The following is a 121,896-nucleotide window of genomic DNA, read 5'->3' as shown; positions in this document are numbered from 1 at the left end:
AAAATTTGCTTCTGATCTAGGTGTAGTTAATTTCTTGCAAGTAATAGATGTTTGGATATATTTTGTCCCCGACACAATATTGTATAAGCTGTAACTGATTTTTCTCCTTTTTATTTCCTTTTCTATTCGTTTGTTCATTCCTATTCTGGTTATCATTTCCAGATTTACTTCACTGCCTGAGATCCACTTTGATTTGCCTAATTCAATTTAAAGAGAGCATCATATTATGACACGAAGGTCACACCCTTAACTTTTGTTCTTATATGTATTTTGATGTTATAATCGTTCTTACAACATATATTGCAGATTCTCTAAGAGACCTTCAGAAATAGGATGTCATTGAAGTAGTCTCATGCGTATGAGACACTGGATCACTGAGAGAACCAACGTTATGGTTATTAAAGATAAGGAAAATAGGGGAAACATTCTCAGTTCAACGGTTATATTTGAGCAAAATGCAGACCAAGCTACAGAAAGTGATTTAGAACAGAAGTTGCATTATAAAATATGCAGGTGAAGTATGAAATATCAAACTAGGAGGTCATTGGATTACTTTTTGAGCAAGAGGAGTGACTTCAAAATTTACAGTTAACTTCTTTAGAAATTTTGGTGTCAACAGTTGAAAATTACAACTAGTTCTTTTCATAAATTGTACACATTCTATAATCCTTATTCATGTTACTGTTTGCACATGTTGACTGGTAACCCTTGGCTAAGGACATTTACCCGTTTTTGAATTCTCTCTCCATCCCTGCTTATATATGAACTCCCTTATAACCAATACAAATGTTGTACTGAATATCATTACTTCTTTTAAAAGTAGCAGACTGCGTTACTTAAGGAGATGATGATTTATTTTTTGAACCATCATTTGAAAGACAAAATATTTACTTTTCTTAAAAATGTTTTTGACACAGATATGTCTTGCGACGATGGGAGAGGAAAGGGCTAGGAGTGGGAAGGAAGCGGCCGTGGCCTTCATTAAGGTACAGCCCTAGCATTTGCTTGGTGTGAAAATGGGAAACCACGGAAAACCATCTTCAGGGCTGCCGATAGTGGGGTTCGAACCCACTATCTACCGAATACTCTTCATGAATTAACATTTCATTACAGTCCATCATGAAATTGATAGAACTATTAAAATGGAGCCTATCAAATGTGTCTCACTATTGACAGCGATTTCATTATAAAAAATAACCTATATTTAAGGGTGGAACCCACCTTTATTTCCAAAAGTATACCTCTTAAAAAATAACCTGCAGAAGATGGCTGCTGTTTCACATAACACATGCATTTACAATAGCTACATTGGTCATTACAAGGTAAGTACATACATACCAAGCTCAGTGATCAGCCACCTTGCACTAGGAACGTGCTGTATGTTATACTACAAATGGTGTACAGACTGGACACTGAATCATCACATAAAATATACTTAGGCAATCACAGAAATGGTAAGATCATCAGGAGATTTTGCCCCTTAAACTTCTATCATCTGATGAGCAAAACAACAAGAATTATTTAATAAATTAATTTGGATTTGCTGCACACCAGAACAAACAGTTACATATGGCTATACAAGGAAATTCTATTACATTCAGTTAAAATGATGAAAATGCATAGACCGTGGGGTAGCAACCAGCAGTCAAACGTCACACCATGTAATCTCAAACAATTTTTTAGAAACAAAGTACGTAATAATGTACAGGAAACTGATGGAAAGCAGTGACTACTGTGTAAGCGTGGGTGGATAAAGTACACATAACAGAAAGACATGGCTCAAACCTTTTCAGCAGCAGCCTTCATCACTGAAGGATAGAATCTTTCTTATCCTCCACTAGTGAAAGCTACAGCTAAAGCGGACTCTATCCACATGTGCTTACAAGATTATTTGTCATATTTGAAGCCATTTCTTTTTGGTTTAGACTAATTCACATAATGAAGATGTTTCGTCTTTCTAAATTTTATTTTATTCATAAATTAGTTCCAACAGACTGAAGAAGCTAACAAATAAACTCACACAAGTCACTGATATCCACCCGTTTCCAACACATTTATATTTTTCGTTCCTGTTAGCCTTCTTATCCGAACAAAGCATGTAATAAGAAAAATATGAGGACATAAAAAGTCTGCAGTTTCTTTTTAAATATTATCTGTAACAATGTTTTCCTGAACAAATCTTATGAAGATTATTAACCACAAATTAATTTCCATTACATGTTCTTCACTTCAGCTTGAATATTATAGTAGTTCATTAATTATGAAATTTCCCTGTGAATTTATCAGGATTTATATTTTGAGAACTATTAATAAAATATCCAACAATACATTCCTTTCCTTAGATTTTCACTCACAAAGTAATCAGCAAACAATGACCATTTAGTATGCATGCATTCACTATCATCCTTATAGATTACAGAGCAAGAAATCATATGAAAACCTTTTAGGAAGAAAAGATAAATCATAAAAAAAAAAACAGGATACAGTGAAACCTCTCATTTACGGACATTGAAGGGCCATAACAATTTGTCAGCATCTGAGAGGTTCAATTTATTAGGAGAGAGGTTGTCCAATCTAACATGCATTATGTACACCTTCAGTTTTTAAATTAAATCGATTGCGTTAATTCTAAATATACAGTCTTTCCATTGGAAATTTGCACTTATTTATGTCTTTCCTACACAGAATTTACCTGCAAACACATGAACACTACATACTTGATAACTTCAACTTCATTGTGGACTGCCCAAATGTTACGTTTAAATGCCATAACACTGGAGACAAAATAACAGACAAGTGAAGAAGAAAAAGAAAGTTACAGTATATGTTGAACTGATTGCAGTAACTGGACTTAGAACCCATCAGTCAAAAAAACATTTTGTAACTTCATTTATTCACCTGCTTAAAGCTAACAAAGAATCCTGGAGGGCTAGCAGGTACAGTGCCACTATGGAACCCTTACCGTCTTCTTGTCGATAAGAGTATAATGCACATTTTAAAAATTCTTGATGAAATACCAACTAATACACTCTTTTCCTCACATTTTCACACACACATTAAGCAATCAGCAAATAATGACCGTTTAGTTTAGCATGTGTTCATGTACCACCTCACATTAGAAGGCCTTGTCCTGATTAAGTAGCAATGCAGGTCTCACCATTCACCAGAACAGCTTCTCACAGACCTGTTTGGAAAAGTCAGGGAACTAACATCCAGTGGCTTCAATAACAACACCTGGCGAGAAATGGTCAAAGGTCACCTCCCAGCGGCGTTGTAAATATCAAACCACCAGGCTCGTCCTACCTGGACTAAACTCACTAGATCTGCCTCCTCCCTAGACAAATGGGCTGGATAGATTCTCCTCGATCATCATCTCTGTGAGGGTCTTCAGTCTGTCGAAACTATATATCGTGATATCTTTTTCAGATATAAGCTGTTAACTCTTTTCTTTTTTGGGTATTTTCTAATTGTATTTATCCTGAATTAGTTTTGGCAGACTGACGAACCTCACTGATATAGATTAACTAAGTCAAAACTAGAAAGAAATGGCTTCCACTCTCTAACAAATCATACAACATCAGTCGCATCGTAGAGCAATGTCCATGCATTTGTTTCCCGAGTCCCTACAAGTCGTTTATGAAGCCACTTCCGCAGCAAGAAACATTAGACATCCACCTGTAAGCTACATACGATTTTGTTATCTTGTATGGCTTTTATATGGTATATTATTTTATGTAATATCTAACATATGTAACATGCTAAAAATTTGTTCTTTTTATTCCTCAAAACTAATTCTTCCACTTTTGTCACACGCAGTAGAGTGTAAGGTCTCGAAATCCTTATAGTGAAGAGATAAAGTGAGCTTTAGACTCGCAAAAGCTGACCATGTCAATAATGAGACTTGATGTTAACATTTTTTCAATATTACTTCAGTTGGAATATAATAATCTGAATAATCTGTCCGTAGGGAGAGGTTTCACTGTAAGTGAACGTAATTGATTTTCCTTGTTTTTCTCCTTTAAGAGGTACTTTTTTAATAATATCCCTTAAATTGAGGTCAAACAATGAGATCTCGACTGTTCCCTTCCACATAACAGTAAGGCCTGTATATAAACAAAACAATCTCATCACATTGAAAATTATATACTTCGCATAAAAATCTACTAAACAACAGGGGAAGACGTCTTCCATAATTATGATACAGATAAATTTCATTTCAGTTAATAAAGGGCAAAAGAAGCAAAGAAACAAAATGCTCACAGTCATCAATAACCTATACAATTCACTGGCCGTATTCACAAAAATATATGATACACAATTGAATATAGTACTGTACAATCATCGATGATACGTATTTACAATTCCTCGTTATACAATATTTTATATATATATATATACATGGCAAATATGTGCACACCAGTAAACAGTCTGGAGCTAGAATAAGTACAGTTAGACAATGGCTGGTCAGACAAATCTCCCAGTTGAAAACTACTGAGCTCTTTGTACACAGACTCAATATTTTATGGCACTTACAATAATATCTCAGTAAAAGGAATGTTTTTTTTTTTCTCTCTCAAAAATCTTTCCCTCATTTAAATTTGTCGATGATAGTGATGATAATTTACACTTAATGGACCTTGATGAGCACTATAACGGATAGTGATCATGATGTTATTCTCCAAAAGAAGACAACGATAAGTTTCAATTAGAGCAACATTTGTATTTACCTTCCTTCCACCTAACATGAACTTGAATATACTGTATATGAAGTTAAAAAATCATACGACAATGTCTGACTTGTTACAACTGTACAGTAATGAGAAATTCTAGCTAAATTAATACAAAATTTACTGGACCACATGGACTTCAGTGAGACTAGGGTGAACGATCAATTAACACATCCTAAATTTAATGGTTCTGTTCAAGAAAGGATTACTTTGGAGCATTCAGGACATCCAAAGGAAACATGGGAAATGTTTCATGAGAATTTTTGTACAGCAATCATTCCAGCAAAGAGCAGCATTCAATCCAATAAAATACAGCTATGACACACAAGACACCATGAGGAAATTCAGACAGTATTTGACTGAGCTGATGATGAAAACAATGACCAGCTGTACTCCAAGTACATGTGCCATGTGGATCAAATTTAAGTTGCTTAATCAAGGGGGTTTTGTAAAAGGATGTGGCACAACAGATGCCATTCACACCACCAGACTACTCACACAGAGGCATCGAGAGAAGAACAAGCAAGTTCACATTGCCTTCTTAGACCTATAAAAGGCTGATGATTGATTGATGTTTGTTGTTTAAAGGGGCCTAACATCGAGGTCATCGGCCCCTAATGGTACGAAATGAGATGGCAACTTAAAAGTCCAAAGTCCTCCACTGACCAGAATTCAAAGCGTGAGGATGAATATAAATTTAAAACGATCAGTGGATCCAACCCACAGTGCATCATATGCACAGAAGCTCGCACAAAACAATAGTATTACGGACCAAGGGACTGCTTCTATAGCTCGGTGCTGAATCGATTATGCTTCTTGTCAAAACGGGTCCAAAATCCAGGTCATCGGCCCCTCATAATGGTATTTATCGCTAGAAAAGTAGAACCATGGTATTTGTCATGTTGCAGTACTAATCAAGAGTAGCGTAGATTCACGGTATTCCACACACATTATGGTACTCACAGGTAATGAAATTCGCACATGTATTATAGACCTACTGTGTTTCGCACATTGCGGCGACATTGACAGGCAACGCAAAGCTATGATGTTCATCACCTAAGGTACTAACCACAGGGACTCGTACCATCCCAGGGTGTTCCTCATATAGTGGGTACTAATCATGGGCAAGCCAGAACCATGGGTTTCTTCATCCCATGGTGTAGCTCATATAGTGCTACTAATCACAGGTACTGTAAAAGCCATCGTGCCCTCGTTTGCTACTAATCACAAACCTATTTGTTACCCAACATAGTGGTACTACGCGCAAGTAAAAGCGACCCATGGTGTTCCCCGCGTTGTGGTACTAATTCACAATTAAAATTAAAGAAGGTTCAACCTATTCAATACAAAGTGTGTTGTACAAGGTGTTCACAACATGTTATTTATTATTACTAGTACCGGTTTCGACGCTTAATGGTGTCATCATCAGCTAGAAATCACAAAGTGGGCAGGATACATAACATAAAATTGTATACATGATACATGCATTGCAAAGTACAAATGATTGACTGTTTTTACATTAACAGCTAGATGAATAATGAGTAAAATATGATGGCATAATATAACGCATAGAGGCGTTATAATCTAATGAGGCAGATAGGTATTGTACAATAAAATTGGTCTGATGAATACCACCTACCTGCCTCATTAGACTATAACGCCTCTATGTGTTATATTATGCCATCATATTTTACTCATTATTCATCTAGCTCTTAATGTAAAAACAGTCAATCATTTGTACTTTGCAATGCATGTATCATGTATACAATTTTATGTTATGTACCCAGCCCACTTTGTGATTTCTAGCTGATGATGACGCCATTAAGCGTCGAAACCGGTACTAGTAATAATAAATAACATGTTGTGAACACCTTGTACAACACACTTTGTATTGAATAGGTTGAACCTTCTTTAATTCTAATTGTGAATCTCAGTTCAATACGGGAAAATGAAGTTCTTAACTTATAATGGTGGTACTAATCACAAGTAGTTTCATGGTTCTAACTTGATCATCCCTTGGTCGCCTCTCACGGCAGGCAGGGGATACCGTGGGTGTACTTTTTGTCTGCATCCCCCACCCACAGGGGTAGACAGAGAGAAAAAGAAAAAGAAGGGGCCTATCACTTCAAAAAGTGAACGGACGAAGGAAGGCAAGGGCCACGAAGGGCGTGAAAATGAAAAGACTCGAATGCTTTAATACCATCGGGGTCAGAAAAGAACAAGAGTTGACCAAGGGAGGTGGAACAGGATAGATGAAAGTAAGGAGCCTGGCACAAGTAAGTGGAAGCAATGCCAGGACTCAGCTAAAGGCCCAGCGGTCGCCAACCCATGCTCCCAAGTTCAGAGCCCCTGGGGCCCCTTTTAGTCGTCTCTTACGACAGGCAGGGGATACCGTGGGTGTATTCTTCATCTGCGTCCCCTGCCCACAGCGGGGTACCTATAAAAGGCGTATGACTAGGTTTTGCATGCGCTCTAATACCACAATGTGTCAGAAACATACATTCACAGGACAAAGATCCTTAACCACAACTTCAGCAGTGTGGTATGATGTCCTGCTGGACTCTCGCCACCTTTTCCGATCCATGTTAGCGTCCACCACGGTTCTCCTCTCTTCCTGCCCCCTCCATTTCATTCTCTGTATGGACATGATGACAGGAGACATTCAAATGCTGAACCCATGGACACATTCTGTAAGCCGACAATATTTTCCTGGCTAGTGAAGAACGGTAGAACCATGAGAAACACATCAAGGAAGAGGAAGTCAGGTTGGCTGAAAATGGACTCACATTAACGGGTAAGAAAATGGGGAACATGGGCATGGTCTCTAGACAGGTGGAGCCATAGAGGTCAATGAACACAATTTAAACAAAGTTAACTGATTGAAATACCTTAACTGCTCACCTCTGCAGGTGGTGACATTTCCTAACATTCATGTGTATGTCAATGCAGCCTAGCTGAAATGGAGGCAAGTCCTGTGTGATCACCCAATGCCTATTCACCTAAAGGCCTAGATCTACAGGAATGTCACAATCCCAGCAGCCCTTTAGCCTGGGTGAAATATGAAAACATCCTGCACGTCATGGTGATCAATATGCTCTGATGGGTACTTGATCTCACAAGCCTGGATGACGTTAAAAAAAAAAGATATACAAGGGAATCATGGGAATGGCACCCATACAGGAGAAAGATGCATAAGCCTCTCTGTGTCGGCATGGCCATTTTATGAGCAGTAATGAGCAGTCTATAGCCAAAATAGCCTTATACTCTCAACGAAAGGAAACTGTCCCCATGAAAGGCCCACGAAACAGTGGCTTGGCTGGACTGGCTAAGAGACGACACAGTATCAATTAACGTATCCCGTAACAATGCCTCTGATCGGCAAAAATGGAGAACAGCATGTAGGAAAGCACACCTTGTAGCGTGGGAAAAACGCTAAGAAGAAGAGAGAAACATATGATTGTTTTTCATCATGATCACTAATCTACTACAGTACAGTTAAGGATTCCTACTCTATGACCTCTCTGGACAGTGATGAAAGGTCTAGTAATATGTAGAAGCAAGAGAAACATTGATATGACACTTTCAAATTATAAATCTTGGGAGCAATTATAAAAATGGGACGTGGCTTGGTAATATTATCACAGCATAATATTTCCATATACTACCGAGGCAAGTTCACTATTTACATTTTATCCCAGATTTGGTCACATTAATTAGAACTTCCTTTTATATTTTTATAAAACCTATTTGTACCATTAAAAACACTTCATTGCTTACTAAAGCACAAAGAATTGAAAAAAATTCTAAATCATACAATCACAATAATAACAATAGAGGTTCAAGGAAAGGAATAATAACTTAGCAGTAACATGATCATACTACGTTTATAGCTGCCATAATACCACAATGACCTGAATGTAAGACCGATTCTTACGTTAAAACGCACCTATAAAAACTATAGTCTTACACACACAGCCTAATATTTTAAAAAAGACTCATTTTCGTGAAGGTCTATTTGTATCATTCCCTGACTGTACTCAGTTGTGCAATGGGGGTCACCAAGCATATCACAGCTGAACTTAAGGTCGTGAATAAACCTAAATATTTTGAGTTTTGATGATTCTTTTCTCTTGTGTGGATTGTGTCTATTATTGTTTGGCTTCATAACACTGCATTAGTGTATTCCGTTGCTGTCACTATTCCAGTCGTGGTGGATTGTGAGGAAAGAAGACAGTCTTTATCACTTCAGTACTTTAAATTGTCGATTTTATACGAGGCAAAACATACTAATAATGTACAGAATGCGAAAAAGTCCATTGTTTCTGAGAGTAACGCATGATGTACATCTCACATCATTTAACACGGATGATACTTTGTCATGTCACGCTTGTGGGGATGATGTGAGGAGAAAATAAATAGAAGGGGCGAAAAGAAATCCAGCACAAGTAGTGTCTTATTTAACCTTGTAGGTAACCACCAAGCAAGAGACTGTGAATCTTTCATTTTAAATTATCAGCACCACATAAAGAACACAAATATATATCAAATTATCATTGTAGTAAAGCTATTAAGCACCTCGTTCCTCCTTAAGACTATTCAACATCAGTCAATTACAGAAAAATTATTGTCTGTAAACAGTCATAAGAATTAACCAACACAATAAAGTAAGATACACTGGTGGTAGAAATTGCCGATTTAAACAACAGGATACGAAGACAAAAATAAAATAAAATAGATGGCTATAATCAACTAATTCCACCAGACTATAGAGTTATGGACTTACTAAGAAATAGTTGTTCCCAACAAATTGTAAAGGACCTCTCCACTGCCTGCCTAGCTGTCTTGATACATATATGGAGATAGAGAATATAGGTCAGTTATATTACAACCCCGTTTAGTAGAGCGCAAGGCTGTCTGACATCATTGCAGAATTTAGAATTCAGTTGTTGCTTGAATGTGAAATGTGTGATGTGTGGCTGTGTAATTCTGAAATATAACTGTCATAGAAAACACATACTGAGAAAAATGTAGCAACCTTGTTGATTTTGCACCTTCAAAACATGTCTAGGGACATAGTTTCTTGTGAAAATGAGGGTAGGTTAGCTGGGAGATGAAGTAACTATACATTAACATGTCCAGGACTATAATCAGTTCTATCGGAATGATAATGAAATCTGCTGGCTGAAATTTCAGATCCATTTCCAAGTACCAGGAACTTGCAAACCAAAGAAACATCAGATAATTGCTATGAGATTGTACATCAAAAATAATTAATTGATCAATTCAATACAAAACTTATCTTCGTTATTTTATAGCACAAGTAACTTTCTGTTATTATTCCTTGTCCTAGATTGGAAAGAAAAAAAATTTGGGTTGTAGAACAACAGTGCAGAAAGAATAAACAAAATATATACAACACATAATCAACCATAGAGACTAAAAGTACCAATGTATAAAAAAAATGCAAGCTAGCTATCTAGGGAAAAAACAACTCTCTAGATTGCCATTTCTACTCAACAAGTAAAACGAAGTGGTATGAAAATAAATTTGTAGCCAGATGAAAGAGCTCAGTAGAATTCTGTATGAAAGTGGGATCACAACACAGAGAAAATGATAAACCTCAATGGCACAGGGTCTCCATGCAGACAGAATCACTTTGTCCATCACTTTGAATGAGAGCGAGAAAGAAGTAAGGAAGAGAGAGAGACGATGTGACAGTGCTTCTGTTTCTGCTGCTGCTGTTTGTTATAAAGTAGCAAGTATTCGTGTGAAACCAATACATGCAGACAACACAGTCTGGCCAACCCCCCACAGAAGTGCGTACAGTGGTGCCATCTGATAATTGGAAGCCCGGTACACAAAGGCCACGGCTGCACTGCTCACTACACCCGATGTCAGTGGAGCCAAGACGCCCATCACCAGGATAAATATAGGGAAAAATCTGCAAAATTAGAAAACATAAAAATTAAAATTGACCTCTATATCTATTATACATTTGAATTTAATTTTAGAAAAGTAAAGTGTATATACAGTATACAATTACAGATAAAAAGTTCAATGCTGCTGATGGTGCTCAAACATTCCAAAAAGTACACAAACTAAATCTTTGCCAAAATACAAAGGCGAAAGGACCTAAAACCAGTAGCAGGCACAAACAAAAATTGGTTATGAATTCAGAGCACAGCTCAGAAATCTCAGATTTTCCATGTATTTTATAACTGTAATATAAAAATCTCATGTTTGAGTTTGTTCTGTATTGACTTCCGGTATATTTTTGAAATGTACAATTTTTTTTAACATCTTCAACTCAAATTACATCATGCCACATGGAGTGAATCACATTTATTTTCCTTCTAAATTTACTCTTCCCCATTACATTAATTTTTCTCTGCACTTTGTCTTTTTTCTCTTTATATGTAAATTTTCACTGGAGCAATCGATTATTTTTCTGATGTAACAGAGTGAGTGGGTTTTCCCCCACTCTGATTTTTTTTGTTATGTTTTTGATGACAAGAACTTCAAGAATAACTTTTCATAAATGGACCATTTGTCTGAATCAACTGAGGGCCTACTTGGTTGCAATCTCTCCCAGTTTCTTTAACATCATTCACAGTGTATTCACAACAGTGGTCTTCACAACAGAACGCAGCATGAACTTCAGTCCTACACATTAGTTCTAAAACATTTATAGAAGCCGTAATTTTTTTCGTGTTCTTCATTCACTTTAATTTTTTCCTTTCCAGCATAAGCGTCTTTATGTTACAAAGATATTTTTACTGTACTACAAAAAAACAGTGTGAAACTGAATTAAGAAATCACTATGTTTCACAGTTTTATTCCACTTATACACCATTAACTGCTTGCCAGCACAAAACTGAGAATGAAGCATGCATGTTGCACAAGGGTTGGATGGTATACTATTTACAGGCCAGCAGAATCAGCACCCTTTCATAATCGTCTCTAGCACAAAAAGACAAAATACTCTGCCAATAATAGGATGTAATCTTCCAGGGTCCTTGAAAAAGGCAGCCTGCTGACTCCTCGTCACCTCGAAGAATAAGGAAGATGGTACTCAGAAATTTTAAAACTATGGCGTAGATTGGTCAGGTCCACATACTCAGTAAGGATGTGCACTTTGATCAGATGGCAGCCGCAAGTACATACCACGGGGTCATCTCCATTCAATAAACAGGAGTACGGTCTGAAGACAACACAATACCAACGTTTCTCTCTGGGAAACCCGAAGGGAAGCCTTCCATGCCTTTGTTGTTTCTTTAATCATTCTCAGCTTATTGGAAAGAGGGGTGGTCTGCCCCTCTCCCCCCCCCCCCCCCCAGTACTCAGCTGAGAACGTGACTACTGCCTTGGTAGCCACTACTCACGTGGCTTGGAAGCTACACAAATGTAATTCTGGTGCTTACTTTCCACAATCTGGCCAGCAGATTTGCACCAAAGGGTGTTGCAGGAGGCACATATCGACAGACTGCAATCAGCTCATGGAGTCAGTGCAAACAAGGTAATGCTGACGTTCACTGGACAGCTTCCAAGATGGCATAAAGAGCACTCTTCCTACTACTCTTAAGTCGTCCCATAGAGCACACTTGATTCTGGATACCGGCTTACAATGGACCTGAAAAACCTCTGATGAATGGAGGCATCTAAGCTGCCTTTTGGGCCAGTATGCAGTTCCAGGATAATGTCAGGTCAAAGTACTGTCCAAAGAGACACCTTACTACAGTCTGTCTCACCATGTTTGACAGTCGAAGTATGAACATCTTCACAAAAATTAACAATGCTCAATTTACATAGTTTAGAAGAAATGTAACAAGCCTATTACCAACATAATTTAAGTATTCCTTATTCTTCCCACGTGTATATACAAACAAATATGTTACATCTTCCAGACATAGGGAGGCAAGTCACTTGATGGAAGAATTTGCGGGAAACGACGATCCATTTCCCGAACATGTTCCTTGAGCCCAGTAGCTCAATGATTGCTGATACAAAACAGGTGTCCAGTTTGCTTGTTCCAAGTTTTTTGTGAATAAAACTAATACACAACGTTTATCACAAATACTGTTTAGTTAGTTAGAAGTGCAAACATCCGTGCAGTGTGTGTATGTGTGTGTGACAGAGTGTGTACTATCTGTGCACTTTTTAGCGATAGCTTTACACCCTAGTGCTGAATCGGTCAACCTCGGCAATCTGCGAGATTCGTACTGGCAACTTTTGAAATACAAACTATGAATTGCTTATGCATCACTGTGCGACATCTGGCATACACTTTACGTACTAGTACTGTTGTTATTCACACAGCAAAGCTAAACTATAGAATTCACTCTAGGAATAAGATTCGCATCGAGACATGTTATATAATGGTGTGTGTGACACAGTTGTTGGCTTAAGATAACAAAGGTTTAGAATATTCATATCGATCGATCATATTATCGATTCAATTCAGATTTCATTTCCATTCAGTTGGCAGTACTAACGGAATCGGAAGTGATCCCTCCTTGCTCCTCAAACCCGTACACAAATCTATCGCTAAAAAGTGCGCAGATAGTACACACGCGCACGTGTGAAAGTGTCGTCATTATTTTGTGCTACGGATAAAAGTCATGTTATATCGGGTCCTCATAGTACAAGTCAGTGATTTAATTTTCAACAGTTAGCAGAAAGCTATTATTTAAAAAAATGAAAATACAATATACTGAAATATGTTCATGTAGGCTAATTAATTTCAAACCCTCTACGATCAATACTGTCTCTGTTTTTAAAACTTCAAACTTATGTCCTGAAATGCAGCTACTTTTGACAAACTCTTTATTCCTGGCACAAAAGAATTGTAAACCATGTGTGAACCAGCCCAGTCTGCGATTAAATCTGTGGAAGCTGGATGGCATTGCGGAGGAACTCCTTGAACAGTCTGTTATCAAAGGAACAGAACAATTAAACTGAGAGTCTTATTGCTGCCCATTAATGCATGATCATTTTTTTGTTTTGATTTGTTGTTTATTATGTTTCTGTTAAACAGGCGGCTGTCATTTCGATGAGTTTGTATATCTAATCAGGGCACTGTGGCTGGTGTGATTATTTGTATATGCTTCGAATATCCTGGGTAGAAAAGACCAATGAGGAAGTCCTCAACTTGTTAAATAAGAAAAAAAAGAGCTAACATTCATCAAGGAATGAAAGCTCAGGTACATAAGAGGTGAAAGATATGAACTTCTCTAAATCGAAGGAAAAATTGAACAAAAACGATCTGTGGGGAGACGGAGAAATTCCTGGCTTAAAGACATGTGCCCTTGGTATGGACGAACTTCCATAGAAACCTTTCAAGCCGCTGTTTCAAGAGTTATCATAATCAATTGGATCGCCAATCTTCATACGGAGACAAATGAAAAGAAAATGAAACGTTAGGTTGTCCTTACTTTCAGTCTGTCTATACAAACCTCACAGCAAAAATCAAACTCCTCTGTGATAAAAAAAAATTGTAATATTGAGGATTATTGCTCAGGTGAAACAGTCTAATGTACAAAATAGAAATGTTTTGGAACAGGCAGTATTTCAGAATACACGTGCTAGCGATTGCTTTCTTCGGTTCTCAAACAGGGTAAGACAGACTGTAGGTGCTCTTATAAGACAAAGATTCAAAAAGTATTTCAAACATTGTGTAAATGACATCCAAGTGTATTCCACCAAGCTACATTGCCCTTGGATAAGCAGCATACAACTGGAAATTCCAGTTATGAAAAATGCACAGAGAGATTGGTTGAAGTGGAATATCTGTCATAGATTTGCAGCATATGATAACAGCACTTGCTTATGTCTAAGGTGTACAGAAGGTACACCAGACTCAGCAAGCTGGCTGGATATGGGACTCGCACAAAAAGCGCCCATGTTCTCATGACAGGGAATGGTCTGGCAATTATGTCACAACACATTTTACATCAGCCAATAGCTAGTCGCTACTTCAGCAATGGAGTAAATGTCTGGGGTGGGCTGGTGGGTTCCTGGACATCACAATGAACACATCTCTCCTCTGAAATGAATTACTCATAAGATTGCATCATTTCTACTTCCTTACGATGTTATAAACTTGTGTGGCACGGCATATATTTTTACCAAATAATGTGGCCGTTGATTGAAGTTGGCCACCACTGGGTTAGACCACCAGTCAGGGGTGAAGCAAAGGGCATCTGGGAGCATGAACCTCCCAGGTTAGAGCTGTAAAGCAGTCCACAGGCCTCTAGACCAAATACAGTAGAGATAATACGCGACACTTACGGATTTCGCCTTGCTAAAATGGGAGACAATTTCGATGGTGGCGCTCCTAGTGACTTGACCTGAACAAATCGCGTTAAATTCAAATATCAATGGAAATGGATAAATAAATTACGTCTAGAAAGAAAGTGTTATTGAGATATTAACTTCGAAGTTGCTAAAGCAATTCTGGATAAATGAATGAAGAATTATTTAAAAGGTTATTATTCAAAGACTGAAATTAGACATATAAACAAGAAGTGAAATGGACTGCTATGAAATGGCTTGATCTTTCATTTATGCATTACATTTTTAGCTTTAGCATTCCTGCCTGAACTCTTACGGTTGGATTTGTCTTTTTTCTCATTTAAAAACATTGTATCATCACATTAAGACACTTGTCAATAAAAATATCGGCACATTCCTTACACATATGATGCAATGAATTAACATTTAATAATAATAATAATAATAATAATAATAATAATAATAATAATAATGTTTTTTGTTTTACGTCCCACTAAATACTCTTTTACGGTTTTTGGAGACGCCGAGGTGCCGGAACTTAGTCCCGCAGGAGTTCTTTTACGTGCCAATAAATCTACCGACACGAGGCTGACGTATCTGAGCACCTTCAAATACCACCGGACTGAGCCAGGATCGAACCTGCCAAGTTGGGGTCAGAAGGCCAGAGCCTTAACCGTCTGAGCCACTCAGCCTGGCGAATTAACATTTAATAGCTGGACAATTTTCCTCCTAACATGAAGCCTACTAACAGAAAGATAATCTATAAAATCCCGGCTTTAATCTGAGAAGAGGGATAAAGAAATAAAAGTATGAAAATGATGTCGATAGTGACGCTTTAAGGAATATTTACGTACAATTAGAGCAAAAATGTAACATACCCTTGGCTGTATTGTCGAGGATTTCTAAAGTCGCTGGCCTGGAAATGATCTGAACAGATCTTATAATTCTTATATAAGCGTAACGTCCCTTCTTTCTTGTACACCTTATCCAAATCGCTTCTGTGACATTTTAAAACCCACAGATCACACGTACAACAACACATCGGTATTGAAGGTTAACTGCTGCACTATAGAATAAAATTTTATGCCAGTTAAAATATGGTTCGAGCAGGTCAGAAGATTATGAAGTACTATAAAAATCTCTGTCACTGGAAGAATATATATGCAAACACAATATTACTTACATGTTCTTGTCACGAGGTAACCTGAAGAACGACCGCGCATTTTTCTCTACTTCGTAATTACTGCAGCCAAACACAGCACATACCTTTCCCCTCATGTTGAGAGGAGATATCAAGGAATGACACACCCTACTATTTATTTATGTCAACTCACTGAAAACGCATAAATAACACCAAAAACTTCACACAAAAATACACGTGCTCTTATGAGAGAATCAGTACTGTTCAGGTCTATCCGCTAGAGTGAGGTCCAGTAGCTGTCCCTCGATATCTCGCTCAGTGTCGTGTATTTTCTCTACTGTATTTGTCTAGACCAATACTTTCTACCATGCACACCAACATTAGTGCCTTGGCTTGCACGGAATGACTGCTTTTTGTTTACTTCTCGAGGAGGTCGACAAGGCTGCCAACCTCTCTTTTTAGGAACTAATATGAGGAGGCATAAGCCCCCAGGAGAAGAGGAAAGAATGGAAGTTAAAGTATTGGTAATACAAGACCACTGGTCTGGATAGGTTAGGGTAGGGCCTGGATGAGACTAGTGATAAGGAAACAAGCAAAGGGGGCACCAGGTTAGAGCCGCAAAGCAGCGCTAAGCCTCTAGTTTCCTGTGTACTGTACATGCACTTTTTCTTGAGCCCGGAGCTCCCTAGTGCTGAATCAATCAATCAATCAATCAATCAACCAATACTGATCTGCATTTAGGGCAGTCGCCCAGGTGGCAGATTCCCTATCTGTTGCTTTCCTAGCCTTTTCCTAAATGATTTCAAAGAAATTGGAAATTTATTGAACATCTCCCTTGGTAAGTTATTCCAATCCCTAACTCCCTTTCCTATAAATGAATATCTGCCCCAGTTTGTCCTCTTGAATTCCAACTTCATCTTCATATTGTGATCTTTCCTACTTTTATAAACGCCATTCAAAATTATTCGTCTACTAATGTCATTCCATGCCATCTCTCCGCTGACAGCTCGGAACATACCCAGAAATCTGTTCTATTGGTGGAAAAATATCTAATTCCCTCCATGGGAACTTAGAATTTCCACATACCACTTAGTCGAGCAGCTCTTCTTCTTTCTCTCAATTCTTCCCAACCCAAGCATTGCAACATTTTTGTAACGCTACTCTTTTGTCGGAAATCACTCAGAACAAATAGAGCTGCTTTTCTTTGGATCCTGGTGAGGGTCCCATACACTGGAACCATACTCTAGTTGGGGTCTTACCAGAGACTTATATGCCCTCTCCTTTACATCCTTACTACAACCCCTAAACACCCTCATAACCATGTGCAGAGATCGGTGCCCTTTATTTACAATCCCATTTATGTGATTACCCCAATGAAGATCTTTCCTTATATTAACGCCTAGATACTTAGATCCCCAAAAGGAACTTTCACCCCATCAACGCAGTAATTAAAACTGAGAGTACTTTTCCTATTTGTGAAACTCACAACCTGACTTTTAACCCCGTTTATCAACATACCATTGCTTGCTGTCCATCTCACAACATTTTCGAGGTCACGTTGCAGTAGCTCACAATCTTGTAACTTAATTATCACTCTATAGAGAATAACATCATCCGCAAAAAGCCTTACCTCCGATTTCACTACTTTACTCATATGATTTATATATATAAGAAAACATAAAGGTCCGATAACACTGCCCTGAGGAACTCCCCTCTCAACTATTACAGCAGGGCCTCTCAGGGTGCATGCGCGTGGTGCATGCACTGTGCACGGTGCAAAAGACGACTTGGCTTGGTTGACCAGAGTGCAGACCCCCCCACTCCTCGATTTGGAGCAATAGCGCTTACTCTCTCTTTCCTCACGCCTGTCTCGCTCGCTCCGCCTGTCTCCCTCTGCCCCACTTGCGCCGTAGCGCGCCAAATCCGGGCTGAGTTTAGCCGAGTAGAGCCGAGCTTAGCCGAGTAGCCCAGAGACGAAGCGTTGATCCGAGTCACGCCGAGCAACACCGATGCACAGTGCACTGAGCTCTTGCGCCTCGCTCTGCACGCGTGAGATTTTGGGCGTTTGAGAGGCCCTGTATTACAGGGTCAGACAAAACTTCACCTACTCTAACTCTCTGAGATCTATTTTCTAGAAATATAGCAACCCATTCAGTCACTCTTTTGTCTAGTCCAATTGCACTCATTTTTGCCAGTAGTCTCCCATGATCCACCCTATCAAATGCTTTAGACAGGTCAATCGCGATACAGTCCATTTAACCTCCAGAATCCAAGATATCTGCTATATCTTGCTGGAATCCTACAAGTTGAGCTTCAGTGGAATAACCTTTCCTAAAACCGAATTGCCTTCTATCGAATCAGTTATTAATTTCACAAACATGTCTAATATAATCAGAAAGAATGCCTTCCCAAAGCTTACATACAATGCATGTCAAAGTTACTGGCCTGTAATTTTCAGCTTTATGTCTATCACCCTTTCCTTTATACACAGGGGCTACTATAGCAACTCTCCATTCATCTGGTATAGTTCCTCCGACCAAACAATAATCAAATAAGTACTTCAGATATGGTACTATATCCCAACCCATTGTCTTTAGTATATCCCCAGAAATCTGATCAATTCCAGCCGCTTTTCTAGTTTTCAACTTTTGTATCTTATTGTAAATGTCATTGTATCATATGTAAATTTTATTACTTCTCTGGCCTTAGTTTCCTCCTCTATCTCGACATCATCCTTGTAACCAACAATCTTTACATACTGCTGACTGAATACTTCTGCCTTTTGAAGATCCTCACATACACACTCCCCTTGTTCATTAATTATTCCTTGGAATGTCCTTCTTGGAACCTATTTCTGCCTTAAAATACCTATACATCCCTTCCATTTTTCACTAAAATTTGTATGACTGCCAATTATGCTTGCCATCATGTTATCCTTAGCTGCCTTCTTTGCTAGATTCAATTTTCTAGTGAGTTCCTTCAATTTCTCCTTACTTCCACAGCCATTTCTAACCCTATTTCTTTCCAGTCTGCACCTCCTTCTTAGTCTCTTTATTTCTCTATTATAATAAGGTGGGTCTTTACCATTCCTTACCACCCTTAAAGGTACAAACCTGTTTTTGCATTCCTCAACAATTTCTTTAAACCCATCCCAGAGTCTGTTTACATTTTTATTTACCGTTTTCCACCGATCATAGTTACTTTTTAGAAACTGCCTCATGCCTGCTTTATCAGCCAAACAGTCCTACTTTTAAGACCTTCCTTTCAATCACATTTATTTTGAACTACGACAAAAACAGCTTCATGATCACTGATACCATCTATTACTTCAGTTTCCCTATACAGCTCATCTGGTTTTATCACCACGACATCCAGGATATTTTTCCCTCTGGTTGGTTCCATCACTTTCTGAATCAGCTGCCCTTCCCATATTAACTTATTTGCCATTTGTTGGTCATGCTTCCAGTCGTTCGCATTTCCTTCCCAATTGACATCTGGCAAATTCAGATCTCCCGCTACAATCACATATCTTTCCATGTCGTTTCCCACATAGCCGACTATCCTACCGGTAGACCTCGGTTATCTTCGACATCCATATCAGCAACCTTTGAAACACAAACTATGAATCGCTTATTCATCGCTGTGCGACATTTGGCGTACACTTTGCAAACTAGTACTGTTGTTGTTTACACAGCAAAGCCAAACTATATAATTCATGCTAGTAACAAGATTCGCATTGAGAAATGTTATATAATGTTAAATAATGTATGTGTGACACAATTGTTGACGTAAGATAATAAATGTTTAGAAAATTCATATCGATCGATCATATTATCGATTCATTTCAGATTTCATTTCCATCCAGTTGGCAGTATAACCGGAACTGGCAGCACTCCTTCCATGCTCCTCACCCCATAAAAATCGGGCTCAAGAAAAAGTGCGCGTATAGTAAACACCAGTGGACTGGACTGGTTACGGTAGGGCCCGGACAAAACCATTGCTCTAGATTGGTTAGGGTACGGGTAGACAAAACCATTGGTCTGGTTAGGTTAGGGTAGGGCCTGGACAAGACCAGTGATATGGGGGCAAGCAAAGAGGGTCTAGGGGCGTAAGCCTCCAGGTTAGATGCAACCTTAGGTCTCTAGTTTCAGTGTGCAAACACCGTTCATCTGCACTGGTTAGGGTAGGGTTAGAGTGATACCGGTACATTCTATGCGGGCTAACAGTGGAAAGTTGAATTAGAACAGCAATACATTTTTTCATCATTGAGATTTGCATGGGGCGATTACAGCACATTCTATAGGGTATAGTGGTGGAAAGATGAATTATAAGCCTAACTTTTTTTTTTCAAAACACACATTGTACCAGAGTGATAACGGAACAATCTATCTGGCCTAGGGTAATAGCAGAGCATTCTATGTTCGATTCAACACGTCCCCACCAATATCAGTCGACTGTTGATTCCTTGATATAGATGTTGATTCCCATAGGGAACCTGAAATTATTGTCCCGAATGCCAATAACAGACCATTTATATTGGTATTATAAATTTACTCATTTGGGACAAAAATTTCAGGTTCCCTACGGGAATTAACATCTATATCATCTGATGGCCAAGCAGGCATCAATTTTTGGTAATGAGACAAAGTCTCTCATAGTGCATTGGCACTGCCGGTGGCTCTAGGTAGCCTACGCAGTGACCTCCACGGCATGCACTAGCCATGCATCTTGGTGGGTGTGCTAGGTACCAACTGATGAGCCCAAACTAGCACACGAGGGTGAAACGTTGGCAAACAGGAATGAGTTAGCTGGAAAATTTATAATGTCCAATAACGGACCATTTATATTGATATTATTGTTGATTCCTTATCGCTGCTACGGTGCAGTACCCTCCACTAAATTAAGGTAAGTAAAATTATTCCTATCCTGTATTCCACATTGTTCCCTTTACATGTTCTATTTACTTTTGCTTTTATTCTGCCGAGGTGTGGTAATAGAATCTAATTATTATGATTGACGGGAATGACGTCGCATCCGACATTACACTGGCCAATAGGAGTGCAAGTAGCTACTTCAGCAATGGACAATGGCGAGTGCTGCTCTCTATTAGGTTATAAAAGTAAATGCACTTCCAGGGGTGGGATGGTGGGTTCCAGAACATTGTAGTGAACACATCTCTCCTCTAAAAGGAATTCTAAGTAAGATTTGCATAAATTCTACTTCCTCTAATAATGCTACCAATGGTCTAGATTTTTTATTGTGGATGTACCAGACACATGCCATGGAACTTTCAAACTTTGTGGATTAGCTACTTTCACAGAATGCGACAGCCCTCTGGCCACACATCTAGGCCTACAGTATAATTTTTTTTTTACAACGTGCTTTACGCCGCACCGACACAGACAGGGCTTATGGCGACGATGGGATAGGAAAAGCCTAGGAGTGGGAAGGAAGTGGCCGTGGTCTTAACTAAGGTCAGCATTTGCCTGGTGTGGAAATGGGAAACCAGGAAAACCATCTTCAGGGCTGCCGCCAGTGGGGTTCGAACCCACTATCTCCCGGATGCAAACTCACAGCTGCGCGCCCCTAACCGCACAGCCAACTCGCCCGGTAAAGTATATCAGAGACTAAAGCAATCTGCTCTAGCTAATAGGAATATACAAAATGGTTGCATTTCCCAGATTGAAATAATTCGTTTTCATTTTTTTATAATATATAAATAAAATTACTGTTAGGGGTGGACTGGTCGGTCCCTTGTGAGCATAAAAGAAGAATCTGACATCTCTGCTACTTAAGGTATCGTTTTACATTATTTTTCCATGATTTTCTCCTTCCTGATCATGCACCCCCTTCAGTAGACTGTAACCTATAACCAAAATTATGATAAACATGACAGTCAACAGTATAACTATTTTCCAATATTGCACTTACTTGCCGTACACATGTTTCCTAAGAGTTGCAAAGGCGACAGCAGCAGCAATAACATGCACGAATATTGAGGAAAACAAAGCCCACAAAAATATCTGGTACCACATTTCTGTAACAATAAACAGAAATATCCGTTTTCCAATAAAAGTTTACAAAGTCACATTACTATTTCCTAAACTACCACTATTATATACCTCCGAAGGTCTTCAAAGGATCAGAAGTTGCCAAAACTTTTACATCAGTTTCCAACTCGCCTGAGTCATGAGACATTCTGGAAGGGTGCAATTCCAATCCTGAAATATGTAGGCCTACTTCAAGTTTAGTTCAGTTAAGTATCGTATACACTTCTTTCTAATAGTTCCATTGTGATAACTCTTGAAGAGCAATACATTTCTGTAAAAACAGTAAGAAATGTAAAACCTAAAGACATTTAAAAAGTAACTCCTAAAGAGTACAAGAAGCTCAAGAGTATTTAGGTAACGAATCCAGCTCATTTAGTATAAAATCATTTCTTTGCCACAATCTATATTTTACCATAAATAAGAGACAATTCGAGTTTGACCTCTTGATCACAGAATGTCACTGATAATTAAACATATGTTTAGATACAAATGAACCGACTTTGGCAGCACATATGCATGTCGTCGCATTTACCTTCCTAAGGTAAACATTATCCAATATTTGCTAAGCACGAAGCTCAGTTATAATCATAAAACTACAGAAAACATTATTTTAACTACAGTATTTGCTACATTACTTCCACCATTTTCTTAGAAACAATAGAGTAGTAGTGGGCGCCTACAGAGCATCGACCGAGTAAAAAAAAAAAAAAAAGAAGGAAGGAGGTAAAGCGTGAAGGTAATATACCTACCTACCCTCTCTTTACAACCCACCACTTTGACGTGAAACTTCCTAAAGCTTGGGTAATGTAGCCTATTCAACTTTACAAATTTTTGGCTTCAGTATTTAGGTAACGAATCTCATAAATCGTTTGATAAACGACCTTAAAGGACACACTGAGAAAAGAAAATAACTTTTGATCGGAATAATGATGTACAAAATTCGGACCTGTTCGCACAGAATGACCAACTTATTTTATTGTCAAGTAGATAGATGGTAATTTTTCGTCTAGTAGATGCTGCAGTTGGTGTATTCGCTTTATGCGGGTTGCGTTTTACATTTGTTTCCTCTTTATTCCAGTATTTTCGTACAAATTTGATGGATTATGTGAAGATTATATTATTATTCTGTATGCCGACTACTGAACTTGCTTGTGTGCGTGAATTACATAAATAGTGGCTCATTAAGGTTAGAATTATTTTTCTCGCTCAGGCACGTTTTGTAAGTCGTCTAATTACTCTTTTGGTATTTATACAGTTGAATCATCCCGTTGAAAATCATGGATGAAAGGGAATTGCCTTCAGACAGTGATGAGAGTGATGAAGACTACGTTCCATCAGGTAAGACTGTTATCTTTTGCACGCTGTAATATCTAATCGGGGGGGGGGGGCATTTTGACCGGCTCCAAAATTGTGGTCTTTACCTATACCGGTTAACATTTGCATTTTGTAGAATGTTGTTTGGCGTTAATGTTACAGTTTACCAGTTCTACATGCTTTTCAGAGAATAAATAAACAATTGTTTGGTTTTCTTGAGGAAGTGGTGGTGATGGTGATTAAGAGGAAGTATAACTAGGCAGCCATCCTTTATCAACACTAATCAGAGGGAAGGAATCTTGAAGTGGGGGTGGTGGTGATTGTTTTAGGAGGAAGTAGGTTACACCTTGGCAACCATTCTCTATTAACTAACAACACTAATCGTAGGGGAAAAAACTTACGGGGTCCAACACCTCGAAAAATAAAAACGGGCCACTAAGGGCGTGAAAATGAAAGACTCCCCTGGCCACAAATGCTTCAACGTTGTCAGGGTCAGAAAAGAACAAGGCAAAGGCACCAAGGTCACCAATATGCTCTCAAGCTAAGAGCCCCTAGGGCTCCCCCAGTCGCCTCCCACGACAGGCAGGGGCACTGTGGGCACCACTCTACAGCCCCCACCCACAGGGGTTACCCGAGTCAGAGAGGCTGGCTAGACAGTAAGAGAATTGAAAAATCAGGTTAGGATAAGAAGGAAAGAAATGGAAATGAAGAAAAAAGAACAGAGACCTTTCAGGCAACTCGGGGGACATCATGTTAGTCTGTCCCTACTCTTATGCAAATCCAGCCTGGGTAACCCTGAGCAGGCACAACCCTCGGGATCAACAAAGGACACCAGCCCCCACACAGACGTCAAGGTCCTGGCGTCCCTAGAGTAGGGGTTTCTTGAGGAAGCCATTGAATTACAGCTCTATCCATAACATACAGTAACTAATATTGTGGGTGGAAGGTTAGTCACGTATGACTCTTGAGAAGGCTGTCACTTGCGCCTAGAGATTTACTATTAGAATTAGCACTTGTAAGTTAACAAGGAAGCACTGTACCATTGTTCAAGAAAGGAAATAGGAAGAAATGTGAAAATTAAAGAGGTATAACCCTATTATCACATGGGCTAAAAATAATGGAGAAAGTCGTAGACAAAAGACTGAGGGATATGATAGAAACACAGAGGAAGAACAATATGGCTTTAAACCAAATAGATCAACAATAGACTTGATATTTACAGTACGAACGATAATGGAAAAAATCTAGAAAAGAACAAGGAAATCATCTTCGTATTTTTGGATTTGCAAAAAGCTTGTGATACAGTTAAGAGAAAACATGTAGCCTATGGGAGTGCCTACTGAAAAAGAATGGACAAAAATCATTAATTAACAAGATAAAAATGTTGTATCACGAGAGTAAAAGCAGTGTATGAGTCAGGAGTGGTGACTCTGAAACATTTTATACACACACAGAAAAAAAGGTCTCAAGCAAGGAAGTGCAGTGTCACCTTTATTGTTTAGGTAGAAATTCAGTAAGACTTACATTACTTTTATAGCATTATAAGGATGTAATATGTTGGAAATCTTAAGTGGAATACCTTGTGGAGGAGCGATGTGTTCACTGCGACAGTTAAGAACCCACCCGCCATCCCCCAGAAGTAATTTTGCTTTTATAACCTAATAGAAGTTATCACGCGCCATAGTCCATTGCCTAAGTACGTACCAGCATTTCCATTGGGTGAGACACTATGGGATATGACGTCACTCCTAGCAGTTCCGTTACCAACCCGTGCACAATAAATACACAGACCAATGGAGGTGTCACGTGGGATACTAGAGGCCTAGGGCTGCTTTGCGGCTTCTAACCCCCTTTGCTTGATCCAGACCAATGGTCTAACCAATCCAGACCAAAAGCTTTGTCGCTGACCAATGGTCTAACCAATCCAGACCAATGGCTTTGTCACTAACCTACTGTAACGAGATTCGTAAATAAACGTAGCGCCGCTGTGTTAATGAGATTCGTAAATAAAAGTAGCGCTGCTGCACTAGGACTAGTTCTTTATATGAACAGTTGGCAGCTCTGTCCACCGCACGATCAAGTCCTTCGCGAGAAGCAAGCGAGAGAGAAACAAATGACAGTGCAATCGCGCTTGGATAAAATCGTAAAAGTTGTAAAACAGAGTATCAGTGGTCATGAAGTGAATGCTTTGGTATTTGCAGATGATCTGGTGATTTGGTGAAGGCGAGAAAAGGAAGTACAAAGGGGGACTAGACAAGTACAAAGGGGGACTGGACATTTGGAATGAAAATCTGAAGGAGTATGGAATGGTAATTAGTAAAAAGAAAACTGTAGTCATGCACTGTGGAAAAGAGAAAAAGAGAAACCAAGTGAACATAGATGGAGAACGGTTAGAGAATGTTGAACAGTTTACATATCTGGGTAGCATGATTAATGGAAGTAATGAAATTACCCCTGAAATTAATAACAGACTAAGTAAAGGTACTGTAGAACATTTTATCATCAAGTCAGAGAGCTTTTATGGGATGACAAAGTACCCAAGAGAATGAAATTAACATTATGTAAACAATATTTCATACCACTTGTAACGTACAGACTAGAAACGCTGGTAACTAATAAGAGACAAGATAGTAAGATCCAAGCAGCAAAAATGAAATTTTTAAGAACATCGGTTAAAAAGACAAGAAGAGACAGAATTCAAAATATTAAAATCAGAGAAGAGCTAAATATAGAACTGTTAGTATTATCTGCGCACTTTTTAGCGATAGATTTATACCCTTGTGCTGAATCGGTCGACTTCGGTTATCTTTGAGATTCGTATTGTCAACCTTTGAAACACAAATTAAAAATCGCTTATGATCGCTGTGCGACATCTGGCGTACACTTTACGTGCTCGTACTATTGTTGTTTACACAGCAAAGCCAAACTATAGAATTCATGCTAGGAACACGTTTCGCATCGAGAAATGTTAGGCCCTATATAGTATTATATATTGTGTGTGAGACACAGTTGTTGGCGTAAGATAATAAAGGTTTAGAAAATTCATATCGATCGATCATATTATCGATTCAATTCAGATTTAATTTCCATTCAGTTGGCAGTATTCCCGGAACTGGCAGTGCTCCCTCCTTACTCCTCATCCGAGTACAAAAATCTATCACTAAAAAGTGCGCGTACAGTACAGAAAATAGAGAAAGCAAGACTGAGATTGTTCGGACGTGTAAAAAGAATGGAAAAGGAACGGGTAGCAAGAAGGGATTTGGAAAGAGAAGTTAAGGGAAAGAGACCAGTTGGAAGACCGAGAAGGTGGATGGACCAGATTTGGAAGGACATCAGAGAAGCTGGATTGGATGTGACGGAAGTAATGGGGCAGGAAAAGTGGAAGAACAGAAAAGAGTGGAGGAGTTTTGTTAACCACACCCGGGCGACTGAAGTGAGACATTCATGATGATGATGAAGGAGGTTACCTATTCTGTCTTTGCACAGTTTAAATTGTTTAATTGCAAATAGTAGGTTACACTTTATTAGCTTGTTCGTATCATGCAAAAGTGATATGGGGTGATACTTAAAGACAATGAGATATCCTGGTGGTAATTGGTAGTTGGTTCAGATGTTGGAATCATAGAAAGATGTTTTATGATACCTGAAGTGGACTAGGAGAGAAGAGAGATCCTTTCTCAATGGTTGCCAGGGACTCACCAACCTGCCCCAAAAAGTATTCTTACTTTTACATAAGAATTAAATGGAACAGCCTGAAAATAAAAAAATGCAACTTTCTGTGTTCTTATTGGCCAAATTTAAGAATTTTTAAGTCCGTATGGAACTGAGAATAATAGATAAGTAAAACTAAAAATTCGCCTTTTCAATACTAATATTAAACCAAATAAGTTATAACATTTACTTGGAACTAGTTTCGACACTGGTGAGCATCATCTTCAGCCACATATGAGAACAGGCAATCGTAAATATACATATCATCATTAAATCAATGTGCACATATAAACACTCTTAATATGGGACTTATGATGCCCCTAAAAGTATCTGGAGAATAAAACTTCAAATAATCACAATTTCAAAATCTTGAAGTCACGATTAGCACGACACTTAACACAGTATAATCCTTTTCACTCAAGTTAGAACTTCGAAAGTATTGAGTTTGACTTAGAGCTGTAAGATTCTCAAATAAATAAAAAGTCTTGTCATAAATGAAATGTTATACAAAGGTTGAACCACATATAGAGTAAATATGACAGTCACAATTAGAACGACAATTATTTTACTCAAGATGGAATCTTGAAACTCCTGAGAACTACTTAGAGTAGGAAGATTCTCAATTTAAATAAAAGGTCTTGTCACAATTGATCAGAAGCAGAAATGAAACATAATTAAGTGTCTGTAGTGCATTTTTAAAAATACATTGAGTGCGCTGGTAACTCTCTGGAGAGAACAGCTGTTCTTCTCATTGGACTTAACAGTTGGCGACGAGGTGAAAGTATAAATAAGTATTGCTAATATCCTGCACAGTACTGTCAATCGACCACCGAAAATATATACCGCTGTTTTGACACAATTAGGTTACACTCAGAAGAATGGATTCAGAACAATTTGCTAAACTATTAAATGCATTCAACCGACAACAACAAACCCTGCTTACTCAGTTTATAACAACATTCCAAAGAGAATCAGGAAGAGAAGTCTCGCATTCCGGTAAACTTTTCAAGCATTACAACCATTTGAAAATATTGATTCTAGGAAGGAAAAATTGGCATGCTATATGGAGAGGTTTGAAAATTACGTAGCGATGTAAAATACCATAGATGAGGAAAAGAAAGCACAGCTACTATGCGGCTCTATAGGTTCTGTGCATTACAACAGTCTATCTGCATTTCTAGGCCCAGAAAAATCAATCAGAACACAGTCATTTACAGATCTGGTTAAACTGTTCAGCCAAATGCTTGTTCCCAAGAAAAGAGCCATTCTCAGCATTATTTTTGAAATGTCTATCGGAAAGAGGGACAGTCTATTGCCGATTTTGTCGCAACTCTTCAACGCAATTTAGCTGAGTGCGAATTCACAGTCAAGTGCCAATGTTATTGTACAGTTTCAATTTCGGATATTTTTCTAAGAGCCCGGTTCATAAGAGGTTTATGGGACAGTTGGTTACGCAAACAGCTACTGCAGTCTAATGTCACCACTTTTGATGAAATCTTAGCTAAGGCAACATTATTGGAAACATCTAGAATTGAAAGTAGGGAATTAACCAGACAAGCCTCTTCGTCAGCATCTGAATTTGACAACAGCGATACATATAAGGTTACTGCTGGCTCAGATCACCGCTCTCGGCGGGATCACAGTTTTTTTTTATCGTTCTCCGAGCCCTATTTATAGCAAGGGTAACCATTCGTTGAGCCCTGACCATCCATGCAACACACGTTCACCGAATCAAAGTATCCGATATGGTCAACGTTCTCTCTCTAGTGGAAGAATCGGACCTAATTTCAGAAGATTAGGAATTGATAACCTCTGTTTCCAATGTGCTAAGCTGAATCATCGTGTCAGAATGCCGAGTTAGTAGGTATGATATTAGATGTGAATTTTGTGGAAGAGAAGGTCATCTCGCCAAGGTGTGTATCACCAGTCTAATGTGAAATTCCAAATCAAAAGCAGATAGTTCCAGCTCAACTAAATCAATTTTAGTTATCCCATTTGATACACAGGATCATTCGTACGGTGCGAGTAAAGCAGAACCTACTTTTTCTCCATCACATGTAGAATTATTTGAAGTAAGTTCTGACTCTGATAGTTACTGTATCACTAAACAATAAGACACAGTGTTTTGAAGTTGACTCTGGTGCATGTTTTACTCTGCTTCCGTAAGATGCATTTAATTGGATCTAGGTTTACCCTTACAACAGTCTGAAATTGCCTTTCGTTCATATTCAGCCAATATTATCACACCTATGGGAAAGGTAACAGTCTCACCTGTAGCCTATATAAAGACAAGGAAATCCAAGATGATATATATATTGTCCCTAAGGGCTATTCGGCATTACTTGGAAGATTATGGATTAGGAGACTTGGTATTGAATCAAAGGAAATAGATGCTAGCAAGGAAACTCCACTCATGTCATATCCAGTAAACACTATCTTTTCAGTTGATGAAATAATTAATGAATTTCCTGATGTTTTTGAAGAGAGAATTGGTCGTGTTCCAAAATTTGAAGTAAAGTTAGAGTTGCATGAAGGAGCTAAACCAGTATTTACACGAGAACAGGATGTTCGCTATGCACTTCGTGAACGAGCTGAAAGGGAGCTGGACTCACTAGAAGCAGCTGGGGTCATGTCTCCTTTATCATCAAGTGATTGAGGGTCACAATTGGTCGTCATTCCCAAGCCAGATGGAGGAGTTAGATTATGTGTTGATTACAAATGTGGGGTAAATGAGAAACTTGTTGCTGCAAATTACCCCATAAGGCGAATTGATAATGAGAACAGCCTACGTGATTACAAATATTTTTGTAAATTGGACTTGTTCAAAGCATATCTACACTTGAAAATTGATGATGAAAGTGCTACAATCCAGACTATATATATACATCGTGGAACATATAGAATGAATCGTCTAAGTTTCGGAATTAAAAATGCGCTATCCGAATTTAACAGAATCATTTCACAAATCCTCGGGGAACTTCTAAAAACAGAAGCCTATTTTGACGACTTGATCATACACGTGTAATGTAAATGTAACAAAGGCTTTTCAGTCTGTCAAACACACAGCAAATACAATGTAAATTAAAACACTATAAACATATCTGTAAAACACACAGTAACATACAAAGAATGACATGTTTCGTTCTACAAGAACATCCTCAGATTCTATCAAATCACTTAAAAACAAGCTTATATATGTACAGTATTGTTTACGTAGCGTAAACTTGTCAATGATAGAGATAACATGAAACAGTAATGATAAAAATAAAATATATACAATTATTAATATAATGAAAAACTTGCGTATTTATCTAGACTGCCGATGTTAAGTCCGTTGTCACCAAACACTATTTCAGGACTGTGGTCATGGAAAGTTTGTGGTGAGCCACGCTGCGCGTGGAGAGGGGAGGGCAAGAAAGGGAGGGGCCTTGTAGAGCCATGTGGATCTCTCCTATTGGATGATTAAATCGAGTAGACTATAGAGTGGAGAGGGGAGGGAGATGTAGGGCAGAGCGGCTGGAGTGCTGTGGAACCTTCCATCAACATTGGAGAGGGGAAAGATGTTACTGACCTATTTCATGTTAATTGTACCTTTATGTAATATGGATGAATGGAATTTAATATATACTTTTTTATAGGTGAATAAAGTAAGGAACGGTATTATTATTATTATTATTATTATTATTATTATTATTATTATTATTATTATTATTATGAAAAAAGCAATTTACCTTCCATCAACATTGGAGAGGGGAGAGATGTTATTGACCTTTTCCGTGTTAAATGTACCTTTATGTAGTATGGATGAATGCAAATTAATAATAATTAATAATTTTTAGGTGAATTAAGTAAGGGACGTTATTATTATTATTATTATTATTATTATTATTATTATTATTATTATTATTACAATGGAAGCAATTTAATGGGTAGGTGTTGTCAGATATTATGTGAGTAGAGCGAATAGGGGGGAATTCGCGTACATAAAGAAACAGCAATTCAATAAACAAATTCTACGCATCCAGTTAAACCTAAGCAACTTCTGACACCGCACACAATGGACATCCAACTTTTTACACGATTACATTAAAAAGGAAGCAATCCGGAAACAGAAGGTCATTGACAATAAAATACATAACCTAATGATTAAACAGAAAAGTCCAGAAAACGCTGAATTTTCACCCTAGATTAATTAACAGGTCAGACACTACCTTTTCAAAGAATGAAATAAATCTGCTAGAGAAAGGTCTCAAATTCAACTGCCAGGAACGTCATAACGAAAACAACATAAAACAGCTCATCACTGACGTAGAAATTGCTTGCAACAAAATACCCTCACTACAAAGAGAAATAATAAAAACCGTAGCCACCAACGAAGCCCTAAAAATAATCGCACATGAAAATTCCACTAAACAACCAAATTACGCCACTCAATACTCGGCATTGAAAACAGTTAAGAACAAAATTAAAAAAGACAACCTTATCATCACGAAAGCGGATAAAGGTAACACAACAGTCATAATGAAGAAAGACGAATACATAGAAAAAACAATAGAATTTATCAACAACAAAGGTATTCAAGAATTGCAACGCGACCCTACAAATAAATTTCAAAACCAAATAAAGCAAGCTATCAAGGAAACAGACTTAATTTTCACAAAACAAGAAAAAGAAAGCCTCACCATCAAAAATCCTAAACTCCCCACACCAAGAGCCCTGCCCAAAATACACAAAGAGCTGTGTCCCATTAGACCAGTAGTAAATTTTAAGGATGCGCCAAGTTACAATTTAAGCAAACAACTGAACATCATTCTAAAAGAGAAAATTTCACTTAAAGGAGACAGATCAATTAAAAACAGCCTAGAACTAATTAAAGAATTAAATAAACTTAAAATAACAGAGAGCACACGTATGATATCCTTTGACATCACTAACATGTACACCAACATACCAATAGATGAATCCATTAAAATTATCGAAAACCTTCTTAAAGAAAACACCTCTCTACAAGAAACCAAAGAAATTACTAACCTTGCTAAAATTGCTTTGCATTTAACGACAAAATCTATTGCCAGAAAGAAGGGTTAGCCATGGGCTCACCGTTATCAGGTTTAATAGCAAACATTTTTCTGAATAACTTCGAAAACATCTTCTTAATGGGCCAGCTTTCAAAAGGAATCTTACATTGGAGCAGATTCGTAGATGACGTCATATGCATATATGATAATGATGTCACTAATGCAGACCAGTTATTAAACACTTTAAATTCTTTACACAAATCCATCAGCTTCACAATGGAGCCAGAAAATAACAAGAAAATAAACTATTTAGACATCACAATCAACAGGAATAATGACAACCTATCTTACAAAGTATACAGAAAGCCCACTCAGACGTCGCACACTATTGACAACAACTCGAACCACCCATACACACACAAAATAGCAGGACTGAATACAACGATACATAGAGCTATTTCCATACCAATGAACACAACAGATTTCAATGAAGAGATGCAAATCATTAAACAAATCGCGAAAGAAAACAACCATCCTCCAGGCACAGTAGATAAACTATTAAATAATCATAAGAAAAGTCACCGGGAAAGCACCACACACGACAAAGAAAACTACGTGGTTCTCAACTATGTTAACGATAACACATACAAAGTAGCTAACATTTTCAAGAAACAAGGTTTAAAAGTAGATTTTCAAACGAATAACACACTTCAGCAGGTGCAACCTAAACAAAAAGGACCCTTTCTCAAAGTCAGGAGTGTATGAACTCAAGTGCCAAGAACCTAACTGCAACGCCACATACATAGGTCAAACAAAACATAATTTCCATACAAGATACAAAGAACACAAAAACGCGATCAGATATAATCAGCATTCAGCCTTCGGGGAACACATCAATGACTGTTCACACCGTTTCACAGACATCAACACTGATCTAAAAATTTTACACTTCGAAAATAAAAGTAAATCTTTGAATATAAAAGAAGCAATAGAAAATTACGTGGCAAAAAATGCTAATACCAATAACCTGAATGAGCATACACATTTAAATAATTCCCCCCTATTCGCTCTACTCACATAATATCTGACAACACCTACTCATTAAATTGCTTCCATCGTAATAATAATAATAATAATAATAATAATAATAATAATAACGTCCCTTACTTAATTCACCTAAAAATTATTAATTATTATTAATTTGCATTCATCCATATTACATAAAGGTACATTTAACATGGAAAAGGTCAATAACATCTCTCCCCTCTCCAATGTTGATGGAAGGTAAATTGCTTTTTTCATAATAATAATAATAATAATAATACCGTTCCTTACTTTATTCACCTATAAAAAGTATATATTAATTTGCATTCATCCATATTACATAAAGATACAATTAACATGAAATAGGTCAGTAACATCTTTCCCCTCTCCAATGTTGATGGAAGGTTCCACAGCGCTCCAGCCGCTCCGCCCTACATCTCCCTCCCCTCTCCACTCTATAGTCTACTCGGTTTAATCATCCAATAGGAGAGATCCACATCGCTCTACAAGGCCCCTTCCTTTCTTGCCCTCCCCTCTCCATGCGCAGCGTGGCTCACCACAAACTTTCCATGACCACAGTCCTGAAATAGTGTTTGGTGACAACGGACTTAACATCAGCAGTCTAGATAAATACGCAAGTTTTTCATTATATTAATAATTGTATATATTTTATTTTTATCATTACTGTTTCATGTTATCTCTATCATTGACAAGTTTACGCTACGTAAACAATACTGTACATACATAAGCTTGTTTTTAAGTGATTTGATAGAATCTGAGGATGTTCTTGTAGAACGAAACATGTCATTCTTTGTATGTTAGTGTGTGTTTTACAGATATGTTTATAGTGTTTTAATTTACATTGTATTTGCTGTGTGTTTGACAGACTGAAAAACCTTTGTTACATTTAACTAAGTCAGCACTGGAAAACATGGCTTCATTTTTAACAAATTGATCATACACGGATCAACTCTGGAGGAGTGCACATAATTTGCGGTTATGTCTGAAAAGATTGTCTGATTTTGATCTGCATGTCAACCGAGCTAAGTGTTCTTTCTTTGAAGAGAGAATTAAATAAGTTAGAGCTGTTAATGACATGCCTCATCCTACAAATGTTGATAATAATAATAATAATAATCGTATGGCCTCAGCTACCGTGTGCAGACATTTCAATTTTGACGCCATCTGGCTGTCTGCTCGTCAATTTCGACGTTCCGTTTTACTATAGGCCCCCACTAGGTGGCAGACCGAGTAAACCGAAACTCTCTTGGGCGTCTATGGCTGAGATGTAATGAATTTTGTCGGGTAAACACCAAATGTGTCACCAGAGATCTTTTACATGCCGACATCGTACGACATGGAGTGTCGAATGGACTTTTTCCCGCCCTTCAAAAATCCGACCACCTCTGCCGGGTTTGAACCCGCTATCTTGGGATCCGGAGGTCGACACTCTACCGCTGATCCACAGAGGCAGCTACAAATATTGATGAACTACTCAGACTTTTGGGACTAATCACATACTACAGATTTATACCAAATTTCTCCACCACGTCATATCCATTACGGCACCTGCTCCGCAAAGGTCAACGTTACATATGGACTTTGTAATGTGAAGCCTTATTCCTCAAGTTAAAGGCAGAGTTGTGTAGCGATAGGGTCTTAACGCCCTATGATCCAAAATTACCAGTAGTTCTGACGTCAGATGAAAGTCCAACAGGTGGTTGCTGCTGTCCTTAGCTATCTAATTGATGGAGAAGGAAGGCCGATTGTGAATGCATCATGATCACTGACTGTATCAGAACAGAACTATAGCCAACTAGACAGGGAGGCTTTGGCAATTATGTTTGCTGTCAATCACTTTTACGCCTATGTTTTTGGCAGGCACTTCACACTAGTGACTGACAATGAGCCGCTAACACGTATTTTTCAGCAAAACAAAGCTCTACCACAGATAACACCTGCTCGTCTACTACGATATGCTTCGTTCTTGTGAGGATTTGATTACACAGCTCAGTTTAAGAAGGGTGCAGAGAACCAAAATGTTGACTGTTTATCGCGGTCTTCCCTACAGCAAGTCCATTCTTCAACAGATATCTCCATCGGAGATGAAGTTAACCAGTTATTTATGCACCTAATTTTTCAAATTTCAAGCAAACGAATCACATTTTGCACCATCGAGGATGAAACCCGTAAAGATCATGAACTGAGTAAACTTGTTTTTGATGTACAGAATGAACGGATGGTTTCAGAATATACTCTGAATGAGGGTGTGCTGTTTGGACAAGATAGAGTTGTTATCCCTTCCAGACTAAGAGATCAGGTTTTAAATGAACTTCACGAAACTCATTTGGGCATCATGAAGATGAAACAGCTGGCCCGTCGCTACGTCTATTGGCCTGGAATTGATCAAGACATTGAACGCCTAGTAAAAGGATGACAAACATGTATGTTGACAAGAGCAAATCCACCAAAATCACCAGTGCATCCATGGGATGAACCAAAAGAGAACTGGGAAAGAGTGCATATTGATTATGCAGGACCTTTTGAAAACTGCAACTTTCTGATTTGTGTGGACGCCAAATGAAATGGGCAGAAGTGCAAATTTTACAAGATACACCAAACAAGTACCTCCACAATAGGGATGTAGGCAGAGAAAGTTCGCGCCAGACAGCGCTCGTGTACTACTGGGTAAGCGCAAGGCGATCGTCTTATGTTTCTCCCAGTCAGCTGCGAGATATATATAGAATGCACAGCCGTCTCGATCCTCCTATACTGCCTGCTCTATGCAAGCCTTTTTGCGACTACGCTGCGACAAAATTTCTCCGCTAGATGGCAGACATAGATGCACAATGTTCTAAACTTATTCTAATGACGACAGCCTACAAAACACTATGCAGTATGGTCATATGTTCACTTAAGCTCGTAAATTACATCAGTAATATTAAATATTGGCAATATTACCTGTATGAAGTCGCGGTTGGCCTCTTCATGCACAATTTAAGGATTTTCCCGGACGAAGGCTTGGAGTGGTACCGTACTTTTTGTGTTCTTGCCAACGCAATATCAAATAATACAGGTCTTACGAACTTGATTAGTATAATATCACTAACAGTTTGCTGATGTTCTTTGACCTCACACTGTAACAAAACACATTCTGAAAGGATTTTTTCTTGCTATTTGTTTTATATCGCACCAACACAGATAGGTCTTATGGCGACGATGGGATAGGAAAGGCCTAGGAATGGGAAGGAGACGGCGTGTAAAAAAGGGAAACCACGGAAAACCATCTTGAGGGCTGCCGAAAGTGGGGGTTCGAACCCATCATCTCCCGTAGGCAAGCTCACAGCTGCGGACTCCTAACCGCACGGCCAACTCGCCCGGTATTCTGAAAGGGAAGACGTCGCAATTCTTCGTATTACGCTCGTACGTTTGAAGAACTTCGACAATAGGGCACAGCAGCTTAAACGAACCCCTGCAGATGTTTCACCAGAGCAACAAAACAAGGTTTTGGTATCGAACTCCTCTGTCCTGATGCATAATCAGCCATTTAGCGGTGTCGAAGCTCTCGGCAGTGAGATGTTGCTGACACAAATGTCACACTCCATCCTCTCTTCAACAGCACGAACCTAGTACCCGCAAATTAGGATTTGATTTCCTGTTTCTAGGTTGATTGGAATATCGTCTGGATATCTGAAGTTGTCCAAAATGTCTAAACATAAAGACGTTCGTTTTGTGATTGTCCGTCACAATTCTTATCACAAGGAATCCACTATCCTCCACGGCTTTAATCACCTTCTGAAAAAAATCCGCAGCCTGTTTCCAGTCATTCGACCGGGTCAGGAATGGAATGAATCAAGCCCCCATCTAGCAGCGAGGATAGGATTTGTGCCGGCTGCCGAAGCCTGTCGCACTACTCCGGGGCAATGATTAATGAATGCCAGATGAAATGAAATGATATTGGAGAGTGTTGCTGGAATGAAATATGACAGGAAAAACCGAAGTATCCGGAGAAAAACCTATCCCGCCTCCGCTTTGTCCAGCACAAATCTCACATGGAGTGACCGGGATTTGAACCACAGAACCCAGCGGTGAGAGGCGTGCTGCCGCCTGAGCCGCAGAGGCTCCATCACATTCTATAATAAAGTGTAAAGCCACAGATGCGAGAGTAATCTGAGAATATCCAATTACTTCCTTTATTAGGTCCTTGCCTAGATAAAGCCGACAGACACTTTTCTCTTAATTCCCTTCTAGACGGTATTTCATGGAGTCTTATCTTTTCTGGCTGCAAACCACCTTGCCGAGATTGGCAAAATAGTACACAGCAGTTGAATATTTCGGGGAAAGAATCCAAAGTTTAATTTCTACAAAAAATAAACCTTGCACAAACGGAAAGAAACAAGTACCAACTCCTTAAAATCACTTTTTAAATATCTATAAGCATAGCATGATTAATTCATTTCACAGTTCTATACAAAATATATCTTGCACGAACGGAAGTGACCACATACGTTTACTCATTGTACGAAATAACTCAGGTTTTCACACACATTCATGCACCAATAACACAGTGCTTCACCCACACTGACAGCGAATATTGTGCGTCTACTGCTGCACTCTTACGGCGTCTTGGAGAAATATTGGTAGTCGCGCCTTCCTGTGTTAAACTAGTGGCATAGAGCAGGCAGTATAAGAGGATCGAGACGGCAGTGATAGAATGTGACCGAGTTTTCTGAGCTAAAGCAGACTGTATCTTCTCTAATTTTACTCGAAGACTATATTAATTAAATGTATAGGTATATCCCCTAGTATATTACGGACGATTTTCAGCGTTTAAGCGTTAAACAGCTGCAAAATGAGCTACGGACCAGAAACGCTAAAACTAGCGGGAGTAATGAAGAATTAGTACAGCGGTAATTAGAATATTTTATAACACGCTTTATTATCCAAATAATGAATAGGAGTCAGCATGCCTTTTCCTAAAGATTACAATTACTTGAGTGTTGTACATCGATAAATATATAAATATACCTCCACAAGACTTAAATCATGAATAGATATTTATACACGCACTTGCTCCCCTTGCTTATAGACTTCGATTCATGTATTGTTTTAAGGTTGATGGCTTACTTACATGAAACTGCAGATACAGCCTTTATCCACCACCAAAGGCATGTGAATATTTTTGAGTTTCCCAGTGCCGGTTCCTTTGAATATTTGACCATCAGCCATAAGGTGAAGATCATTATCACAGATTTGCATCTAACGGATGATTTCGTATTTAGAAAATCGGAAATAGATGGAGCACCTGTTTACAAATACAAATCATTGTGTTGTGCTGGATACAGACTTTTCAGCGAAAAGTTTGTTTAGTTTATAAAAGGTTAATTTCAATCGGGTGAAATTCTAAAATGCAGTGCTGTGAAATCCGAGTACACAAAACATAAGGCCTATAATGTGAAGTTTATTTTAAGAGTACCTGGCGACATTATAGGAAGGGAATGTGAACGTTTTGCTGGATCAGGCCCCAAGGCATGTTGTAAGCATACTGCTGCTGTAAGCTACCCTGAAGCACTTCCCTAAGACTGGTATCATTCAGTGTTCAGAAACATGCAGCCAAAATTTATAAACTTTTCAGTATCCCCGTAGCAAACGGTTGAGGACAGTTAGCCCTATTAAAGTGGAATGTTTGCCCTTGGAACAAGTTTTGCTATTATAATCTCAGTTGCACCAGTTATAACTCTAGTCGAGGGATATTTCTGTCTAAAAGCAAGGGGGATGTTTTCAAGGACATTTTCCCTATCAGGCCACATGTTCCACTCTTTAAATTGGCAGTACATGAAATCAACCCAAACATTAAATATTATCCCAACAGTAGTTTCATGGATTCCGAAGTTAAGGCTTAGTTCTTTGTCAGATTTGTTGGTCCTTAGATTCATAACTGTCAAGAAGAAACACAGTCTGGGTTCAAGACGGAATGTCTGTAAACTGTATCTGTTTTCTCCCAGAACAGCAAACACCAAATTACAATGTTGGACGCCTACAAACCCTGTATAGCGCAATATGGCATCAAGATTACGCATTGTTTGCTCAACAACCAAATTACCTGTAGTATTTTTTGAGTGCTGATGTCTTTGAAAATGGGAGTATTCACTTCTTCGGGTATATTAAGGATTTCTTCCCGTACTTCAAAGGAGGTGATGTCTGCATATTCCGATATTGTAGGCTTATCGTGGTAATCCGGCAATTTTCTGGTGTATGGCCTCTTCCTTGCTTTTGTTGTGTTCGTGGTCCACGCAAAAAGCGATGGAACAACGCCCGGTTTTAATCTTGCTCTCTCACCTTTAAATACAAACGCATAAATTCGGCAGTAGTTATCAAAATGCCTAATCAGTTTATAGGTAGAAAATGGAAATTATTTCCCTTCGTAAATCGTACTTACCCAACAAAATTTGCGTGAAGTCACCGGGTTGAAAATAATGGGAACACACTTTAATATTTTCGGTCAGATTCTTATCACCGAAATTTTTCTTCTAAGAGCATGTATCCATTTCTTCCTCATTTCTTTATTTTGTGGGAACTGGTGAAAAGAAAATGGGCTTCCCTGATTTTTCAAAGGGGAACACAGTAATAGCTCGGCATAGTCACAAAAATAACAATTTAAGCAACTTAAATTCGTGGATATTTAGCGGCATGAGTACACAGGAGACAAATGAAGAGGGCATTGCGCTTACCCAGTACAACAGCAGTGCGCTCTATCGGTGCTAGTTCTATACATCCCTATTGTGTTGCTAAACCGTATATTTGCTTCTCAAGGTTTTCCAGCAAGCATTGTCTCGGATAATGCAGCCATTTTTCAAAGCAATGAATTTCGCCCCTGTTGTTCAACAAATGGAATTTTTCAAAAATTCATTGCATCTGGTCACCCAGCCACTAATGGCTTAGCAGAACGACGTGTTCAAATATTGAAGAATTGTCTCCGTTCTGCCTCAGATGATAATGTCCCAGTCTATGAGAAAATACAAAAGATTCTGTTTCGATATCGTGCTACACCCCTTGCATGTGGAAAGTCACCAGCAAAGCTGTACCTGAACTGAAAAATGAGGATTCGCCTAGATGCTTTCTTCCCTATCCGACCTCAACTTTCATTATCCGTAGCCAAACCAGGACGATCGTTTCAAGTGGGGGAGAGAGTCCAGGTGCGCTTCTTCTGCAGTAACAAGTACACTTGGAAATTTGGAAAAGTTGCAAAGAAGTATGGTCAGCGACACTACCTAGTTATTTTGGACTAATCAGGAAGGACACTGAAACACCATATTGACCAAATGCGTGGGACACTGATTCAACCTAAATCAGTTATATTTGAACCAACCCAGTCATACGACGTGCCTAGAGCCCCAGATTGTCATGTCTCGGTTAATTCTGATGTAAGAGTATCACCACGCCAAGATCCAGCTGTTCTAGTAGAAAATTCACAAACCCCTGATATGGCAGTGACACCACGACACATGGGCGCCCGCAGGATCTTTTCCAGAGGGGGCGCACATTAACAACTTTCTTGAATATAAAAACCATTATAACGTCAGCAACATTAAATTGTTTACAGAAATTACTGGTTGTAACAGATGCTAGATGAGTGTCAGTAAGTTTTGTATATGAAATAATCCGGTATGATATTAAACAATTGAACATCAACCTTTTTAGAATTCCAGGGAGGGACAGCACACACACACACACACACACACACACCCTGCGGGCACCCATGCCACGACAGAATCCCAATATTCCAACAAATGTACGTGTCCGTCCGCAGATCATCGAGACGTACTCGACTGCCTATGTGGTTCTGTGATTTTGCTTTGTGAATCAACTCAGCTCAACTGTTCTGTGAGAAGTGAAGTTTCTTTTTCACAATTCCATAGATTATCTGTTCTCCCTCTTATTTAATTAGTCTATATTCCTTATCTGATAAGTTCACAGCTTCAAAGTGTGTATTTAAAAATTCAGTGTATAAAACGATTGTAAGTGGGGGAGACTGTAGTGTATTTTTTTTCTTATTGGCTTTACGTCGCACAGACACAGATAGGTCTTACGGCGACGATGGGACAGGAAAAGGCTAGGGCTGGGAAGGAAGCGGCCGTGGCCTTAATTAAGGTACAGAAAATGGTATGAAAATGGGAAACCATGGAAAACCATCTTCAAGGCTGCCGACAGTAGGATTCGAACCCACTATCTCCCGAATACTGGATACTGGCCGCACTTAAGCGACTGCAGCTATCGCGCTCGGTAGTGTATTTTTAAAAATACATTGAGTGCGCTGGTAACATCAGGGTAATGACACAGAGATGTATACTGTCTGGAGAGAGCAGCTGTTCTTCTCATTGGGACTTTCATTGTAATGAAAAGCCTAGTGTAGGCACTCCACTCATTGCACATGGAGGCTCGGCGGCAGATGGTCCTCATTTTATTTCTGTTCTGTGCTTGGTTCACGGGATTGCCAATAGGAGCAACTTTACGAGGTACAAACTGTTACCAACTGTAAAGGAAATGTCCAATGAAAAGCACGGGAGCTGTTCCTTCCTGGCGTTCAGAAGAAGGTTACAAGAATCTGGGATACAGACAACCTGCACGTTTTACAGCCGAGACCTCTGCACGATGTGAAGGTGGGTGTGTGGCGCGCTATCAGTGCCCGACGAATTATCGGTCCGATATTTTTTCAGGACACTATTACTTCTGACCATTATATTCACAAAATTCTGGAACCATTTTTTGCTGAACTGACTGAAGAAGAGAAAAGGTATCCAGCAGGATAGTGCAACGGCCCATAAGGCGCGTAGCTCTATGCGATGGTTATGGGAAATGTTCGATGATGATCAGATCATCAGTAAAGCCTTATGACCCCCTCGTTCGCCTGATTGAAACACATGTGATTTTTATCTACGGGAAAATCTTAAAGGAAAAGTTTACAGGAATAATCCTCGAAGTGCAGTAGAATTTAAAACTGAAATTAGGAACATTGTGCATTCTATTGGTGTCTAAGAACTATAAAGTGTGTTTCAAAATCTCATTACAAGATGTGAAGCTTGCATTGCAGCTGAAGGAGATCACTTTCAGCATCGTCTGTAAATACTGGTGAGTTCAGTTTAATTTCCTAGTTGATTGATTTATTTATTTGTTTATTTATTTATTACTGGTGAGTTCAGTTTAATTTCCTAATTGATTTATTTATTTGTTTATATATTTGTTTGTTTATTTATTTATTTATTTATTTATTTATTTATTTATTTATTACTGGCGAGTTCAGTTTAATTTCCTAGTTGATTTATTTATTTGTTTATTCATTTACTTATTTGTCCAGAACATCTATGTAGCCGGTGAGTTCAGTTTTGTTTAGTTTCTATAGGCGTAATCATGCCGCTTCTTTGAGCTAACTATGCCTGCTTGTCATGGCGGGCACTGCGCTCGCTGACTCCGCTTCCCAGCGCGCCTAATCCTCAGCACTCCGCTCTGAACTTTCAAATTAATCACCCTGTATAAAGCAAATGGAAATTATTTCCAACTGGCATCTTTCCTCGGCTTCACAAGCACAAAATTATATGAATTTCTACCAGTAGTAGCTCATGCTTGATTTCCCACGAGACAACAGCAGTGCTTCATGAAGCTTGTTTGTATAGCTGGTGGAAGCAATACATTTGACATTTCCTCGACTAGACTCGAAGAAATTTGAGAAAGTCTGAATCTTTCAGGAGGAGGTTGTCTACCCCCAATCCTTGTCTTCATCACCATGCAAGTAAAAGGGGTGATCCTTCTATCATGCCTCGCCTCCTTATCCACACATAAGCGAACTGAATCTGGCATAGAAGCTCCTGTGATTTCTAAAACACGTCCTCTGATCGGAAAAAAATATTGTAGCATACATTATTGACTGTTATTGAATTTTATTCCTTACAGTGTAGTTCATTTTTCAGAATTACTTGGAACTGCATTTTACCTGCACCTTTTTTAAACCATTTAACACATAAAAAGTGCAATTTTCTGGCAAATCATAGAGTTATAAAGAAAATATATTGTGAGCATTTGTATAGAAAATTTAATTCTAAATCATGTATGTTATGTTCATAACACTAATATTTTACCCGTTATTCGGGTTTTCATGACATAAAGCATGCACCAAAACACAGAAAAGATCCTCTCCTCATCTCTCCCCTGAAAATGGCTAGGAAATAGAATTCTAAGCACACTAGGTAGGCTCCAGATTCAATAGAACTTACTGTTTAGGCCCTGGACATGCATTTTCCTCTGAACTGCTTCACATTTTCTTTCTCTGCCTGTCCACCAGTGTGATATTAAGCAGCTTAAATGTTAACCAAAGATACCAGCTGTAAGCTTACCACATTTGAGCTTGATCAGTCAAATAGTTTTTACGTAAGGTAGAAAGACAAACAGTCCAGTATTCATATTTATTAAGCATCTATAGACTATTCGAAATTATTTGACTCAGTAGAACACATACCACCACTAACAGCACTAAAGAGACAAGGGGTTGAAGGAAAACATGTACAAATTCTTCCATGGAGCATAGGTGTGGTTCGATAAAGAGAGGAGATTGTTCAGGCTGGAAAGATGAGTTAGACAATTAGATCCATTGTTGCTGAAATGCTTCAACAGTCTGCTGGAAGAAGTATTTTGGAAGATTAAAGGCAAGTATGGAATCATCACAGATTGAAAGAGATTGTACAGTCTGTGGTTTGCTGATGATATTGTCCTCTTTGCTAAATCCACCAAAGAGTTAACAGCACTGATGAAGTTGACGAAGGAAGGTGTAAAAATTAATTCCAGAAAAACAAAAGTCGTGGCAAACAGTTGGTGACTGCCTGGAATACGTGAAGGAGTACAACTACCTTAATATTATGATTGTGTCATTCGATTACACAACCAAAAAGATAGTACAACAGTGTATAGTAGCAGCATGGAGCCTAAGTTAATACTAACAGCTAAGAATTATAACCTAAAATTGAAAAGAGAAATCATCCTGTTGGTTCTTCTGTATGGCTCATAAAATGGTCCTTAACGCAAAAGTATGGAGATGCACTGAGGATCTGCCAAAAAAAAAAAAAAAAAGGACAGGAAAATCCTAGGCATCACCTTGAAGGACAGAATAAGAATCACATAAGTAAGAAAAGGGACATGTATTCAGGACGTGGTGATTACAGCAATTGTCTTAAATGGAAATGGGCTGGACACAGAGTGAGGAAAGACTTAGATGGGTACACATACTCACTGCACCGGGCTGCATGGCTCAGTCTGGTGGTATTTGAAGGTGCTCAAATACGTCAGCGTTGTGTTGGTAGATTTACTGGCATGTAAAAGAACTCCTGGGGGATAAAATTTCAGCACCTCGGCGTCTCCAAAAACCATAAAAGTAGTTAGTGTGATGTAAAGCCAATAATAACATTACTACTACTACTACTACTACTACTACTACTACTACTACTACTACTACTAGACTCTCTCCTTGGGACCTACATATCAGATGAAGGAAAGTAAATATTGGTAGACAGAAGACTAGTTGAGGAAGATAATTCAAGAAACAGTGATCAACAAAGGGAGTGGACAGGGAGAGACTTGTCGAGAAAGTTGTAAGAGAGATAAACTGAAATTTCCCCGAGTGGCCACTCGGGATTATTCACACTAGTCCCCTTCCAGCACGTGTGAGAGAGGTCTTTGCATACCTGCCAACTTTCCCGATTTAGGCGGGAGACTTCCGATTTTCGACAGTTTTTCCCGCCTCCCGATTATTCTATTATTTCTCCCGATTTTAGCTTATTTTTTGGTGAACTTCAAACATTTATTTTCAAATCCCGCCGTTTCAGCTTTTTTTACGCCAGTGGCCGGAAGTCCTTCGCTCATTGGCCGCTTTCAAACGAAACATCGACGTTTATTAATGCGAGAAATGTTCGCGAATGTGCGATGTTTATTGAAACCTTTATATCGCGACGCGTGTATCGATTGTCAATCTCTCGTTCTCGCGTCCTATTTTGGTGTTCGTTCACATCAGTCTGGTCGATTCTAGAGACTCGTCGCTAGATATTGAGTGTTTCTTTAGTAATTTCGTGACAGAATTTCAATGTTAACTACTAGTGACTTTTCTAGGGATTTTACGAGCCATTTGGAGACAATTCAGACTACGGTAATTTTTATTTATCTCAATGTAAATAAAACAAGAGTTTTGTCCGTACATTGCTCAGAATTTAAAAAAAATGATGTTTGCGTACCGGTCGCGACCATCCATAGTAACAAGGGGATATGCACGTTTTAATTTTCCGTAATGTCTGTCTGTCTGTCTGTACGTGCGTACTCACGCTCATCACGAGAAAACGGCTGAAGAGAATTTAATTAAAATCGGTATATAACATCGGGGAATAAGTCGCTACAATCTAGGCCATAAATAATTTTATTCACGCTGAGTGAAATGGTAGTTTAGGGGAAGGCCTAAAATTTAATTCTCAAATATTTATGTTATTATTGGCCCTATCGATAAATACTACATAACTAAAGTTATATATTATAAAATTTCCTATTATTTACGTCTTAAACATTTTTACCGTACCGGCTATGATGATAGAGATATTCATGGATTCGGATTTTTTTGCTAAGTCCATATCAGCGCCGGGATACGTGAAAATGGGTGAACAGAATTTTATGTTAAGTCGCGGAATAAGGAACTACAGTCTATGCTATAAATAATTTTATTCACTCTGTTCAAAATGGTAGTTTAGGGGAAAGTGCCAAAAATTTAATTTTTAATTACCTATCTTACTGGTCATATTGAAAAGTACTACATAACAAAAGTTACAGAGAATACAATTTCCGATTATTTATGTGTTATAAAGTTTTACCGTACCGACTACAATAATATTGGTGGTGATGGTGATTAAATTGTGAAGAATAAGAATGAAAAAAAAAGTCATGAAGGAACAATTGCTTAAATAACGTAAGAGGTTGTCATGAAAGAAAGGAGACTCACTTGACATTAGATGCTCTAAATCACAGATTTGGAAGAAAACTAAGTGTGAAGGCCTCCAATATAGAAAGCTCATAAAATTGATCAGCAATAACATTACATTGACCATTGTTTGTTGTGATGTGTTTTGTGTATTCTGCTGCCATTTATCTCCGATAGATAGGATTACTGCTGCGTATTGAGTATAACAGCCTGCCTGAATATTGGCGGGAAGTAGCTGGGGAGTGGGGAGTTAGATCTCTCTCTTCTTTAGCATGCCATTCCTCTGGTTCATAAATTTTCTGATACTACTGGTACGTAACACACTGGATCAGCATAGTATTCCAGCTATTCAATCCCTACTCTGAGGCAGTGATTGGAATAAGCAGTGTGCATACTTAAACGGAATGATTACACAGGAGTATTCGCGGCTGTCTGCAGCCTGGTCATTCTAGCTCTGAAACTTTTGAACTGTTAGATCGACACCGTAGTACATTTCGCTAAAAGTGAGAAAATGTGCTGTTTTCATTTTATCGAATATTTCATATGACAACCTTGCTTTTTATCGCAACATTCATACTGGCGTCATTGTAATGACCTATGTTAACTTTAGTTGGGAAAACTATAAGGACAGTCTTTCTGAGAATTCTGTAGCAAAGCACGTGTTCATCAGCTAGTTATTTGATCCAAATAGCATTGCGCTTTGCATAATCGCATGGGCACTTGGTGCAATATATTAATCTATGCATTTGCTAAGTAGCCTAATGGCATCTAAGTGCATGATTGATTCACACATGCGTTCATACTATTTTCAGCAGGCTTATCAGGGACCGATCATCTCACTCGCATACTTTCTGTGAGGGAATAGAGATGTGTAATTTTTAGCCTTGAGGCCTCGTATAGCTACAATCTGGCTTTGAGACAATAAGTATTATAAATATATTGTAGTACTGTATTGTGCAAGACATGTTAGAATAAGCAGTTTTGATCAATTGTATCTCCTGATTTCTCCTGATTTTTCCTGATTTTTCCTGATTTTTGGTTTTGTAAAGTTGGCAGGTATGCCTTTGCCCTAAATGAGATATTCTAGGCTAATTCTAAAGTGTTGATGGTACCCTGGCAAATGTGCAGGAATCCTTTTAAAATTATAATAATTTCAATTTTGGCTCTTGGAGAAGCGACCATACAGCCAGCTTACTGTACAACATTAACATGTGTGACACTGATTAATCTTTGTATACGGAACTGTAGCTGGATACACACTGTGAAGACACCAGTAGTTGGAATCAATAATCAAGCTGTTGTAAGAAGCACTCTCAGACACTACAGTATGTCTCTATCACTTTGTGTTGTAGTGGATCTGATCACTGGGAGCTTGTATTCTTTATGTGTGAATCTTGTAGAAAATGTTCGGTGATTGAGTAAATCCTGTGGGGAGCTTGATATCATTGAACCAACGTTTCTTCGGTATTGTAGGTTGTAAAGTTATGTAGTGTCATCTTTTATGGAGGTCATACTGGTCCATTTGGTTGATCATCGATTGTAAGTTTTCTGGTGGATTTTACAAAGAAAAAGGAAGTGGGATAGCATTGAGTGGAGTGTTCATTATACTTTGTCGTGCAAGATGATTGCTTTTTCTTCGTGCTGTATTCCTGGGTGGCCTTTCAATATATGATTGTCCCTTGCTGTTGAACGTTTCTCACAACCTGCCCTAATGGACAACTTTATTCAGCGGACACTTCCCTATATGAACTTTTTTCCACGGAACTGATTTTATTTTACATAAGACACACGTTAACTAAGCCTCACTTAAGTGGACACCTTGAATTCCGGACAGTGGACATCACCATTAGTCTCATCCACTCATCTTAAGCAGACACTACACTTTCCAGGACACTTTGTTTACACAAGGCTGTCATTCTTTTTCTTAATGTCATTCTTTTTCTTAATATCATTCTGCGCACATACGCAAATTCGTTTTGAATATTTGTACTGTTTCGAGTCCAAGGAAATGACAGATGAAACGTACATAGGAATGCTGAAGTAGCCTTTAAGTTAATTGTTCCATACAGGGCTCTTTCCAAAACGTTCGTTAGGATCATCTTGTGTTCTAATTAGTGCACATTCTGAGAATTCTAGTTGCCCGGGAATGCTACAAGTGACTGTTTACGCACCAGTCATCAAGGGATTTTCCAGCATGTCTTGCATCATTCTATTCATAACTCAGATTGTCTAAAATCAGGTCGAGGTCAGGTAGTTCAGTTACACTTAACAAGGATGAGACTTTCATGTTGACGCAGAAATACCGTAGTATTTCAATCGCCCAGTAAACATGTGGGACGAGTGTGTTTAGATCTCAAGGCAAGGAAAAACTTAGTGTGAAAGGGCTTTCAGTGAGAAAAGCTCCCCGAAAAATTAAACTGTGGGAAAATACAATTGTGAAGAATAAAAATGACATTTTAAGTGAGTGGGAGGAAAATACTAATCGAGGGATGAAAAGAAAGTGGGAGTCAGTTTTCGCAGAAGTGAACATTGCGGTATATGACTGGTTGAGATGTATGAGAGCAAAGAAACTGAATAAGTGTGCCAATGTCAGCAAAAAGCGAGAAATCGCAATTAACTTGAAAGTTGAGGTTAATTGAATAAAGAATTTGTGTGTTATGCTGGGTCGTTATTTGAGTTTTGAGAATATTGCAGTAAAGAAAAACTTGCTAAATTTGTACGCCCAGCTGAATGATTACTTCCCGAAGCTGTAATGAATGTAAAGGCTGTAAAATCACTTGTATTATCTCCCAGACAAATAGAAATAAAGAGGTATACTTATATTTAAGGTGGATGCTCTTTGCGGTTAAAATGTTTAATTAATTTTTACAGCCTTATTTTAGCAGACACCTCTTGTAACAGACATTTTTCCATGGAACCGACGGTGTCCGCAGAAGAGAGGCTCGACTGTATATAATAGATGTAACTGTGGGTTTGATCATTCCATTCTGGGTGGTCTAGACGCTGTAGTACACTGTGGCAATCTGTTTGCAATAAGAATTTTCTTGAATTGGTGAGTGTTACCATGCTGAATTGTTGCATAGATTGACAGAGTTTCCACAGTTTTTAGTTTCTGTATTAAACTGATGTGAGTTCGGGAAGAGATCATTGTTCAATTGCATTTGTCGCTGGGCAGTAATACACATAGCCTACTCCATCTGTAGTCTTGGAGCCATCTGTGTAAATATGCATGAAATCTGGCCTAGTAGTCTGCAAAATTGTCTGAACGTCTGTACAGTATTTACATTAGAGTTGAAGAGCATAGAGCTGAACAGGTAGTATGTATTGGGTGGCAGTGATGATAGCTTGCAATTATACTGGAATCCGGATTCAGAAATGTCTTTGAGTACAGCTGGTTGTATGTAACATAGTTCATAGCGATTCTTCATATGTAAAAGAGTCTGGTTGTTTCTTGAGGGTTGATGGATGTTCAACAGTCTGTTCATATCTTATTTAGCAGCGGAGAGTTTAACTGTGTCGTTCGTTCCAGGAGTATGTTGGACTGCATCTATGGACGTATGGAAAGTGGCAGTTCTACCGCTTCAACTAGTAGAGCATTAGTTGGGGTAGAGCTTAAGGCTCCTAGACAGAGTAGTTGTATCTGCTCCCCACCATGTGCGATTAACAGCTTGAAATGTTCAGTACTTTTCCAAATTGTGTTGTAATGTCGTTTACATGTTAGCTCCAAGTGAGCTGGCTCTCCAGGTACATTCCAAGAAATTTGGTAGATGTTCGGTAGGGAAAAGAATATGGGCCTAACCAGATTAAGGGCGCTGTTATAGTTTGCTGTTTCAGTGTAAATCTTACCACGGACGTCGTGTTTGTGGAGGGTTGTAGACCATTTTCCAATGTCCATTGCGTCAGAGCTCTAGCTGCATCGATCAACCATAATCGACTAACCCAAAAGCTTGCTGATGCTTCATATATGCAGATATGATCCGCGCACTGGAGGACCTTTACATTTGGTTGAAACAAACTATCTAAATTGGGCGTATAAAATACGTACAAGAGTGGCTTAAGATGGCTCCTGGATGGATACCTTCTGTTACTGTTCTTGGACTGAATAATCTTGCTGCCACTTTGTCATTGGAACAAAGTACAAATCCCACGGAGATACGTTTCAGGTAGACCGATGGAGTGTAATTTATATGCAGGAATAGGAATAATAACACTGTCATGGGGTCCTGATACGTTAAAAAATATGGCTGTCAGGTATCCTTTGGTAGAGTAATCTGTGGTTATGGTACTTGAATTGTGCAGGAGTGTGAAAGGTTGTCAGTTGAAGCAGAACTACTTTCATGATACAGTGAAGCATGAAGAGACTAAATGTATCATGTCTTGTGTGACTGGCAATCATTTTGCTAATGACTGATGTGTCTCTCTCTTGATGTGTCCATTTCTATTACTTTTTATATATACGGTGATATTTCGAATCTTGCATTTTATTCATTCTTCATTTTTTTTATCCAGATGTAGAAAGCAATCCTCCTTCAGAAGAAGAGTCAGGTGATGAGGATGCTGAATCTGCAGGAAGTGGAGTGGAAGAGGAAGGAGAAAGAGAAAATTCTGGAAAGAGGAAAAAGAGTCAAAAACCGGGTAAAAAGAAGCGTAAGAAGAAGGGCAGGTATGTTGATTGTGTACACATTACAGATATTAACCCATTGAGCCCTGCATATTTGTTGGATTGAAACTACATTCGGGCTGGGATTATTTTGGAGGAATTGTAGTGTCGCTTCATATCGTGATAAATTTCTTACTTAAAAGACCATTATTAAGGATTTAAATATACAGAAAATAAATGGTTTTCTTACCACGAACTGCGGAACAAGGAATACATTAAAAACATTTTATTTTATTATCACGGGTCCGTACTCAGTCCGCCTGCTGAGCTGTAACACAGTCTTCTCCTTGCACTTCCTCTTCAATTTCCATATCTCTTTTTTGTTCTTCAGGAGCATTGCTCACACTATTACTAATATTACTACTAATTTCACTGAAAAATGACATTCCTAATCAACATTACTTTCTAAAAGGGGTTATATATCAGCAAGTTTCAGTTGTTTACTGGCAGCCATCTTATTTACAAGCGAATCTCAAAGTATAGGGATAGCCAACTTCAAACTAATGTTACCAAGCGCACTATCGATATATTTTATACAAGAGCATATGACATTGCAAAGAAATTTGTCCCTACACAAATCACAAATGCAACTCACTCAGCCATCTCTTGAGGAAAAGTTGAATTACGTAGTAAAGTGAGACAACAAAACAGTTCCGTGGTCTGGCATTTGGTCCACAAACTTGAAGCACGGAATGGTTCTGTGACTCGGGCCCAATGAGTTAAGGGAGATATTTGATGGAGAGATGATGATGATGATGATGATGATGATGATGATGCTCCCTGTAACCCTAACCCATTATTTCCGAGAAACCTGCTGTGTGTAAAATATAAAATTTTACAGGAGAGAGAAAAACCCTTTCATTTTTAAGAGATGTAGTTAAAGACCATGATTATCATTACCCTTTATCTTCTATTTTGTGTTTAAATATCTGCACAATGTTTATATTTGCTACAAAATTAAAATAATTTTGTTAGATGTTGTCCAAAAGATTTTGTTTTTTTGCAAATGACATACAGTATAGGAGAGTAGTTTCATTAGATTGCATCGTTTATTTTAAAGTGTTTGCCAAATTAATAGTTCGGATTACAAAAATAGTATGCTTAATGGTGTAGTAGATAAATACATGTCACATTCTGCGTGCGTGCTTGCAGATTCTCACTCAGCGTGTTACTTGTACAATACAATGTTTCACTTCTTTTATGTTAGTATAAATTAATGTAATAATCTGTTAGGTAGGAACAGCAGCCATAACTTTGAAATGTCACATAAGATGTTTTGGTCAGTGGTCCGTTATTGGACATTATAAATTTTCCAGCTCCCATTGCTGCACATAGTTTTTTTTTTTTTTTTCCCAGCATTGACGATATGTTATTGTATCATCTTGTAAAAATTATTTTGAAAAATAGTATTAACTATTTTTAATCACTAAACATTGTTTAAGAGAGAATTAATACCCATCAATTCTGTAACATGAATACACTGCTCGAAAAAAAAATGTGAATACCGAAACATGTTTTACAACATTCATTAACTCTCAGTTTTCCTGCTCCTTCTCATCCTCCCAGAATGTTGGCGATCAGTAGCATGATCTGTTTCTTATCTGTAGCTGTTCTAGACAATAAAACCATATTTAGCTCAAACTGTTGGTTTAAATTACTGACCCAAAATATCCTTCACTGCCCAAGACCTTGACTTCCATTAATTTTTCCTTGGAGTATTACTTGTAGTTTTTTTTTTTTTTTTTTTTTTTTTTTTTTTTTTTTTTTTTTTTTTTTTTTTTTTTCCTAGTGGCTTTACGTTGCACCGACACAGATAGGCCTTATGGTGACGATATTGCTTGTAGTAGTCAGTACCTGTTGTTTCGTATCATATGACCAAAGTATTCAAGTTTTCTCTTGATGGTGTTGGGAATCTCAGGTACGATTCAAAACTACTACATTGGTAATTTTGGCTGTCGAAGATATGTTGAGTATCATTCTGTATGTCCACATTTCAAATGCCTCCAGTCTCTTGCATAAGATGCCAGTTAATGTCCAAGCTGTGATGCCATACAGCAAAATGCTAAATACAACCAAAACTGGTTTAGGCGTTTTAGTGAGGACCAAAAAAAGTCTTAAAGAGGGAACGTGCTAAAAAATTGAAAAACAATTACGCTGTTAAATTTAAGGTTAGATTTGAACAAAAAAAATAATTACAATGAAAAGAAAGAAACAAGTGTTTACAATTATAATTAATGAAATAAATAAAGAAATAATACATTTTAAGAACACCAACATAGTAAAATATCTAGGGAAAGCATTCTTAGAGACGCGAACTATATAATAAGTCACTTACAGTTATGTTCAAAGTTATCGTAGAAATGTCCAACATCTGGGCGATTTGCACACCTTTCATGTGTGGAGTAGCATCTACCAAATCCTCACCCAGGCCAGTCGTCGCTGGTGTTTCTTGCGCGCAACGTGGCCAGGAACGCTAATTTAAATTTCTTATGGTGGGAATTACAAACATACTAAAGATTGACATAAATGTGCTATCCAGGTTTCTGCAACATTTGTTTAATAGAACATGGACTGGGACTTTGGAATGATGATGTACTAACCAGGGAAACACGCTAGAGAGGATGTCTTAACCAGTTTCAACCGTATATAACACTGAATAGAGTGGTGAGTGTTACGGACAGATGATTTGTCAAAAATGTTCTCATTTCTGCGTCGGATCTCATGAGATAAGGCCTTACATTTTGCAATTCTTGAAATTTTCAAATTTTTAAAAATTTTCTTTTTAGGTAGTGTTTGTTAATTATTAAATTTAGGGCCAAACAAAACAAAACAAGGTTAATGTTTGTTTTGCACTTCATGAGGACACCAGTCACTAAAAACAGCTGTTTCTGCCCCTAGGATGTGTGACGTCATGTAAAAGCTCGGGCATATTGTTAACACATTGTTGGATGGCCTGTCCCGAGATGCTATCCTACTCCAGCCTTGATGTTCTCATTTATGCCAAGGTGGTGGTGTCATGTTCCTTCCAAGCATATCCCATACATGTTCAGTGGGGTTTATGTCAGGACTGTGTGCTGGCCAATCCACAGTTCGAACCCTAACTTTCTGCAGATGCTGCATAACACAGGAAGCAGTATGGGGGTGGGCTTCATCATATATCAGTATGAAATTCTGGCCCATGAAAAGTGCAACATGCTTCACCAGGATCTCTTTTATGGACCTTTGGGCATTGAGGGATCCGTGTTAGACTAGGTGCGGGCTGTATTGTTAATGCCAACCCACACCATCACCAAGCCGCCTCCAAATGGAGTCCTCGAGGGGAGATGAGTAGCGTTGTACCTGTCTCCAGACATTTTCCTTCTTTTTTTCTCTTTTCCAACAGGAGAACTGAGATTAAAGCGACTCTCATCAGTCTCTCTGGCCCAGTATCACTGTATCACTTACACCTCATCATGGTGCCAGAATCCTGCAGTGAGGCCCACCGCTCAGCACTCACAAACCTACAAACTCTGGCAGCCCGGCCCATGTAGTGTCGCCCTCTTCTGACGCAGCCGCTACTGGACCAGTGCAGTGGGCGAGCTGAGTAGTCTACCTTGACTACTTCCTCGCAGTAATGTGTGCACTGTTTACAGCGAAGTGTTCATTTCACACTTCTATTCGGATCGCTCACTATATGAATTCCCATGCGCTAATGACAAATTTTAATGTACAATAATTGCAGTTTGAATTAAAACAATAAAGATCTCTCCTGCTGTGAAATAATAATTAATAGAACACAAACAGAAACTTCATCAGAAACTCTAATATTCGTCTGCAGTTGGTATCAAGTTAACTGAAAATGAATCTGAATAACACGAAGCATATACAAGGTGGTGGTGATTATAGTTTAAAGAGGAGGTACAACTGGGCAACCACCCCCTATTAACGCTAATCAGAGAGAAAGAAATGGAAGGGATCCAACACTTCAAGAAATGAAGATATCGGCCAAAGAAAGGCGTGAAAATGAAAAACTCCCTAGGCCTTGGATCCCCAATACCTTGCAAGAGACTATTCTCATTTTAGATCCTATATTGAAAATCAGTTGAAAGGAGAATAATAAAACTTTGTTTTTCACCTATTCAATACTTAACTAGAATACAAAATTAGGATTTCATCCTTATTTTATTGCCAAATCATTAAAAACTGGGTACATGTTTCACTCATTTTTGGAGCATCTTCAGCCATATTGTCATCACAAGGTTAATTAGGAACATTGATCTTGAATTTGTATACATGATTTGTCATTAGCAAACTTAAAATAATACAATTTTTAAGAAACGTGATTAGATATAATCTTATATATTACGTCGTTTGGCTGTGATAGGATATAACAATTATTAACATTGAAATTAAGGTTTATTAAAATCTTGAATAATCATTGTCGCTTCATATAAACTCGAGAAATGAAGTATATTACACTCTCAAAACAAATTATGAGATCAGGCGCAATTATTATTGTGTTCGTCATCATAATACTTGAAACTCTAATGTGCCGTGGATTATTATAGGTGATGATGTTGCACACTTTGAAATTAACATTTGTTGATGTTGAAAAATACATAGTCAGTACGGTAAAACTGAATAAGACATCAATGATAAGAAATTGTATTCTCTTTAACTTTTATTTAGTACTTGTCAATTGGACCAGTAGCATAGGTATTTACAAATTAAATTTTAGATGCCTTCCGCTAAACTGCCATTTCATCCAGGGTGAATACAATTATTTGTAGCCTAGACTGTAGTTCCTTATTCCCCGACTTTCATTAAATTCTGTTTACTCATTTTCTTGTGGTTCAGCATTGATATTGACTTAGCAACAAAAATACAAATTCATGAATATGTTTTATCATAGCCGGTACGGTAAAAATGTATAAGTCATCAACGATTGGAAACTTAAATCTATATGACTTTAGTTATGTAGTATTTATCGATAGGACCACTACCAGATTTTTGAGAATTCATTTTGAGTCTTTCCTCTGAACTACCATTTCATTCAGCGTGAATAAAATTTTCATTAAATTCTCTTCAGCCATTTTCTCGTGATGTGCGTACCAATACATACAGACAGAAATTGCAGAAAATTAAAAATGCAGTTCTTTGTTTTTGGACATGACCGATACAGAAATGCCATTATTTTTAAATTCTGAACAATGTACGGACAGAACTCTTATTTTATATTATAGAGATTTATTTACAGGAGTGTCAGAAGACATTTTTGGCTTGCATATTTAGTAATAATAATAATAATAATAATGTGTTTACTAACTACTTCTACGGTTTTCGGAGTCGCTGAGGTGCCAGAATTTTGTCCCGTAGGATTTCTTTTATATGCCAGTAAATCTTCCTGCATGAGGCTGACATATTTGAGCACCTTCAAATACCACCGGACTGAGCTAGGATCTAACCTGCCTAGTTGGGGTCAGAAGGCCAGCGCCTCAACCATCTGAGCCACTCAGCCCTGCAGCTCAAATGTTGTAGGTCTTTCAAGGCTTAACATCTCAATCCGACAGACAGATCAACATCAACAGCATCATTTGCCCTCACTCCATATGAACACTGCGGAGAAGTTTGGAAGTGAATCCAGGCTTTTGGTATGAAATCTAGTGATTAGATATTGTATACCACCACCTCTCCTACCAATATTCTAATGGTGAAAAAAAGGCATCTTTCATTGCCTTTTGATGAATCTGTATCATGTTTCTGTAGATTTTGCATGGCATCGGTCATCATGTCCCCCATGTTTAACTGAAAAATCACATATTTCACAGAACACTTGCTTTGATGACATTTTGAGTGGTCCTAGTAATGAAAACTCTTCCATGTACTGCTTTCATTAATATGGATTCATGCAGATTGTTTCTGCCCATGGTCGCTTGGCTCTTAATTGTTTTTATGTTTACAGAGCATCTACTTTTTAGATGCTTGCACTATGTAACACTTTGCAGTGGTCAACCCATTACTAAATCAGAGGCAATAGAATGGAAAGGGATCATGAACTGGTTTTCTAACGGCTAGTTATTGCCTTCACCCTCATCCACTGGCCCGTGAAGTGCATGCCTTATCTGCACACTACTCGTTTTCAAATAAGTCGAAGAAAGCCATTTGTGGTGAAAGTTAGATGTCTGGCTTTAAACGAGATGCTCAGAGTGACATTCCTCAACACATTTGATACCTCATAAATAGGTTTGCAGACACTTGGTGAATTTCGGCCATGTTCCACGGTGGAGGTGATCACTGTACGAGAGAGAAAAAAGAAGAGATCTTTCCCTTTGAAGAATGGTATTGGTTAAAGACAGCAAGGGTCATCAAGTGCATCCCTAAGGCCTCGCAAACCTAATACTGTTGGGGTCGGAAATGAACAAGAGTTGCCATGGGAAAAATGAAAGCGAAGAGCCTGGAACAAGCAAGTGAATAATTGCCAGGTTTACGCTCCTGGGTTACCGCCCTCACCTACAGGGAATAAGACAGGATGGTTACCCAGTTATTGTAACCACCTCCAAAAGTGATACAAGAAAATACAGCATCTTCATTGTTTTTAAGTATATGAAGGGATACATTGTACTTCTACTCCAATTTATTATTGGATTGGTGGTTTATTGGCTGTGTAACCTGGACCAGGAGTAATTAACCTGCAGTATACAGCGTGCCACTTTCTATGTTCATAGTTTCAATTCCTCCCACTAGACATGCTAGATATTTTTAATATTGTACATTTCTAATTATTTCACTAGGATTAGAATAGTTGTAAAAAAGAGAAATTACTTAATATTTGAATAAAAATAAAATAGATCCTGCAGTTCCTCTGACAATACCATAAAACAAAAAGGTGACAACAGAATACAAGCATTTGTCCACTGCCTTCCAAGATGACCCTGTTTGAAATAAACCTTGCACCGATCTTCACTTATGGATTCGAAGTAGTAAAATTAACCAGTCCAGGCAATAGTCTTCTTCAGGCAACTGACATTAACTCCCTCTGTTCTTGTCTACAAACTGGTCTGCACTCATAGCACTGGCATGAAACAAAACAAGATTAGTTCTTATTAAGTTTGTTTTGTTCACCAGTTCTTCAATGGTGGATGATGTTGCCAAACACTAGTGAGCGAGTATTTAATCAATGTCTAAAGGCAATGCCTTGTCGATTCAACCATTGTCTTCAGCTTGATGTTTCATCTCACAGTATGAACTACTTTCAATGTTTTGCATCAATACTTGAAGGAATTGCTTCCTAGGTTGACCTCATCCCTTCTTTCCTAAGATCACCGGGAGAGTTGGCTGTGCGGTTAGATGTGCGCGGCTGTGAGCTTGCATCCAGGAGATAGTGGGTTCAAATCCCACTGTCGGCAGCCTTGAAGATGGATTTACGTGATTTCCCATTTTCACACCAGGCAAATGCCAAGGTTGTACCTTAATTAAGGCCACGGAACTTCCTTCCAACTCCTAGGCCTTTCCTATCCCATCGTCGCCATAAGACCTTTCTGTGTCGGTGCAGTGTAAAGCCACTAGCAAAAAAAAAATCTTTCCTTCTAGTAGATTGGTCAGAAAGGTATTATGACGCTCTGTGTCTCCAATGAATTTAGCTGCTCTTCTATGTATTGTTATCATCAATATCATCAATATTTGCTTTTGACCATGACCTACGGCAGTATTGCAGGACCCTCTCTTGCAGTGCTTTACTGGGAATGAAGGAAACTATAAAACAAAACAGGACTGGACTTGGGCTCGATTCTAGGAGCAATACACAACAAATCAGATTGACCTATCACCAAAAATGTCACTATGTATCGATAAATTTTCATAGTTACATACACTTTCCTTATGTACAAAATATACAAATATATACTTTTCTGGTTGTTTCTGAGGGAACATCCTATCCACATCTGTAATGATTGAATTTAAAAGTCTTTCAGTTCCCTTTGAAAATATTGTGATGTCTACTTTCACTCTTCAGTCTCTGAAATAAAGTTAATACTATACTTAGCTCGGCTGGCCGTCTTCTTTCTTCTTTCTTCTGGACGCCAATGCAGCTTCAGACGCCTGGCTGACCTTTAAATTTAGGCTTTCCCTGCTCACTATACTCCTGTTCACGTAAATCCCTGTGCGGACTCCACTCCGAAATACGAACAGAGGTTCTCTCAGTTTCTCCCTTGATATGAACTTGGCCACAATTGCAGAGCTTTTCCCGATATCAACTTCACCACGGCTACCAGGTTGCTTCCTGATACACCCCAAAACTCCACCGTATAATATCCAGTCAGTCTTTCAGATGTTACCAGCGTTTTTCCCAAATATCAACCCCTACTACTTTATAACTCTGATGTGTTGTGAGTGATTGGCTCTCGTGATCCTCCTACCACTTTAAGGGTGCTTAAGGTCTCTGGAAGCTACTAGAACAATGTATTTTACTACAGAGTCATAGAGCTGCGTTTTTTCCTTTGCAGTTTATGTGAAGTACAGGCCCTAGCTAAAGTTTAGCAACAGCTAGGGGCTGACACAATATTTCACCACATTGCACTCACTTTTGTTTCCACTAAGCTTTACTTTTATATGAATTTTAAGCATGAATATATGAATTACACTCAAATAGAAATATCACTTGCTTGCTCATATCACTACACATTCGAAGCACTGTTACTTCTTGACGCTGGGATACACTCTCTTAAATGTTGAATATATTTTTTGAAGATCCCGCTTGCTCGAAGGTCACGGATTCGACACTCGCTTGAGTTCTTTCGCTCCAAAATAAAAAGTGGAAGGGCACGTTGTGACCCACGGTCATGACAGTGTGTTTTTATAAGTACAGTAAGATTTTAAAATGTGTCACTGAATTTGGCTACCCTTTTCTAGACATTAGTTATTTGTGAAGTTCAGTACAGTTTACTGGATTATTTGTGTTAGGGTGCAGTAATCTGAGATATATTTTGTTTATATTCCTATTTTTCAGAAAATTTAAGAAGTCAGAAGAGGTAGAAGGAGAAGAGAAGATTGTGGATGAGGAACAAAAGAAATTGACTGAGGAAGAGGAAAAGAAGAAAGCAGATTCTCTTTGGTCAGGTTTGTATTTTGCATTGTAGTATTTGAAAAAGAACATTTGCTGATTGTACATTTAATTTTTAACAAATTATATCAGCTTTTTTACAATATACTGACAAGTGTTGAGTTTTTTAATGTTGTCTTCTCTGAAGTGGATTTAAAATGAGGTCCTCAGCAGTGTGTTCTTGACATATGGACAATATGGATCAAACCTTTCGAGGAATGTGCAACAAAGTTGTCATTCACAGCTTTGTATATGACCATTCATGTGCATTTTAATGTAATTTAATAGAAGACTTGAACTTTTGTCCTGTGAGGTAGCTGCTGATTGTTTTCTTGTCTTTTTTTCCTCCTGAGCTTAAAATACCTTTCATTTGTTACAGATTTCATGAAGGACACAGGAATTGTTCCCAGGTCTAAGCTTAGTAATGGGAACTCAAGTAAGGAAGAAACTAAGGTGACAGTCCCTGTGAAAGCGAATTCAGAAAAGGAAAATAAAGTTACTATCACTAAAGTGTACGAGTTTGCTGGTGAAGAAGTCAAGTAAGTATTTACACCACACACACACACACACACACACACACACACACACACACACACTCTCTCTCTCTCTCTCTCTCTCTCTCTCTCCCTCTCTCTCTGAATTGCAGCTTCTTAAGGGGGCACAAACACCTTCCACCTGTGAAAATGTTATTCCCCCATGTCACTGAAATTTATTGTGCATTGTACTTGAAATTTGCTCTTCAGTCTACAGAAATGTATATCACCTTATTTGTAAAGTTTTTTTATTGCTAGATTTTCAAAATTCTCATTGTACTTACAAAATTAATGCCAAGATTTGTTACATTTTAACCCTTTCCAGCCCAAATTATCTGCAGTGATGGAAAAAAATATTTTCCCGTGAATTTCATCTAAAATGTGCATTCTGAACATGAAACCATCAATATTTAATTTTTGTCAGACTCCCATATGCTTAAAAAATTGGTGACGCCATATGGCATCATTGGGCACACGCGATGCAAGTCCTCATGAAAATTTCTTCAAATTGTGAACCTGAAATACAATCATAATACCATTTATATAAATGCTCCATTGTTAAAACCGGTTCTCCTGGTTATAAAATAGTACTTTTGGCAACATGCACTTCAAAATCGTAGACAAAATGCCCCTAAAACCAGCTCGAGCAAAACCTTTTACATCCCATATATGAGGCTTACTTTTCATGTATTACGGTATTATAATTTCATGCACAGAATTGTTCTCCTCGGGCTCAATATCAGTGAATCTAGCTCTGATGGCATCAATAAAAGGCCTGACTTTGAAAAGTTTATCATACTCTGGATGATCACATGACTTCATATTATCATCATTGATGTGGAAGGAGTTTCTGAGTTTGTCAAACCTATTGCGGGACCTGTCAGTGATTGGGGGAAATCTGGTTGCTTGGGCCCAGTACTTTCTGTAACTTGGCATCCTGACTATGCCTGACAGAATGTGAATTCCCAGAAATTGCTCTATTTCATTCTTATTTGTGTTCAGTGAGGATCAAGTTTTCTGAACACAGTATAAATTAGAGTTGCCTACAAATTTGTCTATGATAGAATCTGTACAAAATTGTTTGAAGTATTCATATAGAGTTATTTCACCTGGTGGATCAGAGTGATTCACTGTGCACTCTAAATTAATAGGTTCTAAGTTTTTACACCGCAGCCTTAAGTTGCTCTGCCTATCATTGGGTACTGGTGAGCCAGAAGTAGATGATTTTGCCTGAAGTCGAAGAGCCAACGGTATTTCATCATCATCCAGATTAGGTTCAACATTTACTTCAAAATTCAGCCGCACTTCCGGAATAGTATTTGGCACTGGTTCTGCAACTGTATTTGGTGTTGTTACTTCTTCCTTATCATCATCATCATCATCATCATCATCATCATCATCATCACTGATATCGTCAGATACGTCACCTTCCAGAAGAAGAATGACCTCTTTCTCAAATAAAAGTTTTTCACTTAATGGATTCATCTAGAAAAAGAAAATAAGTAAATAGTACACAACAATTTGAAATGCAACTTCTAACAAAAATTTATTATGATATAATTTGGAATAGTATGCTACTTATTTCAGTTATGCTATTTATTAGCAGGTTTTTCTTACATTTAATGTTCAAAATATACTATTAAATGTTTACATAATATTGCAAAACAACCAGTAATAATGAGAAAGGCCTCTGAATAAAAATCTAATTGCCTCAGATAAACATAACCTAAAACATGGCTGCTGCCCACTTATGCCATATGGCATCATACATATTTACACACACAGAAAAAATGTAAAGCTTAACATAACAAGAACTTACATACAGAATATTTATATTACACCCTTTCTCTCCCAAATAACATAATTTGAAACAAAAATCAATGGTACTTACAATGAAATGAAATGGCGTATGGCTTTTAGTGCCGTAAGTGTCCGGAGGACATGTTCGGCTCGCCATGTGCAGGTCTTTTGATTTGACACCCATAGGTGACCTGCGCGTCGTGATGAGGATGAAATGCTGATGAAGACGACACATACACCCAGCTCCAGTGCCAGTGAAATTAACTAATGATGGTTAAAATTCCTGACCCTGCCGGGAATCGAACCTGGGACCCCTGTGACCAAAGCCCAGCACGTTAACCATTTAGCCATGGAGCCGGACAGTACTTACAATAAAACATGTTATAATGCAGTACGGTGTGAAGGAGTCTCCAATTCCAAGTCGTCTTGATTATGGAACATGCATAAATCTTCAGCGATGTTCAGCCATTGAACTGCTCCAGTGCTACCAACCAACTCCTAACACCACAATGTATCCTACCATAATGTTATATGGCATTCAAGATAAATTTCAAAGTACAGAAAAAAATGTTAAATGTCATGATGCCATATGGCATCACTGGCCTGGAAAGGGTTAAAGTACATTTCTGTTTGTTCTAAAGTTAGTAGTCAGATTAAACACCTGAGCCTCAATGGTGAAAATATTGAGAGAAAAATATTTCAGAACATTGAGATTGACGTATTTTTTATCGGAAAATATTTTATAGAAGACTTTGTGTAAAAGTTGAGCAAGAGATTGAGATTCATGTTATAGACAGCAGTAGGAAGGGCAGTTATGCAGTTATCTTGAAAACTGTAGAAGCTGTGATGTAAATATGGTTTAGAGAAAACAAGGGATACATGCACACGTGGCAGTCTGGAGTTGGTTTAAATGCTCACCAACTCTGATCACATGGGAGTACATTTTAATTCAGAACTCGGTCACTTTTATTGATATCTGAACCTTTTTCTTTTTCAAAGATATGAAAATTCATTTCAGTTTATAGTAAAAATGAAGGATTGATTATATTTATTATGCTGTAAAGTGCATGTCCCCACTTCAAGCCCTGTGTTCTTTTCACAGGTATTTGAGGAAAATGTATCTGTTAATATGAGGAAGAAAAGTCATACAGGGCCATACATAGTAACCATTTTCTCTGTTCCATTTCTGCTGATGACTGTGAGGGCCATTTGGTTGAATGGTCATCTCCAGTTCTCAAGACTGCAGTTCTGGCAGTCAACATTTGAGAGTTCTTAAAAGTTACAGATCCAGATCACAAGATTAGAGATCTTTAAAGATGTTATTTTGTGTACCATGTCATTTCCCTTTGTATGCTCTCACATGATTTTTAGTGATCTTCAAACTCAGTCACTTGCTTGAAGCTCTTACTAGCCTTTGTCCCTTCATTTTCTCCTTTCAAGTTCAATAACACTGCCTAAATATTTATTGGGTGTATTAAAATGACCAAAAGTTTTGCTCCATTCCTTTATCATATCTTCTCCAACTCACTTGTTCTTAATTACTCTGTTACTCATTCACCAGGGTCAAGAAAAGGAAGGGCTTCCAGAAACAGATTTCCATACAACTACAGGAGACCCTCCCATTTCTGTCACAGGACTGGCACACAACCAGTATTTTAAAAAAGTTTGATAATCCCAGGAACAAATGAAGACTTCTATTACAACACAGAAAGTAATGTAGTTAGGAATTCCACTAACAGAAAAGTAGAGTTACATAGATTATAATCCTAAATAAGACATGTACCCTGAGTTGGTAAAAACAGAATTTGGGAGGGCGGTGAGAATCACATGTTTACTTATTTTTATTGACAATGAAAATCCACAGCCTGTTTCCAGTCATTCAACCGGGTCAGGAATGGAATTAATGAATGAATTAAGACCCCCTCTAGCGGTGAGGATAGGTATTGTGCCGGCCGCTGAAGCCTGTCGCACTCCTCTGGGGCAATGATTAATGAATGACAGATGAAATGAAATGATATTGGAGAGTGTTGGTAATACTAAATTCCCATGAAGGGAATTAGATATTTTTCCACCAATAGAGCATATAAAAAATCAGATCAAAAATTGGATGTATGGCTTTTCAGGCGTTTGCTCTATTAACCAGCATTTCGTCTTAGGTCTGACACTAGACTCGTCAGAGTGGGATGTGTCAGACCCCACCCACTGATGCTGGGGTTTATGCAGGTGAACTTATCAGAAGCCTCTTATGTGGCACAGTCTGATAACTGCATACGGGAGATAAAACTCCACAATGGAATTAATGCCCGCCTAGCAATTCCAAATGGTAATACTAAATTCCCATGAAGGGAATTAGATATTTTTCCACCAATAGAGCATATCAAAAATCAGATCAAAAATTCAGGAAATTGAAGAACAACTCCACAAATTTGTGATAGAAAAACGTGTGTTAGGATATGGTGTTTCTAGTGAAATTTGTCAATTGAAAGCACTAGAGATATCAAAAGAACTCAAAACACAGGGTTTTACTGCAAGCCGCGGATGGATCCAAAACTTTTATCATAGAAAGGGATTGTGCATTCGGAGACGTGCATCTATTTCACAATGTCTCCCTGGGGCGTATGAAGAAAATTAACGGCTTTTCAGCATCACATTATTCATTTGAGGAAGCAAAATTCTTATTTGTTGTCGCAATTTGCGAATGCTGACCAGACACCTGTCTGTTTTGAAATGCCGTTGGAAAATACAGTGGATACGAATGGTTCTAAAAGTGTAACCATCAGAACAGGTGGTAACAAAAAGCAACGATGCACGGTAATGTTGTGTGTATTAGCGGATGCAACCAAACTCCCATATGTGGTTCTGAAAAGGAAAACATTTCCGAAAGGAAACTTGCCGTCCGGTGTTATTGTTAGAACACGAGTCCAGCTGGATGGACAGTGTGTTAGTTGAGGACTGGGTGAAGTGCGTTTGGCAATGTCGCCCAGGAGCTTTGTTACAAAAACGAAACATGCTTGTGTTGGACAGTTACCGAGGACGTACAACTGACACTGTAAAAGATACGATGAGGAAAGGAAAAACCGATCTTGTTATAATTCCCGGAGGACTCACTTCTATTCTACAGCCATTGGATTTGTGCATGAACCAGCTTTTCAAAACTGCAATGAAACAGTTGTACACTGAATGGATGTCTGATGGTGACCATGCGTTAACACCAACCGGACGAGTGAAGAGGCCTGAAGTGGGACTAATATGCAGCTGGATCAAGACCGCATGGGCGCACATTCCCAACGATCTAGTGTCCAAAAGCTTTAAGAAATGTGGAATTTCAAATTCAGTGGACGGTAGTGAGGACGACTATTTGTGGAAAGATGCCTGAGACGAAAGTTCCTATGGTGAAACTTCAGATGACGACAGTGAATTGTGAATGATCTGAGTGTTGGACGGATTTTATTTACGATTTTTGTGATGATTTTATTAATTGTAAGCTGCTTGAATTTATACTTGTGGTATATTTGAAGAAAATTAAATAGGTATGTAATTATTTGATTTTTTATTTTTTTCCGTATTTTGCCGTCTCAAATTTAGGGTGCGGGTCTTATTCGGTGGCGGGTAGTATTCAGGATTATACGGTAGTTCCATAGAAGTTCAACTCCAGGTTGTTCCACTTATCTAGTTGGTGTCAGTGCGTGATCACCAGGAGACACCATCCCCTCCGTGTAAACTTATGTTTCAATTCCACCTTGAAGGGCCAGTTCACACAAATATCCAATGGCTATTGCATGGAGGTCAGACCACCTGGAATTATGGCAAGATCGATTTTTCCCTTCCTTATAATTTCTGTAGATTGCCCGCGATAACTGTCCAGCACAAGAATGCTCTTCTCCCAGTCCTCAATTAGCGCACTGTCCATCCAGCCAGATTCTTGGGTTTGAATTAAAGCACCACAGGGTCAGTTTCCTTTTGGAAGTGTGTTTCTTATCACAGCCACAAATGGAGGCAGTTTCGTTTGTTCAGCTAATACATATAACTTGATCTTCTTTACCACCTGTTCTGATAGTAACACTTTTAGAGCCCTTAATGCAAACCGTATTGACTAGTGGCATTTCAGAATACCTGAGCATCTGGTCAACATTCCTTTTGAGAAAGCAAATAGGAATTTTGCTTCCACAAATGAATATTTCATAGGCACCAGGGAGATGTTGCAAAATAAGACGTACACCTTCAAATGCACAATCCATTTCTTTGATGAAAGTTCCTTATCCACTAACGGCTTGCAGTAAATCCCTCTTTTTTAAGTTTCTTTGTGATTTCTAATGATTTTTGTTGGCAAATTTCAGTTGATACATCATAACTTAGTTCAGGTATTTATTTCAATTTTTGAAACTGTATACGTTGCCGTTGGGAAGCTCTACAATCACCGTTACTTTTCAATAATGTTTCTTTCTTCCTCCAGTCGCAAATACATGATTCGTCAATATCATGTTTTTTGCCAGTGGCACAATATCCAATGGTGTTTTAGCATTGTAGTACAAGAATTTCCTTACGATCCATAGTGACTAACATTCATGACGCCCGCCTCCGTAGCGTAACGGTTAGTGTTATTAGCTGCTGTCCTCGGAGGCCCGGGTTCGATTCCCGGTAGTGCCAGAAATTTAAGAATGGCAGGAGGGCTGGTATGTGGTTAAAATGGTACATGCAGCTGACCTCCATTGGGGGTGTGCCTGAAAAGAGTTGCACCACCTCGAGATGAGGACACGAGTTTACTTACTAACATTCATGACTATAAGAATTGAAGGAAGGTCTACGTATTCAATACAAATTAATATTTAATGTAAGTTATCTTTACATTAAATACATTTTTATCTGTTTACTGGTTTTGACCCTTTAAGGGTCATCGTCAGCCATTAAAACTAAAATTGACAATTTATACAGTAGGAATATAACCTGTATGATTAAAATGAACACTTTAGGAACTATGAGCTGTATTATAAAGTAGCTTCGCTCACGTGGATTTAGTAATTTCATAAAAGTAATTGTTTCTTGGTACTGCAGTATGAAATTTTTTGAAAATCGCTAAAGTATAAAAACTCACCAAAAGAATGAGTTTCATTTACCCCAGAACCTCTTTGTAAACCACGTTTGTGGTATTGCCTTTTGGGGCTAAGATGACCAGGCAACTGGCAGAGTTCGCTCTGGAACTTGGGACATAAAACTGTACATGTGGAAACAGTCCTCTCTCAAGTCGAAAACAAAAATGCTTAAAGGACATTCTAAATACCAATATTCACATCTGTAACAGTTAAGTTTTTGAGATATATTGTTGATATACTCATTTTAAAAATTCACAAGTTTTTTCAGTTTTGTCCGCCCTCTTAAATGGATTTTAGAAAACAAAAAATAGGTGGGTTTTTTTTTCATTTTAAAGGAGATTCCAAGTGCAAATTTTCACATATGTAACATCATCAGTTTTTGAGATATCATCTCCCCCTTAGCAAACTAATGAATCTGCAAATTGTCAGAAAATTAGGAGAGCTGAAAGAAGTTGTGATTACTCATCTCAAATAAATTTTTATATTTAATGATTGGTTTTATGTGTTAGCCATACAGAACGAGCTGCAGATGCGAGACTTTGTCAGAGGGTAGACATTATATGAATAACAAAATCTACTCCAGAACTTCAGAACTACAGATTCCCTAGTTTGTCACTTTTGCTAGTTTGCCATAGTAGGGACGATATATGTATCCTCATAAAAAATAACTCGGCTCCTACACTTCTTTTCACCCTCTCTCGTGTTAAGTGGACTTTTCAAAAACAAAAACGCGTGTTTCTTTATTTTTAAAAGAAATTTCAGATACCATTTTTCACGTCCGTAACATCTTCAGTTTATGAGATATAAGTATCCTCATAAAAATAATTTAACTCCTTCACTTCTTTCCACTCCTCCCAGAATGGATTTTCGGAAAATAAAAGTACGCGTTTCTTCACTTTTAAAGGAGATTCCAAATACAGGGGAACCTCGATTTTCCGTTTTTCGAGGGACCACGAATAAAAAACGTACAACACAGGAAAACTAAAAATCCGGGAACAAATGAACCATCAGCAATCTGGCTAAACTTCAAAAAAAAAAAAAAAAATTAAATATTTATACTTAAACAATCGTAAACCAAACCAAACTACAGCCCCAATGGGCCTTCTGCCTACCAAGCGACTGTTGCTCGGTCCGAAGGCCTGCCGATTACTAGGTGATGCATGGTCAGTGTGATGAGTCCTCTTGGGCATTATTCCTGGCTCTCTAGACCAGGATCACCATCTCACCATTTAATAGCTCCTCAATAAAAGGTAATCGTAGAATGAGTGAACCTGGAACCAGCCCTCATATCCAGGTAAAAATGCCTGACCTGGCCAGGAATTTAACTCGGGCTCTCCGGGTGAGAGGCAGGCAAGTTCGACCGCATTGCCGACTTCAAACATTAATTACCAGTACGCGACTTTAAAATCTCGAAACTTTACATTCCGTTTTACCGGAAAAACTTTGTCAGTTTCCTCTGAAAACTTCTTTTAAGTTCAGCAACTTTGATCAGCCAAACTCTTCAAAAAATCTAATACCTGAAACGCAAAGCCAAACAGCAATCAACCCCAAGTAGTTTTTAATTCTCTAATCTAATAAAATAAAGCACATTAGATACAAAAGCACCCAACATAATGGCAAAATCCATTTTTTTAAATCTTCCATTGTAATTTGGTCACCGGTATATTGTTTGTAGTCAGTTTATGGAAATCTTGTACCGCGTAAATTAGGCCTACATCGACTTGTAAAGGTTATGTTGAACTCGAGAATATGGTTTTGAATGTAAGTATCGATCCTCAAGTTCTCGAATGCATTATATTCAATTCCGCCCATCACTAATCACAATCAAATTGGAAAGAGAAAAAATATCATTAACACTTCGGAAATTAAGGTCGTTTGCGACCTTGAGCTCAGCTGGAAAGCACGCTCGCTGTACAAGTCAGTACGAGTGCAAAATGATACTGTATTTTTAAATGTAATGTGCGCAAATAAAAACTGTGGTTTTTATAACATTTTAACACAAAAACATGAAATTCCAGTCTTGTATTAAGACCAAAACAGTAACAGGCAATCCCGAAACCTCCCATGGCTTTATGTATGTAAGGGCGCAGCTGTGAGCTTGCATCCATGAGATACTGGGTTCGAACCCCACTGTCGGCAGCCTTGAAGATGGTTTTCCGTGGTTTTTCCATTTTCACACCAGGCAAATGCTGGTTCTGTACTTCAATTGAGGTTACGGCCACGGCCACTTTCTTCCCATTCCTAGGCCTTTCCTATCCCATCATCGCCATAAGACCTATCTGTGTCGGTGCGACGTGAAGTAAAAGGCAAAAAAAAAAAAAAAAAAAAAAAAAAATGTATGTAAGGTGCAACATCCATTCTAGTCTCGGTAACATATCATATAAGATAATATTAAAATACTAAATTTGTGTTACTTAAAATGGAGCAGTTTCGATTCTTGCCTGAAAGCCCAGTGACTATACAGTGCCCAGAGGGAAGTGCCAAAAATCTGTTTGGCGATATACTCGAAAGAAGTAAAAAAATAAACATGTAACCCTGGTCGATAATGTAGGCATTTTGCAAGTACGAACATTTGACAAAATTCGTTCTGTCTTCAAGTAGAGCTGTTGAAATGCGCTCTCTCTCCTTCCAATTTTTGTGGACACACTCTGCTTTATGATTTCCGAGGATTCTCTAAACAATACTACCCGAATGCGATGCTAAGATGGTCCCTTATGCATGTTCACCGCTGATTGCTTTTCCAGTATGGTACAGTACTTCCTCAAATTACCGCAATGGCGGGATGTTAACACCAAGATCTGTAAGTATGCTGTAGCCGTCCTTTTGTGAGATACAGTTTCTTGGGAAAAAAAACCCCGCGATCCATGGTTTAGCATTGATGGGACTGAAATTTATGGACGGTTGATCCGGGAAATCATTTCTTTGAGGAACGGGTAATGCGGGATTTTTATGTGATTTCATTAGGATGCTTGCGGGACCACGTAATTTGAATGAAGAATATGGGAATACGTAGTTTCCGGGAACGTATAATCGAGGTTCTACTGTACCAATTTTCACATATGTAACATGTTCAGTTTTTGAGATATTAGTATTCCCCCTTAAAGGATTCAACCCCGTTTTCAGTCCTTTTCACCCCCCTCCCCCCAAGTGGATGTTCCAAAAACAAACAAATATGTATTTCTTTATTTTAAAGGAGATTTTAAATACCAATTTTTACACCCTAATTTTTAAAATTCACCCCATTTTCACTTCTTTTAAACCCCCTTAAGTGGATTTTTCAAAAACAGAAAAATATGTTTCTTTATTTTGAAAGGAGTTTCCATGTACCACTTTTTACATCTGTAACAGATTTTGAGATATACACTAGCGTCTGAAAGTTTAGACTCCCATGAATTTTCACTTACCATGAAAGATAGGGGCTATTTATTGAAAATCAACATGGAAATACCTATGTTTTTAGAACTAACTAGTTTTATTACACATTTCACTATCTGGTGGCAAATGAATGTACCATTTTTCCACTTCTATTATAACGTCCAAATTTAAAGTGTTCATTGTTTAAGAAGCTTTTCTTGTGGACAGTCGAGATTTCTTCTGAGGACGCAGAGCACAGTTCCCTGTGAAACTTTAAGGATTTCACCTTATTTTCTTGACATGGCATAAGCCCAAAAGCCTATACAGTATCATTTATTTACGGTGATATTGTTTCTTTTCCAGTATTCCCTCTGCTTTCACCAAATCACCAACCTGATTATTTCCTAAACATCCCCACACCATCGCATTTCCTCCTCCATGCTTCACAGACAGAATTATGCAGGATTCCATAACCTTTCGCCGGGGCGGCAACGAACGTATTGGCGATGATTGGAACCGGATTTTTCATATTTAGATTCAGCCGTCCAAAGCACCCTTTTCCATTGTTCAGCGATCCAGTTAGCATGCAGTTTGGCCCATTGTAGCCTTTTCTGCTTGTGTACAGTTCTCAACAATGGTTTCCATGCTGCTACGCGACCAAACAATCCCGCCTCAAGCAGACGATTTTTCACTGTTAAGAGTAGGCCAAGGTGGAAGGCCGAATGATTCCCTGATCAAGCATTTTATCGATGATCTCGTTCAAGACCTTGACCTTGTATGTATGTATGTATGTATGTATGTATGTATGTATGTATGTATGTATGTTCAGTCCGTCAGCAATTCTGCTGGTGGGATCCTCAACAGCTCTGCCATCAGCTGTCTTGGCCTAGGCATCACTGAAGAGGCGTACTAGGAAATGAGGAGTGAGGTAGTTTCCCGTTGCTTTCGTCACTGAGCCAGAGTTGCCATTTCATATCAGTCTGCCAAGCCCACTGAAATGCATACACCAACCGACCCTATGAGCAACATTTTCACACCATTCATAGCAGGAACTGGCTGCATAAGGATTGGCATTACTAGCATCGCTCATACCTCAGTCACTTTCATATTGTCAAAGCCAAGGATAAGACAGAGACAGATCTATGAAAGTAACAGAATTGCTCTAGCCTATACTAGAAGACATAGTGCACTGTGAACACTAAGTCCTGCCAACAAGGGCATACCTTGACCTTAGGAGGAGATAATTGGTAAGGAGGAATTCTTACAGGAGTAGGATCCGAGACTTCGATTTTATATTCCAGCACATTAGTCATAACCAATTTCTCGGGAAAAACATCAGAAAATGCGCCACAACTCCCTCACACTCTGCGCCTGATCCTCAGGCAGATGGCTAAGGTCACACACCATCTCGCTCTGAGGGGGCGTAACCGAAAGGATAGAAGCAGAATTTTAAAAACTTCGCGGCATTATTTACAGAATTACAAAATTTAAAGCAACAAGTGTGATCCTGGAAGTCTAAAATTAATCCGGAATAAGAAAAAAAATTTGTTCCTAAGATGATGGGGCACGACAAATTTACAGCTTCGAAAAATGGAAATTTCCAAGAGAAGTGAGATATACGAATTTTCGCCCTAACCAAACCCCTAATCTCTACGTTCGAAGAGTTGGCCAAGACGCACGGAAATGAAATAGGTTCCAAGTCCAAAAACTTACAAATAGACTTATGGGCGGCATACCACTTCTCACTTATGGGGGAAACCACACTGCCAGAGTCTAACAGTGCAGATACGGGTTCGTTACCAACCTCAACCTTAATAAAGGGAACAGGACCTTTAAGATTCGACGAGATGCTTAAACACTCTACCGGACACTTAATAGGCAGACCTTTATCACCATTGACACACGGGAGTTCATCAGTGGGAATATCCACGACTGCCCCCTCACCTAGTCAACTGGAACTCGAAGTTCCCGGACATTTTCTCTCCAAATGACCAGCTAGACCACACTTAAAGCAAACCAACCTACTGCACCTTGATTGTCCATTTGCGCCAGTGCTAACTCTAGAAGACCGCGCTTCCGAAAATTTAACTGGGCAGCGGTTTTACAGATGTTCTGACGAGCTGCAGGCGTAGCATTTCCCTTCATTCCCTGACTTGCGTGACAGAGTACTAAGGGCCTTAGGCACGGAGAGATCACTCAGCGTACGCAGAGAGTCCGCGTGACGAACTCCTTCGGCGGATACTACCATCGCCTCCAACTCCAAAAAATTGCGAGAATGGGCTGCAAAACACAAACAGGAGTGGTACGCAGGAGAAATCCCCTCTACGATGGTTGAAATAATTTGCTCTTCCGAGTAGTTCAACGCAAAGACTCTTGCATAAAATTTGATGTCAGAAATGAAGTCCGATAAGGACTCGTCAACACGCTGCACTCAAAAATAGTAACTTTGAATAAAGGAATTAAGGCCTGAGCCGGAATGAAATGTGTTAATAAATAAGCATGAAACTGTTGAAGGGACGTATGCTCAGCAATAGCATTAACTATCTTTTCCGACAAAACACCAAGAGCAAGTGGATAAATAATCTGTAACATGTGAGCGTGTGATAATCCAAAGACTGAGGCATGGTCTTCGAACTCTATGAGGAAACGCAGGAAAGAAACAGTCATAATCTATGAGCTTCATTTCCGTATTGATTGCTACTACAACATAAAAATGATATGGAAGCCTCCACCTTATCAATACAGGTTTATTTACTATTGATTACAGTAATGCCAGTACCGGTTTCGACCCCTATGGGGTCATACTCAGCTGTCATATATCAAACTAGTTTCAAAAACATCACATTACAAAGCGTTGCATATGCATGAAAACTGACCCAATTTGACAAATGATTAAAAACAAGTTAAATGTTCAAATAGTAAGAATAATAAAATGGGTCCTTTCCTCTTTAACTTTAAAAGTTACATGTTGTGGGAGGCATGTCACCTCATTATTTCGTTGATCTAATGAACATCAATTAAAATTTTACATTACTTAAGTATACTGATATTTGTAAAGTTATTATTATTTACATTTGTGATATTGAGATATTACAATGTTTAAAAAAAATTACATGTACATAAAAAGTTGACCCGATATAACAGGCCGTTTAAAGAATGAATGAAGTAGTAAAAACAAAATAAAATTTGTCCTCTTTCTACTCTAACTTGTTACATGTTTGTTGTTACTACAATATTCCTGTTAGTATGGTAAGTACACAGATATTGTGGAGTGCTACTATTTAATGTTGAAACTTATAACTGTTTTTAGTTCATTCCAGTGTTTTCTTCTTCAGATGATTGTATAATATTGCAGGTGATATAAATATCTTGAAGATTCTAGACGTTGTGATGAAGAATTACGTCTTAATTTATAATCGGTCAGATGCATTGTCTGTGTACTATATTCTCAGTATGTACTAAATGCTGAGTTAAAATTGCGTATAATGAGCTGAAGTTTATTTAGTTACAACACCGGCTCGTATGTGTGTCACCTTCAAGCACGAGAAGCAGAATCCTCTTACTCAGTTCGGTCAACTGTGACCTTGCCCAAGGGGCGAGGTGACGTGTCGAGTGAGTCAACAACGATTGGATCCCCCAAAAGGGGCAGGGGAAGTAGTCCAAAGACATAGAGGCATGAAAAGAGTGGGAAATGTTTCCAGAGTGGGAAAATATCCACTTCCTCTGAGGCCATACTTAATAATCGAGGAATGACACTTTATTAAGGGTAGGAAGGCAGGCTGGGAATGAATACATAAACATATATACATATACTAGAAAACAGTTACAAATATAAAGTGACATAACATTAGAGCCTGGCCAGGCTGAATAAAATACCAAGGGCCGGGGGAGACTTCCCACGGCACATTGGTAAATTTACCGCCACATAAAAGAACTCCTGCGAGACAAAATTGCAGCACCTCGATGTCTCCAAAAACCATAATAGTAGTTAGTGGGGTGTAAAACCAGTAACATTATTATTAAAAGTCTGTAATATTCTGGAATTTTTTTTTTTTCAGATAAAACGTGGTTGCCAGCCATTAAGGATTTACGTAGGTAATTCTCTTCCCTGTACTTTCTATATTTTCAGTGTTTTTCCAAATTCATTCGTTCGTCATCACTAGAGGCACCTGTTTTTCACAAAGTGCGAAATTGTGAAATTTTACTAATTTGGCTCAAAAACGCGAAACTACTTATTTTTAAGCAAAATCGCGAAATAATTTACGAAATTATTCGGAATTGCATCATTTGAAATTAAGACGGAGATTCGAGGCTAGTTGTGGCAATAAAATCCGATAATCGATGCCGAAATAGACTTTATACCTGTTAGATATATATCGAAAGCTAAGATATAGTATATCTATTATTGCTAAATTAGCTTCCTGGGATGCGAGGAATGTGTCGTATTAATAACTTCGTGACGGAGTGATGGTGTCCTCTTGCCTGTTGAAAATCGCTGCTGATCAGTGCGTTTAATTTCCTATTTTTTGCTCAGTTTATAAAATGTTTGTGACAGTTTTTGATTGAGAGGTAGAATTTGCATCGGAAGGATTTCACGTGTTTGGGAAAACTAGAAAGATACTGATATGCATATACTGTAATGTGTGAATTGAGTGGCAGAGAAAGGACTTGTGCCTGAAAACATTAATAACAGAGTTTCACATAAGAACAACAAGGAAAAGGTGCTAATATCGATAGGCATCAGAAGAAAAGCCAGTATGACCAGACACTAGTTCAGCGGCAAAACGACCAAAAGACGATAAAGACGAATTCATTTTATCTACAACTCAAGTTTTTATGGAGGCAAATATTCCACTGGTAAAAGTTGATCATCCGAAGATGAGAGAGTGGATGGAAAAATATATACCATGTTTGTGGAATTCAATACAGTTTTTCTGAGGAGGAAATTTGAGGTTATGTTTTTCTAACTTTGTGCGGTTATGCTAGTTTTCTCGTTTAACGATATTTAGGCCTAGATAATGCATGCTGGATCCTCATTTACTTAAAATTATAAATCATTTAATCCATTCAAATGATGGTAAAGAGCCCTCTAATATTAGGCCTATTGATTTTTTAAGGTACTGGAGACTTGCCCACAGCTGGAAGACTGCAGGAAGGTTCTGTACCTCGGGTCATCAAAGAGGAGGAGGAAAGATTAAAAGAAGCTGTAAAAGATGAGAGAATTTCAATTCTGTGGGATGTAACGACTGATCACAAAAAGGGCAATGTACGTTTATGGTTCTGGTAAAAGTGCTTAGTTGTGGCAATAGAACAGTTCAGAAGTTATTTGTAGGGGGAGTGAAAGTTATTGCTAATGCTAATGCTACAGCATGTTCACAGGCAATTATGAATGTAATTCACAAACTTGAAATTCATTACCCGAATGTAGTTTCTGTAACTTCAGATTCAGCACGTTACATAGGCAAGTGCATAAATGCAGTTAGGATTTTAGTTTCAGAAGGGTTAGTACACACACAGTGCTAGACTTTTAAACTGAATTTGGTGAGCAGTGTACGGGCAGTGGAACTTAGTGCTTTGAACCAATGTGTTGTACAGGCAAAACACATCTTCCTTAATACACGGAAGAGAAAGCATGTATACATTCAATTCTTGAAACAGAAATAAGAAGACAAACCCACTAAAGCTAAACACTTCCCTATTCCTGTGATCACCGGGTGGAACTCGTGGTTTAAAAGTGTTGGGTACCTTGGAGAATATCTTCGTGATCAGTCAGTAATGTTGATAGTGAGAGGGCATTCTCAATGTATTGTAATGTAATGTCTGACAGAAGAACAGCTCTGACTCCCAGAAATATGGAACTCATGTTCTCTCTCTCTTTTTTCAGACTGATGTGTAAATTATATACTTAGGCTAGGCCCTACTTGTTAAACTGACAGCTGATACAATTTTTTCAAATTTCCATGCCTTAATATAATGTGTAATACTGTGTGTGTTCTAAGCGGAAGCATAATTCATGTATATATACTTTATGCAAAAATACAACGTTGTTATACTGCAAATGTGTTATAAACTATGTTCTTGGTTTACCTGTCATTGCTGAAAAGTGGAAATAAAAATTAGCAAAATGAATAACGAAATAAAATAAAAATAACTAAAAATATACTGAAATAACTGTTAAAAAAATAACAAAATAAGGCAAAAATTTTCAACACAAACAGGTGCCTCTAGTCATCACCAGTTGGTTCATTCCAAGCTATGTGTTAATGTCATACTTTCATTCATGTGTAACATCTCATTTGAGCTTATCTTGTCGTCAGCTCCCGCTTGGAGCGCTGTGCCAGCATACAGCAAGCACCTGATGACGGACGAGCTTACCACTACAAATCTCCAACGTTAAAATATTCTTAAATTCTACCCTCATTATTGTAGAAGACTTCCTCCTGGACAGCCGAGACTTTCTTCTGAAGATGGGGAGAAAAGTTATCTGTGGAACGTAAAGAGTTTAACTTCGTTTTCTTGACACAGCATAATCCCAAAAGCCCATATCATGTCCCTCTGAATAGTTTGTAGAATTTGGATGATTTCTGTTTCACCAGTACCAGGAGGGGTAATCGGATATGAAAGGTCTACTGGAGGTGTCTTCAATTATTTTTCCGTGGTGTCTGGACTGATTGTAATTGCAATAAAGGAGGTCTCTGGGGTCCAAATATTTGGTTGAGTAATTGAGTGCAGTCATTTCTATCTGAAGATTCGTCCAGAGCCATAGAGTACACGGAAGCATCACTTATTTCCTGTTTGAGTTTAGTACGAACATTCATTGATAACAATTCTACTCCTCGTACATTTGTGGCAGTCGACAGTGGAATATTTTCACTGCTTGAATCACTTTTGCATCACTTAGAAATAACGAGCGGACTGTTTCAACAAGACACTCTTTCACACTTCCAGAGGTGACAAATTATTCTCTTCCTTTTTTTTTTTTTTTTTTTTTTTTTTTTTTTTTTTTTTTTTTCTTTTCTCCTATCTAAAAATCCACAATACATTTAAAGACGCCTATGTTGCCTTCTCTTATTCTGTGGTAACTTACGTCGTGCATTGTTGACTGGCTCCTAATGAACCTTCAACTCTTTAACTTCCCAGTTTCTTGCATCACTGCCAACTGAAATTTGTTGCTCGTAACTGGAATGTTTACTGTTGAAATGTAGCTTTAAATTCCCATTCAGGAGATAGTGGGGTTCGATCCCCATTGCCGGTAGCCGTGAAAATTGTTTTCTGTGGTCTCCCATTTTTCAGACCAGTCAAAGGCTGTACTTTAATTAAGGTCATGGTCGCTTCCTTTCCACTCCTAGCCTTTTCCTATCCCATCTTTGCCTTAAAACTTATCCGTGTCTATGCGATGTAAAGCGAATCGAAAATAAAATACTAATAATCCCACTCATACAGCTTCTATCTGAGTGCATATTAAACAATGTTTTGGTCTGTACGTTCAGGTAAAACTAAGAGTTGCAGTTCTCATACAGGTTTGAAGATAAGGTTTTAATTTCGGATTGACTATACTGTAACCTTTGTTCACAAAGGGAAGTACATAATAATGATTAACCCATTGCGGACCGTGGACGGCGTAAGACGTTTAAGCTTGCTCGTGTGCTGCGGGCCGTGGACGGCGTAAGACGTTTAATGTTCCGCGCGAAGCAATGCTGTTTATATTCGTCATCTATGCAGTCTTACACCTTAGTCAGCGTTACTTGTTGCAGCAGGAAGTTGGTTGACATTTTTGAGATAACCCTCGCGTTGAGTGGGATCATGTTTATCTCAGCTATTTTAGCGGGAATATCTCAGCACTTCTGCGCGTATCAAGTCGGTACTTGAGATTCCAATGCAGTGCGTGTCGTTCTTACTGCGTGTAGTATAATGGCTTATAAAACAAAGTTTCTTACTAGATATTGTTCTCAATGATTATTCTGGTGATGAACTTATTCCTGAAACAGACTCAGATAGTGAAAGTGAGAGTGACGAGGAAATGCCGATTCCCGAATCCGATAGGCCTATAGAGGAAAGTGAAGTGCCTGATACATATCATCCTAGTTATTGTCCACCTGTTCCACCATTTACAGAGAATTCAGCTATAAACGTTCAAATAGAAAATAAGCAGGATATTTTGAGTTACGTGAGTATTTTCATGAATGACGAATTTTATCAGTATGAGTGTGAGCAGACCAATCTATACACGAGTCAAGTGATAAGTGCGGCGCCCCGGCCTTTCACAAGTAATTCGATCATGCAATCGTGGAAACCGATTAGTCCAAATCCTGATATAAAAATGTACTGGACCGAATACCTTATTTTTCATACTCCGATATTTTCTAAAACGATGTTCCGAATACGCTTCCTTCATATTCTTTCATTTCTTCACTTCAGTGACAGTAATCATTATGCCGAAAATACAGATAGGCTGTATAAAATTAGACATATTTTGAAACCTGTCACACCAGATATCACACCCTAAATATTTGCTAGATGTAAGCACAAAGCATCATTTTTCTAACATTTATAGTTTAGGAGTAATTGTAAATTGTATTAAGTGATGCGCGTCAAGAGGGCTGGGCATGAAAATGGCTGGTCCAGGCATTCAAGTGTCCCGCTCAGAAGCATGTACTGAACGTGTTAAAGAAGGAATTTTAAACCTTAAAACTTTATTTTGAACGAGACAAAATCAGAAACTCAAAAATTGAAAAACCTTTAGACACATAGCTACAAAAGTGAAATAAGTGTTCTTTGACATACCTGCACCTTTTATCATGCACAAACGACTTTAACTAATGCATGTGCCTGGGCACCAGAATTGAAACTGTGAAAACCTAATCCGACGTTACATGTCTATTAAAGTAAGGGCTAGTCCCATTCTGCACAAACAAATACATATAAAAATTAACCAAGCACAGAGGTACAGTAAAATTGCATCATTAACTGAAATACTTCAGTTGATGGGCATAGATTTTCCGCATGTATGAAAGGTGACACAGAAATACTGGGAGGCAAACCCGAGGGATAATTACAACTTAATACAAAGGTAAAGAAAAGGGTATTGCCCCCAAACAAATTGTAGATGATTTTAGCTGAGAAGCGAAGTCATTTTGACAAAATTAGCGGTAAACGTGAAATTCGAGGGCAAACTCCTGCGTAAGAATTTTTTTAAAAATCACATTTGATGAAGTAAAACTGGAAATAAAGGAAGGTTTCCCACGTGGGGACCCAAGGACGAACATGTCCGCTCGCTAAGATGGTCAGATGAACAAAGAGACAGATGCTACCTGGCTCCCACCGAAGAAGCGATGCAAGATCGTGAAACAGGAAATGGTGCAACTGTCAAAGAGAACCAATCAGAATGCAGAATTCACTTTCGAATTTCACATTCACCAAATACATTTACTTTTATTTTCTCCAATCAAAAGTCTCTTTCTTGCTGATTTGGTGGGAATGGAATGTACTAGAAAGTTGTGTATCAAGCAACAGGAAACTTTCTTCCCGAACTGCGTATTAGCATTATAGTACAGTATGTCTCATAATAATTTTACCCAAGAGAAAATTTTTAAATCCACAAATAAAATGATAATTTTTAATGCAACCCATCAATAAGAGTTTTAAAACAGTCGGTTTAAAATGTTCTGAATAAGTCGAGTTTTATGAGATTGAAACATTACTTCCAAGTCCAAATTTCAGTCCAAACAGAATAAAATCTATTACAAAACAAATGTCAACACAATAAAGTGAGAAATTTCAAATCAATTCCCACTTCTGTCTTTACACTGTCACATTTGCGTCTTTTGTTGACTGTTGACTACTCGTGATGAAAATTTTCAGTGAAATATTTGGCAACTAATGCTTGTGTATTAACCATGTGTTATTTTTTTAATTCGTGTGCGGAGCAAGCAACAGCTAACTACTAACTGAGGTAGGGAAAAGCCTGCAGACTGGTGAAAACAACTGCCGTCTGTGGAGTAAATAATTGTTCTGGGTCGTACATTACTCTCTAAAATATTTTAACCGTTTTTAATTCAAAATTTTCCCTTTCTTACTCTTGACATTGTATAAACTGTGCAGGTCCAGTAAAAAAAGGCATCAGAGTCCGGATCTGGACCAGAATCTGCCATTTGAAGACCCCTGGTCTGTTGAATAAAATCGTCTATTGTTGTGAAGGTTCTACCAAATATCAACCAATAAACAAAAATACTATAAGCTAGGCCAAGTCCATTATAAATGCCTACAGTGAACTATTTTCCTCATTACTACAGATATTATATGACTAGTAACCAGCAAAATACCATTATCCCAAGTAGCACTCACTCTCTCAGTTTAACGTTATGTATCTGTTTCTTCTTGTTCACAGAATTACAAAACAAGTTGATGCTGATTCGATAGAAGCACGGGTAATGGCTAGCAAGGAAACAAAACCAACAGCATCTACTCCTTCTCCACCTCCTGCCGTTCGAGGACCAGTTCGGCCCACCGGCGGGCTAAAGGGCTTGTCGTCGGTCCTTGGCCAGTTAGGGAAGAAACCCAAACTAGGAACTCTGGAGAAATCAAAACTGGACTGGGAAAAATACAAACAGGCTGAAGGTATACAAGATGAACTCCAAGCGCACAACCGAGGCAAAGATGGGTGAGGATCTGTTGTGATATTTATACCAAGTTCATTGAACTTTAGTCCAGAAAGAATACTTTTTTTATTCTTAGCAGATTAATTTTTCCTTGCACTGCCTTTTTCTGAATTTGTTTAATGCTTTGTGAGGTGTTGACAAATGAATATTATAAATTAGAAAGGGTCCAAGTGCCAAAGCAAGCGAATTTGAGTTAAATGGTTTAAAGTGGTCTATGTGCTGAGCGGAATACTTTTATAAAGGGTTTATAGCTTCAAAGTTTGTCTTGTAGCTTTTAATGTTCACGGAAGATGGCAGGAGCTGAATCTCCAGTGGTACATTTCGTTAATAAGGGTGTAAGTGCTGCTTGTTCTCACCAATGGATAATAGCGTGTGTACCACGTGTAACACAGAATGTCGTCCAGTGGTGATGTTAGCATTCTAAAGAGGAGAAAGAGGGGCTCTGAAAGTGTTTCCAAGGAAACAAAGAGACTAAGGAACAGTGGTCAGTCCTCATTACTTATGAGCTTTTCCATATACAGTGGTCAATCCTCCAAAAACTACAGGCAGAAAGATGTGCCAACAAAACAGCCTCCGAAAGCTCATGTAAGTGATACTCCCAACATAACCTACATCTGTACAACACCAACTACTACTACTACTACTACTACTACTACCAGTAGTAGTAGTAGTAGTAGTAGTAGTAGTAGTAATGATAATAATACCATAATATGTTGTATAATTCTTTCACAGGTAATATACAAGTGTAAAGGAGAATGTCATACTTTGTCAGCTGAACATAAACAATGGCTGTTTTTGGATTTCTACAAATGCACGTTGGAGCAACAGGGAACATTTCTTCTTGGTCTTATGCAGATATGTGTTGTAGAGAGGAGATGGCATGGAATATATGGCGATCCTGAAGAAAGTCATCGACAAACTACAATCTACTACACTGTTCCAGATGGTAAAGGTAGACATGTACAAGTCTGTTGTAAAACCTTTTTGGATATATTTGCATTGTCTCACAAACATGTCCAAGTTTTGCAAGAGAAAAAGAAGAAAGGAGAATGTGTTTATGCTGATAATAGGCTAAAACACGATGCACCAAGAAAGTATTGAGAAGAAGAGAGGAAGCTAATTTGCGAACACATCAAATCTTTCCCCGGAGACGAAAATCATTATAGTGGAGAGCGATCTAACAATCATGAAACCCAGATTTGAATATGTTAGGGCTCTTTAAAGCTTTTACTGTAAAATACCCAGGTACGAAAGTGACGTATAATTACTATGCTGATACATTCAAGAAGAATTTTCCTAATTTGAGGTTTGGACGGCCAAAATCAGACACTTGTAGCACTTGTGACACTTACTGCATGCCAAAATTAAGTGTGACCCAAGCAACACCCAACACAAAGCAGATCTTGAGCTTCACTAGAGAAAAGCAGAGAAGGCAATGTCTGCCTTACATGAAGATATACTTTTGTTACAAATGCCTAGTAGCGATACATGTGTGATCACAGTTGATTTACAGAAGGTATTGTATATCCCTTCACTGACACACTGTGAGATGTACTACTGCCACCAACTGTGCTGTTTCAATCTATGTGTTCATGTTTGTGACACTGACGCTGCATACACGTGTCTTTGAAATGAGAGCGTTAGTGGGCGTGGTGGCAATTAAATTGTTTCCTCAATGCTAAAAGTTATTTCCCTTCTTCCCTCTAATAAGCGTAAGCTGGTAATTTGGACCGATAATTCCATTGGACAAAACAAAAATAAGATGATGGTTGTTGCTCTTCTGCATCTCGTTGCCAAAGGTCACTATGATGAAATCAGTCGCAGGTTTCTTGTTAGTGGTCATTCCTTTCTTCCTTTTGACCGTGACTTTGCTATGATGGAGAAGACGAAATGTGTCAGTAAGACGTTAGTGCCACATGATCTTGAAACATTAATAACAGTTAGTAGGTCAAAACATCCTTATATTGTTGTAAATATGGAGGAAAATGATTTCCAGGATTTACACAAAGCTGCAGATAGCTATGTGAACACAGTAAAATTGCATATATCCCGGGTTTCTTGGATTAAAGTCACGAAGGAAAATCCTGCCCTTGTACAAGTGAAAACATCCTTCGCTGATATTGCCCCTTCGACAACTTGCAGCATTATAAAGAAGGAAGGAGACCAGAAGACCTACTTACGATGGAACTGCAACCACTGGAGTGCAGAAATTGCCTCTCAGTTGAAAAGAAAAACTCATTTGAAGAAGATGATTCCCTACTTACCAAATGAACACAAGCAATTTTATGACAGTATAACACAGTAGACTCCCATAAATATACGTTAAATTAAGCTGTGCCACGTACTCTACAAAGAGACACATTAGTAATAAAGTAGAACCTCGATTATACGTTCCCGGAAACTACGTTTTCCCGTATTATTAGTTCAAATTAGTGGTCCCGCGAGCAACCTAATTAAATCACGTTGTAAAAATCCCGCATTATCTGTTCCTCGAAGAAACTATTTCCCGGATCAACCATCCAGAAATTTCAGTCCCATCAACGCTAAATCCTCAATCACGCGTTTTTCATGAAATTGTATCTTACGAAAGGATGGCTACAACATACTTACGCATCTTGGTGTTGACGTCCTGTCATTGCGGTAATTTGACGAAGTGCTGTACTGTACTGGAAAAGCGATCGGCGTTAAACTTGCGTAAGGGATCATCTTAGCATCGCATTCGGACAGTACTGTTTAGAGAATCCTCAGAAATCATAAAGCAGAGTGCCCCCAACAATTGAGAGGAGACAGAACACATTTCGACAGCTCTGTTTGAAGGCGGAACAAGTTACGTCAAATGTTCTCACTGAACTTGCAAAACGTCGACTTATGTCCGGGGTTAGATGTTTATTTTTGTACTTTTTTCGAGTGTATCACCGAACAGGTTTACGGCATTTCCCTCAGGGCACTGTATAGTCACTGGGCTTTCAGGCAGGAATCGAAACTGCTCCTTCTTAAGTGACCCAAATTTAGTATTTTAATATTATCGTATACGATTATGCTATCGAGACCAAACATAAAGCCATGGGATGTTTTGGGATTGCCTATTACTGTTTTCTTCCGAATATAAGACTGAGAATTTCACGTTTTTGTGTTAAAATGTTATAAAAGCTGCATTTGTTTTGTTTGCGCACGTTACATTTAAAAACTTTGTATCATTTCGCTCTCATACCGACTTGTACAGCGAGCGCGCTTTCCAGCTGAGCTCAAGGTCGCGAATAATCGTAATTTCGGAAGTGTTAATGATACTTTTTCTCTTTTTAATTTGATTGTGATTAGTGACGGGCAGAATTGAATATAATGCATTCGAGAACTTGAGGATTTATACTTCATTCGAAACCGTATTCTCGAGTTCAACATAACCTTTAAAATTTAATAATTTAATATACAGAGCTTTGAAAATCCCACTCTCACCTCACAACTTAAAAATTGAATTAAACTATCTAAGGAACTTGGCTAAACTTAATGGGTTCAAAGTTGAAATGATTAACCAGTTAATTAATAAAGTTAAATATAAACTATCCACGAATCTCATTCCGGATAAACCTAAAAAAACTAGTCACGCCACATTTACGTACAATAAACCAGCCATCCACCAGATCGCGAACACACTGAAGAAATATGACATTAATATTGCCTTCAGAACAGTAAATAGAAATCAATGTATATTTTTTAATCATAATAAAGTCAATTATAAAAACAGCTGATTTTCGAGATGTGGTATTTACAGACTAACTTGTGCTCAGTATGGATTTAGCAGCTTCTATACGAGATATATGGAGCATTACAATGCCTTCAAACATAACAAATATTCAGCAATGAGCTCACACATGAGGGAAACAGGACACCAGTTTACATCAATTGATAAGGATCTCACTTTTCTAAGATGTATAGGCAAAGGAAAACTTATGAATGAATGAATGAATGAATGAATGAATGAATGAATGAATGAATGAATGAATGAATGAATGAATTAGAAAGTCTTTACATCTTTTTAGACCAAGCCTATAGGCTCCGTGCGTATAGCACAGTTCTGCTGCAGGTGGATACTACGAGAACTACTTAGAGGCATCTTCATCAACAACTCACCATAAGCTGGAATATGTGTGACGTTTACATGCATTTATTCAATTATTTTAGTTATTAGGTATTGTGAATTTGAAACATAATACAATCCCGCAGACTTTTAGAACTTTTTGTTCTAAAGCTCCCATCACCTCGCCAAATGTTAGGTCCGCCCATCCTGCTCCTAACAGCCCTCTAACACCACCACCTGCGCGCAAGGATCTGCCTAACCTTCCTTCCCCCCCCCCTTCTCCCGCCTCCGTGTCCTTCACCGCCTCACCCACACCGTTATAATACTAGAAGTAGAAAGGTCAGTCAAGCTAGCGTTGCTGGAACAGCCCGACGAACTTAACACACGCACCGTACGAGTAAGTACTGCCTTAGGCATTTTTGACATACGGGAAGCCTCATGCACAATACTATTTAACTAACTCTCTTTAACATTTTTTTTTTTTTTTTTTTTTTTTTTTTTTTTTTTTTTTCCCCAGGTAAAACTCGATCATTTCTTGGAACAAATGTTTCAACAGGGTTAATAACACCCACTTGACTGTCTTTTGGATCCAATTGATTACCGTACTAAGATAACTAAACACTGACATCAGCTAGCTTTGACACATTATTTTATCATTAGCAACGTCTCCAACAAGAAGTCCCATCTTCTTTTCTACGCCTTTCTGATAAATCAACCGTACATATTTTAACATATTTGATACGTTCACACTTCTATTTTAAATAACTGACATTGATTTTACTATCTTGAACTCATGCTATGGGAATGGAGCAAACATCCCCCTTGGATGATTGTGCTTTTACACTCAAGGCCATTACAGTCCTAATGATGTATAAGAAGAGTATCCATTTTGGTCTTAAACGCTCAAATATTCATGATTAACCATGTTATAATCTTCAGAACTGTTAATTCACAGTATTTTTAACATACTTTCTGTGCAATATCCCTATTTTAGATGTTATAGTATAATATTTTATGAGATCATTGTCCAACATTTTACTCCATAGTTTATAAGATTAGAAAGATCCCATATCCAATAATTTGTAAGTTTGATATAGGCTGATGATGTCTGTAAAGAAAGAAGGGTGAAACATGTACCTATGACTTTTATGTATTATTTATTATTTTAACCACATGAAATAGTGGATTGTATTGTATTGTATTGAACAGGTGGATCTATAAATATTATTATAATATTTGTGATCTAACCTTTAAAAGTCGATGTAGGCCTAATTTAGGCCTAATTTACGCGGTACAAGATTTCCATAAACTGACTACGAACAGTATACCAGTGACCAAATTACAATGGAAGATTAAAAAATAAAGGATTTTGCCATCATGTTAGGCGCTTTTGTATCTAATGTGCTTTATTTTATTAGATTAGAGAATTAAAAACTACTTGTGGTCGATTGTTGTTTGGCTTTGCGTTACGGGTATTAGATTTTTCGAAGAGTTTTGCTGATCAGAGTTGCTGAACTGAAAGAAGTTTTCAAAGGAATTTGACAAAGTTTCCCCGGTAAATCTTAATGCAAAGTTTCGAGATTTTTAAGTCGCGTACCGGTAATTAACGTTTGAAGCCAGCCCCGCGGTCTAACTTGCCTACCTCTCACCCGGAGGGCCCGGGTTCGATTACTGGCCAGGTCAGGCATTTTTACCTGGATTACCTTTAATTGAGGAGCTATTTAATGGTGATATGGCTACTCCGGTGTAGAGAGCCAGGAATAACGGCCGAGAGGATTCGTCACACTGACCATGCGTCACCTCATAATCTGCAGGCCTTCGGACCGAGGGCGGTCGCTTGGTAGGCGGAAGGCCCATTGGGGCTGTAGTTTGGTTTGGTTTTGGGGCGTTTGTAAGATTATAAGTATACATATTTCATTTTTGTGATGTTTAGCCAAATTGTTGATGGTTTATTCGTTCCCGGATTTTTCGTTTTCCCGTGTTGTACGTTTTTTTTTTTTCCGTGGTCCCTCCAAAAACGGAGAATCAAGGTTCCACTGTATGTTTTGACATAGACCTTTGTATATGTTAGTCCACATGATGCATGGACCCTTTTTCAAATATCAGTTTCAGATAGGTTTTTTCTAACGGAACAGTGAATTTTCTTTACGTTTTTCTTACGTAACACGTTTTTATGAAGCATGTCTGTCACAACATATAGTTTATTTTCTTACTACTTTGTATTGAAATAAAACATGTTTATAGCTTTTTCTCAGTTCTTTATTTTTGGTGCATATACCCTTTCTAATTTATAGTGTACCGGGAGGTACACCCTAACGCCGCACATTTAAATCTTGCGCCAAAGAAAACCTCCTCTACAGGAGAAACGGTGATCTTGAAACTAGACCTACTTAACCCTTTACTCAGAAGATGCCACTACAGTAATTTGATGTTATTTTGTTATTGTGAAGTTTCCAGTACTGTGTGAATTTCTGCTTGTTTTGTTAGCTTTTCATCAAGAAGTTTGGACTTTCTTCAACAGATGTCACTACAGAACTATGATCATGCACCCTGGTACAAAGTGAATGAACTTTGATTTGAAGACATTTTGTATTCATAAGTTTTTTTTTTACTAATTGATGTTCATTTATTTTTGGGTTGGCAATATTTATCTTTTCCTTCCGCCAGTTTTGAATCCAGCCAATCCCTAATTTTTGTAATTAATTTCCAATCAATCCCGTATTTCTTCTTCGACTTTGAGTGTAACTTTTGAATTGACCAATAAAATTAAGAGGGTGGGGCTGGTTTATTCATGAAAGGTCTCGAACTATCCCCGAGGGTTTCTAAACTGCGGATTTTCTCGTCTCTTGGCCAATTGATCGTCGTCTAACTTAGTATGTGTGTCAAGCAGGAGGCGCCTCTTTCATCAGGCAGCAGTACACCGACAAGGTATGGCCACTTAACATCTTTATCTCTTGCTAGCTCTGCAGTTTAACCCGAGGGAAAGGTTCGAAACTTTAACTATGTAACCAACTTCTCTAAAATGTAAATCTCCTTTCGGCTCATGTAAAAACTTCATAAAATCTTTAACTGTAAATTGGGGATAAAGAGTGATGTATCCTCTCGAGCTCCTCTTCATATTGGTTTGAGGTGACTACGTTTTGTAACTGTTTTCTTCCTTTCGGTAATGTCTTAATTTATTCTTATACGAGTCACCTCCATAGTTTGGGAATAGCCCCTGTGTCATCGGCCTAGTGCCCTTTAGGGTTTAAGAATTCATTTCAAGGAGTGCAAGCTTTCGTCTCCATTCATTTTGTGTTCGGGCCATTTAGTTAACCGTTTTTCCGTTTACATGAAGGCCCCGCAGGTTGGGTAGTTAATACCCCTGTATTATAATTTTTCCTATTGTAAGTTGTGCCTTCAGAGGCCAGGATTTGTAATTTAGTGCTGCCTTGAATAGGCTTGGAAAACTGAGAGCCTGTTAGCTCTTTTTCGAAGTTTTTGTAAGATTAAGGAATGCCTCTGGGAGGCTTGATATTGAAATTGACTGAGCAAGTGCTCCATGTATTAGGGGAGTTCTGCCCTTGCATTAAAATTGTACTCTTTGTAAAGTTGAGCTGAGACCTCAGGAAATGTAAAGCGAGGGGCTTGAAGCCCAGGACTTGTGGAATTCTCTATGTTGTATTTTCTTTGACTTGTTCCAAATTTGCTAATTGTAACTGTTATTTGTTTATTTTTTGAAATTCTAAAAAAGAAAAAAAAAATATAACCTTTGTTAGTTTTAAATTAACTTTGATATTGTAGGTAGACCCATTCACCCCGGCACCTTCTTTCACCTCTGCTGGTCTACGGGTAACCCCGTAACAAGTGATAGCAGAGCATGGTTGAATGGGTCTCAATTAAGCCCCTTTTGACGACTAAACATTAGATTCGATTTATACTCTAACAATTTTCTCAGTCGCTGGAATTTTCTTTTTTCTCTTTTCTAAATTTGTAAATTTCTTTCATCATGTCTGGCTCTCGTGAAGTCCTCTATCCTGGCTACTTGCGCAAGGAGGAATTAATTTACGAATTACTTATTAGGAATGTTCAATCTGGAGGCGCGGTTGCGGCTGATACCACCAAGCTCAAAGAGTCTTTAGAATTACCTATTAGTATCCCAACTTTGGGAGAGAAGGAAATTGATGAGGCTCTCTCCACTATCACTGACAACACTACTGAGTTAGCATCTGTAGTTAGCTTTTTTGAAGTAAGTGATCCATCTCCAAACCAACTTAAAAGAGTGCAGGCTAGATTGTTCCATTTTTACAATAGAGTTAGTGATCTATTGTCTCTTAAGTTAAACGAAGGGCATGCTAAGGAGGCGAGTAATTTAGTTGATCATCTATCAAAAATGTCCAGTAAAGTTAGTCAATTGTTAACTGGGACAGCTACTCCCAGAACCGACCAAGCCACTATTGTAAACATAGCTAATGAGGAAGATTCTTCCAAGTGTGAAGAAGGTAGAAAATCCATGGCAACTCAACAAACTTCTGCCCCATTCGGAAATGAACCTGAGCGTCGTACATCCATTCCACCTTTCTATTTAAATAATGCTGTGTCTGAGGCTTCTTCACCCCCTAGGCCGTTACCTGTTATGTCACCTGGCTTTAGTAGCTGCCTCACCCTTTGGCTATGTTGCTTAGGGGAATTTCTAAATTTTCGATCAATTCTACCAATAATGTAATTGCATTTTTAAGGTTTTTAGTTGAATTCCAGGATCACGCTCTAGTGTTTTCACTCTCTCCTTCGCAAATTCTTCAAATTATTTACCCTTACTCCATAGGTGTCCTCTCGGACAAGATAGAGCAATAGCTGAACAATTGTCTATAGAAGACTTCCACACCCATATGCTAGCTAATTTCATTCTGGCTCGAGCCATGTCTTCCTTAATACAAAAGTACTATTACAGAGTACAGCAACTGGATGAAAACTTGGCAGACTTCATCCAAGATATTAAGTTTTACACAAGGGTATTTGCTCTTCATTTCCCTGAAGATCAAATTGTGCAGACCATTGTGGAAGGCATTTCCCCACCCTATAGGTCATATGTGTGTTTTGCGTCACGTCCTCAAATTTTTGCCGAGTTAGAGGGTATGGCTGTCTCAGCCGAAGGAGTTAGGTATGCCGACACCTTACGAGTCGCTAAGGAGCCTCCTCCGTCTTCGAGTAATTTTCGGCCTCAACCTCGCCGAACCTTCACCACCCGCAAATGTTATGCTTGTGGATCGGCAGATCATCTCCATAATAAGTGCCCTTTGATTAAATCCAGTGGGGCAAAGAATGGAGCAGGTTCATCACAAGGATGTTTCAAGTGTGGCTCCTTTAATCACCTCGTCAAGAATTGCCCTAACGCCAATAGCACCCCCTCCTGTTCAACTTCTGGTGCAACCTCCGCGAACTCGAATAATAGGCAATGACTAGTGTCATCGGCTGAGTCGGCAGGCTCATCTTTTCCAGGCTCACCCCCTGTTATACCCAGCGAAAGTTCAGGTACGAATCAGGGTTTTTCTAATTTATCATTCGAAGCTCCTAAAGAATGCTTTAAGATTGCAGCGGAGTCTCCCGCGCGGGTACCTTTTCTCAAAATTGAGTTGAACAATGAACCGGTCACCACCCTGTTAGACTCTGGGAATGTTTGTTCTATTATTTTGGCTGAATGGTAGTCAAAATTAAAGTCTGTCTGTAAATTTCCTGATTATTGTTCATCTTCGGTTCAATGCGTTTCGGCTAACTCCTCTCCCTTAAAAATTTTAGGGTTTATCTTCGCCAAAATTCGGATTTCTAAATTTACTTGGAAAGTTAAATTTTTTGTGGCTAAGAACTTATCTTGCCCGATAATATTGGGAGCGGATTTCATGTATTCTACTGGTCTAGTGCTCGACATTCAGAGCAAGTTATGCACTCTCAAATTTGCCAAATATTGTAAAATTCCCTTGCTTAAATGTAATTCTACATCATGTTCATCTATTTCGCCTACCCAGGATGAGATGTTGTTAGACCTTAGACATCTACCTGAGGAGCAGGCTGATAGTATTCGTCAGTTATGTCAGTCATTTCCTGATGTCTTTTCTGATACTCTTGGTGTTACTGACCTTATTGAATACAAGATTGAGGTTACGGATTCGATCCCCGTTAGGTTTCCACCTTATAGTCTATCTCCTCCTAAAATGAAGGCCCTCAAGGAGATCATCAATCAAATGTTAAAGGATGGTATTATTCGACCTTCTAAGTCGGCGTATTCATCGCCTATTTTCCTGGTTCCGAAACCCCAAGGTGGCTTCAGGCCTGTGATTGACTATAGGGCTTTAAATTGGAAGGTGGTGTTACAATCTGTGCCCCTTCCCGACCTCCACTCTTGTTTTTCATGGTTTCGGAAAGCTAAGTTCTTCACCATCTTAGACCTTAATAAGGCGTATAATCAGATCCCTCTAGCGGAAGAATCAAAATATCTAACAGCGTTTGCCATGGATTGGAATATGTATGAGTACAACCGCGTGCCTTTCGGGCTCCCCACGGGGTCAGCTGTGCTAACTAGACTGCTAGATAGGGTCTTCTCCGACCTCAAATTCGAATACTTGTACCATTATCTTGATGATGTCGTATTTTCTGAGACCTTTGAAGAACATCTAGATCATCTGAAAGAGGTCCTTAACCGCCTTCGTAAGGCAGGGCTCACTGTGAAGTTATCTAAGGTAACTTTTGCTAAACCTTCCATGTCATTCCTAGGGCATATTGTGTCGCCCGATGGTGTTTCTGTTGATCATTCTAGAACACAGGCCATCCGTGATTTCAAACCTCCTAAGGACATCAAAGGTATTGCCTGGTTCATTGGCATGGTGAATTTCTTCAGGAAATTTATTCCTAACTTCGCTAACAGAGCGGCGCCCTTGAACGTACTTCGTAGGAAAGACGTCAAATTTGAGTGGGGGCCTTCTCAACAAGCCGCTTTCGAACACCTGAAATTAGCTCTTTGTAATGCCCCTGTCCTTGCTATGCCTGATTTCTCGAAGAAATTCACCGTTCAGACCAACGCTTCATCGTCGGCAATGGCTGCTGTGCTTCTTCAAGAAACTGAACTCGGACGGCGACCCATCGCCTATGCATCTAGGACACTATCGGCTCAACAAGCCAAGTATTCCATCTATGAACTTGAAGGTTTGGCAGTCTTATTTGCATTAGAGAAGTTCCGACTATCTGGAACATGTCAAGTTCGACCTAGAAACGGATAACCAAGCCTTAAGTTGGTAGCTAGGCTGCAGCGTACTGGTCGTATAGCCCGATGGGCCATCAGGATTTCTGCCTTCCAGTTTGACGTTAGGCATATAAGGGGAGCTGAAAATGTTGTTGCGGATGGACTAAGCCACATGTTCGTTCATGATGTGGAGACCTCTGAATTGGATGATAGTTCTTCTCTTCCCGTGCCCATACCTTCTGGTGTAAATGCCATTGAACTGATGCCCCCATATTGTTTAGGGATATTGAAAAATATCAACGTGAAGATCCTGTGCTGGCCCCTATTATGGGAACCCTTTCTTCTGGGGAACATGTTGTCCCACATGTGTTGAGGAATGGGGTTTTATGTTGCCCGTCGCAGCATGATCAAAAGATGAAAGTTGTAGTTCCAGCATGAGACCTCATTAGGGGGGCATTTAGGCATCTTCAAAACTCAAGAAAAGATCCGAGAGATGTTTATCTGGAAAGGTATGGACGGTGAAATTCGAGAAATAGTAAAAGCGTGTAAATCGTGTTGGCTTAGTAATCCCACCTTGTCCACTAAGCTAGGTCTACTATAGAGTGTTCCAACCTTAAATTGCAGTACAGCGTAGATGGAGCGCGCTGTTGCGAAATTGACGCTCGAGTGTGACTCAAACAGGGCGTTTCAGTTTCACATTTTTCGTTTGTAATTTTGTAATTTTAAGTTCATTCATTCATAAATTAATATTTGTAGGATGGTAAAATAAATACAACATACCTTAATCACTGGCGTTGCTCTCAGACATTGGACGTACACCTTCTATCCTTTCTGCAAGGCCTGATGTTCCCGTTTTGGATGAACCGGGTTCAGGAGATGAACTTGAGGATGATCCGGACGATGAAGAAAGTCGTATTAAAAACTTTTCATCGTCGACATCGTCCTGTAATTCGTCTGCTTTCCACAAATCTTTTTCATTTTTCCTTACTTCGTTCACGTAATTTGCCCAGTTGTCTTATGTTTTGATGGCATAAAAATGTTAGTTCAGCATTTGGAACAAAACCATGTTCATTACCCGCGTGGACTAAGGCAAATCACGGTCCTCGGCTTTTCGGTGGCCTAGGTCCCGAACTCACCCCTTCAATGGCGGCCTGCCATGCACTTTTCACGGTTGTATCCTTCCATTTTTTGTCATTGTCTGCCCAGTATTTACCCACGATTCATCTGTGTAAATTATAGCTTTATTTTGTGCCCTTAAACGTTTTATCGCTCTGAGATATCTGTGCCTCCAATTAATCATTTCATCGGTTTCAATGGAGCTGCTTTATTACCCCGTCTTAAATAACGGAAGCCTGTATCATGTAAGAAGCGATACAATGTAGTTTTGGAAAATCGTGGCAAAGAATCTTCTCCAGTTACCTGACTCAAAATCACGTTCAATGTCGGTGGTATGTTAGCAAATAAAAGAGAGTGAACCACCCGATGCACTCCACTTCGCACAATTTCATCATATTTAATTTTCCTTGCATTTTTCTGCCGTCCTTCCCTTTTTTGCTTTTTTTTTTTTTTTTTGCGGGAGTTTGCAAAGGACCATGTGTGTGTTCCTTCCTTATAGCATAGCTTGTTCTTTCGGAACAACCTGTAGCTTTAGCTGTTTCACTGACTGCGCTGCTCATATTCATAGTCTTTAAAAAATAATCCAGGACACTCATTATAATATTGCGTTCTTTTCCCCTGAATTTACCTACGGAACGTTTCTTTTTAATTTGATGATCCATTGTACATCCTTCTGCACTTTTTCTTCGAACTAAGAACCCCCCGCACGAGCACGAACTGACAACTACACAGACTACACAAACACAACAAACACAATCCACTTGTCCTCAAGAATTATACATTTATCACTGATCTTGTCCGGCTCCATGGCTTAAATGATTAGCGTGCTGGCCTTTGGTCCTGAGGGCCTTGAGTTCGATTCCCGGCCGGTCGGGGATTTTAACATTCATTGATTAATTCCAATGGCTCGGGGGCTGGGTGTGTGTGCCGTCCTCAGCATTAGAATTCATCACAGGTAGGGCCACATTCTTATAGATGCGCAGGTTGCCTATGCGGCGTCAACTCGAAAGACCTGCGCTCGGCGCCTTCGGAGGCCACACGCCATTAAATATTTTATATATATATATCACTGATCTTTATTTAATCAATCTTATAATACTGATTAAATGAACACCACTTCACACGGCTGTCAGTATATTTAAAAGCTCAGCCAGATGAGTCACTCGTGAAACGTAAACAAACGAGACGTTCTCCCTGTCATAAATTAAAAGATAATGAGATAAGGTCTTCAGGTATGATTTTTTAAAAACTTCCATATCCGAAGACCGTTTGATTTGCTTTAACCACGCCATGATCCTTCTGCACTTTTTCTTCGAAATTAGATCCCACGCACGAGCACGAACTCACGAACCACACAAACGAAATACACTTTCCCTCAATAATTGTACATATGTCACTGATATGTATTTAATCACTATTATACATACTACTGACAAAATGAGCACTGAACTGCATGCGACTGTCTGGAAATGTTAAAAGCGCATGTTTGGGAGATCATTACCGGTACTTCGGCCAGACAGACAGCCAGGCGAGTCACGCGCGAAACCAAAATTCAAGGAGATATTCTTCCTGTCACAAATTAAGAACTAAGCAAGATAAGAACTTTGGGATTGTTTTAAAAATAACTTCCATATCTGAAGACCATTTGCCTCGCTTTGACCCCCCATGCAAATTCAGTAGAGAAGCCGCTGGCCAGGGACTTGACTTTTTCGTGCCTCCACATAAAATTTCCTGAACATGACTGAAAATAATCGCATATACTGCATTTTGTTATCATTTAAATTTAAAAATAAACTTATCTACATTGAGCTGAAATATTTCTTTACCAGCAGTGAAAAAATTAGGAAAATTAAGAATATAAAATGGGAGTTATGACATGATCTATGCAATGAAGATTTTGCATTTGGCGAAACTTTCCATTATTACATTACCATTTTCACATTAAATAATCTTTTTACAATTTTTTTTTTTGTTAATGGCATCAAATGCGCCTTGAAATTCTGTACATAACACAATATTCGCCCATTTTAACCAATAACATTCTGATTTACAGATATTTGGCAAACCCGCTGCATTAGAGTAGAACAGCGCTACCCGCAAAACATGGGAGAAGGAAAGAGACGGACTTATCCCATTACTGCTGTACTGCAATTGGTTGGAACGCTCTATATCTTCTCATCAAGCCTATTGCCCCATGGAATGCCTCTATATCGGCTACGTAGGACCCTTCCCCCAATCAAAGGGGAATGCCAACAAATTTATTCTCGTGTGTGTAGATGGTTTCACAAGATTTTCCTGGTTATTTCCAACTAAGCTGGCAACTGCTCAGTCCACTATTGCTTGTTTAAATACCATATTTGCTTCCTTTGGTCCATGTCAATATTTAGTTTCCGATAATGCTAAGGCATTTACATCCAATCTTTTCTGTAAATTCTGTTATGACCTGTCTATATCGCATGTAACTACATCGGCGTATTGTCCTCAACCATCTCTGGCTGAGCGGGTCAATCGTAATCTGAGATCGGCGCTCATCGCATTTCATCATGAAGATCATTCCAGGTGGGATACATCCCTGCATTGGTTGGCCTTTGCTTTGAATTCAGCTGTTTTCGAGTCTCATAAGTTCACTCCTGCTTCTCTGATGTTTAAATTTGTGCCTAACACGCCGCTTTCTCACCTTTAGTCTCTTAATGATATTTTACCAGAGACAATAGATTCTGATAATATGAGAGATCTATGGAAGGAGGCTAAGGCCAATCTTAAGGCTTCTCATGAAGAGGTTAGGGAAAGATATAATCGTGGACGGAGGCCCACCAATTTAAAAGTAGGAGATCAAGTCATGGTCAGAAACTTTGTTCCCGAGGGCAAGCTTGCTCCCAGATTTCATGGGCCGTGCATCATTTTGGATCAGTATTGTTGCATGCCTGAAATAAATGATGTGGTCATGTAAAACGAATGTAAGAGATGCAGGTTCTCAGAAAATACTTACGGACTATGGTTTCTGGACATCCCAGAATGAGATGGTTGGACCAAATAAGACATAACAAATACAGGAGAGACTTTCAAGGATGTAATGACAGAATAAGTTTACATAGATAGAAACAGGTGGAGGAACATCTTTCAGAAATGTCTTGCTCGATCTGCTGGTAGAGTTCAAATCCCACCATCGGTAACCCTGAAAATGGTTTTCCGTGGTTTCCCATTTTCACACCAGGCAAAATGCTGAGACTGTACCTTAAGGCCGCGGCCTGGGAGATAAAGGTAATATAAAAAACACGTGGTAAATGCTTTACATGTGTTAAGTAATGTTATTTCTGCGTAAAAGTTATGTACATCATCTAAATCCATTTATCTTTACTTTTCACTTTTAAAAAGCTGTTTAGTTTCAATTTATAATTGATACTCTTGCATTAAAGTGCCTTTTGAGAGGGGCGATGTGTCAACAGCGGAACAGCCATTGCAGTATTCTGTAGCAGCTGATTTAGCTAACATACAACCCGTATGCTTTCTGTTTACTGCTGTGTTCCGGGTGTTATTGGGACGCTAGTGACTTAGCATATTATTATGAATTTCTTTCATGTTAATATTTAATAATATATCATTGTTAATGAAGTTGGTATTCAATCTGTATCTTGGTGTTTAGGATTTAGTTAACCGTTTTAATTTACGTTTATTTAACCTTTCTTAAAGTTCCATGTGGAGGGACCAGGCGAGTTGGCCGTGCAGTTAGGGGCACGCAGCTGTGAGCTTGCATCCTGCAGATAGTGGGTTCGAATCCTACTGTCGGCAGCCCTGAAGATGGTTTTCCATGTTTTCCCATTTTCACACCAGGCAAATGCTGGGGCTATTGCTTAATTGAGGCCACGCCCGCTTCCTTCCCACTCCTTCAGACTCCTTTTTCTATATAATAGGTGCTCTATAACGTATTTATTAGTATAGTCACTACTCTAGTTATATCCTTGTTTCAATTCCAGTATTTTTCATAGTGTAGAAATAATCATTGATGTACTGTGGGTTGTCATTTTCTCTGTATATGTGTTTTATTACAGCAAGCTATCAGGAGAGTGGAACGGTGGGCCTTAGAACATGGCTTTCGGTTTTCCACCGTGATGTCCACTTTTGTCAGCTCCGTACTCTTCACCCACAACCTGAGCTATGCTTAGGAAATGTTGTTCTTCCTGTTGTTGACACTTACCGATTTCTTGGACTCCTTTTCAGTAGCAAATTATCGTGGGAGCCACACGTGCGGCAGTTAAAAGTGCAATGCAATCATTGAGTTTCTTAGCAGCACTAATTGGGGTGCTCGTACGATTCTATAGGGCACATATTTTATCACGGCTAGATTACGGCAGTGCAGCATACGGCTGAGCAAGGCCAAGCGTGCTTGCGAAGCTGAACAGCATCCACCACAGCGGGGTTAGGTTGGCGACGGGAGCTTTTCGTACAAGCCCCATAGCTAGCCTGCTCGCTGAGTCTGGTGTGCCGCCTTTACACCTGAGGCGCCAACAAATGCTTTTTTCGTATGCTGCTAATTTGCGACTGATGTCACTTCATCCTTGCTATCCTTGCATATTCAACAATGGCAACCATTTGCTGTACGCTGCTTGTCCTCGAGCCACGCTGCCATTTGGAATACGCTTGGATAGCAGTCACAGATTGTTTCACATACCTTTGGTTCCTTGCCTTGTCAGACAACCAAGTGGGGTACCTCCATGGGTAGTACGACGTCCTGAAATAATCCTGGATCTGCACACTGGCCCGAAGGAAAACACGGACCCTTCGATTTATCGGAGGCTCTTTCTGTCCGTTGTTGGCCGGTATCGGGCTCAGTTGTTGTTTACACGGATGGGTCGAGAACAGACACTAAAGTGGGCTGTGCGTTCGTTGTCGACACTGATAGGTTTCTATTTGCTCTTCCGGAAACCTGTAGTGTGTACACAGCAGAGCTCTATGCTATCTGTGAAGCTCTGCGGTACGCACTGTCCGATGAGCGCCGACACTTTCTTGTGTGTACTGACTCCTTGAGTTCGTTAGTCTATTGATACCTGTTTCCCTCGGCACCCTCTGGTGCAGTAGATCCAGGACCTGCTGGTCGGGTGTTCGGATGCCGGCACCAGAATCATGTTTCTGTGGCTCCCAAGCCACATGCACATAGAGGGGAAACAAGTTAGCAGATCAGGCTGCCAAGGAGGCAGTTACACTGCCCCTGTTGCCTTTCAAGGTTCCAGCAAGTGATATTCGCTCTCAGCTGAGACATCTGGTTATGTCCCATTGGGAGATGGAGTGGCAGGCCACTCCTCTTCCAAATAAGCTGAGAGCGATAAAAGGTACAGCGAAGGTATGGAGGACTTCCTTTGGGTTTCTCGGAGGGAAGTAGTGGTATTATATCGTCTTCGGATCGGCCACGGTATCCTGACACACTCCCATTTATTGAAAGGAGAATCCCCTCCGGTGTGTACTTGCAGCAATCATCTTACCGCGGTACACATCCTTATGGAGTGCGTGGACCTGGTCGATCTGCGCCATAGTCTAAAACTCCTGCATACCATCTCCCTCATCCTGCGAGATGACGAGCAGTCAGCAGACCTCGTCCACTTTATGAGGGATAGTGGTCTGTTTTATCATGTGTAATGATGTCCTTTGTGCTAGTGTATTTGTGTCAATTGCGCTTTTATCCTGTTGACTTCATTTTAGTTTGTGTTGTGTATTTTAACGTCTAAAGTCAATTATGTATATATATTTGTACTACCAGCCAATGCCTAATTCCTTTGTCTCTTGTATTTTCTCTTAATTTATTAGAAAATAATCCATTGTGAATTAGATACACTGATTGTTTCAATCTCATACTCATTTTTCTTTATCACCATTTTTTAACTAGTCAGTGGATACGTTTTAAAATTTTAACTTCATATCTCATGTCGTCCATCTCATTCCATTAGGGGTCGATAAACTTTGATGTTAGGCCCCTTAAAACAACAAGCATCATCATCATCATCAAAATTTGTATGACTGCCAATTATGCTTGTCATCTTGCTATCCTTAGCTGCCTTCTTTGCCAGATTCAATTTCCTAGTAAGCTCCTTAGCCATTTCTAACTCTATTTCTATGTCACGAAAGCTTGTTTATCACCAATTGATAGTGTCCCTGCTTATGTATGTACGATTGCCCTACACTGATCAAGACTACAAGCAATTTATGAATTTGACAAATTTGAAGTTAAATATTTAATGTAGGACAAAATTCATAACCTTCAATCAACAGTACACATCAGTTTTGTCACTTTTATGGACGAATAGTATAATATTTAGACCTAACCTCAGCTGTTTTGTGTGTGTGTGAAGATTCCAATTCCATACAGTATAATATGTGAAAAGTTACACCAGTAGTAACGAAATGTTTGAATGTGTATACAACTAATAATTTGAAAACATTACGCAATTCTACAGATTGTAAATGTATTGACATTGTATTTTAAATATTAAAATAAGGTTTTAAAGGTTGAAACTTAATTATTATTTTCAATGATTACGTAATATACAAACGTTTTAATATTTAAGAGGTGTTTTAAAGCTTATTATGGATAAGTTTGTCAATGGCAAACCATATGTTCAGACGTATCCTAATTACAATACCGGTACCGTATGTCACTACTAAGCACAAACAGAAATGAAAATTGCAAGTTTGAAATTTGCAAGAACTACTGTACTCAAAGATTACCAACAAAGCTAAATGCTTAGACAGATTATTATTAGTACTATGCTCTGATAGATACACATGAATATAGCAGGCAAGATACGGTACTATCTAAATATACTGTATCTACACCACAGTTCTCAGCTGAAATGTGGTTATATAAATTTTTACCGCTGGTGGATTACTATTATTTTCCCTACTACATGGGACGGAGAATAAAAGTGTCCTTAAATGCTGAAAAATAAGAGGTTGTCTACAATAATTTCTGTCAAAACTATGCCGGGGGCTTGAACTGCAATATTATTGGGATATAGGAATTTGATTATTAACTTTTACTCGATGAATAAACTAAGGTGGAAAGTACTAAGTATGCAGGGAATTAAGACTACAAATTATCGGAATGATGTGATCAGCTGATTTTGTATTTATTTACACAACTACCTACCATGTGCATGTAGCAACAATAGTCAACAATCCAAAAACTGTTAAGTACCGTAATTATCCAGTGAAATTACCATGTATTCACTTTAACTTATTTTTAAATCGAAGTTTACAGGCTTATCGTGTTCTTTAATTTAATTAATTACCTTCGTGATAGTTTGAACGGATATCTATACAAAATATCAGAAAAGTTGCGGCGGAAGTTACAATGAGTTACAACTCCTTATGATAATCTGCCTTTGTAAGTTATTATACCAACGAATCTACAGATATTTAAAATATTGTTTCAAAAGTGAACATTATGACCTAAAATATTTCCTAAACCTAAATTCGAAACAAGGTACACCTAACTAGCCTACTTAACCTAGAAAACGTAATCTACTGAACACCAACCGAATTACTTGTTATAAAATTCAAATATATATCACTACTCCCAATTTCTACCAACAAGCACTAAACACCAATGTATAAATAGCACTAAATGGAACACACACACACACACACACACACACACACACACACACACACACACACACAATTTAAACAATTTCAATAGGTTTTAACTACTTTGTCACTACAATAATGCAAGAGCTCTCTCAACAGCCAACCATTCACAAGCGTATCCAACAATGTATATAACTTCGAGGCAAACGGCCTTTAATTATTAATATCGCATATTTCATGCCTGCTCCATGCCATCTACAGAACCTGTCTACAACTATCTACACATTGTGAATGACCTCCAGCACCATCCAGGGTTCCTTTTCATGTTCCTATCTTTCTGTAAAATACTTGAATGTTTGTTTTGGTTCCCCCTCCTAGTTTTACTAATGCAAATACTTCATTGAATTGTGGATTGTATAACTTACTATACTAAAAGAGTCGTTTAAGTGAGTTACAATTTGATGTGCCTTATGAAATGTAGTAATTGTTTTTCTTATTGTTCATAACAGGTACTTAGAAAAACAAGATTTCTTACAACGGACTGATCTGCGTCAGTTTGAAAGAGAGAAGGCGATGCGAGCATCTGTTCGTAGGAGCAACAGATGAATACATGCATGTCTGGAAGTAGAGGCTGAGTGTGATTCTCAAGGAGACTTTACGTTTTAGTTGAATGTTGAGCTGCTGTAGTCATATCTACTAAAGTAATTCCATTTTTACGGATGTCATGTTCTTGTACTGTCATGGATCATCAAATATATTTGGTTTTAATCCAAAAATATCCTGATTTGTCAAGATCATCAAGATCATAAAACCGAAAGATGTAGGTTGTTTGATGTGATACATTGGTAAATATGGCTCATTCATAGTAACAGACAGCATTTAAAGTGTTGTGTATGAATTACGTCTTATTAGAATGTGGTACAAATAGGTACCTGCGAAGAGTGACTCAGTTTAGAGTTTCCCTGCATATGTGAGGCAGAAACTTGCCTATCTCCAAAGAAAATGCAATCACTAACGATCATTCTGAAGAAGTAGGTTGCACTCTTGAAAGGCTCCAAGCCTACTTTATGCACAGGTTTTCTTAGGTGTTTGGCACGCTAGTCCTGTTTGGTAGTGTTCAGTCAACATCGGAGGGTTGAAATGTAGAATGAGATTGACAGTCCCAACATCTTGTGGTTTCGGTCTTGGTATGCTTGCCTGCTAGCGAATTGTGTGGTGGTGGTGGTGATAACTAGTTTTCACTAGTTCCTTATTTTCAGTAGCTGAAGGAAGTACCAACATTCCCAGGGAAATACTAAATGATAATGTCTGAGCAATTTCTATTGTGTGGTAATTTTCTATTACTGACCAATAATAGTTATTTATGAAACAGCCACGGAAAGTGACATTTTATTTTATGAGGGGAATTTTACCTCCGAGCCCTAATTTTGAAACTTCGGGCAGAATACACTCTTACCTTTACCTTATTCCATACTATGGCAAATTTACTTAACCTATTAGCGCCCAGAAAAAAATGTTCCTACTTTAATGATATTTTCATTAATTTGTGATGGTTAGGGTATACGAATTGGGAAAATAGCACAATATTTTCAAACAAGAATTTATTTTACGAGATATTAGCTGATACCATATGGTATCACTGGGCAGTTACACTGCTATCATTGTACAGGGTACAATAAATTGTTAATATTGTTCCAACCTGTTGACACAGCTCACTGAGTATGGTGTGTAGCAAAACATGTTACGCTACGCATAAGCCTACATTACACTTCAGACACATTGTTCTGCCGAATGACTTGCACCCTTCATTGGTACATCTTCTCCTGTTGCAGTTTGCAACAAAGTGATTGAGTCCATCAAATCTCAAAGCTGGCATTGTATTTCGGGCAACACTTACTCTCCCAGGAATCTTTTGTGGGACACCATAGCGTTTTAGATACACTTGAACAACTTCTCTACGGAAGTCAAGTTGTGATGTGCCCTTGTGATTCTTGCGGTAAAGGAACCATGCGTTCACAATAGCAATATCCAACAGCCAAGTGAAAATAGGCCAGTACCATTTTTTTTGCACGAATACTGACACGGTATTAACCAATACCCTGGTCCATTATGTCTGTTCCTCCCATACCAGGGTTATATTTTGCGATACAGGCTGGATGAGGAACCATAACATTTTTCTTGTCTTTCTGGAAATATCTCTTCACATTTCCTACTGGAGCCACTCCAGTACTGTTAGAGACAATGGTGACAGTAGTATTATCCTTCCATCGTACAAAAGCCATACCATGTTGCGTTCAATAGTTGATGAAACTTCCCGCGGGGCTCTTTAGAGAAAGCTTTCTTGTCTGGCAAGGGGCGTGACTTGGGTATGCGATTTTCTCTTACTGTACCAATTGCGCCGTATCCTAATTGCCTGAGATAACTGAATAGATTTATTCCTGTGAATAAATTGTCCATATGAATGTTGTACGGAATAAGTTTATTAGGCAGTTCATCCAGCATAAGCACTAACGGAGATGCAGCTTTACCAAATAGTCTGTCATAGTCTTGGTTTTGTGTTGTCCACACAGTGGAGAAATTTCTGTATCTGAAGAAAGCGATTTCTCCTCATTGAATTGCTGACAAGGACATTTAACATCTTCACTAGCTTCCCAGTACATCCTCTTTGAAGGCAAAGGATTGTACCCACGTAGAAACAAAATAGCAAAGAAGCATCGCAGTTCTGGCACTGATATTTCAGGGTTGGTTTCATTTTGGTACTGTGCATAACGCTTACACTCTTCAGCAATGTATTCTAGTGTTTCATTATCAAAAAACATTTGAAATTAAAACTGGACTACGGCAGGGAGATGGGCTCTCACCACTATTATTTAACTGTGCTCTAGAAATGGTAATGAGGGAATGGTTTAGAAAATGTCCCCCCAAAATAAAGATTGGCCGAAAAATCAAAACAAATTGCCTGGGTTTTGCTGACGATTTAGCATTACTAGCAGTGGACATAAAAGAAGCAAAAACCCAGATATCAGAACTTCAAAACATTGCAAATAAAATTGGCCTCAAAATATCATTTGAAAAAACAGAAATTATGCCCCAAAAACCAACACAGCTAAAAGAAGTCACCATAAATGGTAATAAAATCAAAATAGTAACTCAGTTTAAATATCTTGGAGAAGTAATAACACATAACTTAAATGAAAAAATCTCAATCCAAGTAAGAACAAATAGATTAGCTAAAGCACAAAAATTAACATGGGATATCTACAAAAAGAAATGTCTATCAATAAATACAAAAATAAAACACTACAACACAGTTATAAAACCGGAAGCTACATATGCAGCAGAAACACTCTTTTACCTGAATAAACAATCAAAGACTGACAGACTTCAGAAAATTGAAAGGAGGATTGGAAGAACCTGTATCAACAAAAAATATCAGAAAGATGGACAGTGGCGGTTAATACCTAACAAAGTCGTGTACAAAGAGCTAGAACCCATTACAGATACTATGCGTAAGAGGAGACTGGGATTCTTTGGACATATCATGAGGATGCAGGACTCGAGACTTCTGAAACAACTAGTACAACACAATCTCGTCTCAAAAAATACCACAACAGGATGTAAATGGATCAGAGAAGTAAGAGAGGATCTGAAGGAAATAGGCCTTACAACAGAAGACACCAAAAATAAGATAAAATTGAATACAAAACTCAAGAATACAAACCTCCGCTTTACCCTTACACAAAACAAACCAACAACACGCACATTTTCAACTGAGGAAAGGGCACGAAGATCGGAGCGTCTGAAGAAGTACTGGGAGGACCGCAAAGCCCGAACAATCCCTTCAAAGAGACCTGAACGACGGACTGACTAAAGTGATCCTATGTGGTCATAAAAGAAGAAGAAGAAGAAGAAGAAGAAATCAACACAGGACATATTTGAATGGGTTGTATAGTCAGGAGGAGGGCAGGGAACATCAACACGTTCTAAGTCACCGTCGATCCATTCATAAATAGCTGGGTTGGCTAATCTTTCTAGAATCCACTCAGGAGCTTGTTTTTCAGGTTGTTGTTGTTGTTGTTGTTGCTGCTGCTGCTGTTGTTGTTGATCTTTCTCCGTAGGCTGCATGGATGGTGAGAGTGTACTAGAGGAAATTTCAAGGTGTTCATAATCTCCTCCAATACATTCATTGTTTGCTAAGCGTATTTCAGCTACACCACGCAGCTGACGTCCAGTTAGGTTATGAACCATTCCTCCCTCATCTTCATTGGCTGAATCTTCATCTGTGCCAACATTACCATCCGGTGGTTCAATGAAAATATCCTCAGTCTGATGTCCTAACTCATCGTCTGCTTCCAATATATCCATCGCTTCTGATAAGTTCAGTCCGCCCCTGGAGTATTAAAAGATAAACAAATATGTAATCAACTACATTTAGCACATAAGTAACCTTCGAATGTACGATATAATTTAAAGTATTGAAAGGTGGATCCTAACCTATAATATTGTACATCTTGTACGATATAATATCTTAAAAATTACTGTATCAACAGCTTGATATCATAAACGCCCAGTGATACCATATGGTATCACGCACTTAGAGGCATTTCTGTGTTGTCACAAATAACATTGTTGAAATTCAAATGTTACAGAAGGTTTCTTTGATTCATCATTATTGTTATAATATACTGATTAGAAAGGAATAATAGATAATAAGGGCAATATTATACTTACACATATCGAACGTCCATGATTTTCACTCTAGAGAATCACACCTGAATTCATGCAGGCGCTCCCGCCAACAAACCACTCGTAAGTGTCGGAAGCTTCTTCAGGCGCATGCGTCACTTCAAGCCAAGGAACGTATAAAGCTCCAACTAAACCCCTCTTGCGACTCAAGCCAGTACCAGCTCAGTTAAACTTCTACTGTCTCCTGATACCCTATGGTATCAGTGGGCGCTAATGGGTTAAAATAAATATATTATACATAGTTTTTACACATCGTCACACAAGTCGTACATGATCGAGGCAGTAGCGACCAAAAGAATCGATACAACAGTATGTGAATGAACAATAAACATGGAGGAGTTCAGAAAATCAATATTCAAGAGGAAATTTTGAACCAATCAGAGAAGCTGTCGGTAAGAAACCTGGAGTTCAACCAGTCGAAGACTTCTTTAAATAAAAGTGTAAGGAAAGTAGCTATTGAAGACTAGGGTGTCATTTTATGTACATTTTTTTAGTGTAGAAGTCAAATTTGTCATGGTATGGAATAAAAGTTATTTCAGTATGTTAGATATTCATTAAGAGGTACAGGCAGTATGCTTGTTTTAAATTTTTTAAAGTTTACAGCGGAGTGAAATAAGAGAATGTCTTGTTGATACAAATGCTTCATTTTCATAAATATAGTAATCAAGAAGGTATTATAATTAATTTTCCTTGTCTAATGTAATGAATATATCTTGATTTGTTAATTTTTGAGGGGACTTATGTTCAACATATCGTCGTGAATAATTATGATTCCTTAAGGATGTTAATGCAGAAGTTTATCGGGACCATGAAGTCCATGCAACACGTGCACAAATATGTACCTCATTGCATTGTTGTTGTTCAGACATTTCCCTCTCCTTAGTTGACAGAACTGTAGAACTGCTGTCATCTTGTGTCCCACATCACTGCAAAGCCAGCTCTCATCAAAACTTGTGCGTACAGTAAGTTGAAATAAAGCATCATTTCCATTCAAACAAAGGCAAGCTGGAAGAGAAACTTGCCTTTTGTGGCATTCTAACCGACTCTGTGTAGACAACAACTCGTTATTTTCTCTCTGTTTTTTTTTTTTTTTTTTTTACGTTGTTTGATTTAATTTGTACAATATCAGATTATTGATCGCTTGTGTGCAGTTGCTCAGAAGAAGAATGAGCACATGGTATTACATGTTCCTTGCATTTTATAATTTATCGGACTTAGTTTTAATTATTATCAAAAAACAGTTCACCTCCCATGTAGATTCAAACCCTGTGAAATGTATAGATTCAGTTGTTTCTGAGGAAATTGTTCCTGCGAAGAACCTATTCAATACCGTGCATTCATTCTTTTCTTGAGCAGCCGTAGGTACATCTCGAGACTTTGATGTAGCACCTGGTTCTGTGGGGCAGACTTTTGTTGTTGAAATGTTTTTGTTAACTCATTTGCTTGTGTTTATCTCCTGGCCAGCAAGTTTAAAGCTCTGCACTGCCCATCAGAGCAAATGAAACATAGTAGGACTATTTTCATGCTGTTTTTTAATTTAGCATTCAGAGGATTTGTACTTGCCAGTAATGGCACTTCAGAACAAGGATGTGGCTTATAAACTTAAAAACTCTGGGATTTGCAGAGAGTAGGGCAGTGAACATGTGACATCAGAATGCGAAGAGTGAAATAACCCTTCATCTCATCCTGGTTAGTGTTGGTGAGGAAAGCAATGGCAGATTACCTCGCTCCTCATTTTGGTGGTGCTGTCGTATTTTGCAGTTTTCCTATAACCATATACCTCTGGCAGTGCTGTTTGAGGATCTAGCCAGCCTCAGCCTGATGTTCTAACAGACATGTTCTTTTGGGGTTGAACAACTCTCCTAGCATTATCATTTGTTTTGCATGCAGTAGCTGAAAGGAGGGGGTCCATATAATCTAGAAATACTGAAAAATCTGATGACCAATCCCCATGCTTATTCTGAAGCATTTAAGACACTTCAGTTTCTGGTGAGGGAATGAAGAAATAGACTATTTTTCCATACCGCTCGTTGTCTTTTCTCACATTGTGGTTGCTCTACAGTAAGTCGACTGTAATCTTAGTATCACTTTTGGAGGATAAGCTGTCAACCTCATTTAAATTATTATTTGTCAAGTGCACTTTCTTCAGTATCACTGTTGCTTAATTCTGGTCCAGTATGAAGGAAGAGTTTGAATGCAGTTATATTCACTACCCCAGGCCATAGCAAAGTGAAAACTGTGCAAACTAGAGGAATATTGCTGCTAATTGTAAGACTTAAAGTAAGCAAACAAACAAACATCTGTACAAACATAAAGATAGGAGAGCCGTATATAGAACCTTACACATCAGAGTTACTTGTAGGGATAGCCAAACTACAGCCTGTGCTTGGCATGTGAAGCCCATCGTCCGAGGTGAAGGCCATAGAAGGCGTGACGAGTCTGACTTATCATCTGAAGTGGATAGGTTATTTGAGAGGGGAGACTAATATATTAGATCATATGATTTTTCTATGCATGTGTTTCCAAACTTCAAACCTTGATGGTTATCCTAAAACAGAGGAGCTCGGGCTGTGAAGGTTGAGCGAAGTTCTCCCAGTCACTCTCGATCACTATGGGTGGGGGCGGTAGAATAACACCCACGGTATCCCCCTGCTTGTCGTAAGAAGTGACTAAAGAGGGCCCTAGGGGCTCTGAACTTTGGAGTGTGGATTGGCAACCACGGGGCTCTTACCTGAGTCCTGGAATTGCTTCCACTTATGCCAGGCTCCTCACTTTCACCTATCCTATCCGACCTCCCTTGGTCAAATCTTGTTTTCCCACCCCGCCGCTATTAGGTACCGAGGGCTAGGGAGTCCTTCATTTTTACGCCGTTCGTGGCCCTTCTCTTTCATTGGCTGATATCTTCATTTTTCCGTTTTTTTCTCTCTGGTTAGTGTTATATAGAGGATGGTTGCCTAATTGTACTTCCTCTTAAAACAATAACCACCACTGCATCTCGATCACTGCAGTGATGCATGAATTTGAAATGGAGGCAGAAAATAATGAAAGAAAGAGGGCAAAATTCCACCTCGTTTTCAATTTATGTTCATTGCAGTTTACAATTGAACGAGACTGTTTCACTTCCCTGTCAAGTGTGTTTGCTCTCTTGCTTCACGGTGGCGTATGCATGCTACATGAGCTATCCGCATTTGTCAGGCCAGCCCGGCTCGACGGGCTTAGTCTCTCTGTTCTAAGGAGCAAAATGGATGAACACTCCATATTTCTTCGAATCCAAAATGATGATCTTTCCTCAGAATTTTGTATTAAAAATAAGGGTCTTGCCCCCCGCCTCCCGGCAGCTACCGTGGAAATCATGCTGTTTCATGCCCCCTCCCCCTTCCCCTTCTGCAAACCTCATGGACCTTCAAGACATGTCTCTGTTATACATCATAAGCCGCTGAAGCTGGCAAGAGAGACCTGTGCTCGTACCCGATGCTTAGTAGGCATTGAGGGCAGGAATATTTTTGTGATGGATCATCTTATTGTAGAGAACAAGTATTACTGGCAGGTTTTCAATGACTTTTCATCCTCGTTATGTTCTCAGTTTTAAGATAATGGTAAGTAAGTATGTAGAAATTGCAAATAATTGTGCAGCCACAAGTAAACACGGCATAACTGAAGCTAATGTTCAGCACTGGCATATATGCAAATAGCTTAAAAAATGCCTGATATATAAGAAGAGCATTCAGTGTGCCACAAGGCCACTTCAAAGAAATTTTGGGATGAAATCGTGAACTGTGTGTGGAAAAACCTAAGAGATGTGATAAGGAGGAGGGCTCATAAGTGGTTGCAGCAAAGAGGAATTCTGAAAATTTTCTAACAGGCAAGATTGGTGCTATTGTTAATGGCATTACATAGTCCATGCACAGTACCTGCTAGAAGTATATGAAAAAAACTTACCAATGATCCGTTGTAAAGCTGCAGAAGCAACATTCGTATTTGATTGAGAAGATTGGCAAAACTGACAAGACAGAGATTTATTTTGATATAGGTTCACAATATTTGCATGTGTTTTTCTTATACTAAAATTGTTATTAGTTATACATAAGATTATGACTTAATAAAGATTCTTTTAAGCCCAATGTAAATTCTCTAAAGGAAAAAGTGGAAGTCTTCTGGGGTTCAGAGAAGTGTGATACATGACAAAGAGCAGTTCAGCTCTCAGTTGTGTTAATGGCCATAATTAAGGTTTGCATTCTTCTTCTGGTGCCGTCTCCTCGCAGAAGGTTCACGACCATCATGGAGTAAATGTTGCTATATCGTGCGTGGATGTCGAACCACTGTCAGATGTTCAGCATCCAGAATAATCTTTCTCCACCTACATCCATGTTTCCCTTCTTGTATCAGATGTTTTGTCATTTTGGAAAACATGACCAAAAGAGGCAGCTTTCTTGCATTTTACGAAGAGTATGACTTCACCTGATTTCCAGACACTGTGCTGTAGTTATTTGTTGGTTACATGTCCACGAGCAGGTTCTTGATCATTCTGCGATGCATTCTCTTTTCCAAGCCCCGTGGTTGGTTCATTGACGATGCCATTAGGGTCCAGCCTTTGACACAATTCACCGGTATGTTTTGATGCTCATTATCAGAATGTTGGCCAGCAGGTGAAGGGGTACAATTTCTAATCGCTGGATTGCGTGTCAAAAGCATGCAGTGTTCTCCCCAGAAATTTTGCATCAGCTAGGTGGCAGAAATGAGTAGCCAGGTGGGGAAAACTAGGTATGTACAAATGAAAATGATCAAATTTCAATATTTTCCCCTCGGGGCATTAACAGTAATATCGAGGGGCCAATGACCTTAGATGTTAGGCCTCTTTAAACAACAAGCAACAGTAATATCAGACAGGTAAACTTAACTGCAAAATTGAACTATTTTAGTATTGTTATGACGAACAAGACATATCGGAATGTTTAGAAGTTCTAGTGTTCTACTGCTCGTTTATAATCATGTAACACTGGAGCTTACCAATCTGTTGCTATGGAGTGCCATACGGGTTTGTGACATGTGGAATCGTGTGTTCTCATGTCCACACTAATCCAGGGACCACTCACACAAACTACTTGATAGTCGAGCAAAACATTCATACTCTGATGCAATTAAGCTGACAGTATTGAAGATTTATCATTTGTATAAACAGTTTCACAATATTTAAATATTGGTTTGTGTATTAACAAAGTGTACTAGCACGTACTGTATCTGGGTAATGTTAGCCAGGCGGTCTGTAAAATCTTCATTAAAAATGTTCTAGGGAGAACACTTAGGCTGGATTCAATTCCAAATCCCCCAACAGTGCTCATAAGGAGTAAGGGCATGTGACACTGTTGACACAGATGGGGATGTTAAGTCTTGAGTAGACCCTTTGCTGTTATTTGACAGGAGTAGGCTATGAGCAAACACAAGGTTTCATCCTGTGCCTTCTTCATTATTAATATTATCATCATCGTCATCACCATCTCACACACAGCCTATGGGTGTCAGATTAGTGATCGGTAGTCTGAGACGGGGTCTCGAGATTTCTCGAGACTAGTGCAAACCCTGTTTCTTGTGAGAAATTTCAAGGGGTCTCGAGCGTTGTCAATCAAATCAATCAATACTGATATGTGTTTAGGGCAGTCATCTAGGTGGCAGATTCCCATCTGTTATTTTCATAGCCTTTATAAATGATTGCAAAGAAATTGGAAATTTATTGAACATCTCTCTTGGTAAGTTATTCCACTCCCTAACTCCCTAACTCCCCTTCCTATAAACGAATATTTGCCCCAATTTGTCCTCTTGAATTCCAACTTTATCTTCATATGATCTTTCCTACTTGTAAAGACACCAGTCAAACTTATTCGTCTACTAACGTGATTCCATGCCATCTCTCCACTGACAGCTCGGAACATATCTCTTATGATATAGATGTTAATTCCCTATGGGAATTGATACTACATATTACATATACATACATATTACATAGCACTTGGTCGAGCAGCTCTCCTTTCTCCCAAGTCTTCCCAGCCCTAACTTTGCAACATTTTTCTAACGCTACTCTTTTGTCGGTAATCATCCATTTTTTCCAGTTCTTGAATCAAGTATTCCTGGTGAGGGTCCCATATACTGGAACAACACTAGTTGGGGTCTTACCAGAGATTTATATGCCCTCCTTTACATCCTTTCTACAACCCCTAAATACCCTCATAACCATGTGCAAAGTTCTGTACCCTTTATTTAAATCCCATTTATGTGATTGTCCCAATGAAGATCTTTCCTTATATTAACACCTAGGTACTTAACAATGATTCCCAAAAATAACATTCATCCCATCAACGCAGTAATTAAAACTGAGAGGACTTTGCCTATCAGTGAAACTCACAACCTGACTTGACACCGTTTATCATCATACCATTGCCTACTGCCCATCTCCTGCTATATCTTGCTGGAATCCTACTAGTTGAGCTTCTGTGGAATAACCTTTCCTAAACCTGAACTTCTCCCTGCATTGTGCTGCAAATAAGTGTCAACAAGCAACTAGAGTGTTCCTTTCTACTGAGGTCTGTTTTGACGCAGTATAAAATAATTATAAAGTATTTGCATTCTGGCAATATATGCAACCGTAAGTACACAATGAATAGGCAAAGTACAGAAACTCACTATTTATCAGACCCTACATTCACTATCCATTTGACCAGTGCTTGTGTTTACCAACATTATGGTGCTGAAGGAAATAATTTCTTACAATGTTAAGATTATTCACGTCATAATTAGGTACTTTAGTATATGACAGTGCAATGTGTTATTGTGTTTATTTGTACGCGACAACTTTAAGACTATGTCCGAAATGCAACATAAGTCGTGGATGTGGTATTATTTTGGAGAGATACCACATAGCACAGTCCACTGTGTTGTTTGTTCAAAAGAAGTTACATCAGCAAAAATTCTTCTGGGATGATCCAGCACTTAAAAACACATACCGTTAATATCGCTGAAGGGGAATCGTTACAGACAACCCCTCCGACCCGGTCCGCACTGCAAGAAGCTACCCTGTCGACAACAATTGCGAGATATCCAGCTTGGTGTACATCCTATCCACAGTTATTAACCAATTATATAGGGTTATCCAGCTAAGATGTCACCTCAAGGAACTCATGAACTGCTTAACATACTAACTGACATTCTGTTAATGGTATTAAGGGGCTCATAGTTGAACATGCAGTACATTTCTGGGTTTTCGACGAAATTTATCAGTACACACGTTTCCATATGAGATGGTTATGTCACACAATAACTGCTGATAGTACACTATTAAGCTTACGCTCGTAGTTACTGAGACATCGCACAGGTCGCAGCACAGGAGAATCTGTCTCAAGCAAGAGCATTGCCCATCACTATGTCAAATAGCCAAACATGTCCTCGAACACTTCTGGCACTAAAAGCCATACTGTAAATAAATAATACAAGTTTACAAACACATGTTGCATTGCTGATTCTGGCTTTGATTTCTCCATCCAGATGCCATCCTAGGTACTTGAAATATGTGGGTGTTTTTCCAGAGTGACTTACCGATAGTTAATAGTTGCTATTTTTGCTGCTGCAATTACAAGAATCTTACATTTACTGTAATTCAGAAAAATCAAGAGGCAAAAGAGCTGAAAATGTGACTGCCCTGCTCTCTGGATAAGTATATTGACTACAAAGGTGGACATGAATTTCCCAGAAGGAAACCATAATTTAATTTAATAGATTAAAAATGTTAAAAAACATTCAAGTCTCATATATATGGCAGTTTTTGTTATCATTTGAAATTGATTTTCTGATCACTTGATGGAATTGTTTTCATCTGTTTGGTGATTGAATTGTCTGTACAGACATTTGCAGGTTACAAATTGAAGTATGTATTACAAATTCACTTAATAATGCACATTGAATTCTGCCAGTTACGTCTTCAACAGATTAAAATAGACACATCTTTAGAAGACTGTTGTCTAGGATGATAATGTATCTCCACCTTTGAGATCAAACCTGATTCTCCTGCTCTTTGGACAAAAGTCTTCTGCATAAGAATGACACTATGTACTTTGATGTGTGAATAAAACTGCAAATCTATATAATACTTGTGATTTGCATGTTACTGAACATCATTTCAGGTTGCTTGCAGCATACAAGAGAACTGATACTGTCATGGGCGCCCACAAGGGGGGGCGCTTGCCCCCCCCCCCCTGGAATTCTAAAATGGTTGATGTTCAATTGTTTAATATCATACCAGATTATTTCATAAACTAAACTTACTGACAGTCATCTAGGAACTGTTATAAGCAGAAATTTCTGTAAACAATTTAATGTTGCTGACGTTATATTGGTTTTTATAATCAAGAAAATTGTTAATGTGCCCCCCTCCCCCTGGAAAAGATCCTGCAGGCGCCCATGGATACTGTGTTGTTTTCACGTCTGTGTAACTGGCAGTTTCTATGGCTAGTACTTGCACAGCACTCCAGAATTAAGTCAAAATTTTCAGGTTTCCCATAAAGGGGCCATTGGCCTGTATGTCCTCTTTCCAAAAATTCCCTTCTAATCCATTTTATTCTTGGGTCTAGAATATAGTTATTAATATTATTACGTACATGGCAATTCTTGTTCTCATATACATTTCTACTTTAGTAAGAATCATCTTTTGTATTTGAATCTTTTATTTTTATATTTATCTTTGCAATTACTCAGTATATTTATGTAACCTGTTTACATGTTTATCTGTAGTAAAGATTAAAATTATCATGAAACATTCATTTTTATTTCTCCTCTTCCTGACTATAATAGGAACTTCATTATCTGGCAGGGGTCAGGACCAAAGCAGTGACAGATATTGTGACGTACCCACTCGGCCCCACTTATGCCATAAGCTCACCATATGTAGACTGTTGTCATGAAGCCGATGATCGATGGATCTCTCGTACCGGCTGCCTCATCTGTTGTTGGATTCCAGTCCTACTTATGCTTTTCCTGCATTTAACACTTCCTGCTGTATTCCTTACATAAAGTCGTAATGAGTCCTAATTTTAAATGCAAAACCGCCATGGGTTATGTTCATGGAGAGAATACACTTGTATGCTTCCGTATTACGGAACAATAGTTAGCTAAATTCATAATAAAAGCTCTCCTCCCCTATACTAGTCAAAACCGGTCTCCCGTTGACTACCTCTCGTCATTGAGATAACAAGTCCCAATGAGAGTAACTTTTGAGTAGTATCCTACGGTACTACTTTAGATGCGAAGTGAACTAAGTTAAAATCATCTCCGATGTGCAGACGTAGAATAGTAGTAAGAGTGTCTCAGTGTCTAAGAGTGAGAATAAGAATGAGAATACGAGTAACAATCTGCTTACGAGTAAGAATAAGAATGTCCTCTCCAGCTCTTGTCTTCGAAGTATATCGGTTGAAAAGTTTCCTTCCATCAGCCATATCACATGGTCCAGTAAGATTCGAGGTCTCATCCCTTCTATGTATTGAAGTGAATCCATCACGTTACTTCATTACGTTCATTCACATAGACTGAAATAAAGCGTCGGGTAGCGAAGTTCGAAAAGTGGGCGTTCATAATGTTTCAACTGTCTCTTCTTACGGTGGAGAGGGTAAGATCTCTCGTAACCTTGATGACGTTCTTTTCCTGGAAATGGGCTGAAATTAGCCTGCTGACTGGTCACCTCACAACGGCTATTGGAAAATTTACTGCAAGCTATTAATATGAATGATGTTGAAATACTTTACCCAATTATTTGTTCGTTCAGGATACGTTATAGCCGCGATACAAAGAAATGAAATGGATGATAAAAAGCCTATATATATATATATATATATATATATATATATATATGTATAAATTTAAAAATGACCTATCAGTGATTAAATATATACATCTTATCAATGAATTATATAGTTCAATAATTGAAAACATGCAGTGATGTCCCAAACATCACATTCGCCCCTCTGAGCCTGAAACAAGTAGCACTTCCGTTGATAGCTCACACCTACACTTTGCCACTTATGTTTCACATGTTTTTAAAGCAGCTTTACATTCACACATTTTACAACACAATATTTTACAAAATTACATCTTGATGATTCCACCTAGAACTTAATTACAACAGAAAATATTTAACACTTCAAAATTTCCTTTAAAAAACACAATATTATAATTTAGCGAATTTCTGATGTCTCACTTTCTCAAATGTTCGTCATCTCTTGTTGATTTCATGAATCCAGTGTATGCAACACTTGACAATTCAATTTAGATCTGTACAAAATTTACACAAACAAAATATATCGTATTACTCTTTCAAGTGTTTAATACGTTCTTGCTGTATGACTATCACTTCACACACGCCAATACATTCACGTGGTTTTAGCCTAGGGTAAAAGTTTTTATGAAGACATAATATAGTCTACGGGGAATTTACAAATCTTAAACTGCAATATTAATTATCCTCGATATATTAAATCAGTACTAGATTACCCATACATCGCATTACATAAAGAGAACAGACGTAACCTTGGTAATGAACCCGTGTCAATCGTATAAACACACATCGTGTAGCAAGCAAAACAGAACTTGGGAAACTCCACCTTCCAGAGAGCGGTCACTCCACGCTGCGACAGGTGTATATTATATAAGAGATAAGTGTGGCCTGGCCCACTGACCTATATTCCAGCTCTATGGAAAATCCACCGGACTTGTAATATATTTACGGAGACTCCTAATGTTGTACGAACCCAGTAAAATGCAATCGCCGTCAGATAATTTATAAGCACAAGGTCCTAGTTTCTTATGTATACGATAAGGTCCTTGATATAAAAGGAAAAACTTTTTTGTGACTTTATCTTCACTGTTAGATAACATGGGAACTCTCAAAAGAACAAGGTCTCCTACCTCAACATCCAGTACCTTACGTTTTTGCTGCTTCTTTCGAAGGTTGCCAGCTTTTACTAGGTTTTCTCAGGCCAGTCTAACATAAAATTCAGCATTACGCTGTGGCACCTCAGTAATACCCAATACGCTCACCAATTCATTTTGTGGCTTAGTACCGAAATGAACTTGCAAAGGTGTCAATCTGGTGCTCTCGTGCTGTACGGCATTGATCCATGTCTGAATAAGGGATAATTGCGCTGCCCAAGCGGAATGCCTCTCGTGTACTAGTGACCTAAACATGCGCGCCAGTTCCTTCATCACCCGTTCACACATGTTCCCCTGAGGATTTCTGATGGAGTAATACCTAATTCACTAATTACGGCTTTCCACTTCTTCGATGTAAATTGTGGTCCACTGTCTGACAGTATTCTCTGAGGAGTACCTAATTCAGGGACATACATCTCTTGGATTATACGACTACAGGATGTTCCTGTTGCTTTCCTCATAGGGTATAATTTGACCAATTTGGAAAAAGCTTCTATCAAAACAAAAATATATTGAAAGCCGTATTGCCCTTTTACAATGGGACCGAATGGGTCGATACACACCAAGTGACCAGATTTTTCTGCAATTACTGCCTGACGAGGTCCCTCTAAATAACGGTTCGGTATCTTACTTCTCTGACAGATCACAAGTGGCAAGAACCTTTCTGATTTCTCTTCCCATCTTGTCCCAGATAAAATTTTGTTGGATTTCAAACAAAACCTTATTAGCACCATAATGCCCTAATTTCCTGTGGATGAACCAAATTAATTCCACACGTAGCGATTTGGGTACACAAATAGCCTATTTATGTTCGCTACATTTTCTAGCTACCGGGCGAGTTGGCCGTGCGCGTAGAGGCGCGCGGCTGTGAGCTTGCATCCGGGAGATAGTAGGTTCGAATCCCACTATCGGCAGCCTTGAAAATGGTTTTCCGTGGTTTCCCATTTTCACACCAGGCAAATGCTGGGGCTGTACCTTAATTAAGGCCACGGCCGCTTCCTTCCAACTCCTAGGCCTTTCCTATCCCATCGTCGCCATAAGACCTATCTGTGTCGGCGCGACGTAAAGCCCCTAGCAAAAAAAAAAAAACATTTTCTAGCTAGAAATCCGTCTAACAATTTAAGAAAGTGTCTACCGCGAGTCACAGTAACCTGCTCACCTCCCTGAAGTACAGACAAAGGTTCCCTCCATTCTTCGTCCACAGACTGTTCCACCAACAGGTTGCGTAATCTGTTTAGAGCAGGTTTATTGTCCTTACTAAGGCATGCACAAATTAAAATGCCTTCCTGTGTTTTCAGGAAACTTCCTTCATCACACAATTTCTGATCTCTGGACAATAGATCAGCAAGGACATTGTCTTTTCCTTTTATATGCACTACAGAAAAATCGTACTCCTGTAAGCCCAGTATCCACCTACTAACCCTATTGGATGATAGCTTACATGTAAGTATAAATGAAAGAGCATGATGATCAGTCCTAATCTCAAATTTTACACCTAAAACATACATTCTAAATTTAGGTACTTAAGGAATACACAATAGCTAGGAATTCAAGCTCGGTAATGGAATACCGTTTCTCCGGTCCACGTAAACCTCTAGACGCTAATGACACAATTCCTAAGTCTCCGTTGTCATCCTCTTGACATAATACTCCAGCCAGACCATAGTGAGATGCGTCACATATTTCTTATTTGCCACGGGGTACTTAAGAACAACCGCTTGCCTGAAACCTTCTTTTAAATCATTAAAAGCTTTGTGGTGACCTGTCCATCTGCACTTACTGCCGGCTTTTAACAAGTCTCTAAACGGCTCAAGTAAGTTTGCAAATCTTAGTACAAAGCGTCTAAAGAAATTGCATACTCCAATATACGACCTTAATTCCTTGATATTTCTAGGTGTACTGGTATTCAATATCTTATCAATCCTAGTACTCTCAGGCGTAACCCTTATCGTAGATACACGGTGTCTCAAAAATGTAACCTCCTGTCTACCAAAAACACACTTGTCTAACTTCAAAGTAAAACTAGCACGCTCTAACTTAGTAAACACTTTCTCTAAGTGATACAAGTGCTCTTCGAAGGTCCTAGACGCAATCACCAGATCATCAATATAAACCGTGGCGAAATCACCTGTATCATCACCTAATGCAATATTTAATGCTCTAATTAAGGCTGCAGAATTTGTCTTCGTCCCGTAGGAACGCGCTTAAACTGATACAGGCTGTACTTATGACTAAATGCTACTCTCAAAGGAATCTGCCAAAAACTACTTCTTAAATCAACAGATGAAAACCATTTTTTTACCCTGAAAGCCCTGAATTAACTCTTCAATTGTCAGCGATTTTAACTGGTCAGCACAAATACGCCTATTCATATTTCGCGCGTCAATGCAAAGTCTGACGCTCCCATCAGTCTTAGGCACAACGATTAAAGAATTTAAATACTGGCTATTTGACACTTCAATAATCCCATCGGCTAACATAGCTTGTATTTGATCGTCAACTGCCTTGATATATTTGTGTGGGATAGCAAACCGTGGCCTGCTGAAAGGACTGTCATCCAGCACTGAAAAAGAATGTTCATAAACATGTGTTTACCGGGTTTCTTAGAAAAAATCTCAGCGTGTTCACATAACACTGCCAACAATTCGTCCCTGTGGACGTCCTCTAATTTACTGTTACTCGCAGCTTCAAATAAGGCATCCTGATCCTCTTTCAACCACAACTGGCATAAATTAAACCCCTCACTGGGTTTCTCCTCATATCTAGAAACCTCAATAACACTCCACATAGCACAAACATTCGTTTTCCTCTGAATTTCATTTTTCAGTTCGAGTTTGACATACTTATTATCCCACTTCAGATTTACCATTGCATGATTGTAATCTAACTGAGCCGGTTTCAAAGTCAACCAGTCACATCCCATGATGAGATCAAATACCAGGTGAGGAATAACCAAACATACCTGTACAGAAATTAAACCCTCTATACAAATCGGCACCGCAACCTGCTTGCAGATTTGTTTCGACTTTTTACCAACAGCTGTAATAATTAATGTAGTCTTAGCAGGCATCTCTTCCATCATAATACCCTGTTTAATTAAAGAGTCATACCATTCTGAATTAATACATGATTTCTGACTTCCTGTATCAATTAACGCATTAACATACGCCCCCCAAACTTCTAATTGAACCACAGGATTAACCACTTCATCACCCGAATCTAAATAATTATGATCTGGTTCACACATAAGATCTTCCTCAACATCTAGGTCATATGGCAATGGTTTCATAACACAATTCCTGACTACTTCCTGGTAAGGCTGGAATTCTGACCCATCATTACAGCCTGCATTTAGTTTAAAGGTTGCGATCGTGTACCTACACTTGGCTCGTTAGTAACTTGTCCTCTGACTTGTTGGGCATTCCCCGTTCTGTTTTCAGGTGCTCCACCCCTACCGTTATTCCTTGGCTGAAACTGATTACGATTCTCGTAGTTCGGCTGTCTCCTATTGTCCCTTGGTTCACTATGAGGAACAAGATTATGTGAGTTTCCTGTTCTATGCTCAATGTTTCCTAATGCATCAAAACTCCCTAATAACTGCTCCATTTCCTGAATAGTTTTAATACTTTGCATACACGCTGCTTCGCGTACCCTGTCTGGAAAATGTCGTAACAATAATCTGACTACATCTGAATCAGCGGTGATTCCGTCTAAATTCTGGCAAATCATAACATGTGACAAGAAATACTCAGTCATAGAGACGCCTTCATTATGTTTGAATTTCCAAAATACTACCCTTCCTCTTTCACGGCTTTGAACGTTTTCTTTCCAGTATTTGTCTGTGAACTTCGTCTTAAATTCCTTCAGACTTTTCATGTTACTTTTATACACTGAAAACTAGGAACGCGTCTCTCCCACAAAAGCATGATCAATAATGTCGATCGCCTGTTCCCAGTCCATAAACCCTTCCTCAAACCGTTTCCCAAACCGTTTTTCTAATATTTTAAGAAATTCTAGTGGGTTAGTTTGTTTCCCATTGAACTTCGGTAATTCGATTTCCTTACTGTAAATCCCTCCATGACTTTGCTTCTCAGTGTTACCTTGTCTTTCTCTTACTTCTCGTCGTATGCGTGCTTCTGCCTTCGCTATGCGGTTATCTACATCTATATCTCTTCTTTCAATTTCATTCACTACAGTGATTTGTTTTTCTTTCAACGTCTTAATTTCCACTGTTTTGCCTTCTACCATCGCAAACTTTTCTCTTTGTTCCCTAGTGTTGTCTTCTATTATACACTTAACCGTATCGATCATGTTTTGTACCTGATCTTTAAACTCTTTTATTTATTCCTTTTGGGTCTCAACTTTATTATTAATACTTGTCACCTGTGTCTCTAACTCCTTTCTGGTGTTGTTGCTTTCTTTTTCCATTAATCCCAACAACTCACTCCTCTGCTCTACAAATTTCTCATCTACCTCTTGTTTGTTTTGCTTAGTTGTCTCTTTCTGTTCCTCTATATGCTTGTTAAATCTTTCATTTTGTTTAAATAATTCTTGTAACTGTTTGCTATGCTCGTCCATCCTTTTATTAGCTTCGACCTTGTGTTCATTCGATGCCTTACTTAATTCTCGTTTAGTTCGTTCTACTTCATTTTTAATTTCTCCTTTAGATTGTTCCAGTTCCTTTTTATTTCAGATTCATTTTGTTCCATTTCATTTTTTATTTCAGATTTATTT

At 38.6% G+C, this 121,896-nt stretch overlaps 2 protein-coding genes across 4 annotated transcripts; one reads left to right on the top strand and one right to left on the bottom strand.

Annotated features, from left to right (window-relative positions):
• Positions 1-6,570: 6,570 nt before the first annotated feature.
• On the bottom strand, positions 6,571-22,856 carry LOC136872905 (transmembrane protein 170A). 2 transcript variants are annotated; one of them, XM_067146671.2, is made up of 4 exons: positions 22,741-22,856; positions 22,281-22,479; positions 22,090-22,195; positions 6,571-10,668 (listed from the first exon to the last, which is right to left on the bottom strand). In XM_067146671.2, exons 2-4 carry the CDS (start codon positions 22,354-22,356, stop codon positions 10,473-10,475), a joined length of 378 nt encoding a protein of 125 aa, XP_067002772.1. In that variant the 5' UTR covers positions 22,357-22,479; positions 22,741-22,856; the 3' UTR covers positions 6,571-10,472. The 2 variants fall into 2 exon arrangements, with proteins under 2 accessions (XP_067002772.1, XP_067002771.1); XM_067146670.2 differs by having other exon boundaries at positions 22,621-22,840.
• Positions 22,857-22,990: 134 nt separating this feature from the next.
• On the top strand, positions 22,991-102,254 carry Yeti (yeti). 2 transcript variants are annotated; one of them, XM_067136129.2, is made up of 7 exons: positions 22,991-23,009; positions 23,464-23,546; positions 50,808-50,961; positions 59,942-60,051; positions 60,414-60,573; positions 81,199-81,471; positions 101,961-102,254. In XM_067136129.2, exons 2-7 carry the CDS (start codon positions 23,486-23,488, stop codon positions 102,055-102,057), a joined length of 855 nt encoding a protein of 284 aa, XP_066992230.2. In that variant the 5' UTR covers positions 22,991-23,009; positions 23,464-23,485; the 3' UTR covers positions 102,058-102,254. The 2 variants fall into 2 exon arrangements, with proteins under 2 accessions (XP_066992230.2, XP_066992229.2); XM_067136128.2 differs by lacking the exon at positions 22,991-23,009 and adding an exon at positions 23,233-23,361.
• The last annotated feature ends 19,642 nt before the right edge of the window (positions 102,255-121,896 follow it).

Source organism: Anabrus simplex, chromosome 1 (genome assembly GCF_040414725.1).
Source record: "Anabrus simplex isolate iqAnaSimp1 chromosome 1, ASM4041472v1, whole genome shotgun sequence".
Classification (NCBI taxonomy): domain Eukaryota; kingdom Metazoa; phylum Arthropoda; class Insecta; order Orthoptera; family Tettigoniidae; genus Anabrus; species Anabrus simplex.
The sequence above is the reverse complement of the archived record's forward strand: the minus strand, read 5'-3'. Positions and strand labels throughout refer to the sequence as shown.

What these genes read in the sequence shown, in the direction of transcription:
- Yeti (XM_067136129.2), top strand. Translation starts at nt 23,486, where the DNA reads ATGGATGAAAGGGAATTGCCTTCAGACAGTGATGAGAGTGATGAAGAC. An exon ending in AAGCGTAAGAAGAAGGGCAG is followed by an intron (nt 50,962 to 59,941) that starts GTATGTTGATTG and finishes CCTATTTTTCAG; the next exon opens with AAAATTTAAGAAGTCAGAAG. An exon ending in CACAACCGAGGCAAAGATGG is followed by an intron (nt 81,472 to 101,960) that starts GTGAGGATCTGT and finishes TGTTCATAACAG; the next exon opens with GTACTTAGAAAAACAAGATT.
- LOC136872905 (XM_067146671.2), bottom strand. Translation starts at nt 22,356, where the DNA reads ATGTCTCATGACTCAGGCGAGTTGGAAACTGATGTAAAAGTTTTGGCA. An exon ending in TCCTTTGAAGACCTTCGGAG is followed by an intron (nt 22,196 to 22,280) that starts GTATATAATAGT and finishes TTATTGTTACAG; the next exon opens with AAATGTGGTACCAGATATTT. An exon ending in AGGAAACATGTGTACGGCAA is followed by an intron (nt 10,669 to 22,089) that starts GTAAGTGCAATA and finishes CTAATTTTGCAG; the next exon opens with ATTTTTCCCTATATTTATCC.